The sequence below is a fragment of the Microcaecilia unicolor genome, chromosome 7 (assembly GCF_901765095.1).
Source record: "Microcaecilia unicolor chromosome 7, aMicUni1.1, whole genome shotgun sequence".
Lineage (NCBI taxonomy): Eukaryota > Metazoa > Chordata > Amphibia > Gymnophiona > Siphonopidae > Microcaecilia > Microcaecilia unicolor.
Window position 1 is genome coordinate 278,068,600 of NC_044037.1, and position 132,506 is coordinate 278,201,105.

General features: G+C 44.2%; 1 protein-coding gene across 1 annotated transcript; it reads right to left on the reverse strand.

The window, feature by feature from the left end:
- Positions 1-355: 355 nt before the first annotated feature.
- LOC115474871 (TGF-beta receptor type-2-like) lies at positions 356-92,560 on the reverse strand. Its single transcript, XM_030210567.1, has 7 exons — positions 92,391-92,560; positions 37,238-37,388; positions 28,775-28,977; positions 17,706-18,517; positions 10,708-10,849; positions 8,147-8,274; positions 356-1,374 (listed from the first exon to the last, which is right to left on the reverse strand). Exons 1-7 carry the CDS (start codon positions 92,434-92,436, stop codon positions 1,162-1,164), a joined length of 1,695 nt encoding a protein of 564 aa, XP_030066427.1. The 5' UTR covers positions 92,437-92,560; the 3' UTR covers positions 356-1,161.
- Positions 92,561-132,506: the final 39,946 nt, after the last annotated feature.

Genomic DNA, 132,506 nt, shown 5'->3' on the forward strand with positions numbered 1-132,506 from the left:
CCTCACTACCAATATGACTTTCTTAAACCTCCTCCCTCCCTCCCCCCCCCCCCCAAAAGTAAGCAGGCAAACTACACCTGGGTATGGAGCCAATCCATGCTATATCCTAATTTGTATTCTCTAGTTACCTGGTTTTTTGATATGGTGGGCTTTTTTTTTTTTAATTTTTTTATTTATAACCATTTAAATTTTTACAAGCGATAAAACAACTTGCTTGGAAATACAGAGAAAGTAATATGTAAGAATTATTTCAGTCAGGTAATTCTATTCTCTTCCTTAGACCTCTAAACAGGGAGAGTGAAACAAGACAAGGAGATCAATTAAACAGTAAACAGGAAAAAAAACCCCATGGTATTGACCTGATTATCCCCAGATATTACTCGTCTAATTCATTATTCCACATTGATCATCTGGTTGGCTTCTTCAAGGCGATATGGTGGGCTTTTTATTTCTTCACGCTTTTGCAGTGCAAGCAGCCCTGAGGGTCTGAAAGCAGAGCTGCTCTGTTACCCAATTTTTCAGCCAGATCTGGATTTCTGTAAACCCCACCCCGTTGTATTGTGTGACCTGCAGCACTGGTTTCCATGTGGAGAATCAGGGAGCAGAAATACTACCCTGCACTAGGATATGAGTTTAAAACCTGGGCTGGCCAAAATGTTGTACTCCCAGAATTGGGGAACTTGGCAACTTCGGTGAAAGGGGCAGGGAAATGTAAAGACATTTTGTGTAGTGCCCTCAAATTTTATTAAAGCTAAATATGTGTGATCATAGGAGCCAACTTTTCAACATCGGGAGGGCTATCCCTGGACACAGTCTAGGAGTTTTTTTCAATATTTGGGGTGCTTAAGCACTCACAGAGCTGGCTCCTATGTCTGATCTAAGATGTTCAGTGCAGGCTGCATAACTTTTAAATAGGCTAGTCGTTAATTTTGTATGAAACGTATGTGCCTCTTAAGATAAGATGTTCTTTTTTTTTTAAGTTTTAAATACAAAGCAAAAACTCAGTTCTTAGCGGTACCACACTTTTTGTAAAACAGAAAAGGCTGCTGTTGTGTGCATTGCTGGGGTACCTGAACTCTCTGTTTTAAGGTTTATAAATATAAGCTGAAAATGAATCTACAGTCTCTATTAAGCTTGGAGCTAAGAGCGTCCGGGTTTTCGTTACTGTGAAGCGATGTTGCCACAGCTGGCTCTGGGATCTGTACTTTCGCCAGCTCTTCTGTGGTCCTCATTCTCTGGGCTGGTGTTGACTGTGTCTTCACTGTCCATTAGAGCCATCAGCTTGAACCTCTCTGCCACGCAGTGAGCTGTAAGCCGAGCCTCAGGATCATGGTCCCAGCACTCTGTGATGGTGTCGCACAAAAAACGCATTCCCTGGAACACAATAACATTTAGGCTTTTAGTATTGTAGAGGAGCCGAAGGTACACACTTGTCTGAATGTTACCAGATCATAATTAGATCTCTATGGCATGTGCAACTTGTCTGGAAATTTTCTGTGGTGTTTCTTATTTTTTTATCATAAAGTATGTTTTTTGAGATGTGGGTTAAAAGTATAAGGCTTCCATGATTTGTTTTAGATTCCGTAGCAGGCACTTGAACAGAATTGTTGGCTATTTTGGGGGCTGCAGCAGTACATGGAAGGATATAAGGTTGTACCGTGGGGGTGGCCAGCGTCTGACCCAGCAAGCAAAGGAAAGAGGGTGTCCATTATGCACATCCAAGTACCAGGAAAAAAAAAAGGCCAGGAGAAAAATGTAAGGTCCCGCTTTACTTTTTTTTGTTTCCTGCATCTGTCTAAGACTGAAACCAGGATCTTAGCTGAACTATTTAGAGCAGTGAACTTCAGTTTTTAAAACAAGAACTAGGTTGGCAAATAAATGCTGATGCTGGAAGCTAGGACCATTGTATGCAAAAATAGCTGGTGCCAAAAACTGGAAGATGGGCACACTACAGTGTTGGGCAGGGGGGGCAGGTTTTCCCCTCCGATAATGCAGCAGGCCTGACCTAAGGCCATTGCTCCCCTACACATTTCCTTCCACGGTATATCCCCACCCCAGTCATTCCTCCCTTTCCCCCTGCAGCTCTTGCCTCATACACGCTTCCCACAGCTCATCTCCTTTAACACCCTCTCCCCAGCTTCGCTTCTTTAAGCTTCGCTTCCCCATCTTCACTTCTCCCAACATACACACTCATTTTTGTGATCCATGCCAGCCAGTCTCAGCCTACACTTGCCTCTTCCACATACTTTAGGATGGCATAAAGCAGCACATCCAGATGGAGAGATGATGCCTTATTTGTCAAGAGAGAGCAGTCAAAGGCATCCCACGTCACACCTACCACTTAATGATGGACGTTTGCACTAGTGGTTTCACATAAGATCCAAAGTAGGGGGCTGTACAAAAATGAAAAGCTCTGGAATTAATGCAGTATGAGCTTTGTTAAAATGTGTGGGATAGATATCTTAAAGAAATGATGGAAGAATGGACTAAACTGAAAGAAACGATAGGAAGGGCAATAGAATTTGTGCTTGTTTTGCTTAAGTGATAGCACCTGTTGGGTGGTGGTCATCTATCCCACCAGCAAGAAGGGAGCAAAAACTTATGCATGCACAACTACCCCATATGTATATATACATACACACTCCCCGAAAACGCAGAGTCACACAGCATCTGATGCACACTGCTAATACGTGCACACCCTCTGCTGGTCCACCCTCACATCTGCACAAAACAACTAAACTCTTCCTGTTAAATATATATGCACATACACTATCAATCACTATGCACACTATACCCCACCAAGAACACTCACTCACACATTCTCAGTTACCCTATTAAGACACACATTACCATGGCAGTTTCAAATGATTCCCTCAAAGTGACATGCATGAGTTTGTGAATGGAAGAAACGGGGTAATGTACCACTATGTTACGTGTTAATTGTATACATCTTCTTTTGTTGGATTTGGGTTTTAGATTTAATTACTTGTCTTTCCAAATCTCAGCTCAAGGTGAGTTACAAATTCAGGTACAGGTGGTAGGTCTGTGCCCCAAAGGGCTTACAAGCTTAAGTTTCCACCTCATACAATGGAGAGTATAGTGACGTGGCCAAAATCTGAAGGAGCATCAATGAGAGAAATGGAAGTTGAACCCTGGTTTCAACCTGGTGCTCTACCGTATACAGCATGGCTGGGCAACCTCGGTCCTCAACCCAGTCGGATTTTCAGGATTTCCCTAGTGAATATGCATGAGATCTAATATGCATATTCATTGGGGAAATCCTAAAAACCCAACTGGGTTGAAGCCCTCAAGGACCGATGTTGCCCACGCCTGATACAGAATATGAAGGCACTAGTATGGTTTTCCAAAGTGACAGCTGAAATTATAAGGGTAGAAAGATTAATTAGCATCCATAAAGCACAAAGCATGGAAACGAATACCTGATAAGTCTGAAGGAAGCAGATAAGGTGAGACAGTACAGGCACGAGTGGAGCCAAAAGACTTTTCGGTAAATCTTTTAAAGGAGGCAAGGCAGAGGTGGAACTGAAAGATGAAAGGGAAAAGGAGAGGAGAAGAAGGCAGCGACAGTAAAGAATAGAAGAATCTTTGAGATGTGCCTCTTTTAGTCAGCTTTTCTGGAATAGGAGAGATTAAAGGTCAAACCTGACTCGTTTTTTTTGCCTGTGTGAAAGTATTTTCAAATTAGGGTTAGAAAACTTTGGAAGGGAGAAATACTTGTTTTAGAGATTGAAGGGGGGCAGACTCAAGAAAAATGTCAGGAAGTATTTTTTCATAGAGAGAGTAGTGGATGCTTGGAATGTGGAATGCCCTCCCGTGGGAGGTGGTGGAAATGAAAATGGTAACGGAATTCAAACATGCGTGGGATAAACATAAAGGAATCCTGTTCAGAAGGAATGGATCCTAAGGAGCTTAGCCGAGATTGGGTGGCAGAGCCGGTGGTGGGAGGTGGGGATGGTGCTGGGCAGACTTATACGGTCTGTGCCAGAGCCGGTGGTGGGAGGCGGGACTGATGGTTGGGAGGTGGGGATGGTGCTGGGCAGACTTATACGGTCTGTGCCAGAGCCGGTAGTGGGAGGAGGGGCTGGTGGTTGGGAGGCAGGGATAGTGCTGGGCAGACTTATATGGTCTGTGCCCTGAAAAGGACAGGTACAAATCAAGGTAAGGTATACACAAAAAGTAGCACATATGAGTTTATCTTGTTGGGCAGACTGGATGGATCGTGCAGGTCGTATTCTGCCGTCATCTACTATGTTACTACGTTACTATGATACTTGTTTTAGAGACCATTTTTGTTGTTGTTGGGTTTTTGTTTTTTGTTTTTTTCAGCAATGCTTGATTTTCTACTGTGATGTTATGTTTCTAACTACACATTTTACATTACACTGGGTAGTGAAAGCTGTTGGTTTGATTAAAATATTTTTTAAAAATGCACTTGGAATATCTGACAGGTTGCTTTCGAGATGAGTGCCCAGCATACCTTTTGGCAAACCCACCAGAATTTGTTGTGGATTGGTTAACTTCTTTGACTAGTATCATGCGATCTGCTTGGTTCTCTCCTTCATTTGGGGATATTGTCCTGACACCCATTCCAAAAGCCACAGGACTGCACTTAATCACAATCACCAAGTCTTAGACCGGTTGCAAGCATTCCTTTTTCTAACTAAATTTACTGAGTTTCTTTTGGCTTCTCAAAGTTTGGAATTTATCCAGTAATTAGACTTACTGATACCATCTCAATGTGTGTTCAGAAGGTTTCCCAGTATAGAAACGCTGCTAGATGCATTAAAGTCAACTTATTTATTTATTAGGATTTATTTACCACCTTTTTGAAGGAATTCACTCAAGGCGGTGTACAGTAAGAATAAATCAAACCTGATCAATAGGCAATTACAGTAGTAAAAATATTCAAATAATACAAAGCCTTATAGTATAGTGTGGTATATTATAGTATAGGTTCACTGAACATATTCTGCAAAACTTTGGAGTGAAATGACAACAGAAGTGAAGTATAGAATTTCCAAATGAGCCCATTAATCCTATCTCTATCTGGGATCCTTGATTCTCTTACAGCGCTGCGTAACCCTAGTAGCGCTCTAGAAATGTTAAGTAGTAGTAGTAGTATTACATATAGCAGTGATTTAACCAGAGCTGAGATTGTGATGTCATAATGCCTCATTCCACCAATGCCTAAGAGCCAACCTCATCAGTGATGTCACAATGGCTTGATTGTCCTATATTTGTCTCTTATCTATTAGATTGTAAGCTCTTTGAGCAGGGACTGTCTCTCTTTGTTAAATTGTACAGCGCTGCGTAACCCTAGTAGCGCTCTAGAAATGTTAAGTAGTAGTAGTTGTCTATTCATTGATGATTCCCTTTAGGCTGTTTTGTAATAATCCTGATGAATTTGTATTTCTGTAAAGTTATAAAATGGGTGATTGTAGGCAGTTCAATGCCGCTGTACATCTTGAGCAAATGCTGCCTTGTTAATAGGAAGTACTATATCATTTAGTTCATTTTTTCTGGGGGTTCACAATTTTGCCTGCTCTGCTCTCTGTGCCCCCCTTCCCCCCCCCCCCCCCCCCAGGTCACTCCTAAATAACTGAGCTGGTGGGGATTGGGGATGCCCTGCTAGTGGCAGAGGGTCCTCCTCTGGTGGCCTGGTGCTCTCCAGTGCTGGTAGTCAGTGGCAGTTTCTATGGGCTACTGCCATCCCGGCCCACCCCCAAAGCACGCTTAGTTTTTGTGCAGGGTGGGGCAGCATGCTGGTGCTGCAGTTTGGGGGGGACCATGTCCAAAGTGAGGGGAGGCCCTCTCCCATGGATATGTTACTATTATAGATGGCTTAGTAGGGAAGTGTTGTGGGTTTTTGTTCTTTTGACAGATGGCAGAAAGATCTGCAATAGCATGGGTATCCCTGAAAGAGTGACCAAAATGATAAGCAATGGAAGAAAGTGCAAGTTTTTGGCAGCCAAGTTTTGGGGGAGGGAGGTAGTTACTAAGGTGTGATAACAGTTGGCCTTTTACCATACTGTAGTTTACCTCAGTAGTCACTAACCTACAATAACAGTACTGTAGGTTAGTGACTCCCATGGTACAGGAATAATGCAATTTTGCGAGAGACCTTGCAAACTGCATTATTCTGCTGCTTGGAGCATCAGGCTGCCAACATACACCCCAGAGCTCCTAGAGAGCATATCTTAAATAGGCTGATGTGAGAATAAAGCAGCAGTCCCTACCTTCCCATAGCCCCTCAGCCCCTAATGCTGCAAGCCAAGGCTCCAAATCCTAAGCCTACCATATGGAACCCATGGTGGTCTACGGTAGGTCAAGCAAGAGTGATCCTCAGTCACTGGCACTGCTGCTCATGTTGGTGCTGGGTTCAAAATGGCAGCTACAACCTCTAGTGGTAGTCTCATGGTACTACTGCTAGGGTTCAGGCTGCCATGTATCCTCCACTGCGTAGGTACAAACATAGGGTCCTGTTTACTAATCCGTGCTAAGGGCACGCTAGCATTTTTAGCACACACTAAATGCTAAAGTCACCCATAGGAACATGTGGGTGAGTCTAGTGTTTAGTGCATGCTACAAACATTAGCGTACCTTAGAAAACAGGGCCCTTAGATTGTAAGCCCTTGGGACAGGGTACCTATATAAGATGTAAGTGTGTGTTCTTTCCTGTTTTAATTGGAGTTCATTTCCATTTTATTTAAAATGTATTGTTTGTAAACCGCTTTGATCTTTTGTTAGTAAAGGTAGTATATCAAATTTTAAAATAACCATAAACCACCTCTCTCCTCCCCCCCCCCCCAAACAGAGCACATCAGTACTACTATTACTTATCATTTCTATAGCGCTACTAGACGTACGCAGCGCTGTAGACTGAATATGTAAGAGACAGGCCCTGCTCGACAGACCTTCCAATCTAATCAAGACGGACAAATAGGACAAATGAGGGATAGGAGAATTACTTAAGGTAGGAATTATAAAACAGACATGGGTACTGAACAGGTGCATAAGAGGTAGGAGTTAAAAGCAGCCCTTTCTGATAAATAGCCAAAATCAATATTTTAATGAAACACAAAACAAGATATCAGTGTAGCCTACCGGAAGCTAATGTAATTGTTTTAGTTTGATATCGTTTTAACTTTTTGCTGCTATTTGCCTCCTTTTTTTTGGGGGGGGGGGGGGGTTGAATTTGCTTGGAACCCACCCCAGCTGAGGCTACAACTCCATGAGATTTCACTCATAGCAGTCTGGGGATTTCTGCCCCCATGTGACCTAGCTGTCACAGTGATATGGGTTCCAGTATTTACATATAAAAACATATTTATAACGCTGTTATTCAGCAAAAACAAACAAGGTGAAAAAAAAAAGTTAATTTGATTCCCCTCTTACAAAAGGGCTGGTGTTAACCGAGATTGGATAGCAGAGCTGGTAGTGGGAGGCGGGGCTGGAGGTTGGGAGGCGGGGATAGTGCGGGGCAGACTTATACGGTCTGACCCAGAGCCGGTGGTTGGGAGGCGGGGATAGTGCTGGGCAGACTTATATGGTCTGTGCCAGAGCTGGTGGTTGGGAGGCGGGGCTGGTGGTTGGGAGGTGGGGATAGTGCTGGGCAGACTTATACGGTCTGTGCCAGAGCCGGTGGTTGGGAGGAGGGGCTGGTGGTTGGGAGGTGGGGATAGTGCTGGGCAGACTTATACGGTCTGTGCCAGAGCCGGTGGTTGGGAGGCGGGGATAGTGCTGGGCAGACTTATACGGTCTGTGCCCTGAAGAGCACAGGTACAAATCAAAGTAGGGTATACACAAAAGTAGCACACATGAGTTGTCTTGTTGGGCAGACTGGATGGACCGTGCAGGTCTTTTTCTGCCGTCATCTACTATGTTACTATATGAAAAAAGCATTTTTTGTAGTTCCATTTTCAACCAGCACATGTTGCATTCAGATCCTGAATATAAAGATAATCACGTATTTTATGATGGGAGGGAAGAGGAGTCAGATAACGAAGAGGGGTCAAATGCTCAGCTGTGTGCTTACATAATTAATTCTAATTTTTTGTTCTCTGCAACTTCTCCATGAGTGGTGGGTCGATTTGCCTTTTCTGCATTTTTCTGGCTATCTGCCTACCTGATGCACACACCAGCTGCTGGGAATGTCTGGACGCCCTCTGCCATGCAGCACAATGTCTCTCATGGTCTCCACACATGGCTGCTCACGGACTTTTGACCCAAAAGGCAGCTCGTAGCTCTTTACCTCTACAAGAAAATAACAAAAACAGGGACATTAATCTGCATCTTACTAGCTTCATGCAAAAGCAATGGTACCAGAGCTGGCTCTTCCATTAGCGAGACATAGGTACCTCAAGTCTTACAGTACAACAGTCTTGGGAGCTGACTCTACTGGCCAGTGCCCCAAATCTCAGGCCATAGGTACCAACTTTTCAAATGATTGGGTTGCTAAACCCAATGGAAATTACCCTTCTCTGGACATAGTGAAGGGGTTTTCTCAACACTACAGGTGCTCAAGCACCTACAGAGCAGGCACCTATGTCTCAGGCAGCAGGGAATTGGAACAGGGATGGGTTAGATTCCCCATGGGGACAGACGGGGATGGGTTAGATCAGTGGCGTTCCTAGGGGGTCTGACACCCGGGGCGGATCGCCGATGCGTCCTGCCCCCCCGGAACAGCGCGACGCCCCCCCCCCCCACCAGCGAACCCCCCCGATCCCCCGGCGATAGAACCCCCCGGGTGCACGCCACTGGGGAGGGGGGGGGTGTGCCGCGCACCTGCCGGCTCTTCGTTTTCATGCTCCCTCTGCCCCGGAACAAGAAGTAACCTGTTCCGGGGCAAAGGGAGCATGAAAACGAAGAGCCGACAGGCGCGCGGCACCCCCCCCCCCCAGCGGCGTGCACCCGGGGCGGACCGCCCCCACCGCCCCCCCCCCTTGGTACGCCACTGGGTTAGATTCTGGTGGGGACGGGTTGGATTTCTGTCCCCGTGCAACTCTCTACTCCCAGATAGATTACATTGCAGGATCATAGATTGTACTATGAGCCGGAAATGTTCTTGATTAAAATACTTCAGTATTCTTTGTAAAATATGCATCAAAAAGAAGAATTTTTGAGCTAAATTGTTGATCTGATAATCCAAGGAAAGCCTACAGTCCAATAATACTCCTATGTATTGGAAGACCCTCGTCTACGGTCTATCCCAGAATTAAAGTTCTGAGCATGTCAGGGAAAAAAGTAGTTCCACGTGAATTTGAACTAAACTATGAACTGAATGAAAATGTTGGGATTTTATTCAACAAACTACAGCACTACAAGCAGAACCAATAGCCCTGTGTTTAGAACAGCACTGTCCCCTTCCTGCTGCAAGGAGATTGAAGAGACAAAATACATGAATACATATGATTGGAAGAATGTTTAATGTACTAGTATCCAATCTATACACATTTATCTTATGGATATTCATGGTGACTATCCAAAAACCTGATCACTATAGCGCTGACATGATTCAGTCAGTGCTCAAAAACCCACAGAAATCATAAAATTGACAGGTTGTCTACCTCTCATAGCTGGAGAGCAACTCAAAAGGACATAAATTCATGTCCTTTTGAGTTGCTCTCCAGCTATGAGAGAGCAGAGAATGGAGAAATTAGAAAGAATGTTTCTTTATAATGGTGAAAGAGGAGTTGAAGGTCCTGGTTTGATCCCATAGGAAATACTACTACTATTAGCTATAATATTATTATTTATATATTTAGATTTTGCTCACACCTTTTTTAGTAGTAGTTCAAGGGAGTTACATGCAGGTACACTGGGTCTTTCCCTGTCCTTGGAGAGCTCACAATCTAACCCCCTCCCCTGTTTACTAAGCTGTGCTGCAATACCAACACAACACATTCAAACTGAATGGGCTATATTGGCATTGGAGGGTTAAGTGACTTGCCCAAGGTCACAAGGAGCAGCAGTGGGATATGAGCCAGCCACCTCTGGAAGTCAAGACTGGTGCTCTAACCACTAAGCCACTCCTCCACTCTGGTTTGTGATATGTTATATTGATAAATTGCAAATAAATAATTTCATTTTGTGTAGGGTTGGCTGTTTTGCTCGGTGAGTCCTGATTTACTCAGCACTGCTGAGGTTATATGATATGTGGTTTAAATATGGCTTTTCAGACACTTATTAACATATTCATTTGTAACCTATTACAAATTTATAAAATATTGGCATATCTTTGTATATATGCCATGTCAGCATAGAAGTGACTTTGCATGTGAAATGAAAACGTTTTTTAAAAATTGTCAGACCGCATTAGATAAAAGCAGTTTTCGGAATTCAACTCGGTGAAGAACTGAGAAGATAAAGCTAACATATAATCCCCGTATGGGTATTCTGCTTGAATGGAAGAAGATAACAGTCTAAGACAGGGGTAGGCAACTCCGGTCCTCGAGAGCCGCAGGCAGGTCAGGTTTTCAGGATATCCACAATGAATATGCAGGAGATAGATTTGCATACCATGGAGGCAGTGCTTGCAAATCTATCTCCTGCATATTCATTGTGGATATCCTGAAAACCTGACCTACCTGCGGCTCTCGAGGACCGGAGTTGCCTACCCCTGGTCTAAGAAATCCCCTACACCCTGCCGCCCCCTCCCACCATACATCCATTTTACAGGATTCTCACCTCCAACAGTTTCACACCTGGAGGCCATTTCCCACAAAACCAAGGCCATTGAGTACACATCCATTTGCTTGAAGGACTCGAGGTCTTCCAGGTTCACTCTGGACTCTAGAACCTCTGGTGCCATGTACCTGGCCGTGCCAACCTACACAAAGAAGCAGTGTTACTATAACAAATGTTGTGACAAATTATTTTAATTTAAATGATCTCTAGCCCGCTCTTTCTGAATGTCAAAGCAAGTACAACTGCACTTGCACAAGAAATAAGATAAAATAAAGTAAAAACAACAAGAAATATATGCACAAATACAAAAATTTAAAAAATAATATTTAAAACAAGTAAAAACAGTACTGCCTTTGCAATATTATCTCATATCACATATTATACAGTAATCATTACAATATAGTGGAAAAGGCCTGTTTGAATAAATACACTTTAAGCTGCGTTCTAAATGATGCCACATTAGTTATCTCGATGGAATTCAACTGGAAGTGAATTCCACTGAGAAAACATGAGAATGAGATTCAGCCAGATGAACCTGATGACATGGGCAAATCCAGTAAGCACCGATTCTGAGATCTCAATGGCCGAGGTAGCAGATAAAGGTGCAACAGGTGCTTTATTGCATAAAATCTTACAGAGCAATGTCAGGATTTTAACTTAATACACCAAGCAACTGGCAACTAGTGCAGGGAGTATAAAAGTGGAGTTTATGCCTGAACTGGTTGCTGTCAGGCTGGATGTGAGCCCTTGAGCCTAGGCCTAATATAGCTTTTAGGCCAAGGCCTAGGATGGACCAAACAGGTACTATACACCACCCCAGCTACCAAGCCCTGCACACACACACGCACGACCAATTTGCACTACCAGAAAGGGGAAGCTAGGGCATTCAGGTGGGCCTCGCGGCCTAACGGGAACCCACTTGCTCAGAATAGAGTCATACGGGCCTCACGGCCTAACTGGAACCGACTCAAACCCAGGGAAGGGAGAAAGAAAAAACAAGGGGTCCCCACGGGGACTAGAGCACCAACACACTAAGTGCTCGCTAAGTACACTAGGGAAAAATGAACTAAGAGAGGTAACTACAGGAAACACATCAGGCTGTGCCTCACAGCACACAAAGAAATTAGGGACTGAGGAATATGGATACAGAGAGCACAGACCCCCCCCCCCTCCCCCAGCAGCCAGGAGAGGGAAAAGCCAGCAACAAATAGAGAGCCGGGCCTGGGATTCACCCCCGCTCAGAAAGGGCAGCACACAATAATAGCGAGGGTAGTAACAGCAAAAAAAGAATTATAACAGTCACAAGGGAAAGACTGCTCCAAACACTCAGCTGCCAGAGGCAGGCAAAATACTGCAGACAAAGGGTTAACCAAGGTCTGAACACACAGCTGCCAGAGGCAGAAACACTGGGTAAGAGTAATGTAAACACAGGGAAGAACAAACAAACAACCCCATGGAAAGAAACAAAGGTCCCAAATCTACCACAAAGACAGGACAAAATACAAAAACAGCACAAAGGGTAACTCCAAGTGAACAAAACAAACAACCTGGAACAGAATGATAAATGAGCTTACCACAAAGCACCACAGTCAAACAGAGGAAATCACAGGTGAGGGAAGAGGGGTAATCAGACACACGCTGGAAGCAGCAAGCACACTGAGACAGAGCAACAGAGGGCTACAGCAAGGAAGGAGAAAACAAACTCCACAATACAGAGAGCAAAAGCTCAAACAGCGCAAGGTAAGGCTTCAGCAAAAAACAAACGCCATCACCAAAGCAAGGGTTATAGGGAAGGGTAAGCTTAAGTAGATCAGACTGACGTCAGCTCAGCCCAGATGGGCCAATCAGGAACGGTTCCAGGCATTCCCCTGTCTGACTAGCAGAGTTAAACAGAATCATAACAGTTGCCCCTGGTAGTATTCATGTAGCTGCATTCTGCTCAGTCTGAAGTGGATCTCTTGTGCTGAGTTTGAGAGTCTCAGCAATAACCTGTTACAGTGCTCTAGATAGGATAAAACCATTGAGTGAAAACACTGCACAAGTTATCAACAGTCTGAAAAGATTTCTATTATCTTAATATACGTAAATTAAAGAGGTACTTATTAGGGGTCCCTTTTAATAAAGGGAATTAAGCCCTAACATACGCTTAGTGCAGCAAAAACAGGCTACAGCAAAACACTTGAAAGCATTTTGTGGTATGTTACCTGTTAGCCTTCACTACCTTGCGTATTAAGTATTTTTTACAACATTTTTTGGAGGGGGTGCTGAGCCAAATTAACAAACTAAAGAGTAGTAAATCACCTGGACTGGATGGCATACATCCAAGGGTACTCACAGAACTCAAGCATGAAATTGCTGATCTGCTGTTAATAATATGTAACTTGCAAGTTGTCGTTAAAATCATCTGTAATACCTGAAGAATGGAGGGTGACCAATGTGATGCCAATTTTTAAAAAGGGTTCTAGGGGTGATCTGGGAAATTATAGACTGGTAAGCCTGACATCGGTGCCCGGCAAAATAGTGGAAACTATTATAAAGAATAAAATTACAGAACACGTAGACAAACATAGTTTAATGGGACAGAGTCAGCACGGGTTCAGCCAAGGGAAGTCTTGCCTCACCAATTTGCTTCATGTCTTTGAAGGCGTGAATAAACATACGGATAAAGGTGAGCTGGTTCATGTAGTGTATCTAGATTTTCAGAAAGCTTTTGATAAAGTTCCTCATGACAGAGTCCTGAGAAAATTAAAGAGTCATGGGATAGGAGGCAAGGTTCTGGTGTGGATTAGGAATTGGTTATTGGACAGAAAACAGAGGGTGGGGTTAAATGGTCATTTCTCTCAATGGAGGAGGGTGAACAGTGGAGTGCTACAGGGATCTGTACTGGGACCGGTACTATTTAACATATTTATAAATGATATGGAAATCGGAACAATGAGTGAGGTGATCAAATTTGCAGATGATACAAAAGTATTCAAGGTTGTTAAAACATGTGCGGACTGTGAAATATTGCAGGAAGACCTTAGGAAATTGGAAGACTGGGCGTCCAAATGGCAGATGAAATTTATTGTGGACAAATGCAAGGTGATGCATATTGGAAAGAATAATCCGAATCATAGTTACCTGATGCTAGGGTCCACCTTGGGGGTCAGTGCTCAAGAAAAAGATATGGGTCTCATTGTAGATAATACACTTATCAATAGAAATCAAACAAAATAAAACATGGAAAAGAAAATAAGATGATACCTTTTTTATTGGACATAACTTAATACATTTCTTGATTAGCTTTCGAAGGTTGCCCTTCTTCGTCAGATCGGAAATAAGCAAATGTGCTAGCTGACAGTGTATATAAGTGAAAACATTCAAGCATTACTATGACAGTCTGACAGGGTGGGAGGATGGGGGTGGGTCGGAGGTATGCATGGGGACATCAAAGCATATCATTGATATTCTAACAGGATGGGTGTGGATAGGTGAGGGGTGGGGTGATCAACAGAGATATACAGCTTTATGGTTTATAATGGGTTAGGAACCCCAGATCCTTGTTAAGTCCTTTCTGTTGGGTGTTAAAATATTCAATCATTCTGACTTCAAAGGTCTTACGTTCTTGTAGGGCAACCTTCGAAAGCTAATCAAGAAATGTATTAAGTTATGTCCAATAAAAAAGGTATCATCTTATTTTCTTTTCCAAGTTTTATTTTGTTTGATTTCTATTGATAACCTTAAGAGTGGACTAACATGGCTACCACACTCCTCTAGATAATACACTGAAATCTTCTGCTCAGTGTGCGGGGTGGCCAAAAAAGCAAAGAGGATGCTAGGACTTATTAGGAAAGGGATGGTGAGTAAGACCAGAAACACTATAATGCATTTGTATCGCTCCATGGTGCGTTCTCACCTTGAATATTGCATTCAGTTCTGGTTGCCGTGTCTCAAAAAAGATATAGCGGAATTAGAAAAGGTTCAATGAAGACCGACCAAAATGATAAAGGGAATGGAACTCCTCTCATATGAGGTAAGGCTAAAGAGGTTAGGGCTCTTCAGCTTGGAAAAGAGACGGATTAGGAGAGATATGATTTGAGGTCTACAAAATCTGAGCCGTGCAGAACGAGTAGAAGTAAATCGATTTTTTTACTCATTCCAAAAGTACAACGACTAGGGGACACTCGAGGAAGTTACATGGAAATACTTTTAAAACAAATAGGAGGAAATATTTTTTCACTCAACGAATAGTTAAGCTCTGGAACCCTTTGCCGGAGGATGTAGTAACAGCGGTTAGCGTATCTGGGTTTAAAAAAAGGTTTGGACAAATTCCTGGAGGAAAAGTCCATTGTCTGCTATTGAGGCAGACATGGGAAGCAACTGCTTGCCCTGGGATTTGTAGCACGGGATGTTGCTACTCTTTGAGATTCTGAATGGAATCTTGTTGCTCTTTAGGATTCCAGAATCTTGCTATTCTTTGGGGTTCTATATGGAATGTTGCCACGATTTGGGTTTCTGCCAGGTACTTGTGACCTGGCTTGGCCACTGTATGGAAAACAGGATACTGGGCTAGATGGACCATTGGTCTGACCCAGTATGGCTACTCTTATGTTTTTATGTTCTTATGGGTGTGTGATGAGTGGAGAGTGAGTGTGGAAGTGTTAATCAGCTAGTGTGTTTGGATTAACATGCGCTAACTGGTTAATACATAAGCACTTACCTTGGGATTCTATATATTGCGTCTAGCGTTCCATGCCAAAATCCAAACATATTCTATAACTACACATACTTAAATCTAGGCATCACTTAAAGAATATGCTTAGGCGGAAATGTATTCCGCGTGGATTTTTCAGGCACCATATATAGAATCTAGCCCTTAGCAAAAGGCGGTAAGTGATTCCACACTAATTTTTTATGTGTGACCTGAAAAAAAATATTTTAAAATGCCCCTAATTGTGTCATGTTGAATCTGGCCTTGGAATGTGGGAAAGCCCTGCATTAAACCATGCTAAACCCAGATCCTAGCATTCTTTAGTAAAAGGGCCTCTACATCCATAAACCTTTAACAGATCTTTCCTTTCATTTCAGAAGTCTTCCTCTATCTGGATCTTCCTTAATCATATTTCAGACTTTTTAATTTAACTATTCTGAGGACTTTAAAGACTGTAAACTCATTTACTTGATCGGCAGAAAGTTCTTCCACATGGACATCCTTTGCTTGGTTTCTGAAGTCTCACAAGGCTCTTCTTCATATGCACCTCTGGTAACACAATTAACTAATCCCCATAAAGAAAGCACGTCTAATCTTTTCCATCTATGCCTTGAACCTACAACCTGCTACTCTCTTTAATAACTGTAGGCCACATTGAACCTACCACTAGGAAGGAAAATGTGGGGTACAAATGCAATAAATAAATAAACTTTCCTTTTCCCTATCCTGCTATAATTACTTTAGATCAGGAATCCCCCAGCCTGTGATTCAAAGGCAACAACATGTTGCCCAAAGTTTTAGAGAACGGCAAAACAAAATCTGATGTTAATTAAAAATATAACATCATTTAAAATGCTCCTTGTGAGCTGCTGTCCTCATCACTTTGTAATCAATGCCAGTGCTTTAACTGACAGGCAATTTGTGGAGTGAAATTCACTAATGAAGTGCAAGACTGTATTACAATTTTCAGTCTCAAGTGTACGAACCAATTCTCGAGATTCTCGAGAAGGGAAACAATTTTAATTTTGGATGAATGTGAAAGTTGATTCTTCACAAAAGGAAATCAAGAATATTCAAATACAACTTTAAAGAACATAACAGCCCTATTGGATCAGGCCAAAAGGTCCATCAAGCCAGGTAACCTGTTTCCAACAGTGGCCAATCCAGGTCTTAGCGTGCACTAAATAAGACGCCCATTATATTCCTATGGGTATCGTCATTTAGTGCACGCTAATCGTTAGCGAACCTTAGCAAAATGACCCCTAATCTGAACTTTCTAGGTAGACTATTCTGCAGCATACATTAGCTACAGAAAATGCGCTAGCCTTCAAATGTATAAGGGCATCTCATTACAATATATCCTGTGATACCTAATATTAACCTGCATTACGGTAATATAATGCATTATTGCCCTTTAACATGAGTTAAGGAGAAAATAATGTGCGTTAGGTCCAAAACGCACCTCAATAGCCATTCTCCTAAAATGGATATATAGTATGAGTTATTTAGACTGTACTTATTAAATAGTATAAGTTGAAATCAGAATCTTGAGAAGGGTCCCACTGAGCCACAAAGGAAGTGCATATTGGTGATAAAGATAAGGGGCCTGCCCAGATCTTGGAAAGTTGTCAAATCTAAGTGTGCAGCAAGGATTTGTGGCCTTCTACCATGGCTAACTACTGGCTAGAGAGCTCCCACATGCCTTATATTTGTGTTATATTGTGTTCCTATAGCATCCAATAACATTAGCTGACACAGATAACTGAGATGTCTAAGCTCTGATTCAATAGATCAGGACTGTACTTTTGGTTAAAATCCCTTCTCCCGCCAGAATGCCTTGTATCCATTTCCTGACTCAGGTGGTCAGTCTGGAAGCAGTTTCTGTTGAGCTATGGCTCTATGAGCCTTCATTTGCAATTACTTGGCGTTCCCCCCCCCCCCCCCCCCCCCCCCCCCCAGTTTATGTCTCCTCCTAACATATTTATCCCAATTCCTGCAGTAATGGTCAGTTGCCAGAGATCCTTGTCTGTGGCTCTTTCCAGAATGTGGTTATATAAAGCCTGAGTTTGGTCACTAGTTTCGGCATTGAATGGGATTCATTCCCCCCCCCCCCCCCCCGGGCAAAGTCCTGCTTAGGAAGCAACTTCAGGTTATCTGTTTTGCAGCCCTCAACACTTGACACTTGAGTGCAGCAGAGCTATGAATACCACATGTTCTATATCACAACTCTACAACTTAAGAGGCAAAAGAGATGGTAGGTATCATGTGCTTGCATTTGAGTTGACCAAAAGAAAAATACACTCACCTGACCACTGTTTGCAAAATCATCCACGGTTAAGGAAGGGTCTAGTCTGAGAGCTATTCCAAAATCACACAGCACACATTCCATTTCGTTCTTGACTAGAACATTGGTACTCTTGATATCCCGGTGAGCAATTGGAAACTTTGGCATCCCCCAGGCTGTGTAGTCACTGTGTAAGTGAGCCACGCCATTCACCAGCGTGCCTGCTACCTTCTGCAACTGTGTCCAGCCGAGGACGTGACTGGACAAGAAGTCCTTCAGGTTCCCCCTGCTGTGGTAGGCAGTGATGAGCCAGTACTCTCTCTCTGGCCCATTTCCTCTCTCCTCTGCAGTCAAAAACTGAAGAATGTTCTCATGTTTGAGATGGACATCGGTGAAAATCTGGCTCTCATTTTTCCAGGAGGAGTATTCCTCGCAGGGAAAGATCTTAACAGCCACGGTCTCATATTGGCCAGAAGTAGCATGTTTCAGTTTGGCTTTCCAAACCTCGGCAAACCTGCCTTTCCCTACCTTCTCATCGAGCTCAATAGGCAGCAGCTCTGTGTTATGGTTGATGCTGTTGGCACACGTTAGGCTCATATGTGAGCTGCTATCATGTATCATGACTGACAGCTTCTCGTCGTAATTTCTTCCATTTTCAGCCAGTGCTTCACTGCATGCTACTTGACCCTGGCTCCAGTTCTTAGTTCTCTTCCTCTGCCTTTGGGTGCGATAGAGGTAAAATATCACTGTTATCATTACAGCAACAAGCAGTGGAGGGAGCAAGCTTATAGCAGCTACAGGAATCACCTCTTGGCTTTGCAGCATGGAATATCCTGTGAAAGGGAAAATAATACTTTAATGTATAACAATTACAGCATTTTTTTTTCTGTAATCCCAGATGAGGAGAAGAAAGGGTAATTGGAAACAGGAGGAATGCTTTAGCTTATGAAAGCAATGGCTATCTCCGGGGGCAAAAGCTGAATGCTGCCTGGAATATCAGAATTACATAGCAGAAGATATTAGAAAAAGACCAATTGGCAGCCATGGATAGATTAGTTAACATATAATGTACAGTGACTTTTACTACTACTAATCATTTCTATAACACTACCAGACATATGCAACACTGTACACATTATATACAGGTAATTTCTCTGTCCCTAGGGGGCTCACAATCTAAGTTTTTTTGTACCTGGGATAATGCTGCTACTACTACTACTTATCATTTCTAAAGCGCTACTAGACTTACGCAGCGCTGTACACTTGAACATGAAGAGACAGTCCCTGCTCGACAGAGCTTACAATCTAATTAGGACAGACAAACAGGACAAACAAGAGATAAGGGAATATTAAAGTGAGGATGATAAAATAAGGGTTCTGAACAAGTGAATAAGGGTTAGGAGTTAAAAGCAGCATCAAAAGGTGGGCTTTTAGCCTAGATTTGAAGACGGCCAGAGATGGAGCTTGACGTACCGGCTCAGGAAGTCTATTCCAGGCATATGGTGCAGCAAGATAAAAGGAACGGAGTCTGGAGTTAGCGGTGGAGGAGAAGGGTGCAGATAAGCAAGATTTACCCAGTGAACAGAGTTCCCGGGGAGGAATGTAGGGAGCGATGAGAGTGGAGAGGTACTGAGGAGCTGCAGAGTGAATGCACTTATAGGTCAATAAGAGGAGTTTGAACTGTATGCGGAAACGGATAGGAAGCCAGTGAAGTGACTTGAGGAGAGGGCTAATATGAGCATAACGACACTGGTGGAATATTAGTCGTGCAGCAGAATTTTGAACAGATTGAAGAGGAGAGAGATGGCTAACTGGGAGACCTGTGAGAAGCAAGTTGCAATAGTCTAAGCGCAGGTGATAAGAGTGTGAATGAGGGTTCTGGTAGTGTGCTCAGAAAGGAAAGGGCGAATTTTGCTGATATTATAGAGAAAGAAACGACAGGTTTTAGCAGTCTGCTGAATATGTGCAGAGAAGGAGAGGGAGGAGTCAAAGATGACCCCAAGGTTACGAGCTGATGAGACAGGAAGAATGAGAGTGCTATCCACAGAAATAGAGAATGGGGGAGGAGGAGAGGTTGGTTTAGGGGGAAAGATGAGAAGTTCAGTCTTGGTCATGTTTAGTTTCAGATGGCACTGAGACATCCAGGCAGCAATGTCAGACAGGCAGGCTGATATTTTGGCCTGGATTTCGGCTGAGATTTCTGGAGTGGAGAGGTAGATCTGGGAGTCATCAGCATAAAGTTGATACTGAAAACCATGGGATGAAATTAGAGTACCAAGGGAAGAAGTATAGATGGAGAAAAGAAGAGGTCCCAGGACAGATCCCTGAGGGTTAAGTGACTTGCCCAAGGTTACAAGGAGTTGCAGTGGGAATCAAACCCAGGTTGCCAGGATCAAAGCCCGCTGCACTAACCATTAGCCTACTCCTTCACTGTATGACTGAATTTGTAATTGTGTTGCTGGTATTATTGTTGTGTTTTATTTTGTGGCTCTTTAAAATCAATACAAATCTTTTAAACTACAAAAAAAGGACCAATTGGCCCAATCCAGTTTGTCTGGAGGCCTGAGGTCATTTTCAGCAGCAGCAGTGAGTCTTTGAATAAAATATTTGCTTCATTGTTTCTTGGCTGAGTTATTTCCTCTTCTGGTCTTAGTGAAAGATCTCCTTTTTTTTTTTTTTTTTTTAGATTAGATTACTACAAAACTTTGTCATTGGATTTGGTGCAAAATAAGTAATGGGATTTTGAACGCTGAACCACCCAAGAAAACAGAGTACAGAGAAAGAAGAAGATAAGAAAGACATTGAATAAGGAGAGTTCTCATACAAGCAAGCTGCTACGCTCTATGGCAGCAGCTGGGGTACATTCTTAACCGTATGAACAGAGATAAACAGGTAGATTGCTTATGTTGATTGATTTATTTCTGCTGTCACCTACTATGTTACTATTGGGCTCGTTTTCGAAAAAGAAGGGCGCCCATCTTTCGATACAAATCAGGAGATGGGCATCCTTCTCCCAGGGTCGCCCAAATCGGCATAATCGAAAGCCGATTTTGGACACCCTCAACTGCTTTCCGTTGCGGGGACGACCAGAGTTCCCAGTGGGCATGTCAGAAGCATAGCAAAGGGGGGACTGGGGCGTGCTTAACACATGGGCATCCTCGGCCGATAATGGAAAAAAGAAGGGCGTCCCTGACGAGCACTTGGCTGACTTTACTTGGTCCATTTTTTCTTGCAACCAAGCCTCAAAAAGGTGCCCAAACTGACCAGATGACCACCAGAGGAAATTGGGGATGACCTCCCCTTACTCCCCCAGTGGTCACTAACCCCCTCCCACCCTTAAAAAAATCTTTAAAAATATTTTTTGCCAGTCTCTATGCCAGCCTCAAATGTCATACCCAGCTCCCTGACAGCAGTATGCAGGTCCCTGGAGCAGTTTTAGTGGGTGCAGTGCACTTCAGGCAGGCGGACCCAGGCCCATCCCCCCCTACCTGTTACACCTGTGGTGGTAAATGTGAGCCCTTCAAAACCCACCACAAAACCATTGTACCCACATGTAGATGCCCCCCTTCACCCCTTAGGGCTATGGTAGTGGTGTACAGTTGTGGGGAGTGGGTTTTGAGGGGCTCAGCACACAAGGTAAGGGAGCTAATGCACCTGGGAGCAATTTCTGAAGTCCACAGCAGTGCCCCCTTGGATGCCCGGTTGGTGTCCTGGCATGTCAGGGGGACCAGTGCACTACGACTGCTGGCTCCTCCCACGACCAAATGGCTTGGATTTGGTCATTTCTGAGATGGGCGTCCTCGGTTTCCATTATCGCCGAAAACCGGGGAAGACCATCTCTAAGGACGACCATCTCTAAGGTCGACCTAAATGTTGAAATTTGGGCATCTCCGACCGTATCATCGAAATGAACGATGGCCGCCCAAGAGGTGATAGTGTCCAAGGATCTCAAGACGGTGAAACCAAGACGGTGTCCAAAGCCTGAAGTAAAGAAGGGGTCACAGTGCTGCATAGACAGGTATAACTATCAGAAGAAAGGAGCTGTTAATGCCCCTGTTCAATTCATTGTTGAGGCCCTACTTGGAGTACTGTGTTCAGGTTTGGAGGCTGTGTCTTGCTAAGGACAAAAAAAGACTAGGGTCCCTGTTTACTAAGCCTTCATTTGAAAAAGGCTCACCTCCTGCACATTAGCACCCCTGAGGTATTTAAACATCTCTATCATACCCCTTTTCTCTTGCCTCTCTTCTAGCATATACATGTTGAGGTTCATAAGCATGTCCCTATATGTTTTATGACAGAGACCACTTACCAATTTTGTAGCTGCCCTCTGGAGCAACTCCATCCTGTTTATATCTTTCCGTAGGTGCGGTCTCCAGAACTGCACACAGTATTTGAAATGGGGCCTCACCAGAGACATATACAAGGGAACTATCGCCTCTTTGTTTCCTGCTTGTCATCCCTCTCCTTATGCACTCAAGCATCCTTCTGGCTTTGACCTTCGCTTTTTCTACCTGTTTGGAGACCTTAAGGCCATCAGACACAATCACACCCATCATGGCAACTGTTACCATGCAGGCATGACAGCGTGCTAATTCACGTGCTATGCATAGATTGTTATGAGGCTTGAAATGGGCATGGACTGCTCTTTTCAGTTAGCGCACTGTACTCTACTGTATTTTGTCACCAGCGCAGATAGCACGGATGCACTACTGTCTCCCATGTTCTCTGTGTGGTAACTATATAAAATTCAAGCTCCTCTTATTGACTTATCAGTGCATTTACTCTGCAGCCCCTCACTACCTCTCCACCCTCATCTCTCCCTATACTCCCTCCAAGGAACTCCATTCACTAGGCAAATCTCTCCTAATTGCACCCTTCTCCTCCATCGCTGACTCCAGACTCCGTTCCTTTTGTCTCACCGCACCTTATGCCTGGAATGGGCTTCCTGAGCGGTTACGACTAGCTCCATCCCTGGCCGCCTTCAAATCCGGGCTAAAAGCCTACCTGTTTGATGTTGCTTTTGACTCCTAACTTGTCACTTGCTCGTAACCTTTATCTTGTCTTCCTCTCTTAAATAGTCCCTTTCCCTATGTGTCCTTCTGTCTGTCTTACCCTTATCCTTATTGGTGTCTGTCTGTCCTGATTTAGATTATAAGCTCTTTTGAGCAGGGACTGTCTTTTCTTCATGTTCAATTGTGAAGCGCTGTGTACGACTGGTAGCGCTATAGAAATGATTTATAGTAGTATATGGGAACATACTGGGAATACCCTCAACAGTTAGCACACAGGATTTGCACTTACCAAGTGGTAAGTGTAAAACGTTATCACATTTTAATTGAAAGGCTTCTTAATTTGGGATTTGGAAAGGAACTGGGAAAAACTGCATAGAGTTTTTATCTTTTCATCATATTTGAGATCTTATCATTTCAAGTTATTAGTACAATGTTGAATGTTTCTATAAAGGAACTTTGCTTACACATATACATGTTCTCATGTATACAATGTACAGCAAATGTCCTTACTTGGCTCTTTCCAGAAGCTAAAAATAATGTTACAACCAAATATAGGCAGTGAAGGAAAAGTATGTCAGGGATGTGAATGTATGTGTGATAGCCGTGAGCAAGGGTTGAGGATGGGCCTTCAGATTATACAGCCAGACAAGGTTACAAAGGTAAAGCAAAACTCTTTATTAACACAAAGGCGGAGCCCTGTTACTTCACAGGCACAGAAAATGAGGAACAAAGTCTCTTGAGCTTCAGAAGTAACCTTTTACATAGGCCTGTGACTGACAGGCCCAAAAGCATAGTATATACAGTCTCTCTGCAAGGTTGCACAAATGCTGTGGTCTGGCTGCAGCCAGCCCTCAAGAACAGGATTCTCACAATTATTCAAGTTAAAGTTGGCCTACCTGAGCCAGGTTCTGGTAGCTTCACATAAGCAGTGAAGGCATACACTGCGGCTTCTCCCTTCCCTGGGCCTCCTTAACCCAACTCTGGCCCCGCCTTTTATACTTCCTGGTAGCTGTTCTCCTAGCTCCACCCCTCCCGTGTCACTTCTTCTTTGGGTGGAACTATGGAGCTTAAGGTGGTTCTGACTAGACAGCTGCACAGGAACAGGGTTTGCAGGAATCCCGCGGCTACCGCGGGGATCCCCTCCAGGGTTGCGAGTCTCCCGTAGGGATGTCCCCAAGATTTGCAGGGATCCCGCAGGTCCTGTGGGGTTCCCATAGTAGTGTAGCACCATGCTAGCCTACCTAACTATCCTACTTCACTATTTCAAAGAAAACTGAAGATGACGCGGCGTCAGGGGGTGAGACTGGGAGGTTGCACTCGTCAAATTCCAGGCGCTTGTATGTGATGACTAGCGATTAGCGAGTGCAATCTCCCAGCCCTCTCCCTGATACAGTGCCATCTTCAGTTTTCTTTGCATTAATGGAGTGGAATGTTCTTGTTGTCTGTTCGGGTGCCTCTTCCAGAGAGTAGCTCGAACTTCTCCATGCAACAGCTGAAAACAGCGACCATCAGTAAGAAGCATGCAGTGATGATTCCTTGCGAGGGTAACATCAGGTCAGGTGGACATTGGACAGCCCGTTCAGTGTGGAAGTGGCAGTGGTGAAAGTTGGCAGAAGGAGGAAGCGGTAGAGTAGCTCACCTGAGAAATTTGGACCAGGAAGAGTACAGTGAACATCTTCCCTACACTCCTCTCCACTGTAAAAGATCCCCTCGGAGTCTGTGGATCGCTGCCAGAAGAAGCAGAAGGGCATCATGCTGCTGTTTATGCCCAATCCCTTCAAGCAGGATGTGGGTGAGTGAGTGGCAGTGGTGTAGGAAGGGGGGGTGGGGGGTGGTCCGCCCTGGGTGCACGCCGCTGGGGGGTGTCGGCTCCGTGCTGGTGCACTGCCCTCTCTGCCCCGGAACAGGTTCTGTTCCGGGACAGAGAGAGCAGTGAACCAGCGTGGAGCCGACACACCCCAGCAACGTGCAGTCGGGGCGGATCGGCCCTCCCACCCGTCCCTCACCGCAGGTATGCGCTCCGGGGGGGGGAGGTATGTGCTCCGGGGGGGGGGGGGGGGGTGCGCTCCAGCGGAAGGAGGGTGCGCCATGCTGCACCCGGGGGTGGGGTGCGCAGCGGCGACCCGCCCCGGGTGTCAGCTCCCCTCGCTACGGCTCTGGTGAGTGGCATAGCTATGTGGGACCACAGGGGCCTAGGTCCTCCCAAATTTGCTCTGGGCCCCTGGTTTGGCTGGTGGGGGTCCCCAACCCCTGCCAGCTGAAGTCTTTGTCCAGCTGTGGTCTCTGACGCCGCCGTAATTCCTGCCCTGCTGTCTCTTCCCCTCACTTCCAGCATGCTTCTTTTAGTGAAATTGAGCAGATATGTACAGCAGTGGCAGTGGGTGGGGAGTGGCAGGGCAGCAGTGGGGGGGGGGGGGAGGTCAGCGGACCGAAATGTGCCCCCCCCCCACCTTGAGCTCTGGCTCCTTCCCACCTCGAGGTCTGGCTACGCCCCTGGGGTAAGTGTGTGAGGAGTCTGAGGATGGACCTCTAGTGGTGGTAGTTCCCGTCCTCGAAGGGCCCAGAGCAGGGGCGTAGCCAGTCACCCAGTTTTGGGTGGGCCTGGGCCCAGGATGGGTGGGCAGAATAACTTTGCCCTGTCCCACAAGTGATTTGGTCTCTCCCTCTCTCGCCTGCATGCCATTTGGTTTCTCAAACATCCTCCCTCCCTCGCATGCAGCAACTAATACACACTGCTCGTGTTGGCCCCACAGCCTTCCCTCTGATGCTACTTCCTGTTTCCACATAGGTGAGAATACATCAGAGGGAAGGCTTTGGGGCTGGTGCGAATAGTATGTATCAGTCGCTGCTCGCTGCAGGGGAAGATCTGCTGTTTACAAGGTATGCAGGAGGGACAGTTGTTGGGAGTTTTTGGCTGGTGAGGCTTAGGGATCCCTGCCAGCCACATCATAGGTGTGCTGCTACTGGGTGGGCCTGAGCCCAAAGTGGTTGGGCCTGGGCCCATCCAGGCCCACCCTTGGCTACGCCACTGGCCCAGAGAGTTCCCTCAGATCACGTGTGGGAGTCTGGTTTTAACAGCCTTGTTAATTGCCAAGAAACTTATCTCTCACGCAGTTTCTTTGACCAGTTAATTGAGCGGATATGAGTCTCAACAGCTGCACATCGGCCCCCTATAGGTCTCGTTATTCACAGGGAAATTCTCTTTGGGGAGATCTTTTTGTGCTGTAGTGCAATGCAGTAGTGCTCTGGGGAATTTATGCTTTGGGGAGATCCAATATGTGCAGTACTACAATGCAATAGTAAAATAAGGCATCTGAAAGTAGAAACGTGGGCAAGAGGGAACATGTGGTGTTGGTGATGGAGCTGGCAAAGGGGGATGAGATTTCATATACTGCCTTTCAGTGGTTACAATCAAAGTGGTTTACAAATTATATGCTGGTCCTTATTCTGTACCTGAGGCAATGGAGGATTAAGTGACTTGCTCAGAATCACAAGGAGCTGTAGTGGGATCCAAACCTGGTTCTAAGGTCGCTGCACTAACAGTTAGGCAACTCCTCCACTCCAAAGGTGGCTGCAGAGACCAATTCTGAGCTTTTAAGTTCTTCCAGAACGATGGCATAGGTTGGGTTAATTTACCACAAGTCAGGTTATTTTAGTGCAGGGGACAGGCGGGGATGGAATTTGATGGGCAGGGACGGGTTAGATTCCAGTGGGGACGGGGAAAATTTCTGTCCCCATGCAACTCTCTAGTTCTAATAATAATAATAAAACTTTATTTATAACCCACTATATCTATAATAGTCTAAGCAGGGAACAAACCACATACAAACTACAATAAAACATAACAATAAAAATTATTCCTTTCTGCAAAACTATACAGAAATTTGGTATATTACTCTAAACATACTGCAAAATAAATTCAAATATTACTAACAGCAAAGTAATATCATAGTTCTGACTCTGTGAGGGAGTATTTATTTATTTATTTGTTTGTTGCATTTGTATCCCACATTTTTGCAGGCTCAATTCTTAAGGGAAAGGGGTAGCGTCCTATAGACTTCCTCATTTCATGCTTCAGTTTGACAGACCCAAATGTGGACAAGGCTGAATTGCTTCCCCACCATCATCCATGACCAATTGCAGTATATCTCTCTGCAGGACAAAAATTCTTATATATAAAACAAATGAATTTCCCTGTGGTTGGTGTTTTCTTTTGGGTCTGTAAAACCCAACGGACATCTTTACCTCCCCTCACCCTTTCCCCAGTGTGTCAGAAGCCTAGAAAAACTTATCTTTGATATAAAAGATGGCCCTGTTTTATGGCCATTGAGCACTTTTTTTTTCGCCCAACCAGACAAAAATAAAAATATGCAGGCTTCTACCTTCAATTCAGTTGTTATTTTACAAAACACATCCTATGGCTTATCCTTTCATCTGAGCAATATCTGGAAGAGCCTCTTGGCTGTGCTGAAGACAAAATGAATCTTAGCTGGGTGACATTCTCGCCAAGTGAAACAGAGGAGGAGAAGGGGTGGAGCGGGAGGGGTAGGGTGCATCTGCCATAAGCAGAATGGTTGACACCTGCTGAGAGATGGAGCAATTAGACCTCTACACTACACTGAAGCTGGTTTCTAGAAAGTTTGTAGGAAAAACTATTTCTAAACTGAGCAGTGGACACGATTATTGGTCTTCCCATGTGTAACTGAAGTGACATGATCTGGCTGAAACAGATTAACCTGAAACATCACCCAGAATGGATCCATCAAATTTTTATTGTGATTATAGATTTTTGTTGTTGTTGTAACTTGAAAGAGTAATTTTTCTTATGTCCAGCCCACATAGACTAGATGTATGTATTTTGACTATATTTTTAACTACATGTACAGTAGGGGGGTTTGGACAGATGAATTTCTGCTGTGTTGAAATGATACGTTTTATGAATCCCTGTGCATGAAAGTTTGTGAGATTCCAGCTTTTACAATGAACCTAGAAATGAATCACACCTGAATTGGTAAGAAGTCTTTGAAATTACATTTACAAGTAGAACCACAGAATATCAGGTGCATCCACCTGGGCCCACTTTAAAAGGTTAAATGGCTCAAATTGTGATGCAGTGGGAGTCTTGCAATTTTCCACTCTATATGCAAGCGTGAGATTCTCAAGAAAAACCTCTTTATTCTTCAGAAAGTGCTCAAACAGGTGTACAGGCTTGACCCGCCAAAAGCATAAACAGTAATGACAGCAATTACCGGATCTCGCTCCATGGTGTGACCGCACCTTGAGTTTTGTGTTCAATTCTGGTCGCCGCATCTCAAGAAAGATATAGTGGAATTGGAAAAGGTGCAGCGAAGGGCGACTAAAATGATAGCGGGGATGGGACGACTTCCCTATGAAAAAAGACTAAGGAGGCTAGGGCTTTTCAGCTTGGAGAAGAGACGGCTGAGGGGAGACATGATAGAGGTATATAAAATAATGAGTGGAGTGGAACAGGTGGATGTGGATCATCTGTTCACACTTTCCAAAAATACTAGGACTAGGGGGCATGCGATGAAACTACAGTGTAGTAAATTTAAAACAAATCAGAGAAGAATTTTCTTCACCCAACGCGTAATTAAACTCAGGAATTCGTTGCCGGAGAACGTGGTGAAGGCGGTTAGCTTGGCAGAGTTTAAAAAGGGGTTAGACGGTTTCCTAAAGGACAAGTTCATAAACCGCTACTAAATGGACTTGGGAAAAATCCACAATTCCGGGAATAACATGTATAGAATGTTTGTACATTTGGGAAGCTCGCCAGGTGCCCTTGGCCTGGATTGGCCGCTGTCGTGGACAGGATGCTGGGCTCGATGGACCCTTGGTCTTTTCCCAGTGTGGCATTACTTATGTACTTGTTTGGCGGGTCAAGATTGTACACCTGTTTGATCACTCACTGAAGAATAAAGAGGGGTTTTTTTTAGAAGCATGGACTTCCTTTTTGTCTGATTACCTTGGAACATTTTCCTTCTGCCCTTTTTGCTTTCCTTTGATTTTACTGTGTAAGTTGTGTGCCCCTCTTTTTGCTGTAGCATTATGTTTTCTCACCATTAATGTGACTTTCAAAGAAGAGTTTGTCGTTGCATTCCTGGTCATCCACACAGCCACAGATATACAAGAGACCCTCCTCAGTGGGTTGCAGAGTCATCACACAGCGCGATGAATTGTAGTTAAGGACCATAATGTTCTCCACAGGGAGCTGTGGGTGGTGACACATGGTGCTGAGCTGAACACTGTCATTGGACTGTTTCCTGGTAATCAAATTGGAAACAAACAGGCAAGTTTTGAATCTCTGTTAATACAAACCATAATTTTTTTAGGGTTTCAAGATTTGCTTTATTCAAAATGGCAATATAACAGCGATCGCACAGTCTCAAAACTTTGCCTAATATTGAAATATGCACTACCCAACGAAGACCGATAGAATCGTTAAACAAAAGGAGCTTCAAATCTCCTGGGCTATTGAGCATTCAACTGCCGCCCGTAATGGAGTCCACTACTTTCACAGGCTCATTGCAAAGCACATGGAAGGAAACCCAGATGGTGAGAAAAAAAAACCCTCAAAAATATTGAGGAAAAACTCACTGGCTCAAAAAAAAAAAAAACCTCCCAGTGCTTAAATATCTACATCAGGTTCAAGCAATAGCAATGCACATATCAAAACCAACCCAAAATGTTCCCAAAAGAGTGGAAAAAAACAACCCCAATAGCTTATCTGGATGCCACATGCTCAGGAGTGGAGGAGTGGCCTAGTGGTTAGGGTGGTGGACTTTGGTCCTGGGGAACTGAGGAACTGAATTCAATTCCCGGCACAGGCAGCTCCTTGTGAATCTGGGCAAGTCACTTAACCCTCCATTGTCCCCATGTAAGCCGCATTGAGCCTGCCATGAGTGGGAAAGCGCGGGATACAAATGTAACAATAATAAAATAGATACTATTGGAGATTCTACATGGAATGTTGCTATTCCACTAGCAACATAGAAGCCTACGCGGCCACATTGGTGATCTGCAAGGGCCGACTTCTACATGGAATGTTGCTAGTGGAATAGCAACATTCCATGTAGAATCTCAAATAGTAGCAACAGTGGAGGAGTGGCCTAGTGGTTAGGGTGGTGGACTTTGGTCCTGGGGAACTGAGGAACTGAATTCAATTCCCGGCACAGGCAGCTCGTTGTGACTCTGGGCAAGTCACTTAACCCTTCATTGCCTGCCACATTGAGCCTGCCATGAGTGGGAAAGCACAGGGTACAAATGTAACAACAACAACAACAAAAAAAAACATGGAACAATGTCAAAATGACTTAACCTAGGATACAGTTTTTTTTCTCACTGTCTGGGTTTTCCTCCCGTGTGCCTAGCATTGCATCACATAAGAACAAAAGACATTTAGTTTACCAGTTCACAGGATTAAATGTCCGTTCTGGCATTCTAGTATTACATTATTTTCCCAATTGTCCTCGCGACGGGTGTGAGATGGAAGACAGTGCTGGACCACGCACAAAAGAATTTCAGCCCTGTTTTGCCTCTAACTTCCTTTGCGTCCCTTCTTCACGGCTGGGTCTTTTTTTTTTCCCTTGGTTAGTTTGGTGTGAACCCGTTTTCTGTTTTCATTCTTCCTTTAATAAAACACATATTTATTTTCTGACCCTGGAGCTGCTATTACATTTTTTAAAGCCCTTTTCTCTATATTGCCCTTGAGTGTCTCCAACTGCAGTAATGATGTCAGGCCAGCCATTGCCCTCCATCTGGTAGAAATAAACACTTCCAGAAAAACCCTGTTGATAATAAAAATGTTCAGTTACAGTAAAACTTCAGTAAAAAAAGAAAAAAAAAATCTTATTTCTTTTTTAACATGCAAATGATTTATTGTATTTCTATGACTCATTCCCACATCGGTTGTTGAATAGTTGCCTAATTGCTGTAGTAGGAATGATATATTTTCCTCAGTCACCCTATTCTCATTCTGAAGAATGGGGGGAGGGGAGGATTTTTTTTTGTTCCTTTTGGTCATTCCTACTCCCATCTGCAGATAACTTTATCACATATTTATATCAATAGACTCATATGTGTGCAGCAAACACTCTGGATTGATGCCAGCATTCCTAATGAATCACATTCCCTTTCCCTATGCTGTTATGATTATAAGGAAATGGGAGCGTTGCTGTGTTAGGGATCGCTCTAATACAGCCCAACAAAGGAGATTTGAAAAGTAGAGGTCATTGTCATCAATTGTACACATTCCATTTTCTTTTAAATAATAATTAATTTGTACAAGTATAGAGACCGGAAAAAGACCTTGAGCCATAGGCCAGAAGAACAGTCTGTTACATTAATTCCGAGGTCATCTTTGTAATATGGCTGCATCTTATTTATTTATTAGGATTTATTTACTGCCTTTTTGAAGACTTTAAATCTTTATTTGTGAGAATTGAGGCATTACAACATCACAACACGTCCATTGAATAACTGGACATATTTAGTCATTTCCATTCAAAACCATTTAACATGATGTTTTTGATCAGTAGCCGTGAGTGGCAGAGTAACCTAATGCAGTGCTTCTCAACCTAGTTCTTGAGGCACACCTAGTCCCTTCAGGTTTTCAGAATATCCACAATGAATATGCATCAGATAGATTCACATACCAATGAGGCAGTGCATGCAAATCTATGTCATGCATATTCACTGTGGATATCCTGAAAACCTGATGAGACTAGGTGTGCGTCAAAGACTGGGTTGAGAAGCACTGGCCAGGGGAGCCCAGTTCAAATCCCAATACAGTTTCTTGTGATCTTGGGCAAGTTGGTTAACCCTCCGTTACTTCATACATAAACTTGATTGTCAGCCCTCCAGGGACAAAAAAAAATATCTCTTCTACTAGAATAGCAAATAGCTTGCTTGCAGGCAGCATATCACTGTTACCTTCATCTACCATGACTACATCCATGTTTAATTTTATGATCTACAGGATCATAAAGTGTGCAAATGGACCTCTGAGCCACTTGTATTTACCCACATTGTCTTCCTTCCTTAACTCCTCTGACTGGTCATTCATCCGGTCATTGATGACACACTCTTTTTGGAGGCCTCTGATTGCTTACTGAGTGCACTGCAAGTTTGAGCAATGGAAAAGTGGAGGAGAAAAGATCCCAGGAACTGACTTAAATTATCCCTTCATGAATTCATCTAGTTTTGCTAATTTTTCTAATTGTAGTAATTAAATGGGTGATTTAATCTAAATAATATGGCTGTGAGGGAATATTCTTCCTGAAAAATTTGGAGAGCATATTATGTTCTACTGCATGTGGAAACTGAAAAGAATAAGACCATTCTTCCCAAGGTCCGTCTTTCGCAACCTAGTGCAATCCCTCTTACTCAGCCATCTGGACTACTGCAATTCACTATACGCAGGTTGTAAAGAGCAAATACTGAGGAAACTTCAAACAGCCCAGAACACAGCAGCCAGACTCATCTTCGGAAAACCAAAATACGAAAGTGCAAAACCCTTACGAGAGAAGCTACACTGGCTCCCACTTAAGGAACGCATTACTTTTAAAGTATGCACATTAGTCCACAAAATTATTCACGGTGAAGCCCCAGCCTACATGTCTGACTTAATAGACCTACCTCCCAGAAACGCTAAAAGATCATCTCAAACTTTCCTTAACCTCCACTTCCCTAATTGCAAAGGCATAAAATACAAGGCGCTGCACGCATCAACCTTTTCTTACATAAGCACGCAATTCTGGAATACACTACCACGCAACTTGAAAACGATCCACGAACTAACCAACTTCCGCAAACTATTAAAGACTCATCTCTTTGATAAAATTTACTGTAAGGATCAAAACACATGAAGTCCACACTCACTGTTCAGAAATACACCAATAAATTCTCTTCTGAATTCTCATCCCCCGTAATTTTATCACATTTATACCTTTACTCACAGACAAATGTTATACCGAATGTTCTCTTGCTAATGTTCTATTACCCTATCAGTTTCCCGTTGTCTCTTTCCACTGCTCCATTGTTCTTTTCCTTTGTCCTATTCCCTAACGATACTTTGACTTTGTCTTCGCATAACTTCTCACAATTAATCCATAACTGAGTTGTAACAATTCGTATTTCCATCATTTACAATGTATTGTAAGCCACACTGAGCCCGCAAATAGGTGGGAAAATGCGGGATACAAATGCAATAAATAAATACATAAATAAATAAATAAACTGTACTTATGAGCAGTGGGCAGGTGGAACTGTAATATCATAGTAACACAGTAGATGATGGCAGATAAAGACCTGTACGGTCCATCCAGTCTGCCCGAGAAGATAAACTCATTACATAAGGTATGAGGTGATACAACATATGTATACCTGACCTTAATTTGTCCATTTTCAGGGCATAGACTATAGAAGTCTGTCTGGCACTGTTGCTGTTCTAAAACTTCTGAAGTTATTGAAGCCCCTGAAAAGCTCCATTCCAGCCAGTGGCGTACCAAGGGTGGGGCGGTGGGGGCGGTCCGCATCGGGTGCCAGCAGGTGGGGGGTGCTCCGCTGGCACCGCAGTCCCCACCTGCCTACCACCAGCTCCATGGACAGACGACCCTCTTCTCCTGCCACCAGGCCGGTACCCAGCCTTAAAAAAAAAAATCTGTGAAGCGCCTTGCATCTGATCTGCTGTAAAAGAAGCAAATTGCCTCGTCGCATCAGCCCTTCCCTCACTGTGTCCCACCCTCGCGGAAATAGGAAGTCCTCCACCAGGTGCTGAAGACTCCCAGATCTACACACCAGAAATCTCAGCCGAAATCCAGGCCAAAGTATCAGCCTGCCTGTCTGACATTGCTGCCTGGATGTCTCAGTGCCATCTGAAACTAAACATGACCAAGACTGAACTTCTCATCTTTCCCCCTAAACCAACCTCTCCTCCTCCCTCATTCTCTATTTCTGTGGATAACATTCTCATCCTTCCTGTCTCATCAGCTCATAACCTTGGGGTCATCTTCGACTACTCCCTCTCCTCTGCACATATTCAGCAGACTGCTAAAACCTGTCGTTTCTTTCCCTATAATATCAGCAAAATTCGCCCTTTCATTTCTAAGCACACTACCAGAACCCTCATCCACACTCTTATCACCTGCGCTTAGACTATTGCAACTTGCTTCTCACAGGTCTCCCACTTAGCCATCTCTCTCCTCTTCAATCTGTTCAAAATTCTGCTGCACGACTAACATTCCGCCAGTGTAGTTATGCTCATATTAGCCCTCTCCTCAAGTCACTTCACTGGCTTCCTATCCGTTTCCGCATACAGTTCAAACTCCTCTTTTTGACTTATAAGTGCATTCACTCTGCAGCTCCTCAGTACCTCTCCACTCTCATCTCTCCCTACATTCCTCCCAGGGAACTCCGTTCACTGGGTAAATCTCTCTTATCTGCACCCTTCTCCTCCACTGCTAACTCCAGACTCCGTTCCTTTTATCTTGCTGCACCATATGCCTGGAATAGACTTCCTGAGCCGGTACGTCAAGCTCCATCTCTGGCCGTCTTCAAATCTAGGCTAAAAGCCCACCTTTTTGATGCTGCTTTTAACTCCTAACCCTTATTCACTTGTTCAGAACCCTTATTATATCATCCTCACCTTATCTCTTATGTGTCTTGTTTGTCTGTCCTAATTAGATTGTAAGATCTGTCGAGCAGGGACTGTCTCTTCATGTTCAAGTGTACAGCGCTGCGTACGTCTAGTAGCACTTTAGAAATGATAAGTAGTAGTAGTGAAAAGATGGGCTGCCCAACAGATGGGTCTTGTGTGAAATGCAGCGGCAAAGTGGCGTCTTACAAACATTGCATATGGGATTGTCCTCCCATAAAGGAATTTTTGGAGACTCTGTGGACGCATTTAATGAGCATTTACCACAGTTAATGAACTATTATCCCAAAGGCCAGCTTACTGAATGATGTAACATACATTCAAGAGGGCTCTCATCTCATTAGCTTATTTCTTCATAAAGCTTTCTTAATTGCCAAACGTATTTTGCTCCAATGGATTAAGCCTGATCTTCCTACTGTGACTCAATGGAGACCCCAATTACATAAACCTTTGCGCATGGAGCGCCTTTCAGTGAAGACATGAGGTCAACCAGCTAAATGCCATTTCCTGAGATTGTGGACACCATTTTTAGACACTTTAACTTCAAGAGTTCACTCTCTTTTGATAAATGATCTAGAGGTTTAATTTTGCGGAAGTAAGGGAAGAGAGGGAGGGTGGGATGGGTAGGAGGAAATCATTAAGCTGTCGCTATGTATTCTTTCAAGTATTGGCATTGAGGGGTTACTTTATATGATTGGATTCTATGTTATTTGCTTCCATACACTGCTTATATGTGTTGCTTATTGTTAATTGGTAATTTTGAAACTTCTTTAAATTTAGTTTCAAATTATACATATTCTATGACCTTTTATTCAGATTCTTAAACTAAATTAACTCAATCTGGAGTTGGGCTATACTAAATTTATATCACATCACATCACTGAATACTGTTGACGTGATAGTTGATTCGGGAAAGGGGAGTCAGATTATTAAATATCATCTTAGCTTGGAAGACAAACCAAATTGGTATCCACTTAAGGTAGCAGCAACATGATAATAATATTGAAAACTCCCAGAGGCAGAGCTACAGTATGTTAGTATGGAGCAGTAAAAATGGCACCTTATAGACTAATCAATTTATTGATGCATGAGCTTTAGAGGACCAGAGTCTACTTCATCAAATGCATGTCATCGTACTTCAATCAGGAGGCGGGAAAATATAAAGATGGACTGGTTGATTTTGTGTGTGTGTGGGGGGGGGGGGGGGATGCAGGATACAAAGTACAGAAAAGACACAGAGTTGCAGAGCAGGGTGTAGAAAGGAAGTGATGGTATCTGTATAGTTAAGCTAAACGACAACTATGGTTGGTGAGAGAAACCAACGAAAGTAAGTAAGTCCATTCACAACTATAGTGGGTCATGAAGTCATTGTCCTTATTCAAGCTAAGATAAAACACTTAACCTCCCTATACTTAAGTTTACATGGTAATCAAATAATACTTTTTGAGAAGAGTGCTATATATTGCTCTGATTGTCTATGATTTTATAAAGATCCCCTTTTTTGATTCTCTGTTATTTGCAGTTGTTGGATCTTTATCCCATTTTTCTTTTAGAAGTAATCAAATAATACCTTCCATTTTAAAGCATTGCTACATATACATTGGGCTGTACAATTGCTCAGTGTTCAGGTACAATGTTTCCCTGCCCCAAACAGCTTAGGGGGGGAAGTTATCAATGTGGACTACTGTTAAGATGTGTTATTTTACTGTTAACCCTATTTATTAGTAACTAGGTCTCGTTGCATAAAATGGGACCTGTGCTACAATAGCACGAGTTAGTGGTAAAATAATACATCAAACATATAAATGGCAAGTGACCGACTCACCTGCAAATGCGCAGTACAGACTTCCCTCTCTGACCTGCCCTCGCGTCAAGACGTCAGAGGGCGGAACAGAGAGGGAAATGGAGTCGGACTGTTGGACGCCGCCTGGAAACAAACATCGCACAAACCAACCTCCACCCTGCCCCCCCATCCCCACCGCCCCCTCCGTATCAGGCCCCCTGCACTGACCTGACAGCGCCTCTCACCTCCGTGTGGAAGCGCTGCAGGCAGCAGCAGAGCGATATGCTGCTGCCGGTAGCGCTTTCACACGGAGGTGAGAGGCGCTGTCAGGTCAGTGCAGGGGGCCCGGCACGGAGGGGGGAGGAAGCGGCAGCGAGGAGGGTAGCTGGAAATCTCGCCTGTTTTAACGGGCTTAACGGCTAATCTTAACATAGCCCGCAGTGATAAATCCCCCCTTTGTGTGAACTGTTTCATTCTCTGGTAACCAGAGTCGGTATTGTGATGTCATAATGCCTCATTCCATCAATGCCTAAGAGCCAGCCTCATCAGTGATGTCACAATGGCTTGACTGCCCTATACTTGGCTCACTTTTATTACATATAGCAGTGATTTCAATTTCTAGAGACATTTCTTTTTGGGTAAGTTATCAACGTGGACTACCATTAAGATGTGTTATTTTACTGGAAAGAGACCTAGTTATTAATAACTGAGAGTTACTGTAACTGTAAAATAACACATCTTAATAATAACCCACAGTGATAACTTCCCCCAAGACATGTTATTTTGCCACTAACTCCTGCTACTTTAGCACAGGTCTCATTTTATGCAATGAAACCTACTTACTAATAACTGGGGTTAACAGTAGAACAGCAAGTCTTAATGGTAGCCCCCGTTAATAACTTCCCTCCCAAGTAGTACCTGACACAATGGGAAATTCAGTGACTTGGGAAGGTCATAACATGTGTCAGTGGCAGAACTGAGATTACAACCCTAGTTTCCCTGGTTCTCAGCCCATTGCTCTAACCACCAGGCCAGCCATTAGTTCTGGGTTGTACTAAACTGGGAATTCTGCATAACTGTTGCTTACCATATGCTCACACAGATTTCATCAGGATTCTCACAATAGGAGCTGAGGGAGCAGTTACTGTAGCAGACCTTGCCCTCGCACACAGGTTGTGTAAGGTCACACCATTTACATACATTGGTCTTTAGATTTCTACGTGCCCATACTTGAAACACTGCAAAACAAAGCAGAAAATGCAACGTTGACGTGTGTGATTTATAACATTTTTACACTTTTCTTCAGATACTTTTCTGTGACATTTCTATCTTGTCTCCACTGCAGCCTCATGTCCTCCTCCCTCTTGAAAAATAATGGTCAAGATTCTTGTATACGGTGCCTATAAATTTCACACGGAAAAAAAAATACGCCTAGGCATATTCTGTAAAGTACACCTAAATTTGATATGATGGGCTTAAATTTCCACGCGGTATATACTTTATTGAGAATTTACTATACCGCTCAACTGGCAAGCAGAGCAGAGCAGTGTACAGGCTAAACATCAGTGTTCATTATAGAACAACACCTCACGCCTCGCCATGCAACCAAATGCAGTTGTGGCCTTTTACGCCATGTTTTACTTGGCGTAAATCCTGATGCCCAAATTAGGTACAGAGCGGGTATATTCTATAACAATGTGCATAGATTTTAGAAATGCCTATGTCCTGCCCATGTCCGTGCCCCCTTTTCGACTATGCCACTTAGAATTTAGGCGCACCACACTACAGAACATGCTTGGTGAGTTGTGCGCATCAATCTTAATTAATACCAATAGTGCTGATAATTTCTTGTTAACATCCAATTAACAGTGCTGATTATCTAGTTAACCAATTAATTTACGCGCATTGTTACAGAATACGCTTAGATTTCTGTAAAGAAATTAAGGTGCCATATATAGAAACTATGTGCCTATGTGTAACTTCAATGAAGAAAAAAAAAAGTTACACATCGGAGTGACTCGCACACCACGGAGTTCATTCCTGGCAGAGTATTTGGACGATAGCCATATCTGATATAACATCATCATATAAAAGATAATTGAATTTACGCAATCAGCTATCTTTTATCAGACTCCTGATGAAGGCGCATTTCAGTGCCGAAACACAGCTGTGTCGAGTCAGAGTCAAGTGTGTCAGTGTGTTTCTTGGAATAAAGGTTTGATTTTCAACATACGTCTTCTCCGGTTTCTTGGAAGAGCCAACTTTTCCTACTCTCTGCTTTATAAAAACTGTAACCACATGAGGCTAAAACCAGGACTGATTAAGTCTGTCCATGTGACGTAAAGCCGGTTGGAGAATAACTTAGTAAACTCTTTTTTTGTGTGTAAAACATTGATTTACATTCGTAAATGGGCTCTTATAAAATAAAGTCATTTCTAAAAGTATTGTAGGTGTGCTGAGCGGCAGAGTTTGGGAGGGGTGTGGTTGGCATCACACTTTACAGGCATACTTTGTAAAATATGCACAATTGCTTGCATTGCGCAGATGCACAATCACACGTGCTCTTAAGCAGGTTTACCCCTGGATTCTATAAAGGTCACCTAAATTTGGGTATAGATCCCAGATCCGTGTGCAAAGGAATTAGTTAATGAGTCATTAACAATCAATTGTTGATGTTAATTGGCACTAATTAGGATTTGCGTGCAGCTCTACCTTTGCTCTATTCTGTAACACTGCGCATCTAAATTGGCATACAGCTCAAAAGGGTGTGGCCCTGGAGGATCAGGGCTGTCCCCACAATTTAGTAACAATGTTATAGTTATAAGTAACTGAACTCAGCAACACAACAAAACCATAACCTGCAATGAACAATACAACTCTCTTCTTCTCTTGATTCTCTAATGTTCTGTAACAACATCACTCTGTATTTGTTTCATCACCGGAGGTGGCTAACACCTCACGGTACTACGTAAGCCACATTGAGCCTGCAAAGAGGTGGGAAAATGTGGGGTACAAATGCAAACAAACAAACAAATAAATAAATAAAATAAATAGATTAGGGTCATTTATGCATCCAACTGATGACCAGGTTCTACACTAGGTTTCAGCAGGCGCATCTCCTCAGGTGCGGATGCCTCCTGGTACCTAACTTTGAGCGCCATTTACAGAATTTCACCCTTACCCCCTAATACTGTAAAAGTTGCTAAAAATTGCACATGCAAATGAATGAAATAACAGGCTAATTAGTTCCAAAAATTGGCTTTTCAACAAGCAATTATTGGTACTAATTACATTTCATTGAACCTAAATTTTTCATGTGACTTGAAAAAGGAGGTGCAGAGATGGGAGGGTCATGGGTGGAACAGGGGTATTCTTAAAGTTAACACATGTCGTTATAGAATAATGGGGATCCACACCTAATGTAGGTGCGTACATTTGCACTACATTTCTGTTGGTGCAAATGACTGCACCTAAAGTTAGGCGTGATTCCCGGGTGTAAATGCTATTCTATAAACCATGCCTAAGTTTAAGCATGGCTTATAGAATAGCGCTTTTGTGGCGCCATATATAGAATCTAACCCCTAATGTCCGTGCTTGTAATCTAGGTGCAATTTGTAGGTGTAAAGATATAAAGGCATCTGTGCCTTTATAAAATAGGCTAAAACAGGGCCGCCGAGAGGGGGGGGGGGGGGGCAGTCCCCGGTCTCACCTGCCTGCCTCCTCGGCTCAGGGCCCCCTGCATTCAAAGCGGCTGTCGCAGATCGCCTCTCTTCTGGCCTTCCCTCCCTGTGTCCCGCCCTCGCAGAAACCGGAAGTTACATCAGACGAGGGCGGGACACAGGTAGGGAAGGCCAGAAGAGACGCCATCTGCAACTGCCGTTTTGAATGAAGGGGGCCTGGAGCCGTGGAGGCAGGCAGGTGAGACCACGGACTGCAATGGCGGGGGGTGCGACAGCGGCAGGGGGAGCGACGGAGGCGGGGTGGCCTTGCCCCGGGCCCGGCCTAGTCTCTTGGCGGCCCTGGCTAAAAATAGATGTTAACCTTTGCACCTTGTTATGAAACTACCCTCACAATATCTGAGGGATGGGAACTGAAGCTGAGCACACTTGTGATTTCTGTCATAAGATAAATACATGGAGCTCACACACAGACAACCAGAAAGATAAACACACACACTAGGGCTTCTTCTGTATTTGCTTTTTTTTTTTTTTTCAGAATTAGAAAGCGAGGTCTCTAGCATAATATTTTCTGCACTCAGGTACCAAAATAGAGTAAGAAAAACATTCCCAGTTTGGCTAATGTTTAAATATCTATAATAAGAGCATCCTGTTAAAACTTGACTACTGAATCTACGTTAAGGCATATCCAAATGTCAGCAGAAGTTCGTGATTCTTGTTTTGTGAGACTGTGTCTGGAGTCTGCACGAAAGCTTGTGCTAAAGGTTTAGCGTGTATTTGCTGAAAAAGAGACCATGATGCATAACATTTTTTTAGCACACAGACTAAAACGTAGGCTCCCTAACGTGTGAACACTATGAGTCTGTTTACTGAAGCATAAAATTGTCACTATTCTGAGAACCGCTTGGTACTGCAGTGTACCGAAATGCAGTTTCAGCCTGTCCTGAAATACATTTCATTATAAGCAGTGGTGACTCTGTTGTAATTTTATCTAATTTTTTAAATAGGATTTGTGAGTTACATAGCAAGAAGCCATAACAAAAATAGCATGCACACGCTGAACTGGGCATGCAGAACTTTTTTTCCCCCTCATGGCTCAGTCCTCTTGCTGCAGGCAGGGCTGTCCCAAGGGCTGTGTGAAAGGTGCAGCCGCACAGAACACAAGGGGAGACAGGGGCAAAAAAAATTGCTCCCCATCTATTGTCTCCCCCTCCCCTGCAGTGGCCGCAGAACAGTGGATGGGGTGGGAGTGCTAGGGAACATGTCACACAGGGTGTGATTCTGGCTTGGGATACTCCTGGCTGCAAGCTTGCATAAAGCAGACCTTGCACATAGAGACAGCTGTAGGTGCTAAGGACAGAAGCCAGAGACCATCTGGAGAAGAGGTAAAATATATATAAAAAAAAGAGACTCCCAAGAGAAGAAAATCTAGACCAAATAGCACATCCCTCAGATATTTATCAAGGGCTGGCCTCAGCACCTCTATCCCATTAATGTCTGTCTGCCTCGAAATCAGAGTGACCATTCCCCCAACATGCACCCAGTATTGTGGGGGCAGCTATGGCATATTGACATTTGTTTATATCGAAGCATCTGGAATGTGAATAGTTGTTTGTAGATAGACTATCCACAGCAATGACAGAAATGGCCATTACCGTATGCCAGCAAAATAAGTTCAGTTAACCATAGTTCCCTTTAAGGACTGTGAGCTACCTTAAGCAAAATGTTTTGTTGTGTGCAAATCTACATTTCCCTAGAGAGTTGCACAGGGACAGAAATTTCACCCATCCCCCCCCCCCTCGGTGGAACCTAACCCATACCCACCTATACCTGCTAAGATCCATTCCATCCCTACCCATCCCCACAATTAATCTCCTCCATCCCCACCCATACACGTAGGAGCTATTACCGTATTTTTCGGACTATAAGACGCACCGGACCATAAGACGCACCTAGGTTTTAGAGGAGGGAAATAGGAAAAAAAATGTTTCCTTTTTCCCTCCTCTAAAACCTAGGTGCTCCGGTGCGTCTTGTCCGAGTTTTGGATCGCCCTCCCCTACTTACGTGACGTGATGTTCCCTGGTGGTCTAGTGACGTCGGGGCAGGAAAGAGCCCCCTCTTTCCTGCCCAGCGCGCTGCTCTCCGTGCTCCTGACTGCTTCCTGACGGTCTCGGCGAGTTTCAAAATGGCCGCCGAGACCGTCAGGAAGCAGTCAGGAGCACGGAGAGCAGCGCGCTGGGCAGGAAAGAGGGGGCTCTTTCCTGCCCCGACGTCACTAGACCACCAGGGAACATCGCGTCACGTAAGTAGGGGAGGGCGATCCAAAACTCGCTACCTTCGGACTATAAGACGCACCCCCCATTTTCCTCCCAAATTTTGGGGGAAAAAAGTGCGTCTTATAGTCAGAAAAATACGGTATATACTTGTTTGCAGATCTCTGTTTCCTCCCAACCCCAACAGCCTCCCGTGCTTAAATTTGCATGTTATTAAAACTGAGCATGAGGGAGCTATTCAGACGCACTGATCAGGTGGTATTTCTCCGCCGCTGTTAAGAACAATGCCAGAGTTTTGACTATCTGGACATTAATAGGCCAAGGTAACCACACAAGCAGGACCAAATAAAAGCGAGTCCTATCTTTATGTCGTTCTTTCTAACCTGCTAAGTGCTGAAAAATCGCACTTAACTTGCTTTGGTTTCGCTGGCTCTGTAAACCCAGAAATTCAATGCCGGAGCCCGGATATGACCCAGCATCAAATTTCCAGATATCAACAAAACGCTGAGCACTGCTGGCTGAATATCAATCCTGAACCATGTTAATGGGCAGCAGAAGGGGACTCTTTAGGGACATCTAGACAGACAAGATGGCTAAGACAAAGGTGTCGAGGTAAATAACAGTGGATGGATATGAGTGCTTATACCACACTTACTTCCATCTCGGGTTCTTTCCTAGTAAAATGAAAATTTAAAATATGTTTTGCCCTCAGCAATATGACAATGCTCAATATGACAAATATGACAATATGACAATTATCTGTTAGTTCAGGAGTTTTAGCAGAATACGGATTATTACTATTATTATTATTACATTTGTACCCTGGTTCAATGCAGCTTACATAATAATATGGATTACAGAGTATTGATAGAGAAAATGTAAGTTATTTATAGCAGAATAATGAAAGAGATAGGTGGGTAGAGATGGGCAAGGATGAAGGGAATAGGAGAGGTATGAGCAAGGGGTAGGTGAGCATTAGAAGGGGATAGAGGAGGCGGGAGGGGGGAAAGGACAGGGGATAAGCCTAGGGAAATTGGTGGGAGATGTAGTCTGGGTCATTGTCGTTGTCTTCTGGATATATGTAGGGTAGATGGGTTCATAGGATTAAATTGGGTCATTTGGGTAGGCTTGCTTGAACAGATGGGTTTTTATTCCAGAATGGTAGATAGTCACTGATTGATCGAATAGGTCTGGGGAGGGCATTCCAGAGTTGGCTGCCTAAGAAGGAGAAGTTGGATCCATAGTAGGTTTTGTACTTGAGTCCTTTGCAATTGGGATAATGCAGGTTGCAAAGTTTTAGACCCGTTTCTGATGGGATGGTTAATCAGATTGAGCATATAGTCCGGAGACTCACCGTGGATGATCCTGTGGATTAATGTGTGGACCTTGAACTTGATTCGTTCTCTGACAGGAGCCAGTGAAGTTTTTCACGAAGAGGTGTTGCGCATTCAAATCGTGATTTGCCAAAAATGAGTCTTGCTGATGATTTTGGGCAGTCTGAAGTTACTTCAGGATATAGGTCTTGGAGCCCAAGAAAATACTATTATAGTAGTCGGCATGGGTCAGTACCATGGATTGCACCGAGTTCTGGAATGTTTTCAGGAATGTTTCCATACTTATTATTATTATATCAAACAAGTCATGGAGTTTTTCCCAGATTAGAAAAATCTTTATTTTGTAAGAACCTGGAAACCTAGAATCAGCTGGGCTCTAGGTGCTTTCTGCTGTCAACTGGACGATCTGGGTCAAGGTCTCAGCAATTCAGGTGGTGCCACTTCAAAATAATTGCACGGAAATCAAGTTCTTCCTAGTTGTTTCTCAATTAAAAAAGAAACCGTTTAAATATAATACTCGGAGCAGGATCGAACAGCTTTGATTTTCTCTCCTGTCATAGAACTAGTCCACTTTGGTTGAGGAAGGTGAACCCGAGCACTGAAATAAGCAAGTTAACTAATTACTCTTTTTTACTCAAAAGATGACTGATCCAAATGTTTTTCTATGTACGATTGTAGGTGCTGTGAGCAGGGGCGTAGCCAGACAACAGATTTTGGGTGGGCCTAGGCAAGAAGTGGGTGGGCACCAAGTGTTCTCCCCCCTCCCCCACCACAAAAAAAAATATCTCAGCTGGTGGGTTAACACTTCTTTCCACCTTGGCAGTCTGTAGCAAGCATGCACTAAAAACTGAGAGTGTGCAGGTGCCAGTATCATGGAGAGTAGCGTTTTTGTTACCATCAGGGGGAAATTTTCAGTAGGTGGAACTTGGGATCCCCACCAGCTACCACTAAATATGTGCTACTGTTGGGTGGGCCTGAGCCCTAAGTGGGTGGGCCCAGGCCCACCTGTGGCTACGCCACTGCTGTGAAGGGATGTTGAGTCCGGCTCCTTAGGAAGCAAAGAGCGAAGCGGGAGCTCGCCGTCAGGCAAGGACACTAGTAATAATTCCAGCACAAACCACAGCTAAGTACCTTTGTGATAAAGTATGATTATATTTCCATAAAGGTTTTGACTAATGAGGATTCTCGCCAGCGTGAACAGAGAGTAAAAGTCACGCTGTGCATTGCGGTCAGCTGAGTAGCTAGTAGCATGATCAGCTGAGACCGAGACTCTGAAGTCTTTCCTCTTTAATAAAACACAGTTATCTAATGAGTATAACATTAGTTTGCCTTAAAGTAGATGCGGTATGGTTACTTTAAGATTCAACCAAGTAAAATCATTAGTGCATCTCGTATATATTTCTTTATTAACCGCTTTCATAAAGAGATTCAGCCAAGGTGGTGAATATTTGTACCTATCCTTTACTGAGCACTTTTTAAAAAAAATAGTTGGACCTAACAGAAGTTGATATAGTCTTGTATCTTGGCATCACTCTTGAATTACACATTAATGCAACTTTAACAGTCCCTGAAGGCTCACATTGCTCGTGCTGACCTGAAGATTACCCCAAACAAAACGCTGATCCGCCGACGTCAATGAAATACATAAACTATCCCCACCAGCAACACTACAAGTAATTATTTACACAAAGAGGGTAGGAAGCTAGGGTCTGCGAGTTGTCCCACTATCTGTGTCGAGACTACACTTCAACAGAACACCAGAGCCCACTTTAATAACTAGGATCTGTGTATTTAGAAAAACCCCAAAACAAATCCTCTTAATAACTGTTTCTTTGGAACTCTGTGTCCTTCCGGAAGCACGCCCTAACTGCCACATCGCTTCTCTTTGTCCTAATTAAACCCAGGTGACTACTTTCAATTTTAATTCGCAGATGATTTAATAAAGCTTCACAACCTAAGGAAATAATACACAGGCTTAGAGAGTTTCCAGATGTTATATCCAAGCTGAAGCTAAACATCAAAATACAAACTTAAAAAAAACAGCTGGATAAGCAAAACTTGGAACAAACTGCTAACTAATGAAATCTACAGCGAGATTTCCAGAAATAAACTGACGCCATGAGTATGTCATGTGAGTCGATAAATTATGCGTCTTGTCAATGTCACTGTGAAATTTAAAATCCATCAAGCTGAAGGTACTTTAATCTTGTTCGACTAATTGGCGTAGGACCTTCTTGCTTGTGTAGAGGCATTTAACTCAAAAGCTAAAAGATGGTTTGCTTTCTCTGGGAAAGATGAGAACCACGATGAGGTGGGCATTGTTTATTTACTTCACGGTTTATCTAGTGCCCTATACTAGGGTGCAAGAGAAGAGATTTGATGCTGGCATGGCAACTTGTGCAAGGAAAAGCTTACCATCTGAGGGGGCTACTTAAGGTAAAGGGAGACAGGGTGACTTGCCCAAGGAATTTCAGTGATTTCAACGAGAGACAGACTAAATTTGAAGCCTGGTTCTCAGCCCCATTAACTCTGAGCCAGCCACCCTCTGTCCTGAGATTCATGGAATGACTGGGCTAGCTCTCCCCTTCCAAAGACTTGAAAACACAGGGGCAGAGCGCTCTGTTGGGCCTTCAGTCTTGCCCTAGTGGGCCATTAGCCTGGCAACATAGCAAGCTCAGGACCAGCGGGGAGTAAGGTTAACAGAAAAAATAAAAATGGTTGCTACCTTTGCTAAAGAAATATTTAATTGTAGTTAATGAACACACATCAAACAGTGACATTACATTACAGCAGTAGACATTCTACTTTTCAAAAACCTATGGATTTGAGTTTGACTGAGTCAGAGCTTAAGCGTACTTATCATAAGAGCTTCTCCACCACCGCCAACTCCAGGCTCCGCCCATTCTGCCTCGCCTCACCCTACGCTTGGAATAAACTTCCTGAGCCCTTACGCCAAGCCCCCTCCCTACCCATCTTCAAATCCTTGCTCAAAGCCCACCTCTTCAATGTTGCTTTCGGCACCTAACCTTTATCCTTTTAGGAAATCTAGACTGCCCCAATTTGACTGCCCCTACTTGACTGACTGTACATTTGTCCTTTAGATTGTAAGCTCTTTGAGCAGGAACTGTCCTTCTATGTAACCCGCTGCTTTTAATGATCAAGCTCTATTCTTTAATGATGTGTATGAACGTGATATGAAGTATTACCCAGAAGAAATGTAAATATAAAAAGCAAAGAAAAGGGATTGATGATTTAAGGAAGGCAGGGCCACCGAGAGAGGGGTGCAAGGGGGACAAAATTCCCTGGGCCCGGGCCCTCTCTCCTTCTCCTGCTCCCAGGCTGCCGGCGCTACAGTCCCCAGTCTCAACTTCCTGCCCTCGGCTCTTTCGACAGCCCTCCTCCGTCCACCACCAGGCCCCCTGCGTTCAAATCGGCAGCGCCTCACCTCCGTGTGAAAGCGGCAGATCACCTCCCTTTGGGTCCTCCCTGTGTCTTGCCCTTGCAGAAAAAGGAAGTTACTTCAAACAAGGGCGGGACACAGTGAGGGAAGGTCCGAAGGGAGGCAATCTGCCGCTTTCACACGGAGGTGAGGCGCTGCCGATTTGAATGCAGGGAGCCCGGTGGTGGACGGAGGAGGGCTGTCGAAAGAGCCGAGGGCAGGAAGTTGAGACTGGGGACTGTAGCGCCGGCAGCCTGGGAGCAGGAGAAGTAGAGAGGGCCCAGGCCCAGGGAATTTTGTCCCCCTTGCACCCCTCTCTAGGTGGCCCTGCCTTCCTTAAATCATCAATCCCTTTTCTTAGCTTTTTTTTTTTTTTTTTTTTTTACATTTCTTCTGGGTAATACTTCATATTACATTCATACACATCATTAAAGAATAGAGCTTGATCATTAAAAGCAGCGAGTTACTGAGAGTTTATAATTAATTTAACTTTGATTATGAAGTCATGTCACTGTTTCCTGAGGCTCCACCAAGAATAAACTGAGTGAAAAACATGGGCACCCAGTTATAGAAAGGTTCATGCTTAGAGGACATGCACACATCGCACCAACTTTACAGCAGGTATGAATCTGTGTGGTACTGTGGCCTGATCTTAGAGCTTTTCTTTTGTAGAAGCACATACGTAGCTATGTTACCTTGATAAAACTGATGTTAAACAGGCACCTGCTTGGGTTTCCCATAGGGGAAGGAAAAGATTTTAGATTTAGTTCAAGCCGTCTTCAGTTGTAGCTCAGGGCGAGTTACACTATGTCCTGTATTTTCCTGGTCCCAGAGAGCTTACACTCTCATTTGCACCTGAGGCAATAGAAGATTAAGTGATTTGCAAGGAACCACAGGGGGATTGGAACCCTGGCTTCCCCAGTTCTCAGCCTGCTGCTGTAACCCTTAGACTAAGCCTCTATTCCTGTTATAAAATAAGGCCCTTTATGAGAAATGACAGGAGAAATACACAGACCATCTCATGAAATTATAGGTTGACTTCCATAAATGACAGACAAAATTGGACTGTGGACTGTGGGGCACCATTTAACTTAAAGCAAGCTAGCGCTGATATTAAACTGTTAGCGCTGGAGTCTTGCCACAGCCTGGAACAGAATCAGGACAGCCAGCCATTGTAGCAACGCCCCAGGGACAGTATTTATTTTTCCTACTAATTCAATTACGGGTTACGATATTCAATTTTGCTAATATTACTGTGTTGCTTGTAACAGACACTAGTTAAATGCTTCAGAGTAAGATGATATGGAAACCATTATATTTTAAACTGGAGCAGGAAACGCAGAGATGATTTTAGCGAAGAAAACCGTAAAAGAGTTTGCTGGCTGCAATAAATAATATTTCCAAATGAGAGCATCATTTTCTGCTATCGTTTTACATGCCCAGTGTATTAGAAAGACATAAGCAGAATTTAATAATGGTTATGCCAGGCTGAATTATCTTCCTGAGCAATGCACAATGATGACATCATTCTCTAGGACTTGAAATCTAAACCAGGTCCCAGTATGCAGCTGAAGACTTATTGTGGTGTACAAGCTGTTATCATGTAGGTGCACGCTAGGACACTAGAGCAACAAAATGCAATGCTTGAAAGGGGTCTTTTTTTGTTGTTAATGTTTGGTTTTGAATTGAATTGCATTTTTATGTTTTGCATACTGTTTTACGTGATCCTTGTGTTCTGAGAAGGTGCTTTATAAAAATTTGGAGAACAACAGATTAAATAGAATAATTAAACTCCACCAAGAGTATTTGCAAAGGGCAGAACCACAACAAGTTAAATCAATATTTTTAGACTGCAGTTTACCTTGCTATTGGGATCAAGGTGTAATAACAATAACATAATCCAAAATTAACTAACATAATACAATACAATAATCAATATAATATAACAATAGTATTGCAGGATCCGAGGCAATATGGTTTTACCAAAGGAAAATCCTGCTGAATGAATCTGATTGATTACTTTGACAGGGTGACCAAAGAACTGGATGTAATCTACTTGGATTTCAGCAAAGTCTTTGACATTGTTCCTCACAGAAGGCTCATGAATAAGCTGAGAGGGATGAGCTTAGGAGCCAAAGTGGTGAACTGGATTGGAAACTGGTTGACTGACAGGCGATAGAGGGTGGTGTAAACGGTGTTCGCTTGGAGGAAAGGAAGGTGAGTAGTTTGAGTCCCTCAAGGGTCGATACTGGGACCGATTCTGTTTAATATATTTGTGAGGGACATTGCTGAACGGTTAGAAGAAAAAGTTTTTCTTTTTGCAGATGATATGAAGATCGCCAACAGAGTGGCTATCTCGGATGGAGCAGAAACCATTAGAAGAGATCTCCAAAAATTCGAAGAAAGATTAAAGGTCTGGCAGTTAAAATTTAATGCGAAGAAGTGCAGAGTGATGAACTTGGGCTACAGAAATCCAAAGGCGATGTCGGAGATAGGAGGCGAGAGATTGATAAGCACAACTCAGGAAAGGGACCTTGGGGTGATGACGTGAAGTGGTGCAGAGAAAAGTGACGGAAATAGTAAGGGGCTTGTGCCACAAGACATATGAGGAGAGATTTGATGACAGACATTTAAATATTTGAAAGGTATTAATATACAAACAAACCTTTTCCAGAGACAGGAAGACAGTAGAACTAGGGGGTATGAATTTAGGTTGCAGGGGGGCCGACTCAGGAATAACGTCAGAAAGAATTTTTTCATGGAGAGGTTGGTAGATACCTGGAATGCCCTCCCAAAGGAGGTGGTGGAAATGAAAATGGTAACAGAATTCAAAAACGCATGGGATAAACACAAAGGAATCTTGTATGGAAAGAAGGAACCAAATAAACTTAGCAGCGCTTAGATGGCAACTCCAGTAATTTTTTTTTTTTTTTTATTTACTTTTGTACCCTGTGCTTTCCCACTCATGGCAGGCTCAATACAGCTTACATGGGGCAATGGAGGGTTAAGTGACTTGCCCAGAGTCACAAGGAGCTGCCTGTGCCTGAAGTGGGAATCGAACTCAGTTCCTCAGGACCAAAGTCCACCACCCTAACCACTAGGCCACTCCTCCACTGCTGCTGTCAGGCAGACTTCTACAGTCTGTGCCCTGAAAATGGCAGGAACAAATCGAGATCAAGAAAGCATAAGGTATGATGTATTACTACATATGCAATGAGTTTATCTTGTTGGGCAGACTGGACGGACCATACAGGTCTTTATCTGCTGTCATCTACAATATATGTCACTATCGTAACAATATTAAACTCCATAATGATTCACATATTATTAATAAAATACATACAGTAGTAAAAACAAAAAATACTCCTTAATCCACTAGCAATCTTTAAAAAAGGCCAAAATATAAATAAAAGATGATATAACCCCATCCAGTCACGTCCTACTCAATAACTGATCAAAAAGCCATGTCTTAAGCTTCTTCCAAAAAAGCAAATAAGAAATCGCCAACTTGATCTCTCTAGGAAGGGAATTCCAGACTTGTGAAGCAATTCCAGGAATTGTTCGTTCACGTGATAACATATGTAAAGGCACACTGAACACGCGGGTATACATATAAAGTATCGCATGCCATGTAAAATGGGTTTATCTTGCTGGGCAGACTGCATGGACTGTACAGGTCTTTATCTGCCTTCATTTACTATGTTACTCTGTTGCTATGTTACTGAACACAGAATGTTGAAATTGGAGTTTGGAGATCCATAGTAACATAGTAGACAGGGCCGGTCCTAGGGTCTCTGGTGCCCCCCTGCAGACCGTCAGTTGGCGCCCCCCCCCCCTTCTAGCATCTTCTTTCTCCGAGTCTGAGCCTTGCTCCTCTGAGTCCGAACGCCGTCGAACAGCTGGGCGGGAGGAGGGAGGCGCACTGACTCTCACTCTGCAGTCTGCAGATGCAGGCTGTGCCGGTGCCGAAGCGGAGCCCTCACACTGCGCCGACCGTCACAGACTGTGCGATGCCGCGTACCCAAGGGGACGACCCCACTCTGGGTGGGCAACATCGCATGCGGCGCCCTTGAAGGCAGGCGCCCCCCTGCGGTGCTTACCCCGCTTACCGGGTTGGGCCGGCCCTGACAGTAGATGATGGCAGAAAAAGACCTGCATGGTCCATCCAGTCTGCCCAACAAGATAAACTCATGTGCTACTTTTTGTGTATACCTTACCTTGGCACAGACCGTAGAAATCTTGCCCATCACTAGCCCCGCCTCCCCTCACCGGCTCTGCCACCCAATCTCGGCTAAGCTCCTGAGGATCCCTTCCTTCTGAACAGGATTCCTATATGTTTATCCCACGCATGTTTGAATTCCGTTACTGTTTTCATCTCCACCACCTCCTGTGGGAGGGCATTCCAAGCATCCACCACTCTCTCCGTGATTGGGATGTGCTCAATTTCAGCAGTGGTTTACAACAGGCTCTGCTGAATGTAGAGCCTTTGTAAAATATCTTTGTAAAATATGAACATGCAGGACGCACACTAAATGCTAAGAAGCCCATTTTATACCTATGGGCTTCTTAGCATTTAGCGCATGCTAATTCCATTAGCATGTGCGCCAAACTTTAGTAAAAGGGTCCCCTAGACGTGTAAGGGACGCCAATTAAGTGGTCGGGCCATCGTTTTTATTTTTCTTCATTTTGGAGCTGGAAATAAACAAACAATGGAGGATTAAGAATAATTACCTCCTTAATCCCCCGTGTAAAGTCCTTGCCAAAATTAACACTTTTAATACATGTGTGTGTGCCTTTGAGCTGTTATAAAACCAGACAGGATTTTTTTTTTTTTTTGGGGGGGGGGGGGGGGGGTTGTAAAATGGGGAATGCATGAGAAGCCCAAGGCATGCCCAAACCACACCCCTTGAAATTTCTGCATTGTGTGGATCTCTATGAATAAATAGCAGCTTTCTGAAATCACCATTTACATGTGTGAGCAATCTACACGTATAAATGCTATTTACATTTGAAGATTCTTCTACAATAACCCCTCAAGAGGGTAGTTATTAAGGTGAGTTACCATCATAACAGACCTTAACATAAAGGATAAAGGGTCATCGATTTGACATACTGCTTCTCTGTGGTACAACCAAAGCTGTTTACATCTATTAAAACATGCGTTAAACAGCAATAACATATGATATCTCTTTATATAAAAAGCAACACCAACGTTCTATGAAGCCTCCAGCCGGAAGTGTGAAGGGGGCGAGATATCCGGTTTCCCTATGAGTGTCTGCCCCGCCCTCTCTTTAACACAGTCAGTGAAGGAAAACAGCAGAGCACGAAATCAAATCGCTGGCTCTGTAACAGTGAAGGACTCAGAGGGGGGAGGGGAGAGAGGCCAGAGGGCAGGGACACACACACTCCCACATGCACACAAAAGAAAACATTGCTAGCCCCCGTTTCATTTGCATCAGAAACGGGGCTTTTTTACTAGTATTACCATAATGTGTGTTAATTTAAGCTACTGGGGGATAAAGAATAATGAGATGCAAAGCATCTCATTATCATGTAAATCAAATAATGTAAACAAACTGCATTGCTTTCTGGAAAAATAATGCGTGCTAAAAGCTGATGTTATCTTTTCTGGCCAGGAGCATTAGGCCACTAAGCCAAGACCCAATGCTCCTGGGCCGCTTCTTAAAGGGACCGGACCTACACCCCATCATGAGCACCTTCCTTATAGACTCCCCCAAACGAGTACTCTCCAACTCGTACCCTCTAAAGCCCTCCATTATATGTCCCTTGAGTCCTGAAGAGCACCTCCCTCACATAGCTCCCCAAAGCCCCTCACATCACATATCTCCCTTTCTCAGAGGGCTCCCTCTCCCTCAAAGCCTCTCATAGGCCCACACCCCAGACCTACCTTTACAAATCCCTGGGCTTAGTGAGTACAAGGTAGGAATGATCCCGAGACAAGTTGCTTCTGCCCCTGCTGGTGCCGGCTTCATAATGGCACCAGTGACCCCTAGTGGTAGCCTTTGAAGCTTTTCATAATTATGTTATTCTTATACCTACATTACGGTGTATTCAAATTCAGCTCTTATTGTTACGTTATACTTTGTTATATTCTTAAAATACAATACAAATGATAACTGAAAAATATGTGTATGATGTGCAAACATGGTACTTTAATAACAGTACCCATGCCTAAATTTCCTGCTCATATTGATTCCAGTGTTTTATTGGTCTACCATGCATTACTGCTTTAAGAAAAAAATATGTGCTAGCTTGGTAAATTAGTGACCGTGCTGCCATCGTCACAGCTGCTGGAGGAAAGAAAGCCTCAGATATTGGACAACGGTGACATCTACTAGACAGATTCAGAGTACACATATTCCAGTTCCAGAGACAGCCATGTTGGTGGCCCCTGATTGGAAGATAGTCAATGTGGTGGTTGGGCCAGATGTTTTGGAGGGTCACGAAATAGTGTAAAAGTTTATTAAAAAAGTGCACGTTGTTAATGAAGGTTCATGTTCCATAGCTCACTAGAGACCCATTTCAGTTGAGCTGGAAGCAGCATGAACAGGAAACAACCACCAGAGGGAGGGGGAGGGGGAAGGGGAAGAAATGTTTTCTTTATTTTAAGGGAAAATGGATTTTTCATATTTAGATGAACTTTCTGTGGAACCTTTAAAAGCTTTTTGCCAAGGTTCTGTTTACCATCTGTTCAAATGACTTTGATAAGCCAGCAAAGAGATGTCATAGCTGCAGCCTTAATCCAGTCATTGAAAGTGTTACCCTCTGACTGACTTCATTTCAATGATTTATTCACTGCTCAGAGAGGAAAAATCTCCCAGCCTTCTGTTCAAGCTGCATGGAGTACAACCCATCCGCTTTTGCCTGCTGATGGGATTTTAGTCCTGCCCAGTGCGTTTATTCTACCAAAAAAGGTGCCGGTACTCAAATGCTAGGCCACTCTTGAGGAGTGGGGTGATCACTGAGGGACCCACCCCACAATAGCCAGGTCCCCTGCAACCAGTCACAAAATCTATGACAAGGCAGAATTGGTGTGTAGATCCTGAGCTCTTTCATTAAAACTTTGGGTCCATGGGGTCAATTTTAACAGACAATGGAAAAGGTGCCGGTACTCAGTACCCCCAAGTACCCCCTCAAAAAAAAGCCCTGGTCCTGCCCAAACCATACCCCCTTCTACCTATTTGTAAACAGTGGCTTTACAAAACTGGTATTCACATGTTTATGCCATATTGACACATAGATGTGTTTCCAAAATAATGCGGACTGCTGCGTGTTAGCATTAAAGTTTCTCTTATCAATGAGAGGAAAACCTCATACCGCTGTGGCTCAGCCTGGTTGATTCACCGGAAAAATGTTGAGACGCACAGTAAAAAGTAATCATGGGTAAAAAAAACCTCTCATGAATGATATAATGGCAAAATCATCAGCCACACTTATCTTATCACCTGTGCTCCGTTACTCCAGGTACTCCGTGAATGTTCTGCAACGTTGAGGTCCCGACGGACCCGTTTCGCTTCTGCTTTGTCAAGTTTCCTCAGCATGCAATGGTGGGAGCCTGGAAGCTACAGCTTCCAGGCTCCCACCATTGCATGCTGAATCTCCAGTGGCAACTTATTCCACTTTGAAGGACCAACAACAGTAAAACTACACTTTCTCATACTTTTGACCCATTTATATAAGCAGATGTCACCATCTTCATACTTTTCCAAAACAATATCATAAACATAGGACAAAATAAAAAAAAAAAAGGATTGGACCTCATGAAAGATTGGGCAACAACTTTCAAACTCAAACTGAACAGATACCCAAAACCAAATTCCTAGTACTATCCAGACCACACAACCCCACATCCTACCAAAAATTTACGATCAACCAACAAACATATGACATTGAAACACAACTTGAAATACTAGGAATCATTCTCGACAAACACCTAACACTGAATAATCAAATATCAGCAGTAATATCAGAACACTATGGAAACTGAGAAGAATAAGAGATTATTTCCCTAGACAATCTTTCCAGATACTGGTCCAATCAACGATACTATCGCAACTAGACTACTGCAATGCAGCATATGTAGGGTGCAAGGGAAATACACTAAAATCACTGCAAACAGTCCAAAACCCAGCAGCAAGACTGATTTTCAAGAAATCGAAATATAAAAGTGCAACCCCACTGCTTGAAACACTGCATCGGCTACCAGTCAAGGCAAGAATATTTTTCAAAGCGAGCACCCTAATCTTCAAGATACTATTCGGAATGGCACCCGAATATATGCTTAACGTGATTGAACCATCCTCAAGAAATTCAAGCTCAGAAAACAGAAACAACCTACTCCTATATCTACCCAACTGCAAAAACACCATCTACAAAACTACCTACACAGCAGGATTTAGCTACCTGGATTCCAAATGGTGGAACTCGATACCAAAAACTATAAGAAGCAACACAAATCTTCTCCAATTCAGAAAAGAAATGAAAATCTACCTCTTCAAAAAATTCTACAGCTAATCACAACTGAACGCAAAAACTACCACTACTTTTCCATTTCAAATCTGCCTCTTCAAAAACTCTATGAATCACCACACGAACTATAAGTGCCCTCTCCACACTGCACAACACTATTGTAACTCCACCAAAATGTAAAGTGTAAGCCACTTTGAACCGAAACTTGTTTTTGGATAATAGTGGTATCCAAGAATGCATGCATGCATGCATGCATGCATGCATAAATAAAAGTGCTAAAGTCTGGTACCACAAGTGCACAGGATCAAACATATTGCTGTAACACAGAACTTAGGTACAAAGAAGATTCATGGTACCAGGGGTGTAGCCACAGGCAGGCCTGGACGGGCCCAGGCCCAGCCACTTTCCCTCCAGGCTCGCCCATCCAACATCCTGCTGCTGTCGCTGCCTTTTCTCCCGCGGCTCCGCCAGGTCCGGGAAGCAGCGTTCAGCAGCGTTGCCTGCCTGCCTGCCTTTTAAAATAATTCGTCTCCCCAGGCTCCGCTGCATTTACTTCTTCGCCCGTCCGAGAGGGCCGGATGGACTTGGCAAAGGGGAGTGGAGCTGCCTGTGCGAACGGCAGTGGTTTGCGACGGGTGAAGAAGTAAATGCAGCAAAGCCTGGGGAGACGAATTATTTTAAAAGGCAGGCAGGCATGCAGGCAACGCTGCTGAACGCTGCTTCCCGCCACGCTGGTGACTGGCGCAGGGATGAGACTTCTCAAGCCTTGGGGGCCTCCAGAAGATTCTTCAGCTGGCAGGGCCCGGAGATCCCCGCCAGCCCAGGTATTTATCTTTACGGGAGGGGGATGGACCGAGAGGAAATATGTGGGTCATGCCCACCCAGTCCACCCCCAGGCCCACCCAAAAAATGAGGTCTGGCTACGCTACTGCATGGTACAAACACATGTGGACAAGTAATAGCAGTCTAATAAATTTTCAAAGATGCCAGTTTATGAACAAAACTTGCAAAGTTAGTGAGCACAAATCCTTTGAATCTTGGACCCATAGAAATGAACTGGCTGTGTGGTTTTTACTGAAGTCTTTTTCTCAGTTCGTATCAGCAACTAGCATGAAAATTGATACATTATTATTATTATTATTTATTGCATTTGTATCCCACATTATCCCACCTCTTTGCAGGCTCAATGTGGCTTACAATTTGTCGTGGATATTGGAAATAGAAGAGAATATACATTTGGTTTATGGAGGGTTAGGGTTACATGGTGGTGAAGTAGATGGTTGTATTACAGCAAAAGACGTTATAAGACAGTCCTATATATATTAACGATTGTACAGTTACATGTGCTGATCTTTGTGATAAGTCTTGTCGAAGAGATACGTTTTCAGTAGTTTGCGGAAATTGGCCAGTTCATGGACCGTTTTCAAGTTGTGTGGTAGTGCGTTCCATAGCTGAGCGCTTATATAGGAGAAGGTAGATGCATGCAACAATTTGTAATGTTCCTACCCCAAATAAAAGATTTATCCACCATTAGAGTACTAGTGCGGACTGGAGGAGTAGCCTAGTGGTTAGTGCAGTGGACTTTGATCCTGGGGAACTGGGTTCAATTCCCACTGCAGTTCCTTGTGACTCTGGGCAAGTCACTTAACCCCCCATTGCCCCTGGTACAAAATAAGTACCTGAATATATGTAAACCGCTTTGAATATAGTTGCAAAAACCTCAGAAAGGCAGTATTTCAAGTCCCCTTTCCCTAGTTGAAGATTCTACATGGAATGTTCCTACTATTGGAGATTCTAGATGGAATGTTGCTACTATTGAGATTCTATTGCTACTATTTGTAGATTCTACATGGAATGTATGTTGCTATTCCACTAGCAACATTCCATGTAGAAGCCTGCCCTTGCAGATCAGCAACGCGGCCGCGCAGGCTTCTGTTTCTGTGAGTCTGACGTCCTGCACGTACGGCTTCTACATGGAATGTTGCTAGTGGAGGAGTAGCCTAGTGGTTAGTGCAGTGCCCTTTGATCCTGGAGAACTGGGTTCAATTCCCACTGCAGCTTCACATGATTCTGGCCAAGTCACTTAACCCTCCATTGCCCCAGGTACAAATAAGTACCATGTAAACCACCTGGAATGTAGTTGCAAAAACCTCAGAAAGGCAGTATATCAAGTCCCATTTCCCTTTCCCAAGGAACTACATAAGAGAACTAAAACTCTCACAGTGGCTACCATCTGAATTATGTACAGAGACTGCAGAGTTGTTCAGCCCTTTTGGCTACCAGTTCTTTTTTTGTTTTGGGGTATTTTGACCTGGGACTGTACCGAAGTCCTATTCTACCACTACTAGGCCAGGGTCTCCTCATGATCAAAATGGCTTTGAATTCTTTATGTCCCTAATGTTTTACCTGATGGTTTATTTCCTTGTACAAGCCATTGTATGATACCTTGTACACTACTGTTCCTTATGCTTCTAAAATTGATTGTTGTTGAAAACTGTAAATTCTGGTGTGCAAAGGATGCTTATCACAATGGCCAGGGAGCAACTATCTCTTGATACAAGCCGTCAACACTTTAGCTGGTACAAGTCCCATGTGACGGGGTCTACAGAACACCGTCCCCTCTCCGTTAGGGAAAGTCCGACCGATAGCTTGGACCATCTTAAAAGCAGTCTCTCCAATAGCCAGGACAACCTTAACAGCACGAGACCCGCCCCGGGAGGAGGTGAGCTGGGAGGAGAGGAACCCATACCCAGGAGTATAAGAAACAGAGCCAGGATAAGGAGGCCCAGGGAAAGGAAGCCGTGAGCCTCAATACTCTGACATGGGAAATGCTGTTCCATAATCGAGGCGGCTGAAGAAAGCCTTCTGATCTTTAAAAGAGAACTTTATAAGTTTGCGTTACGGTCTGGTGGGAGCCAGACCCGGATTTTGACAGAAAGCTGGAACTGAGCGGCTGTGTTTGGGGCGTGGCCACCCAGCAGTCAAAGACTGTGCCTGGCCTACTGCCAGAGGCTGCTAAAACTGAAACTTATTGAACTGCGGGAATTTTCCCTACTCTGCATCTCGGGTCCTGTGAGAGAAACAGGCCCGAGACTTTCTTGAAATAAAATACTGATTTTTGTGTTTATACCTTTGTGTCCGGTGGCGTTATTTCACTGTCCTATTCCCAGTTTCCACTCAGGGGTCTCACTCACATTCCAGAACCCTGATTATAGGTCCTGGAGGGATTAGTCCAAGAAAATACGGTGGGTCTGGGCTACGAGGAAAATATCTAATATAATAATTCGCACCTCCAACGTTCTGAAGCTGACTCTGTGGCAGCGTGGCAGTGAAGCCGTGTAGTGTTCATAGGGTTCGTAATTGCACTCTCGATCACTGCCCCGCCCTCGAGGGAACTCTGTATAGTTGCCAGGGAAAGAAACGCGACGTCAAAAGGAGAAGGGACCAACCACAGGCCTCGCACTCGCTCTCAGTGCCCCGCCCTCGGAGGGAAGGGAAGGCTGCATATAATATTCACCCCCCTCCCTCCCAGTTCCAGGGTCGTCGTCCCTCCCAGTCCCAGGCCCCCTCCCTCAGAATTGTAAAAGTCATCCTGACTTACCTCGCGCATAGGCTCGGCACTTACTTCAGTTTTCCCTTCTCTGTCTCAGCTCTGGTCCTGCCCTTGTGGAAACAGGAAATGAGGGCGGGACCAGAGCTGAGAGACAGAGAAGTGCTTTTTACCGCTGCTGCCGGCCGCCGTAACCCCAACGAGGTAAGTCAGGATGACTTTTAAAATTCGGAGGGAGGGGGCCTGGAACTGGAAGGGAGGGAGGGAGGGACGACGACCCTGGAACTGGGAGGGAGGGAGGAGCCTGAAACTGGGAAGAAGGGAGGGGGGATCCTGGAACTGGGAGGGAAGGAGGGAGGGAGGACCCTGGAACTAGGAGGGATGGAGGACACTGGAACTGGGAGGGAGGGGGGGGCCCTGGAACTGGGAGGGAGGGAGGGAGGGAGGGGGGACCCTGGAATTGGGAGGGAGAGAGGGAGGGAGGGAGGGGGACGCTGGAACTTCCCTTAAAAACATTAATGGCAGAAGGTGATTACCTTGCTAGCGCCCATTTCATTTCTAGGAAAGAAGGCCCGTTTCTCAGAGCAATGAAACGGGCGCTAGCTTTTTTTTGGGGGGGGGGGTGACTCACATTCGGAGAACAGTGGCGATTTTCCTGGGCCACCCCGTGGCTCGTCGCCGTTGTAGCTGGTTCGTGCGCTGCCGCTGTTGTCGTAGCTCTGTGTGGGTGGCGATTTTCCTGGGCCGCCCTCGACGTCATCGCGTTTTGACGCGAGGGCGGTGCACAGGTACAGTAATAAAACTCACCCTCAACGTTTGCTCCGCCCTCGATGTCATGACGTTTGATGCGAGGGCGGGGCCCGGTGGCTTCACCACCACGAACCTTCGAACCTGAAGGAACTGAAGTCAGTGGCTTGGCTTCACTGACGTCAGTGTCCTCAGAACGTTGAGGGTGAGTTTTATTATAGTATATATATATATATACTGTATATATATATATATATATATATAAAGGGAAAAAAAGAAAAAAGAAGGAACACTGTGGTAATGAGTAGATTATGTGACAGAATTGCAGCAAATGAGATGCCTTGGACCCCTCTGGACATATCTGCAGGTCCTTATAGTTGTTTTCACAGTACTCAGTGGAAATAGCTTTTACACCTCAGATTGGGTTCTGCCTGGTTTTCACATCTTCAGAAAATAGGTGGGACATTGTTGGATAATGTCAAAAACAAGAGGAAGGTACACAACGCCTGGGTTGAACAGTCTATTTTCCCTAAGTAGTGACAGTGAATGGACACCTTCAGAAGACTTTTCAGAGTCAGTCTTTTTCACTTAGTAACTGTGTCCGTTCTATTCATTTCTTTACTCTGAGAATTCTTACTGCTTTTATCCATGCAGTTTTTCTGACTCTGCACTTTGTCATCTTGATTTTGACAGCTGCATCAGCAAAATGTTGTATTCCAAAGCTTCATGATTCAGTGGGGCCTGGAAGCACACAGCATCCAGTGCAAGCCTCATTTAATGTTCTCCCCGAATGCATCTGCAACCTGTTTGAAAGTATATTCTAAAATCATTGAAGACAGTTTTTTAATTTTAAAGAGATTGCAGGGAAACTGTACACTCATTTATTTTTTGTTATATTTGTACCCCGCACTTTCCCACTCATGGCAGGCTCAATGCAGCTTACATGGGGCAATGGAGGGTTAAGTGGCTTGCCCAGAGTCACAAGGAGCTGCCTGTGCCTGAAGTGGGAATCAAACTCAGTTCCCCAGGACCAAAGTCCACCACCCTAACCACTAGGCCACTCCTCCACTGTTGCTACTATTTGAGATTCTACATGGAATGTTGCTATTCCACTAGCAACATTCCATGTAGAAGTCGGCCCTTGCAGATCACCAGTATGGCCGCTAGTGGAATAGCAACATTCCATGTAGAATCTCCAATAGTAGCAACATTCCATGTAGAATTTCCAATAGTATCAATTTTATTTTTGTTACAGTTGTACCCTGCGCTTTCCCACTCATGGCAGGCTCAATGCGGCTTACATGGGGCAATGGAGGGTTAAGTGAGTTGCCCAGAGTCACAAGGAGCTGCCTGTGCCTGAAGTGTGATTCGAACTCAGTTCCTCAAGACCAAAGTCCACCACCCTAACCACTAGGCCACTCCTCCACATTTGGAAGAAAACTTAAATTAAACGCTCACTATACTGATAGTTATTTGAATAAAACACTGAATGGAATATTGGGAAATATAGATTGCTCAGAAATGAGACATATGGGGTAATTCTTTAAGGAGGCAGCAAGAACATGTGTAAATGACCAGAATACCATCTGCTCCTGGACAGAGGCTTCGAAGATACAGGGAGAACTCCAATGCTTCCCTCCCCCCCCCCCCCCCCCCCTCCGAAAAACATAAAAGGAGGTTAATCAATATAACAAGACCCAACTGGGATTCAGGTCTCTCAAGCCCTATGCTCATCCACTCAGGGTGAAATTAGGCACTACTTCCAGTAATATGCAAATACAGTAATGTCTCTCAAAAAAAAAAACTCCAATTAAAAAACTACTTTATATTACATAAGGCTCTACCCCATTTCTTCCTGGTTCTCTCACTCAGTGATATCCATAGGTTCGTCCTCTTTATCTCCAGACTCCCTAGGGTTACTATATTTGTCCTAAGAAAAAAAAAAAGAGGACACATGCTCCGCCCCCTGTTGCACCCTGCCCCACCCCTGTTACACCCTTCCCTGCCCCCGTCACACCCCGCCCCATCCCCTGTCACTTTGTCTGCCCCAAAGAAAGCCAGATTCCCTCTCCCCCCCCCCATGTAGATCCCGTCCCCAATTTTCCAGCCTCTCTCCACCCACATGACTCCATTCAGTACCCCTACCCTCTCCTCCTTTATCTTAGTGTGGTGCCCTGGTGGTCTAGTAACCTCTTTGGGGCACAAAAGAGCCCCCTCTTTCCTGCCCGGTGCTTCTGCAGACTGTCTTCAAAATGGCTGCCAAGAGTTCAAGCAGTGACCTTGCAAGACTTCTGTGAAAGTCTCGCGAGGCTGCCACTTGAACTCTCGTTTTGCTGACAGAAATTTCTAGCGTGTCTACAGACGTCGGATCTACTTTGTTCATTCAAAGTTGCATGTTGTTTTGAACCATCATCTACCTTTGTACCACCAACATCACAGGACTCCTGAGGCAGACTTTTTCACATTGAAACACAGCAGCTGTGTCAAGCCTATAGAGTTGTTTCAATAAAGATCATCCTTTAAACTTACGTCTCCCTTGGTCTTTTGGAACAGCCTATCTACCCAACTCCCTGGACTCTCTCTTGCTGAAGTACTTAGGGACTGTGTGTTCCTCCACCTTGTGTGAATACAACTGGTTCTAGGTCAATTCCCACCTGGACAGTTCCCACCCATAACCCCCAAAATACGAAGCACACTAGGCACGTAATCTCCCTCCCTTTTCTCTTCCAGATCATTTGGGGGGGGGGGGGGGCAAATAAATAAATAGATAAATACAAACTGCAGTTCATTTGGGGGGGCAATGCCCCCCACATCCCCCCCAAACTAGGTTTCAACCTAATTCAGCCCCTCAAAATGATGCACTGATTACAATTTATAAGAAATTACTACTCTGCCTATTCCCCCCACACACCCCCCAAACTAGGTTGGGGGCAATGCGCATCAATTTGGGATTAACACCCAGCTATCGTATGGCCAGGGTGGTAATTTCATTTTTGACGTGTGTCCCCTACGCGTGCCAGAAAATCCTTTTTATTTTCTGGTGCACGATGCTGCCAGGCAGTAAAAGGCATTCTACACGCGTAGACCTTTACCGCCTGGTTAACGCGTGAGACCTTACCGCTAAGTCAATGGGTGGCAGTAAGGTCTCAGACCCAAAATGGATGTGCGCCAATTTTCATTTTGCCGCACGTCCATTTTCAGTCAAAATAGAAAGAGGGCATTTTTACAGGTGCGCTGAATAATGATTCTGTGCGCATCCAAAACACGCGCCTACACTACCGAGGGCTATTATTCAGCACACCTTAGTAAAAGGACCCCTTAAGGAAAAAATTGCATGTGAAGTCAGAAGAGGTGCGTGAAAATGATCTCAAGTAATATACGTGCGGTGAGCAAATTCTATTAAACTTTGAATTGTTTTCCAATAAATCTCTTAGATAAATCTCACCAAATATGAATCATTGTACCAATGCCCTCACGCCTCCACATCACTTGCACGCCAACATTCATTTTTAATCTTTGAATATATTTTGCTAAGCTTATGTAGCATTTAAATACCATCTGTAACAGATTTTATAACCATTCTCCATAATCAATGAGGTTACCGACGTCTTACAGACTCTCTAATTTTGTCCAATTATTCCTCCAAAGTAGAATAATTAAACACATATTCCCTTGTGAGTTGATGCTTGAGTCTACCTGCTGGGGAGCAAACTGAATACACTCGTAATTTAGAAATAAGGGCCTTGGTTTTACATCATTTACCATATAACTGTTTAAATGGAGTGGGGTTTTCTTTCAGCGCTTTCCTTATGCTTTGGTTTACAAAATATCAACACTGCGTGAAACCATGCAAATCATATGTGGTGGGCTGAACGTTTTCCTGGAGCTCTGAGAAACTACTTTCCCTTGTCTAGTCAGTTGCCCTAATCTACTTGAGCCAAAATCCTCCTACTTCATGAAAACTACTGAGAGTATTCTTGGGGGAAATGCCCAACCTGCTTATAATCGAATGAGAAAAACGCCCAAGTTCCGACCTAAATCGGGAGATGGACGTTTATCTCACAAAAAGGAATAAAGCGGTATAATCGAAAGCCGATTTTTGGACGTTTTCAACTGCAATCCGTCGCGGATGCAGACAAAGTTGATGGGGGCGTGTCAGAGGTGTGGCGAAGGCGGAACTGGGGCGTGGTTATCTGCCGAACAGAGATGGGTGCATTTCACCGATAATGGGAAAAAAGTATGCGTTTTTAGCTAGAATTTAGGACACTTTTCCTGGACCCTGTTTTTTCACGAATAAGGCCCCAAAAAGTGCCCTAAATGACCAGATGACCACTGGAGGGAATCGGGGATGACCTCCCCTGACTCCCCCAGTGGTCACTAACCCCCTCCCACCACAAAAAATGAAGTTTCTCAACTTTTTATTTTCACCCTAAAATGTCATACCCAGCTCCCTGACAGCAGTATGCAGGTCACTGGAGCAGTTGTTAGGGGGTGCAGTGGACTTCAGGCAGGTGGACCCAGGCCCATCCCCCCTACCTGTTACAATTGTGCTGCTTAATGCTTATTAGTCGTCCAACCCCCCCAAACCCACTGTACCCACATGTAGGTGCCCCCCTTCACCCCTTAGGGCTATAGTAATGGTGTAGACTTGTGGGCAGTGGATTTTGAGGGGGATTTGGGGGGCTCAACACACAAGGGAAGGGTGCTATGCACCTGGGAGCTCTTTTACCTTTTTGTTTGTTTTTGTAAAAGTGCCCCCTAGGGTGCCCGGTTGATGTCCTGGCATGTGAGGGGGACCAGTGCACTACGAATCCTGGCCCCTCCCACGAACAAATGCCTTGGATTTATTCGTTTTTGAGCTGGGCGCTTTCATTTTCCATTATCGCTGAAAAACAAAAACGCCCAGCTCACACATTGGTGAATAAAACATGGGCGTCTATTTTTTCCCAAAATACGGTTCAGTCCGCCCCTTCACGGACCCGTTCTTGGAGATAAACGCCCATGGAGATAGGCGTTTTCGTTCAATTATGCCCCTCCAAGTATATCTTATAGAGTGAAGGAAGAAAATTCTTTAGACGTTTTAAAAGCACTTTTGACTTTTATCCCCCATGTCGCTAGTATATGTTTTACAATATACAAAAAGAATAGGACAGAATATACATCAAAGCAAATAAATCATCCTAATGAAACATGGACACCTCACTACTTTTAACCAAAGTGGAGAAAAAAGCCTCAGCAATTTCATAACACATCAACACTCCACCGATATTCTGACTATTTTCTTTCGATATCTGTTTGCTTATGTCCATTTTGTCATCCTGTTCTCTATGGAACACCAATTGTATCTTTCACCCTGGAATGGCGATTGCCATAACGGGACTTTGTAAGCCACATTGAACCTGCAAATAGGTGGGAAAATGTGGGATACAAATGCAATAAATAAATAAAATAATCTCCGTTAAAGCAAACCGGAGTCCGTGTAGATAGCTATCATGGGTCCTGAAAAACCTCCACTCAGTTCAGTAAGTGCCAACTATACAGCTTTCAATATCTTTTACTTTGTATCAGCTTCAAAGAACATAACAAATCAAGGGGACCTTTACGCGTGTTTTGGGTGCGCACGGAATCATTTTTCAGCGCACCTGTAAAAAAAAAAAAAGCCTTTTTAAAATTTTTGCTGAAAATGGACGTGCAGCAGAATGAAAATTTGCTGTGTGTCCATTTTGGGTTTGAATCTTACCACCAGCCATTGACCTAGCGGTAAAGTCTCATGCAGTAACTGGGTGGTAATGACCTATGCGTGTCAAATGCCACGTGGCGCACGCCCAATACACACGTCTGATTTTCAGACGTGCACCAAAAATGAAATTACTGCAAAAGCCATGCGGTAGCCGGGCGGTAACTCCATTATGGCACGCATTGGGTGCGCGTCGACACTTACGTGGCTTACTAAAAGGGTCCCCAAGATAGCCATTTATCTAAGGCTAGTATAATGAACTTGGTGAGGGTTCAGCACAGCTGCCAAGAGGGGGGTGGGGGTGGGGGACAAAATTCCCCGGGCCCGGGCCTCCAAGGGGGACCCGGCGCTGCAGTCCCACCCGCCCTCCGTCGTCGACCGTCTGCCACCGGGCCGAGCCCCCTGCATTGAAATCACAGCGCCTCTTACCTCCGTGTGAAAGCGCTGCAGGCAGCAGGGCAGCAGATCGCCTTCCTTAGGGCCTCCTTCCCTCCCTGTGTCCCGCCCTCGTTTGACGTAACTTCCGCGAGGGCGGGACACAAGGAGGGAAGGAGGACCGAAGGGAGGCAATGTGCTGCCCTGCTGCCTGCAGCGCTTTCACACGGAGGTGAGAGGCGCTGTGATTTCAATGCAGAGGGCCCTGCCTGGTGGCGGATGGAGGGGGGGGAGGCGGCAGCGACCTCGGGGGGGGGGGGGGGGGGGGCCAGGCCCGGCCCAGACTCTCAGCGGCCCTGGGGTTCAGCACTGCTGACAATAAAAGCTGGTATGCATGGAGCTCAAAACCAATATAGCCCTTCAACGAACTGCCACTTTTCCAAAAGGTTCTATGATGCCTATTTACATGGACTCCAGTTTGCTTTAACAGAGATTCCGCTATTACTGAGGCCTTTTTCCCCACTTTGGTTAAAAGTAGTGAGGTTTCAATGTTTCATTAGGATGATTTATATGTTTTGTAGTATATAAGTTTGCAATGAATTTGGAGTTCTTAATATTTTTTATTATTACTACTACTACTACTACTTATCACTTCTATAGCGCTACAAGGCATATGCAGCGCTGTACACCATACATGAAAAGACAGTCCCTGCTCAAAGAGCTCACAATCTAAAAATGGAATGTTGCTAGTGGAATAGCAACATTCCATGTAGAATCTCAAGTAAGAGCAACATTCCAGAATCTCAAATAGTAGCAACATTCCATGTTCCACTGCACTAACCACTAGGCTACTCCTCCACTAGCAACATTCCATCTAGAATCCTGCCCTTGCAGATCAGCAAGGCAGCCACACAGGCTTCTGTTTCTGTGAGTCTGACGTCCTGCACGTACGTGCAGGACGTCAGACTCACAGAAACAGAAGCCTGCGCGGCCGCGTTGCTGATCTGCAAGGGCAGGCTTCTACATTGCTACTACTACTACTACTTATCACTTCTATAGCGCTACAAGGCATACGCAGCGCTGTACACCATACATGAAAAGACAGTCCCTGCTCAAAGAGCTCACAATCTAAAAATGGAATGTTGCTAGTGGAATAGAGCAACATTCCATGTAGAATCTCAAGTAAGAGCAACATTCCAGAATCTCAAATAGTAGCAACATCCCATGTTCCACTGCACTAACCACTAGGCTACTCCTCCACTAGCAACATTCCATCTAGAATCCTGCCCTTGCAGATCAGCAAGGCAGCCACACAGGCTTCTGTTTCTGTGAGTCTGACGTCCTGCACGTACGTGCAGGACGTCAGACTCACAGAAACAGAAGCCTGCGCGGCCGCGTTGCTGATCTGCAAGGGCAGGCTTCTACATTGCTACTACTACTACTACTTATCACTTCTATAGCGCTACAAGGCATATGCAGCGCTGTACACCATACATGAAAAGACAGTCTCTGCTCAAAGAGCTCACAATCTAAAAATGGAATGTTGCTAGTGGAATAGCAACATTCCATGTAGAATCTCAAGTAAGAGCAACATTCCAGAATCTCAAATAGTAGCAACATTCCATGTTCCACTGCACTAACCACTAGGCTACTCCTCCACTAGCAACATTCCATCTAGAATCCTGCCCTTGCAGATCAGCAAGGCAGCCACACAGGCTTCTGTTTCTGTGAGTCTGACGTCCTGCACGTACGTGCAGGACGTCAGACTCACAGAAACAGAAGCCTGCGCGGCCGCGTTGCTGATCTGCAAGGGCAGGCTTCTACATTGCTACTACTACTACTACTTATCACTTCTATAGCGCTACAAGGCATACGCAGCGCTGTACACCATACATGAAAAGACAGTCCCTGCTCAAAAAGCTTACAATCTAAGTATTAAAACATTCATTCCCCTTCTGAAATGGGGAATACATATTAAGGGGTCCTTTTACTAAGCTGCAGCAAAAAGTGGCCTGCGGTAGTGTGGGCGCTTGTTTTTGGCGTGCGCCAGGCCAGTTTTTATCACGTCTGGGAAAGGGGCTTTTTTTCCCAATGGGCCAGGAAAAGGGCCTGCAGTAAAATCGAAGCCAGCGCGCGACTATTTACGACCTGAGTCCTTAATGCCATCCATTGATCTAGCAGTAAGAGCTCATGCACGGTGACCGGTCGGCACACACAGACTGCCAATTAACGCCGGAAATGCCACATGCGGTAGGAAATTTAAAAAAATAATGTGTCCCGACGGTATGGGCACATGCCAAATCTAAACTTACTGCCAGGGGGCGCATTTTGGCACATGCTGCATGCGCATAGAGCCTACTGCACTTTTGTAAAAGGGCCCCTCAATTTTTAGGCCCACTTAAGACACTCCCAAACCACGTCCCCTTGACATACTCGTGTTCAATATTCAGCCAGTGACAATAAGCATTTTGCTGACCGTCACATTGAATTTCTGGGTTTATGTCCAGGCACCGGCACTGAATTTCCAGGTTTCCGGAGCCAGACAACATATAGCCAATTGCAATATTCAGCACATCCGTTTTGGGTCTGCGACCTTACCGCCAGCCATTGACCTAGCGGTAAAGACTCACGTGGTAACTGGGTGGTAATGACCTACACGTGTCAAATGCCACTTGGAGCGTCCGATACGTGCGTCTAAAAATACATTTTTTTTGGCCAGGCATATCAGCCGTGCGCCAAAAATGAAATTACTGCAAGAGCCACGCGGTAACCTGGTGGTAACTCCATTTTGGTGCATGCTGGGCACGAGTAAAAGGGTCCCTCAGAGCACTGGAAACTAGGGGGATTTGCTCTGCTTGTTGTTAAACTTTCTAGTGCTTTTGTTCTGGAAGAAGCAAAAGGATGATCTGCAGATAGTAGCAAAACTCAGGCAATTAGGTTCACCTGTCAAAACTGGCATGTTCGCCAGGATCTTTATACTAACCCTTCTGTTCCTGCTTATATCTGCGAGGTCTATGCTATAAAATGCTAGAAGACTTAAAATCCTATTATAAATAATCAGGCCCTGCCAAGAACAACATTTACGCTAAGGTACATTTTCCGAGCTGCCAGCATCTATGTGGAAAATGGCTCTCAAGTTATCGTAAACTGGAAAATTATATAGCACAGCTGGAGACGCTCATTTCCCAAAGGGCCAGATGCATTTTCCGTTGGATAAATCAACTGCAGTTTAACTTGTTGGGCCCTTTCTCTGCCTATTAAAGTGATGTTCAATAATATTAAAGCAAACAGGAGTACAAGCAAGGAAGAATGAAGCCGATAAAATGCACCTGTTAAATGTGCTTTAAATATATTTGTGTTTATATTCAAGGTGTCGTCGTCGATGATACGTTGAAACCTTCTGCTCAGTGAGCTGCTGCGGCTAAGAAAGCAAATAGAATGTTAGGTATTATTAGGAAAGGAATGGAAAACAAAACTGAGGATGTTATAATGCCTTTGTATCGCTCCATGGTGTGACCGCACCTCGAATACTGTGTTCAATTCTGGTCAGCGCATCTCAAAAAAGATGTAGTGGAATTAGAAAAGGTGCAGAGAAGGGCGACAAAAATGATAAAGGGGATGGGACGACTTCCCTATGAGGAAAGGCTAAAGCGGCTAGGGCTCTTTAGCTTGGAGAAAAGGCAGCTGAGGGGAGATATGATAGAGGTCTATAAAATAATGAGTGGAGTTGAACAGGTAGATGTGAAGTGTCTGTTTACGCTTTCCAAAAATACTAGGACTAGGGGGCATGCGATGAAACTACAGTGTAATAAATTTAAAACAAATCGGAGAAAATTTTTCTTCACTCAATGTGTAATTAAACTCTGGAATTCATTGCCAGAGAATGTGGTAAAGGCGGTTAGCTTAGCGGAGTTTAAAAAAGGTTTGGACGGCTTCCTAAAGGAAAAGTCCATAGACCATTATTAAATGGACTTTCCCAGTAAGGCAATACTTATGTACTTTATTCCTATTCCCCGGGATTCTATAAAAATCACGCTTTAATTTCCACATGGAAATCGAAACATTCTATAACAATGCGTGTAACTTAATTGGTTTAACTAGCTAATCAGTGCTGTCAATTGGATGTTAACAAGCAATTATCAGCACTCATTTGCATTAAGATTTACGCACACAACTCGCTAAGTGTATTCTGTAACGTGGTGCACTTAAATTCTAAATCACAACAACTGGCCAAAAAATAATCCACATAAAATATCAAAACTTGCAGCTCAAAAAGTGGAAAAGAAGGGCTCACACATCAATCTTATTTGAAGAACTGTATCCAAACTTTATTATCTATTATTGTATCAAGACCTATCAGGAGGAAAAAGACCTCCGAAATAGCAGAGGGGCCCTTTCATCAAGCCGCGTAAGCACCTACGACCACCCAACGCGCACCAATTCCGAGTTACCGCCCAGCTACCACGTGGCACTTGCGGTAATTTCATTTTTGGCACGCACCCAAAAAATATTTTTTTACTTTCTGGCGCGTGTCAGCTACGCGCGCCAAGTTGCATTTGATGCACATAGGTCATTACCGCCCAGTTACCACGTGAGACTTTACTGCTAGGTCAACGGCTGGCAGCAAAGGTCTCACACCCAAAATGGATGCGCGGCAATTTTTGGCAAAATTTTTTTAAAAAGGCCTTTTTTTACAGGTGTGCTGAAAAATGATTCTGTACGCACCCAAAACCCGCGCCTATACTACCATAGACCATTTTTCAGCGCACCTTAGTAAAAAGACCCCAGAGTTTTTACCCACCCTTCTACACATTAGTTCATAAGTACATAAGTAATACCACACTGGGAAAAGACCAAGGGTCCATCGAGCCCAGCATCCTGTCCACGACAGCGGCCAATCCAGGCCAAGGGCACCTGGTGAGCTTCCCAAACGTACAAACATTCTATACAATCAAGCCATTGTGACATCACTAATGAGGTTGGCTCTTATTGGTGGAATGAGCCACTATGACATCACAATAGGTTAAATCACTGCTCTATGTAATAAAGGTGAGCCAAGTAGAGGACATAAGTACATAAGTAATGCCACACTGGGAAAAGACCAAGGGTCCATCGAGCCCAGCATCCTGTCCACGACAGCGGCCAATCCAGGCCAAGGGCACCTGGTGAGCTTCCCAAACGTACAAACATTCTATACATGTTATTCCTGGAATTGTGGATTTTTCCCAAGTCCATTTAGTAGCGGTTTATGGACTTGTAGACAGTGGCTCCAGTGAAGACCCAATGCAAGTAGTCACACTTGTTGGATAGGGATAAAGAAGGCAATTAAGGAACAAAGAGGGGGGGGGGGGGGGAGGACAGTAGGAGGGAGAGAAAACAGAGGGTGGAGGTAATTCCAATTTAAATGAAAAAAGGCCACACATGCTGTTTCTGAAAATGGATGTTTGTATTTTTTTGCAATGTACATTGTATTTATATTATTTACTATATTGTTTGTTGCAGTATGTTAGCTAATAAAAAACAAAACAAAACAAAAAAAATTTAGGCCTGGCCCACTATTTTGTTTTCTAACTTACACATCCCAGAGTTCAATAACCAAAAAGACTTAAGTGGCTGGCAGCGGATACTGATCATATAAGTCTTGAAATTTTCTGTCTCTGGAATGCTGAACTTTTGCCTCCATGTTACTATTTAGCCAAATGTCTTCCAACGTGGGGCAAGATTACAGGTGTTCCAGGATTAGGGCTTAAAGTTATGCCGAGTAGAGTGAACTAGTCATTATGGGAGTAATTCTACAACTGGATGCCCCATTTTAGGTGCCCCATGCTGTGGAGGGAGTGCCTATTCTATAATTTAATAAATTTTATTTGTTTCACAGCTTCTATACCTCACTATCCACAGTACTAGGTGGTGTACAAGTTACATTCATAATAAAACCAGAAACAATACAAAAAAATTACAAAGTACAAAATAAAACATCCACATAACAAAATAAAAACCACAAGTCATCAAAATTCGCCAAACATCTGCTTTAAAAAAGCAAAAACCAGAAATCTAAAAAGCTTCATGAAAAATAGTGTTAATTTAATAATTTATGAAACTGTAAGTAGCTCTTCACTTTTTGCAAGCCTTTTGGCAGAGCACTCCATAATCTTCCCCCTCCACATAAAATATCTTAGGACCCGATGCTCAAAAGTTGCCATTAAATACTGTATTCGTCTTTATCCACGGTTGAACTTACTGATTTTGAAACGGTCCTTTCGCTTTTCCTTTCCCTGCCTTGCTGCTCCTGTATTTTCCTTTCCCCTCTGACCCTCAGTCCCTGTTCAGCCTAGTTGGGATCCTGTTCCTGCCCTGTCCTATAAGTCCTGATGGCCACCTGCAGCCAAGGGCTCAACTCCTGGTGAAAGGTGGCCAAGTGCAGGTGAAGCCTAGCTGTTTGTCAGAGTTCTGCCCTGTCTCTGGTGTAGGGTGGTTTTGCCTGCCGCTGCCGCTCCTCGGCAGTGGCCCAAGGGCTCACAAACCTAGTTCCTGCTTGCAAAACGCGACACTGTAGAACACCACGTTTCAGTTGAAATGGTTTTGCCTTTTAGCCCTGCCAATACACAACTCATGACCAATCTTGAAAATATGAAGAAAACCAGGTTAAGAAGGTACCTGAGACACCAATGCTTACCAATCTATTCAACAGCAGGACATGATCTACAAGATCATGACCTGCTGATACATCTAGTGAAATAAACAGTACTAAATCATTCCAATCTGTGACCCCAATTCCCAAAAGTCGTCATTCGATATCAAGTGTGTCTATATCCACAACTGAAATTACCTATTTTGAAACAGCGATCAATGCTCAATGGAAATCGCATGCAAATGAGATGGGCAGAAATTCTACAAACAGCTGGATAGAGAAAGCACCTAGCACATGCGCAGAACAGTTTCATGGTAAGCGTCAATGTTCTACGCATGCCCAAGAAAAAAGGCAACAACCATGTTGTAGGCATGCGTCCCGTGACATCACATGGAGTTTCCTTTTTTTTCACAACAACTTTTTAATACTACTGTTACGTGCGGGATACACACACATAATACACACACATAGCACATTTCACACACACGTGCAGATACTATTAAAAAAACGCAAGCAGACTGCTCCACCAAGAAGTTGCCCTCATGCAACGACAGCTCCAGACCTGCCGGAAAATTTTGAACGTTAAAGGTAGGCACTCCTTTCTGTGCATTGCATGGAAACATCCGTGTATCACATGGAATGCATATTTTAATACTAGTGAGCTCATTGTAATAAATTTGCATAGGATTATCAGTAGCTCTTACCATGTACAGTAAAAGCGACGCAGAACCCCTTTATGCATTAAATTGTGAATAACTTGTGCTCTAGACTGACTACAACCAGTCTAAATCAAATGTTGCAAGCACAATAAGCTTTGAGCATCAGGGCCTCAGTGAGGATCAATGAAAGACGTCAAACCAAGAAGAGAACTCTCCGTACTAATGTTCCTCTGTGCATTAAAATTAAAATTCTCTAGTTGTGTAAATACTTCCCTTTTCATCACCTTGGCTATAAAAGGCAAATTTGACACTGGGCAATACTGTGAAACTAATAACCTAGATTGAGTACCCTACCGTTCTTCAATCAAGATCTAATGCAAGCAGCTTTCTACTATAGGCTAGGACCCTATATCATGAGATAAACTAAAGGAAATCATGAAATGAAGGTAGGGCAAAAACCAAGTATCAAATTGTAAATAGGATGGAATGAGATTCAATGGTGAAGTGGTACAACTCAAAGAACACAAGGCCCTCTTTAAAGACAAAGAAGATGGCATAGTACATGTCAGGAAAGTGTTACCCATCAATGCATCAGGTTTACAATCCAATGATAATGATGTTAAAAGCAGAGTATTTACAGGAAGACCAGAGGAGGATTAGACAGAATTAAACTGAGTACACAAATTCTTCACTTTAATGGACTTTACTGTAATACCCCAACGCAGCAGAGAGGGCTGGGATAGCTGAACTTCTCCCCCTCTAACAGCCCCAGGAGATAACACCTCCTAGAACTTTTAGAAAATGGCAGTGTCAAAGACAAAGATGGCCATTGGTTTGCCAATTACATAATACCATCTTTATTTATTTATTTATTGCATTTGTATCCCACATTTTCCCACCTCTTTGCAGGCTCAATGTGGCTTACAATACATCGTGAATGGTGGAAATAAATAAGTAAATAGACATTTTGTGTTACAATAGGATATAGGGGAACATGATAATGATAAAACATGGTAGTAAGCAATTCTGGATATATGTAGAGGGATTCACATTTGTTGGTCTTTGTGGCACACAAAGACCAACAAATGGTTTTAATATCTTAACAGGGTACCTAAAACCTTTTCAGATTCATGTGACCAAAATCCGAATGTTCCTCGTTATTTTCATTTCCTGAGGGAATGATCTGACTTTCGTTCACTTTTGGAGAGCTAGTTATTTTCCTGACCGTATCCAGTCCTTCCCAAACCTACTGAGTATCAATTTGAAGCATTTGCTACACCTGGTGTGCTGCCAATTTTTGTTTCATCTAAAAAAAAAAAAAGTTTTCATTATCGTTCAGCTCTTTCTGTAAGTAAGGAAATGGAATTAGGGGTTTTCCTTATGAAGCTCATCTTTTTTAAGGGGATAATAACGGTAGAAAAGAAAATGTCTTTAACATATTAAGCAACCTAAATTAGGTCATTTGATTACAAAGCTGACAGAAACCAGATAGCTGCAAGAACGTTTAAGGAGCGACTTTTTTTTTTTTTTTTGAGAGAATAAATGCAATGCGTCATTGCAAGGCAGTCAAATGAAAATGAATAAAGAACACCAGTAATCAAGTACTGGCTTTATTTACATCCAGGAAACAAACCAGTCAGTTCAATAACCTAAAGACCGTCACAAAGTGTGGTAAATATCCCTGTTCCCTTAAATAATTGCTTAAGGATGATACAGTCTCTTAACTGGGAATAATTAGCTACTTCAAGTTCATTTCTTTCTTGTTCTGAGGAATCTTTGGACCTCACACATAGAATTCTGGTGTCTCTCTCAAACCTTATTTCCTCAGAATACAGTAACATTTGTTTTGTGAATATCTCAAAAATAATTTAATTTGTCAGATAGGAAAGTCAGATTAAGTGAAATGCCTTGTTTTAATCTGGGTCACAGAAACATAAAATGGTTTACATTAGGTCACATGAAAAGCAACAGCAAGCCTTAAACTCATATCACAGGGTGTCTGTGGAAACTCTTAAGCCCTCATCTCCTCTCCTTGTTAGTGGGTTACAACTGTTTCATTTCATTTATTGCTTATGTAATAAAAACACTGACCAGTGAGGTGAACCACATAATACAAAATTAGAATTACGTTGCAAACATCAATATCATACCCCCCCCCCCCCCCATAAAATAGATTGAATCCTTCCTCAACCCCAAACTAAACCCCAAAACCTGAAAGCCCAGATGCTCAGTTCTACCTACCAAGTCCAGTTAGAGCAGTGGGCTGACAGAGAAACCAGGGTTCAAATCTCACTGACATCCATGACCTTGGGAAAGTCACTAAGGGGTCCTTATACCAAGCTGTGGGGAAAAAGGCCCTGCGGTAGTGGCAGGGACCATTTTTCCTGCATGCCAGGACCCTTTCTACTACAGCAGCTGAAAAGCCCCAAACACAAAATGGCCGTGCCGTAAGTAAACTCTTACTGCGTTGGCCATGAGGCAGGGAGCCCATACCGTCACCCATTGAGGTGGCGGTAAGAGCTCCCATGGTAACCGGGCAGTGTGCTGCGATGCCTGATTACTGCTGGGTTACTGCTGTACTAACCATTTCAGGGTCCCCCCCCCTGGAAATAGTGCGCAAATTAAGAAGGTCAAGAGGGAGTATGAAAAAAAGATAGCATTAGAGGCAAAAAAACATAGTAAAATTTTTTTTCGGTATATTAAAAGCAGGAAGCCGGCAAAAGAATCGGTTGGGCCGCTGGATGATCGAGGGGTAAAAGGGGCGATCAAGGAAGACAAAGACGTAGCGGAGAGACTGAATGAATTCTTTGCTTCGGTCTTCACCGAGGAAGATTTGGGTGGGATACCGGTGTCGGAAATGGTATTTCAAGCGGACGAGTCGGAGAAACTTACTGACTTCACAGTAAACCTGGAGGACGTAATGGGGCAGTTCGGCAAACTAAAGAGTAGCAAATCTCCTGGACCGGATGGTATTCATCCTAGAGTACTGATAGAACTGAAAAATGAGCTTGCGGAGCTACTGCTAGTGACATGCAACTTATCCTTAAAATCGAGCGTGGTACCGGAAGATTGGAGGGTGGCCAATGTAACGCCCATTTTAAAAAAAGGCTCCAGGGGAGATGCGGGAAATTATAGACCGGTGAGTCTGACGTCGGTGCCGGGGAAAATGGTAGAGGCTATTATCAAAAACAAAATTACAGAGCACATCCGAGGACATGGATTACTGAGACCAAGTCAGCATGGCTTTTGTGTGGGGAAATCTTGCCTGACCAATTTACTTCAATTCTTTGAAGGAGTGAACAAACATGTGGACAAAGGGGAGTCGGTTGATATTGTGTATCTGGATTTTCAAAAGGCGTTTGACAAGGTACCTCATGAAAGGCTACAGAGGAAATTGGAGGGTCATGGGATAGGAGGAAATGTCCTATTGTGGATTAAAAACTGGTTGAAGGATAGGAAACAGAGAGTGGGGTTAAATGGGCAGTATTCACAATGGAGAAGGGTAGTTAGTGGGGTTCCTCAGGGGTCCGTGCTAGGACCGCTGCTTTTTAATATATTTATAAATGATTTAGAGATGGGAGTAACTAGCGAGGTAATTAAATTTGCTGATGACACAAAGTTATTCAAAGTCGTTAAATTGCGACAGGATTGTGAAAAATTACAAGAGGACCTTACGAGACTGGGAGACTGGGCGGCTAAATGGCAGATGATGTTTAATGTGAGCAAGTGCAAGGTGATGCATGTGGGAAAAAAGAACCCGAATTATAGCTACGTCATGCAAGGTTCCACGTTAGGAGTTACGGACCAAGAAAGGGATCTGGGTGTCGTCGTCGATAACACACTGAAACCTTCTGCTCAGTGTGCTGCTGCGGCTAAGAAAGCAAATAGAATGTTGGGTATTATCAGGAAAGGTATGGAAAACAGGTGTGAGGATGTTATAATGCCGTTGTATCGCTCCATGGTGCGACCGCACCTTGAGTATTGTGTTCAATTCTGGTCTCCGCATCTCAAGAAAGATATAGTAGAATTGGAAAAGGTGCAGCGAAGGGCAACTAAAATGATAGCGGGGATGGGACGACTTCCCTATGAAGAAAGACTAAGGAGGCTAGGGCTATACAGCTTGGAGAAGAGACGGCTGAGGGGAGACATGATAGAGGTATATAAAATAATGAGTGGAGTGGAACAGGTGGATGTGAAGCGTCTGTTCACGCTTTCCAAAAATACTAGGACTAGGGGGCATGCGATGAAACTACAGTGTAGTAAATTTAAAACAAATCGGAGAAAGTTTTTCTTCACCCAACGTGTAATTAAACTCTGGAATTCGTTGCCGGAGAAAGTGGTGAAGGCGGTTAGCTTAGCAGAGTTTAAAAAGGGATTGGACGGTTTCCTAAAGGACAAGTCCATAAACCGCTACTAAACGGACTTGGAAAACTCCAAAATTCCAGGAATAACATGTATAGAATGTTTGTACGTTTGGGAAGCTTGCCAGGTGCCCTTGGCCTGGATTGGCCGCTGTCGTGGACAGGATGCTGGGCTCGATGGACCCTTGGTCTTTTCCCAGTATGGCATTACTTATGTACTTATGTACTTATGTACTTATGCAACCACCGCCGACTACCCTTTCTCTTCTGCAATATCAACTTTACAACTTCCTGTGTTGAGACTGACCTACAATTGAGATGGTACTCTGTTGTGCCAGCACCTTTGCTGATGATATCACCTGGAACAGGTTTAAAAGGACGCTGAGCCACAAGGCTGATAGCAGCATCTTCTGCAGAGCTCCACAGTGTTTCTGAGAGGTCAGGACTGGATTAGCTACCCTTTCCCTGTTTGCAATATCGATTTTACAACTTCCTGTGTTGAAATTGAGCTACAATTAAGACGCTACTCTGCCGAGCCAGCACCCTTGCTGATGACATCACCCGGAACGGGGTTAAAAGGATGCTGAGCCATGAGACGTTGCACCTCAGGTATCACGCTGAAGGGGCGTGCCAAAGGGGCACACCCCTTTGTATGTGACTTTGGGAGAGACTGTGGGGAGAGCTGTTATGAGATAGGTCTTTCTTTCTCTCTGGGTTTTATTTAGATTTTAATTTAATAAGAAGTGAAGGATGTGTACGTTTGAGTCAATAGAAGTAGTGGTGGGTCATGGGTGTTATCGTTCACTTGCTGCCACAAAGAAATGTTTGCGGCAGGGGCTGGGAATAACAGATGCTTTGAAAGTAGTTAAAACAGGTATACATACTGGTTTGAATTATGTTAGGATTGGATTATTAAATGCTTGGGGCCCTGTTTACTAAGGCGGGTTAGCGTTTTTAACGCACCTACAATTAGTGTGTGTGCTAACCATGTAGGTGCCTATAGGGATATTGTAGGCTCATACACAGTTAATGCACACACATGGTAAACGCGAATTAAAAATGCTAATGTGCCTATAATGCGGCTTAGTAAACAGGACCCATACAAGCTCATTTTCAAAGCACTTAGCCTCCCAAAGTTCCATAGAAACCTATGGAACTTAGCCTCCCAAAGTGCTTTGAAAATATGCCTCTTGGTCAGTTAGAAACAATGTAACATTGATAAATGATTTGATTATTGAGGGAAAGTACGATGTGCTATGTGTGACTACTACTACTACTACTTAGCATTTCTATAGCGCTACTAGGGTTACGCAGCGCTGTACAAGTTAAAACATGGGGAAGGACAGTCCCTGCTCAAGAGAGCTTACAATCTAAAGGTAACAAACTATGTAGTCAGTGTAGTCAGTGTATCATGAATGGGGAAGGTGGTTAGGCGCCAAAAGCAAGGGAGAAGAGATGGGTTTTGAGTAAGGACTTGAAGATGGGCAGGGAGGGCGCATGGCGTGGTGTGACAGAATCGTGGTTATTAAAATCAGATCTGGTAATTGTGAGACAATGTTGTCCGAAAGAATTTGCATGGGAATGATCCTGTAGAAGTTATAAGAGAGGGGGGTGGTATAGTGATTTTTTTTTATAAGAAAACTTTGGGTTTTAAACGGGTTACGATAGAATCTATTGAGTGTGCAGATCTATTAGTGGTGAAAAATGCACTTCTGTGCAGTTTGTCTTGTGTATTGTCCACCGGGGAAGTTATTATTAGACATAGAATTGTCTAAATTTTGTATATTGGGAGATTTCAATGTCCCGTTTGATAATACTCTATTTTGTAAGCAGCAACCAAATCAGATGTGGTTGAAAATTTTACGCGATTGTATGTTTAAACAAATAGTAGATAGGGTTACACACCAAGCAGAACACATGTTGGATCTTGAATTTGTGTCTCAGGATTTATTTGATTCACTAGTGGCTACCCCAGAAATTAGAAATGTAGGTTGGTCTGATCATTATTTATTAACTTTTGATCTTCAATTGTGTGGAGGAGCGGCCTAGTGGTTAGGGTGGTGGACTTTGGTCCTGGGGAACTGAGGAACTGAGTTCTGTCAATTCTGCTGGACGCATTGGTTTCCCTTGGAGAGAGAGTGCCAACCCTTTTCTCTCTAACTTAAACCAGGAACTACCTTGAATTTTATAGGCGCCCTCAGGATATGGATAATATGACAGTAGATATACCTGATTGGATCTATGCTAATGTCATGGTTGTCACTGATTGGCTCATGCTAATGAGTAGCTTCTATCTTGCTACGCCTTTCCTTTCTCACACCAGCTGACCACAATCCTGCTCACCCAAAAGTCCTGCACTAATCCTGACAGTTGTCTGCCTTAAGCTCCCGTTGTTACTGCTTCTCTTTCAGGCACAGGCAGCTCCTTGTGACTCTGGGCAAGTCACTTAAACCCTCCATTGCCCCATGTAAGCCGCATTGAGCCTGCCATGAGTGGGAAAGCGCGGGATACAAATGTAACAAAAATAAAATAGATACTATTGGAGATTCTACATGGAATGTTGCTACTATTGGAGATTCTGTTGCTACTATTGGAGATTCTACATGGAATGTTGCTATTCCACTAGCAACATTCCATGTTGAAGCCTGCGCGGCCACGTTGGTGATCTGCAAGGGCCAACTTCTACATGGAATGTTGCTTGTGGAATAGCAACATTCCATGTAGAATCTCTCTCAAATAGTAGCAACAGTGGAGGAGTGGCCTAGTGGTTAGGGTGGTGGACTTTGGTCCTGAGGAACTGAGTTCGATTCCCACTTCAGGCACAGGCAGCTCCTTGTGACTCTGGGCAAGTCACTTAACCCTCCATTGCCCCATGTAAGCTGCATTGAGCCTGCCATGAGTGGGAAAGCGCGGGGTACAAATGTAACAAAAATAAAAATACAAGGCAAGTTTAGAGTGCCATCAGGGGGAGGGAGAATGTGATGCCAGAGAACGTGGGGTGGCAGGAGAGAAAATGCTGCTGGAGCATGGGATGGGGTAGGAGAAAACTCAAGGCAGCTGGAGGGAAAAGGCTGAAGGAGCCCCCAGGAATGTGGGGGGGGGGGGGGCAGCGGTAGGAGAGAAGAATATGCCAGAAGGAGGAAATCTGGGAGAGAAGGAAAGGAAGAGAAAGATAGGTAGCGGAACAAGGAGCAGGCAGCTTGATGCAATTTACGTGTTAAAATTATGAACGCAAGCTAAAATTTAAACACGTTAATCACATTAAAAATGCATTAACTGTGCAGCCCTAATTTGCATACAGTGGAAGCTGCACATGCAAATCAAGCTCATGCATCTTCATTGTGGAAATCTTGAAAACCTGACTGGGTTGTGGCCCTTGAGGACTGTGGTTGTCCACCCCTGACAGACTGTAAATCCTCTTGGGAGGACAGACCAATTGTACCAGAATTTGCCTTGAATTTAAAATTTGGGAAGGCAAATAATCAAATACATACTCAGTAGGACCCTATTTATATGACAGTTCCTACCATCCTAAATATCATTTGTAAATAGCCCAATTCTTTTTCACTTCTGTTAAAGATTTCACATATTCTGTGATCAAACTGCCTACATATCTCTTATCCTGAATTGTTCCATTTCCTGACCTTCAGCGAATATTTCTAATAGCTTAGTAAAAGTAACATGGTAAATAAGCCGTGGTTGAGGTTTATAAGAATTTTTCCATTTTCAAATATACAATGAATATTAGAAATGTGTTTTTGTTTTAAAACAACATGAAAGTATTCAGTGATAGTTGCTACATTGCATTCTTATTTTCCCTCTGAAAAAAAAACCTAATGAAATATTGTTTATGCTGTTTCAATGTGCATTGTTCAAAACGTTTTAGTAAACTGGTGCATTAAAACCAAAGCGCAGCAAAAAAAAAACGCACTTTGCAAAAGAAAAAAGTGTGCACAGTGAAAAAAATATAGTTTGTGCAAAAATAGAACCAAGGATATATATGCGGAAGAAAAACAACTTAATTTTTTTTGTTACATTTGTACCCCACGCTTTCCCACTCCTGGCAGGTTCAATGCGGCTTACATGGGGCAATGGAGGGTTAAGTGACTTGCCCAGAGTCACAAGGAGCTGCCTGTGCCTGAATTGGGAATCGAACTCAGTTCCCCAGGACCAAAGTCCACCACCCTAACCACTAGGCCACTCCTCCACTGTTGCTACTATTTAAGATTCTACATGGAATGTTGCTATTCCAACATTCCATGTAGAAGTCAGCCCTTGTAGATCACCAATGTGGCCGCGCAGGCTTCTGCTTCTGTGAGTCTGACGTCCTGCACGTACGTGCAGGACGTCAGACTTACAGAAACAGAAGCCTGCGCAGCCTTCTACATGGAATGTTGCTAGTGGAATAGCAACATTCCATGTAGAATCTCCAATAGTGGCAACATTCCATGTAGAATCTCCAATAGTATCTATTTTATTTTTGTTACATTTGTACCCCACGCTTTCCCACTCATGGCAGGCTCAATGCGGCAGGCAATGGAGGGTTAAGTGACTTGCCCAGAGTCACAAGGAGCTGCCTGTGCCGGGAATCAAACTCAGTTCCTCAATTCCCCAGGACCAAAGTCCACCACCCTAACCACTAGGCCACTCCTCCACTGAAATGAAACAACATTTACGCCACAAGAGAAATTTGATGACTATGCAAATCCCTAGAACATATTACCCAATAAATTGCCCTCTTCCGCTCTCCCTAACGGGTTCTTTTACTAAGCAGTGGTAAGCACTACCTCATGCTTCCCATGCGTCCAAATGCACTAACATGGGGCGCATTCAGGCACCCCGCAGTAGTTCAGGCACCTGTGCATGCTTCCCCCTCACTAAAAAATACATTGTATTTTTCAGCACTGGGCCGTGTTTGGGGAGCAGAGCATAGGCAAGCCCAGTGCTAATAAGTTAGTGCAGCTACATTTCTGCGTGCAAACCGATTTGCGCATGAGCCTTTTCTGCCTACTAAAAAGGTGTCGGTAAGGGCTCATGCACTAATGGCCATGTGCTAAATTGGAAATTAGCACCTGACCATTAATAGAAAAAAATGGAAATGCGGCCATTTTACAGCTGCGCTACAAGTGGCCTCAGCGCACGGGGAAACCCACGCACTAGTCAGAGCGCATGCTCCCTTTTAGCGCAGCTTAGTAAAAGGGTCCCTAAGGTTGAAAGCTGGATCCAGATTTGTCTAACAGGGTTGATGTAGGCCTGGGTTTACCCCATTGCTTTTCTTAGGGAGTACAATTGGGAGATCAGAACTACAACTCCCTGTATTCAATGCAGTAAATCTATGACTAGATCAATCTCATTGGGTGAATCTGAATCCAGTTGGGAACCCCAGCTCTCCCCTATCTATATACCCTAAATGTGACATGCCACAGTGCAACAAGAGGACTTAACATCTTGCCCCTGTCACCGCTTGTATTTGGTTTGTGTCGTATAGATCACTGTTTCCCAAGTAGGTCCTGGGTGACTCCCTTGCCAGTCAGGATTTTAGGATATCCACAATAAATATGCATGAAATCGAATACACTGCCTCCATAATATGGAAATCTCTTTCATGCATATTCATAGCCAAGATTGGGAGGCAGAGCCGGTGGTGGGAGGCGGGGCTGGTGGTTGGGAGGCGGGGCTGGTGCTGGGCAGACTTCTACGGTCTGTGCCCTGACAATGGCAGATACAAATCAAGGTAAGGTATACACAAAAGATAGCATACGTGAAATGATCTTGTTGGGCAGACTGGATGGACCGTGATCCCCAGAAGCTTAGCCGAGATTGGGAGGCAGAGCCGGTGGTGGGAGGCAGGGCTGATGGTTGGGAGGTGGGGCTGGTGCTGGGCAGACATACGGTCTGTGCCCTGACAATGGCAGATACAAATCAAGGTAAGGTATACACAAAAAGTAGCACACGTGAAATGATCTTGTTGGGCAGACTGGATGGACCGTGCAGGTCTTTTTCTGCCGTCATCTACTATGTTACTATGATATCCTGCATATCATGCATATTCATTGTGAATATCCTGAAAACCAGACCGGCAAGGGGGTACTCCAGGACCGACTCGGGAAGCATTATTATAGACCACATGTTGCACAATCTCTCAGTTAAAGACCACTTGTTTACACGTGCTCAAGGTGGAAAGTGAAGTTATTTCTGCCCATGGTATTGGATAGAAATGATCTGTAGTTGTCACGGTTCCTAGCTTAAAAGAAGAAAGTGCACGCAGTGACTTGGCTCGAAATTTTCATTGTGCAGCATTTTGAACAGTGAAGTGAGCAGATTTTAGAGAACAGCCACAGGAAGGTAACTGCTACTGCTTAATCTTTGGTGTTATTACAGCTGCACAGCGCTGTACAGAAGGTGTCTGTGCCCTGTGGAACTTACAGTCTAGCAAGACAAACAGGACAAAAGAGAAAGAAAACGTGTAAAACCAACAAATGGCAATGAGGAGAAACAGGGAATGAGATTCTAAAGCAGTTTAAAAGGTTTTTTGTTTTGTTTTGGTTTTTTTTTAGATTGGATCTGAATAAGGTCAGAGAGAGAGTGTAGTGCACCAGTTTAGGAAGTCTGTTCCAAGTGAATGGTGCGGTGGAAAGTGCAGCCTGGTCTGGAGAGGTTATAGATAAGAGTTACTTGCCTGATGAGTGGAATTCGTGAGGGGTGAAGGGAGAAATAAGACAGGAGAGGCAATCAGAGACTACAGAAGGAATACGCCTGCAGGCTTGAAGGAATACGCCTGCAATGCTTGAAAAGTAGGTGGAAGCAGATAGGGAACCAGTGTAGTGACTGGGGAAGAGGGATTACATTGAAGGAAGAAATTTATTTTTTAATTTATTGCACTTGTATCCCACATTTTCCCACCTTTTTGCAGGCTCAATGTGGCTTACAATGTATCGTTCTTGGTAGGTACCGCGTGAACCGATACTCTCATATCACCCCTCTCCTCAAGTCGCTTCACTGGCTCCCGATCCGCTACCGTATACAGTTCAAGCTTCTCCTATTGACCTTCAAGTGCACTCAATCTGCAGCCCCCCATTACCTCTCTACCCTCCTCTCCCCGTATGTTACCACCCGTAACCTCCGCTCTCAGGACAAATCACTCCTATCTGTACCCTTCTCCACCACCGCTAACTCCAGACTCCGCCCCTTCTGCCTCGCATCACCATATGCCTGGAACAGACTTCCCGAGCCCATACGCCATGCGCTCTCCCTGCCCATTTTCAAGTCCTTACTCAAAGCCCATCTCTTCTTCCTTGCTTTTGGCGCCTAACCACCTTCCCCATTCATGATACCTATACTGACTACATAGTTTGTTACCTTTAGATTGTAAGCTCTCTTGAGCAGGGACTGTCCTTCCCCATGTTTAAACTTGGCAGCGCTATAGAAATGCTAAGTAGTAGTAGTAGGTAATAGATTGGAAGATAAACAATTAGTATTACATAAACGCCGTGAATGACATAATAGGAAATTAAACAAGCAGATATAAGAAAAAACAGTTCTGATTATAGGTAGGGTGGAGATGTGTTATATTTACAATTGCTGATCTTTGTGGTATGCCTTGTTGAAGAGGTGGGTCTTCAAAGATTTGCGAAAGTTAGTTAGTTTTTAAGTTGTGCGGCAGTGCGTTCCATAACTGTGTACTCAGGTAAGAAAAGTTTGACGCATGCGTTAGTTTGTATTTTAGACCTTTACAACTGGGGAAGTGAAGATTGAGGAATGTGTGGGATGATCTACCAGGTCTGACATGTAGGCTGGGGCATCTCCGTGAATGATTTTATGAACTAGAGAACATACCTTGAATGCAATGCGTTCTTTGAGAGGAAGTCAGTGTAGTTTTTCCCTTAGGGGTTTAACACTTTCATATTTTGTTTTTCCGAATATGAGTCTAGCTGCGCTGTTCTGGGCGGTTTGAAGTTTCTTGATGATTTGTTCTTTACAGCCAGCGTAGAGTGCATTGCAGTAGTCTAGGTGGCTGAGTACTATTGACTATTCTAGGTTGCGAAAGATGGTTCTTGGGAAGAAAGGTCTTACTCTTTTTAATTTCCACATTGAATGGAACATCTTCTTGGTTGTATTTTTCACATGATTTTCAAGTGTGAGGTGTCGGTCAATGGTAACTCCAAGAATTTTTAGGGTGTCCGAGACGGGAAGGGACAGGTTTGGTGTGTTTATGGCGGTGAATTTGCTCGTGTTATGTTGTGAGGTAAGTATAAGGCATTGTGTTTTTTCTGCCGAATGCATCTGCCCATGAATGCATGATATGAAAACTTTGGTTTATGTCATTGGTAATTTCCTTTAAATCATGTTTAAATGGGATGTAAATCGTTATGTCATCTGCATATATGTATGGATTGAGGTTTTGATTGGATAATAATTTGGCCAAGGGTGTCATCATTAGAAATGTCGCAGAGCTGAATTATGAATGAACTGTACTGGAGATCTATCAGGAGCAGGGCCGCTGAGAGACTGAGCTGGGCACGGGGCAAGGCTGCCCCCCCCCTGGGGCTGCCGCCGCAGCCTCCACTCGCCCACCCTCAGCCCTGTCAACAGCCCCCCTCCGTCCGCCACCGGGCCCCCCTGCATTCAAATCGGCAGCGCCTCACCTCCGTGTAAAAGCGGCAGATTGCCTCCCTTTGGGCCTTCCATCACTGTGGCCCGCCCTCGTCTGATGTAACTTCCTGTTTCCGCGAGGGCGGGTCACAGTGAGGGAAGGCCCGAAGAGAGGTGATCTGCTGCTTTCACATGGAGGTTAGGTGCTGCCGAATTGAATGCAGGGGGCCCAATGGCGGACAGAGGAGGGGGGGTTGTCAACGGAGCTGAGGGCAGGCAGGTGAGACAGGAGACTGCAGTGCCGGCAGCCTGGGAACAGGAGAAGGAGAGAGACCTCGGCGTCGGGCCCCCCTTGGAGGCCCGGGGAATTTTGCTCCCTCTTCCCCCCCCTCTCGGCGGCCCTGGTCAGGAGTAGCCCACAGTAGTTTAAACTGGGGTTGCTATGTGGGGCTACATGGGGCCACGGGGGCCCGGGCCATCCCAAATTTCCTCTGGGCCCCTGGTTTTGCTGGCGGGGGTTGGGGACCCCCACCAGCCAAGGTATTTGCTGCAGCAGTAAGTGGGGAGCGGCAGGACGGTGAGGTGGCAGACAAAAATGTGCCCCCCCCACCTCGGGCTCGGACCCCCTTCCACCACAAAGTCTGGCTACGCCCCTAAAGCATTGACTTTTATGGTGGCAGATCAAGTTCAGAGTCAGGTAACATCGTACTCCAAGCAGTACCGTTGTGCAGTGCCTACTATGATATCATACAAAGCTCTGTTTAAGTATCCAGAGAGTAAGAACAGAGAAGGTCTTATGAATGTTACTGTTCCTTCTTTTTAAAATGGATTGCTTAATTGCTAGAAATTCATTTAAAACCTTCCATTATCCCTTGCATCTGGGTACTATTATAATCAAGTATTGCTTCCTGCTTTTTTTGTTTCACACGATTGGAGCATGCTGGGACTCCGTGCCAGGAAGCAAAATGAAAACAAGGTGCCGGACACTGAGCATTAGCGGAGAGCGGAGAAGGGAGGGAAAGCACCAAGCCTGGGACTATGCTTCACTACTACTACTACTACTACTACTTAACATTTCTAGAGCGCTACTAGGGTTACGCAGCGCTGTACAGTTTAACAAAGAAGGACAGTCCCTGCTCAAAGGAGCTTACAATCTAAAGGACAGAGGTGTGGTAGCCATGTTAGTCCACTCTTAAAGGTTATCAATAGAAATCAAACAAAATAAAACATGGAAAAGAAAATAAGATGATACCTTTTTTATTCGAAAGCTAATCAAGAAATGTATTAAGTTATGTCCAATAAAAAAGGTATCATCTTATTTTCTTTTCCATGTTTTATTTTGTTTGATTTCTATTGATAATCTAAAGGATGAAATGTCAAGTTGGGGCAGTCCTGAATAGAGGTATAGTGGTTAGGTGCCGAAGGCGACATTGAAGAGGTGGGCTTTGAGCAAGGATTTGAAGATGGGCAGGGAGGGGGCCTAGCTTATGGGCTCAGAGAGTTTATTCCAAGCATGTGGTGAGGCGAGGCAGAAAGGGCGGAGCCTGGAGTTGGCGGTGGTGGAGAAGGGTACTGAAAGGAGTGATTTGTCTTGAGAGTGGAGGTTATGGGTAGGAACGTAAGGGGAGATGAGGGTAGAGAGGTAAGGAGGGGCTGCAGATTGGGTGCATTTGTAGGTTAGCAGGAGAAGCTTGAACTGTATGCGGTACCTGATTGGAAGCCAGTGAAGTGACTTGAGGAGAGGGGTGATATGAGTATATCGGTCCAGGCGGAAGATAAGACGTGCAGCAGAGTTCTGAACGGATTGAAGGGGGGATAGATGGCTAAGTGGGAGGCCAGTGAGGAGTAGGTTGCAGTAGTCAAGGCGAGAGGTAATGAGAGAGTGGACAAGAGTTCGGGTGGTGTGCTCAGAGAGGAAAGGGCGAATTTTGCTGATGTTATAGAGGAAGAAGCGACAGGTCTTGGCTATCTATCCTGGATATGCGCAGAGAAGGAGAGGGAGGAGTCGAAGATGACTCCGAGGTTACGGGCAGATGAGACGGGGAGGATGAGGGTGTTGTCAACTGAGATAGAGAGTGGCGGGAGAGGAGAAGTGGGTTTGGGTGGGAAGACAAGAAGCTCGGTCTTGGCCATGTTCAGTTTCAGGTGGCGGTTGGACATCCAGGCAGCAATGTCGGATAAGCAGTTTGAGATCGACACACACATGTACACACATGTGCACATATATATTTTATTATATTTAAAATATCTATATTCCGCAAAAGTAACACAGGAAATAATAAAAACATGCACAAAACATAAAACACACAGTACACACAAGGTACAATTCCATAACTGGGCTCCTTCATTTTGGCACCCCGAGGCCTTCTGGTAGGTGCCTATTCTACGGTACATGGGAACCTAGACACGCCTGCAGTTATACAGACTTAGAGCTGGTGTAAGTGGGGATGCCTAAGTTCAGCAAGGCCAGGCATAACTTATAGTATTCTTTAAGTTATGTGTATAAGTGGGAGCCCTGCTTATGTCCTGCCCATACTCCAGAAGGACAAAAAGCACCAAGGGCCTCCGGAGCCAGGATAGCAAAGAGATCTTTATTACAAGACCCATGTCAATAGCAGGTGCAAGTGATTGTGTTTACATGTGGCATTTTAGCACGTAACATACAGTGTCTGTAAGCAATGACTATGAATGTTGGACATGCTCTGCCCATGCATCACCCCATTGTCCCCTTGCACTTACGCACTGAGTTGTGTGCTAAAGTTATAGACTACCACTTAGCACCCAACTAGCACTTATGCGCGTAACTGCGTAATGTGCAGAAGTGCTAGTATTCTATAACCTACACGCACCCTTGCCCATGGATTCTATATACCATGGCCGAAATTATGCATGCAAATCTGGTCGTATTCTGGATTTGCGCACACAATTTAATTCTTAACAAGTTAATCAGTGCCGATAATTGCCACTTAACAAGCAATTATTGACACTAATTGGCATTAATTAGAATGTATGCGCACAAATTACTAGGCATAAAGCAGTGCGCGTAAATTGTAATGCGTGCTGCCAAACAGGGGGTGTGGCCGTGGGTGTGGAATAGGCCGACCGTGGGCGTTCTGAAAATCTACACAATACACCTGCTCTGCACCTTACTTAGGCGCCGGTATTTACATTAAGTTTTACTTGGCATAAATGGACGCAACTAGAATTAGGCATAGGCATGGCCACTAGGCATATTCTATAAACCTTACAGAACAGGCCTAGGCGGAAATATTTTCAGTGCTGATTTTTCAGGCACCGTATAGAGAATCTAGTCCTTGGTGCTTAAATGAAGATGCCAAGTTATAGAAAGAGAGGGACATTGTCTCTCACACACGTAGAGGGGCATTTTTGAAAGAAATGTCCAAGTTGTGATTTGGACGTCTTTGCAAAACGTCCAAATCCAGGGGCGGGGAAACCCGTATTTTCGAAAAAAGATGGACATCCATCTTTTGTTTCGAAAATACCGTCAAAGACGTCCAAATCCTTAAATTTGGAAGTCCCTAGATTTGGACGTCCCTAGACATGGACGTCTTTGACGTTTGGCAATTTTCGAAACCAAAGACATCTACGTCAAAAATGTCCAAATGCAAGCCATTTGGTCGTGGGAGGAGCCAGGATTTGTAGTGCACTGGTCCCCCTGACATGCCAGGACACCAACCGGGTACCCTAGGGGGCACTGCAGTGGACTTTATAAAATGTTCCCAGGTACATAGCTCCCTTACCTTGTGTGCTGAGCCCCCAACCCCCTCCCCAAACCCACTACCTACAACTGTACACCACTACCATAGCCCTTATGGGTGACGGGGGGCACCTATATATGGATACAGTGGGTTTGTGGTGGGTTTTGGAGAGCTCGCTGTTTCCTCCAGAAATGTAACAGGTAGGGGGGGGGGGGGGGTATGGGCCTGGGACCGCCTGTCTGGTGTGCACTGCAGTACCCACTAAAACTGCTCCTGGGACCTGCATGCGCTGTCATGGACCTGAGTATAACATCTGAGGCTGGCATAGAAGCTGGCACAACATATTTTTAAAGATGTTTTTGAGGGTGGGAGGGGGTTAGTGACCACTGGGGGAGTAATGGGAGGTCATCCCTGATTCTTTCCGGTGGTCATCTGGTCATTTCGGGCACCTTTTTGTGCCTTATTCGTAAAACAACCACGTCCGGGTGAAAACGTCGAAGTGTTCGTCAGGGACGTCCTTGCTTTTTTAGATTATGGGTCAAAGACGTCCAAGTGTTAGGCACGTCCAAGTCCCACCTTCGCTACACCTCCGACATGCCCCCTTGAAATTTGGACGTCCTTGCGATGGACCGCAGTTGGAGACGTTCAAAATCGGGTTTTGATTATACCAATTTGGACGTTTCTGTGAGAAGGACGTCCATCTTCTGATTTGTGTTGAAAGATGGACGCCCTTCTCTTTCGAAAATGAGCCTGATAGTAACACAAACATGCATGTACACAAATATACATAGAGGGGCATAATCGAACATCGCCGGCCAAATAGATTGCCGGCGATCTATGTTGGCGGCGGCGCTACAGCTGGCTGGAACCGTATTATCGAAAAAGATGGCCGGCCATCTTTTTTTTCGATAATACGGTTTAGCCCGGCCAAATGCCTTGGATGTCGCCGGGTTTGAGTTGGCCAGTTTTGTTTTTCAGCGATAATGGAAAAAAAATGCCGGCCATCTCCAACCCGGCGACATCCAAGGCATTTGGTCGTGGGAGGAGCCAGCATTTGTACTGCACTGGTCCCCCTTACATGCCAGGACACCAACTGGGCACCATAGGGGTCAGTGTGGTGGACTTCAGAAACAGCTCCCACATGCATAGCTCCCTTACTGTGGGTGCTGAGCCCCCCAACCCCCTACCCACAAATGTGCACCCACTAAAAGTGCTCCAGGGACCTGTACACACTCAGGCCTCTAGGACTTGTTGCTGCTGTATAACCTTGGCACAGCAGTTAACACCTGAAGACTAATGTCTTTGAAAAAGTGCTTTATTTAAATAAGCACGTTCACTCACAGTTAACTGCAGATCAGAGGTTGTGCCCCACTGGCAAAGAGTCTCCCTGATACTGAGATTAGCAGTAGGTCAGAGCTGGCAGAATGCTGTACAATGCCCTCTTTCAGCAACATTCAAGGTAATAACGTTTTCTAACGTGGGTAACACATGAAAGGGATCTAAAACTGGCTTACAAAAATGGCCACTACCTCATGGACTACCGGAAACAAAAGAGGGCACACTCTGACCCAGTTAGCAGGGGGGAAAAGCACCAAGGGAGTACAGCCCAGAACCCTACACCCACCACAATGCATTACTGATGTGACTCTGCAGGGCACCTAACAGAAAAGGTGTCACACTCACCTGAGAGCCACATCGCAACCACGGAAAGGCTATCGGACGATACAACACATTCTGCTGTCATGGAGGTGGGTACGGGATTTGAGGCTGGCATACAGGCTGTCAAAAAAGGTTTTCATTTTAACTTTTGTAGTATGGGAGGGGGTTGGTGACCACTGGGGGAGTAAGGGGAGGTCATCCCCATTCCATCCAGTGGTCATCTGGTCAGTTGGGGCACCTTTTTGAGACTTAGTTGTGAAAATAAAAGGACCAAGTAAACCCGGCCAAATACTGCTTAACGCCGCTTTTTTTTTTCCATTATCGCCGAAAGCCGGCCATCTGGTAGCCACACCCATGCCCGCCCATGCCCCGCCTTCGCTTAGCCAGCGACACGCCCCCTTGAACTTTCGCCAGCGAGTCGACGGGAAAGCGGCGATGCTGTCAAAAAAACAGCTTTCGATTGTACTGATTTAGCCGCTTTTCCGAAATCGCCGGCCATCTCCCGATTTATGTCGGGAAATGGCCGGCGATCACTTTCAAAAATAAGCTGGATAGTGTCACACACATACAAGATGAAAACATGCACACACACACATAAACATACACACACATCCCCTCACACAGTCACATGGATACACAAAACCACATGACTACAATGAACACATACATCATATACATACAGTCTCAGAATACCCCTAATGAATATGCATGAGACATACATATATATATACAGTCACATGCACTCGTACTCCCACAGAAACACAGAACACTTACACACTCACCGTATATGCCCACACAAAACCTATGTGTGTGCAAACAGTACAACTGTGAACATCAGCTTTCTCTCTTATATCCCATCCTTGCACTACTTATGGTTTCATTTTCTTTAAGAATGAAAATATGAAAAAAAAAATCCATAACACAAAGCCTCACACACACGCTCATAAAGCTGCACAATGTCTTTCTGACTAATTGAACAGAAAGTTTTCGTACTTACGGCTGGACAGTAGCAAAAACATAAAAATCCCTCTCCCGCAGCCCATCCTCTGGTCCCCGCTTTAATTTGTTTATTGTGCAGAAAAAATTTTGTACAATTGCTGAGCCTGGCGCTTGCAGGCAGCCGGTCCTCTGTTCATCCCCCGGCGATGTGTGAGTCTTCCCTGGCTCTCCGAGTCTGACTTTTGTACAGCCCCACTCTTGGCTAAGCTTAAAGCAAATGCAGATCCAGCTGTTTCAAATCCAGATGTGATGGGGGAGGAGGAAAAGGAGGGGGGGGGGCCTGCCCAGGAACTGGGGTTTATGAACAAATCAAAGCAGACTTACTGTATACAGAAACACTGCAAATGCTGACCTGGCAACATAAGTGGAGCCTGATACTCTGATGACAGCAGGAAGAAGCTGCTTCTGTACCCAAGGGGAATATGTGAAAAGCATATTCAGAGCTGTCAGCTCTGCTGCTTTTAAAAAGGTGATTCTCTCGGTTTCAACAAGAAAACAAAAAAAATCATGGCCCAATATTCAGCTGTGACAGTCAGAATTTGTTTTAAATGCCAGCCACCATAGTTAAGTTATACCCAGGTACATAAGTACATAAGTAATGCCATACTGGGAAAAGACCAAGGGTCCATCGAGCCCAGCATCTTGTCCACGACAGCGGCCAATCCAGGCCAAGGGCACCTGGCAAGTTTCTCAAACGTACAAACATTCTATACATGTTATTCCTGGGATTTTGGATTTTTCCAAGTCCGTTTAGTAGCGGTTTATGGACTTGTCCTTTAGGAAACCGTCCAACCCCTTTTTAAACTCTGCTAAGCTAACCGCCTTCACCACGTTTTCCGGCAATGAATTCCAGAGTTTAATTACACGTTGGGTGAAGAAAAACTTTCTCCGATTTGTTTTAAATTTACTACACTGTAGTTTAATCGCATGCCCCCTAGTCCTAGTATTTTTGGAAAGCGTGAACAGACGCTTCACATCCGCCTGTTCCACTCCACTCATTATTTTATATACCTCTATCATGTCTCCCCTCAGCCGTCTCTTCTCCAAGCTGAATAGCCCTAGCCTCCTTAGTCTTTCTTCATAGGGAAGTCGTCCCATACCCAGGTATTCAGCAGCAATATCTGTTTATCAGCAGGTATTGAATATCCGGGTGTAACGGGCAGCACTGAAAGTTACCTGGATAACAGCGATATTTTCGCTATCCTAAGTTATCTATATACAGTAGATTCCGGTTAATTGGGACACATCAGGACTCCAGTACTTTGTCCCAACTAAGTGGCTGCCCCAAATAAACAAAGTGGTCAGGGTACCGTGAAAAAAAGAGTACAGTACAAGCCCCAGTTAAAAGTAAAAAAATGTTCATTTACTCTGTAACACAAAAGTTGAACAAAGGAAAAACAAAAGTTGCACATTGAAAACAGTACAGTATTAACGTTGGAGCTATCGATCGAGAGTACCTTGACGAGCTCTCTTAATCGACTGCAGACTCACACCTGCTGAAACCTGCTGTAAATGCTGGTGCCTGACCCAGTATTCTATAACTATGTGTGCAAATTTTCAGAATGCCCCTGATACGTCCATGCCATTCCCATGTCCATGCACCCTTTCAAGATATGTGCTATGGAAGTTAGGCACACTGCCTTATAGAATACCACACAGGCAGATGCGTAGTCAAATCCTAATTGGTACATTAGTATCAATTAATTGCTTTTAATTGACTCGTTAGTCAATTAAGTTGTGCACACATCTCAGGATCATGCCTAAATTTTGGCGCATAAATTTGGGTAACCTTGATAGAATCCAGGGAAAAACAACATGCTTCTTGTTATAATAAGATCAAAATATCTTCATTTTAACTGACTCGGATACCAGAGATACCAAAAGACTAGCTGTACGTGCTACGAAGTGAGAGGCTGATATGCACAGGCAAGGAGAGGGACCTTGGGGTGAAAGAATCTGAGGATCTGAAGGCAACAAAACAGTGTAACAAGGCGGTAGCCATAGCCAGAAGGATGCTAGGCTCTATAGAGAGAGGTGAAACCAGCAAAGGAATGGATGTGTTGATGCCCTTGTATAAGTTGTTGGTAAAGGCCTACTTGGAGTATTGTGTTCAGTTTTGGAGGCCATATCTTGCTAAGGATATATAAAGATTTGAAGTGGTCCAGAGGAAGGCAACAAAACTGGTATGGGGCTTGTGTCAAAAGACATATGAGAAGAGACTGGAAGACATTAATATGTATACCCTAGAGGAGAAGAGGGACAGGTGAGATATGATATAGACGTTTAAATACTTGAAAGATATTAATATAGAAACAAACATTTTCCAGAGAAGAGAAAACGTTAAAACTAGAGGACATGAATTGAAGTTGCAGGGTGGTAGACTTAGGAGTAATGTCAAGAAATTCTTGTTCACAGAGAGGATAGCTGATGCCTGGAATGCCGAGGTGTTGGAGAAAAAAACAGTGACAGAATTTAAAAAGGTGTGGGATGAACACAGAGGATCTCTAATTAGAAAATGGATGGTATAATAAACAATATTTAAATGGTTGCATGTGTGTTTGCATGTTGAGTGGTGCTTAGATGGCGATTCTGGCTGTGAAGTACTAAGGCCAGTGCTGTTCAAGCTTGTACAGTTTCGTATGTGGCAATCTCATTTAGGATGGACTGGAGAAGGCTTTGACAGAAACTCCAGTAATTTGGAATGCAAGGACAGTGCCGGGCACACTTTTACGGTCTGTGTTCCGCAAACGACAAGACAGATTTGGATGGGCTGGAGTGGGCTTCGATGGCAACTTCAGTAGTTGGAATCTAAAGATAGGGCCGGATGGACTTCTACGCAGGGCCGTGCCTAGTGTCTCCGGCGCCCCCTGCAGTTGGCCTCACCAGCGCGCCCCCCCCCCCGAAAACGATCGCTACACTACCCGCCCTCTTCTCCCCAGATCCTTTTCCTTTTTGTTTAAATTTACCTCTCCAGCGCGCGGCAGCGTAGCGTTAACGAGAAGGAGGCAGCGCTCCCCCGCCCCGATGTGTCTTCTTCCCTTCGCTCAGTGTCCCGCCTTCTTCTGACTTCTTCTCACTAACGCTACGCTGCCACGCGCCGGAGAGGTAAATTTAAACAAAAAAAAAAAAGGACAAGGATCTGGGGAGAAGAGGGTGAGGTAAGCATGGTGCGGCGGGGCGCCCCCCAGAGGATGGCGCCCTCCTGCCATGCTTACCTCGCTTACTGTGTCGGCACGGCCCTGCTTCTACGGTCTATATCCCAGAAACGCCAAAAAGAGACAATGGTCAAGTATTTTATATCACATTCATTGTTGGTTTAATCATGACTTGATAATGAGGGTGACTGTTGGGCAGACTGGATGGACCATTCAGGTCTTTATCTGCCGTCATTTACTATATTACTATATTACTATGATTTGGTGTAAAAGCTCTTGTAGGAATATTATCTTAGGAGTCGTCCAAGAAATCTGTGAGATCTGCACTATCCTGTGAAGTCAAAATATCTGCCTCCACTGCTTCACCCCCCCCCCCCCCCCATCTTTAATCTGCTTATTAATCATAGGAGTCTTTCCCTGGATCTACATCTGCATGCCAGAACTGTGGATCTGCAGGAAGTTGGAGGATTAGAGAGCTTACCTGTCTTTGGAGACCAGTGACTCAGGTGCTGTGAGGCAGGAATGCTGTAGGATGGACCCAGTACAGCTAGGGGTCCTATCCTAGATCTGCATTTGTGTGTCAGAACTGAAGACCTGCAGAAAGTTGGAGGATAGGGGAGGTTACCCACTTTTGGAGACCAATGACTTGGGTGCTGTGAAGTAGGCATGCTATGGGACAGACCCGGTATAGCTAAGGGTTCTATCCCGAGTCTACATCTGCATGTCATAACTGTGGTGCAAAACAGCAGGCATACGGTCACAGGGCATGGCCAAAGGGGCATGCCAGGCCCCATGGGAGCCCCTTTGGAGCATTGGTGGAGTATGAGTGGAGCAGGACGTGGTCTTTTGTTGGTTATACTATATGGAGAAGGGGAAGATTAAGTCTCTGTGCCCTGTGGCAACTTCACCAGAGTCAGAATTTCTATAGATAAACATGTACTTCCCATAGTCGGAATGCTTATATGCTCCTCCTCCCCAGCCCAGGAACAAGCTTCTCTCAGCTTGTTGGCGCACCTATCGCTGCCTTTACCAGGAACATCTTTAACAGTTTCTACTGTCAAAAGTGAACTTGTACATGGGGTTAAGGTGGACCCAGTACAGCTGGGGGTCCTATCCTGGATCTACATTTGTGTTCAGAACTGAAGACCTGCAGAAAGCTGGAGGATAGGGGATATCTTTATTACCTTCCCAACCTGCTATTTTTGTTTTCTACTACAGTGGGTCCGTCTTTGAAAACTGATACCAGCGATTCTTAGCAAGTTTCTCTTGCAGATATATCATAAGCTATCAATCAGTTGGAATCTATGTTTCTGGGACCAGTTATTCTATTAAGTAATTTTACACAGCTAATTTCCTTCCCCCAAAGGTATCAAATTCAAGTAATTACACTCACTGATTTTACCATATTTATCTGCAAAATGTTGGAACAACCTACTGATTCAGATAAGGTCCGTGACTCATTACAGAGCATTCCGCAAACTATTGAAAGCCTATCTGTTTGAAAGATTTGTCTTACAAAAATGCAATAATTAATGATTTCCAATACTTGATTTATCAGACGATCTTTAAGCTCTTCCTCTCTTTGTTGTAAATCTGTAACTCTGACAAATGTACTTCGTTTCTAGATGTAAGTCACATTGACCTCTTTGTGGGAATATTGGTAACTAATAAGAAATAGTTCTGTTCAGAACTCTGCTGCACGTCTCATATTCCGCCAGAACCGATATACTCATATCACCCCTCTTCTCAGGTCACTTCACTGGCTTCCGATCAGATACCGCATTCAATTCAAGCTTCTCCTTCTTACCTACAAATGCACTCAGTCTGCTGCCCCTCACTACCTTTCTACCCTCATCTCCCCTTACGTTCCCACCCGAAGCCTCCGTTCACAGGACAAATCCCTCCTCTCATTACCCTTCTCCACCACCGCCAACTCCAGGCTCCGCTCATTCTGCCTCGCCTCACCCTATGCTTGGAACATCCTTCCTGAGCCCTTACGCCAAGCCCCCTCCCTGCCCGTCTTCAAGTCTTTGCTTAAAGCCCACCTCTTCAATGCTGCGTTCGGCACCTAACCCTTACTGTTCAGTGAATCCAGACTGCCCCAATTTGACTGCCGCTATCGGACCGTTCACTTGTCTATTAGATTGTAAGCTCTTTGAGCAGGGACTGTCTCTCTTTGTTAAATTGTACAGCGCTGCGTAACCCTAGTAGCGTTCTAGAAATGTTAAGTAGTAGTAGTAATAAGAAATAGAGCAAAGTAAAATTTAAGAAAAAGTAAAGCAAATCCATTTCTGTAAATATACCTTACATTCTTATTAACTCCTCCAATAATGGGCATAGAGCATAACTAGGAGTGGACAATTCCTCTCATTACTCATTAAACAAATACATTTTAAAAATTAAAAAAAATTTTTTTTTAATTTAAATTCTGGTGTCACCTCAGTAACAGCAATAGAAATTCTCTCTATTACCAGGCACCTTGTGCAATAATACCAAAAACCCTGCAAAAAAAAAAAAAAAGACTCAGAACCTGTATAGCAAACCTATCATACCAAAACATCACAAACTGCCAGAACCCAACAATCTACCTTTGAAAATGATTACAACTGGCACTAGAACAAGTATAGGAAACTCCAGTCCTTGAGTGCTAATAGCCAGTTGGGTTTTCAGGCTTTCCGACCTGAATGCCCGGTAGCATGTGAAGACCAAAATTGCTATACCTGTGCTAGAATATCAGTACATCTCTTACTAGAAAACACAGTAAGACAAACTACTGTAGTTTGTAGCAGAATCCTTCAAGCTGGTCATGCACACAAACACAGAGACAAGACCTCATCAAATGCAGAATAACTGATCAGAAATTACAAAATGTGCATCAAAACTTGAAATGTGAACTTCCAATAAGATAGACTGTCCATGTATTGTAAATCTAGAGAAATAATACATTGCCTCTTGTACGGTGAAGAATGCAACCATATTTATTTATTTGTACCATTTGTATCCCACATTTTCCCACCAATTTGCAGGCTCAATGTGGCTTACACACACTCACATTCTTGCACAAACACGCCACACACACTCTCACTCTGTCACACTCACACATTCACTCTCTCTCACACACACTCTCTCAAACACACACTACGATACAGAAAAACGCCACCACAGGGCCCACGATCCTGCAGGCCGGGGGGGGGGGGGCGCCACGACCCTGAGGCGGGGAGGGGGGAGGGGGACGAGATGGATATGGGAAAAGGAAACACAGGGGGGGAGCGGGAAGGATGCCAACACATGCAGGGGGGGACCCCTGTGGCACACTCTCTGTCTCGAACACACACTCTCACACAGACAGTCTCACTCTCTCTCTCACACACACACACACACACACACAGTCGCAAATTCACTCTGTCTCTCACATACTCACTGTCAAACATACACACTTCCATGAAAACCTTGCTAGCGCCCGTTTCATTCCTCTCAGAAACGGGCCTTTTTTACTAGTTGTTTATAGTAATCGTATGATATGAAATATTCTTTCTTGGATTAGAAGTCACTTTTCTGCCCTCTTCTTGTAACATCTAACACCACTATTCATACTTACCCAACTACCAAGTCCTCACCATCCTTCCATATCCCTGCTTAACCTCCATACCCCTACTCTCATTCTGTCGTCAAGTCCCCACTTTCCCTTCCAATTTCAGTATCCCTAATCTTTCCTCTTCCCTCCACATTTAGTAGATTCCCCACTAATCCCCATCCCAGAGTGCTCACTTCTCCCCAAGCTCTGAGTCTCTGCTGTCTCCCAATTCCTGTTTTCTAATCCTCTTGTCCAGGGGTGTGCTGGTAAATTTTTAACAACGGGCTCTCTCTCTGGGCATAGCCGGCCATGAAATTGGGGGGAGGGGGATACATGCCTCTCTCTCCCCTCCCTTGTGCGGGCACGCTAGGTATACCTTTGCTGAGCCCCACCAGCCAATAAATGGACTGCCACCATTCTCTGCTGCTTGTTTCTGGCTCTGAGCAGCATGATGGAACCTTCTTGCACTGGCATGAAAAGTCTCAGCCTGATGTTCAGAGTCAGAAACAAGGAGCAGGGAGCAGCAGCAGTCTATTTACTTGGCTGGTGGGGCCAGCATCACCGCCAGCAAAGTAAAAGAGAATTCAGGAGAGGGCCCAAGCCCACATTTTGGGAGTCAGTTGTTAAAGTAGCCATGGGGAGGCCTACTTTAACAACCGGCTCCCAAAATTCTTAAGAACTTAACAAACGGCTCTCGCGAGCCCTTGAGAGCCCGCTCCAGCACACCACTGCTCTTGTCCCATTCTCCCTCTGCTCTCTCCCTCTCTTGTTTCTCAATCTCTCACCTGTTCAGTGAAGCTGCTGCTCCTTCTTCTTCTGGTACCTCTAACCCATCTAGTGCTTGATCCTGCAACCATCAAACTTCCTCTGTCTTTCTCTGTCTCCCTCTCCTTGAGTATTGCAATCAATTCTGGTCACCATATCTAAAAAAAATATATAGCGGAATTAGAAAAGCTTCAAAGAAAAGCGATCAAATGATAAAGGGGGTGGAACTCCTCTCGTATGAGGAAAGGTTAAAGAGGTTAGGGCTCTTCAACTTGGAAAAGAGACAGCTGAAGGGAGATGTGATTGAGGTCTACAAAATCGTGAGTGGTGTAGAACAGGTAAAAGTGAATTGATTTTTCACTCTTTCAAAAAGTACAAAGACCAGGGGACACTCAGTGAAGTTACATGGAAATACTTTGAAAAGAAATAGGAAGAAATATTTTTTTCACTCAACAAATAGTTAAGCTCTGGAACTCATTGCCGGAGGATGTGGTAACAACAGTTAGTGTATCTGGCTTTAAAAAAGGTTTGGACAAGTTCCTGGAGGAAAAATTCATAGTCCGCTATTGAGATAGACATGGGGGAAGGCACTGCTTGCCCTGGGATTGGTAGGATGGAATGTTGCTACTATTTGGGTTTCTTCCAGGTACTTGTGTCCTGGATTGGTCACTGTTGGAAGTAGAGAGCTGCACAGGAATGGGATTAGCGGGAATCCCTCGGGGATGGTCCACAGGTATCCTGTGGGGTTCCCATGGAGGTGTAGTGCCAGACCAGCCTACCTATCCTTTCCTTGTGTTTCTAAGCTAGTTTAGCAATTATAATAGCACTAAAAAAAATTAATGGATATGGTTGATAGCACTGAAATTCCTATAAGCACTGAGAGTTGGGTTATTTTATCACAAGTTGGGTTATTTTGGTACAGGCAGTGGTGTGCTGGAGCAGGCTCTCACAGGCTCGCAAGAGCCGGTTGTTAAGTTTTTAAGAATTTTGGGAGCCGGTTATTAAAGTAGGGCCCTCCATGGCTACTTTAACAACTGGCTCCCAAAATGTGGGCTTGGCCCCCAGCTGAATTCTCTTTTACTTTGCTGGTGGGGATGCTGAGCCCTACCAGCCAAGTAAATAGACTACTGCTGCTCTCCGCTCCTTGTTTCCAGCATTGGGCAGCAGGCTGGGACTTCTCGAGCATGTGAAAGAAGTTCCAGCATGCTGCTCAGATCAAGACGTTGGGAGTGGTGGCAGTCCATTTATTGGCTGCCAGCAAAGGTATGCCTAGCATGCCTGCACGAAGGGAGGCAGGAGAGAGAGACAAGTGTTGCTCCCCCCCCCCCCCCCCCCCCCCAGCCACCCCTGGACCTTCCAACTGCAGAGCTGGCTAAGTCCAGAGAAAGAGCCTGTTGTTAAAAATTTACCAGCACACCCCTGGGTACAGGGGATGGGCAGGGATGGAGGAGATTCCAGTGGGGATGGGTGACATTTCTGTCTCCATGAAACTCTCTAGTTGGAAGCAGGATACTGGGCTAGATGGACCGTTGGTCTGACTCAGCATAGCTATTCTTATGTTCCTGCAACCCTCATGCTAGAAACATCTGTTATTTGAACCATGAGGGCACTCTATTCCCCTCATTCTATAACCTGTCACCTACCTTTACACGCTGAGTACACGCCTAAATTAAAGAACACGTATGAACATGACTCTTACAATGGGCAGGGCATGTGTGTGTCCTACATTTATGCATGTAACTTACAGAATATTGTAAATTATGCACAAATATGCCACATTTAGAAATGTATCTTTATGCCTGCTATTGATATGGTGTAAGTGGGTGTGGCTAAATGAAAGCATCTAGCTAGTATTCTATCAACCAATCAGGGCACCCAGATGCCATTACAGAATTAGCAGTCAGTGCACTACATCTAGGCACCAAATTTGCCACGCCTAGTTATAGAATTGCCCCTTATGGGCCATATTCTATATATGGTGCCTAACAAATTGTTTTGGTAATTTTTTTTTTCAGGGCGGGTGTGTGTCGTGGGCAGGGAAACATTGTCCAGCTAGCGTGCACACAAATTAACGTAAGAGCACTCACCACCTCCTATGAGGCAGTAAGGGATCCCACATTAACATTTTACAGTGTGCGACTGAAAAAAATATTTTAAAAGCCTGCGATTATGCTGCACTATATTTGGCCTTAGTGCCTGGGAAAGTCTTGTATTAAAACATGCTAAGGTCAGATTACTACTACTGCTAATAATAATTATTTCTATACTGTTACTAGATGTATGCAGCGCTGTACACATTATAAGCAGCTACTTTCTCTGTCCTTAGAGGGCTCACATTCTAAGTTTTTTTTTGTACCTGGGGCAATGGAGGGTTAAGGGGCCCTTTTGTAAAGGTATGGTAGGCTCTACACGCTTGCAGCACTTGCCAAAACAAGACTACCGCCAGGTTAGCATGCCCCCTGGTGGTAATTTCAGATTTGGCGCTTGCCCATACCGCTGGGACAAATTAATTTTTTTTATTTCCTACAGCGCTTGGCGTTTCCAGTGTTATTCAGCAATTGGCGCACACTGACCGGTCACTGTGCATATAGCATGAGAACCCTTACTGCTAGATCAATGGGTGGCATTAAGGGCTCCGGCGTAAGTAGGCACGAACTGGTTTCAGTTTTACCGCAGGCCCTTTTCCCAGCCTATTGAAAAAAAAGCTCTTTTTCCGAGATGCGATAAAAACTGGCCCGGCGCCCACCAAAATCACGAGCCCACACTACCACAGGCCACGTTTTTGCCGTGGCTTAGTAAAAGGACCCCTGAGTGACTTGCCCAAGGTCAGAAGGAGCTGCAGTGGGAATCAAACCCAGGTTGCCAAGATCAAAGCCCACTGCACTAACGATTATGTTATGATGTAGAGCCTCAAGTGCAGGGTTGTCCAACCTTGGTCCTCAAGGGCCACAATCCTGTCGGGTTTTCAGGATTTCCCCTATGAATATGCATGAGATCTATTTGCATGTTACTTCTAATGCCAGTCAAAAACTCCAAAATTCATTAAACGCGAAACGCGTTGGGCTTGAAGAGGTTTACGTTGAAGAGATATGCTGTGTTACAGCGTCACAGAACTTTGAACTGCGACGCTCTTCTTTGTCCTTTTAGCCAACCATGCAGCCGACAGCATAGGAGCCAACTTTTCAAAATTATTGGGGGTGCTAAACCCAATGGAAATGACCCCTCCCTGGACACATACAAGGAATTTTCTCAATATTGGGGGTGCTCAAGCACCCACAGAGTCGGCTCCAATGGCCGACAGGAAAATAAGGAGCCTATAAGTTTGCACTGCTCAAAGATAAGACTTTTTGGGATTACAAATGCATTACTGTTTTCCAGAAGACAAGGAGTGTTGCTTTGCCAAACAAGTGTAACTTCCTTATGGACTATTTCAGGATATTTGTTTATGTCTAGGATGGTTATTTTGTATTGTACTTGCATTTGTATTTTTGAGCGAATAGAGTGGTAGCAACAGCTGCATTGAAGTATGAATGGTGGTATGCTTGGTGTGTATTGGGTATGATGTTATAACTTACATAGGTAGATTTATTTGTGTCTATGCAGTATAAACAGGAAGTATTTCCACATGAAAGTGTTTATTGCATAAAATATTTCAGTAAAGGTGGAGAACATGTGGCCTAGTGGTTGGGGTGGTGGACTTTGGTCCTGGGGAACTGAGGAACTGAGTTCAATTCCCACTTCAGGCACAGGCAGCTCCTTGTGACTCTGGGCATGTCACTTAACCCTCCATTGCCCCATGTAAGCCGCATTGAGCCTGCCATGAGTGGGAAAGCGCAGGGTACAAATGTAACAAAAATAAAATAGATACTATTGGAAATTCTACATGGAATGTTGCTACTATTGGAGATTCGGTTGCTACTATTGGAGATTCTACATGGAATGTTGCTACTATTGGAGATTTTACATGGAATGTTGCTATTCCACTAGCAACATTCCATGTAGAAGCCTGCGCGGCCACATTGGTGATCTGCAAGGGCCGACTTCTACATGGAATGTTGCTAGTGGGACTCTGGGCAAGTCACTTAACCCTCCATTGCCCCATGTAAGCTTCATTGAGCCTGCCATGAGTGGGAAAGCGCAGGGTAAAAATGTAACAAAAATAAAATAGATACTATTGGAGATTCTACATGGAATGTTGCTACTATTGGAGATTCTACATGGAATGTTGCTATTCCACTAGCAACATTCCATGTAGAAGGCTGCGCAGGCTTCTGTTTCTGTGAGTCTGACGTCCAGGACGTGCAGGACGTCAGATTCACAGAAGCAGAAGCCTGCGCAGCCACATTGGTGATCTGCAAGGGCCGACTTCTACATGGAATGTTGGAATAGCAACATTCCATGTAGAATCTCAAATAGTAGCAACAGTGGAGGAGTGGCCTAGTGGTTAGGGTGGTGAACTTTGGTCCTGGGGAACTGGGTTCGATTCCTATTTCAGGCACAGGCAGCTCCTTGTGACTCTGGGCAAGTCACTTAACCCTCCATTGTCCCCATGTAAGCCGCATTGAGCCTGCCATGAGTGGGAAAGAGCGGGGTACAAATGAAACAAAACAACATTATAAAAGTTTAATGAATTTTGGAGTTTTTGACTGGCATTAGAAGTAACACATAAATTGTATGCACAGTTTTTGTATGATAACTCATTTAGTATTTATTATATGCATATTCATTGGGGAAATGGTTGGACACCCCTGCCCAAGTGGTTCAAACATTGGCTGTTTGAATTGCACAAGATGTTGCAGTTCAAACAGCTGATGATAAAGCCATGTGAGGCTCTATATACACGGAGTGTCACACAGTTCAAGAGCCAGATGTGAGATGCTATTGGCAGCTCAGGGCACAGGAGGGAGGAAGAAAGTGCATGCTGGCAGCAGAAGAAACTTTGCAATTTGGGCCAGCTTTACCTATAGGCCCCCTGTTATGCAGGGCCCAGGGCAGTTGTCCCTTTGCCCATTGGATAAAAGTGTCCCTGTTGTGAAGAGGGGGAAAGGGTGGTCGAAAGGAAGCAAAGTTTTTGAATTTTCCAACCTACACAGAGAACTGGGGATGGAAAGTTGAGAATGATAAAACTGAAGAAATAAACCATGATAAGATTAAAGCTGATTAGTTTTTGGAACGCGGCCCTAGCAGAAATCTGTTTTAGCTTATTTTTTACTTGACTTTTAATAGTATATTCTGAGAGGCTCTTCACATAATGATAATTTAATTGATCTATGCAGATTTTTGTATGCTTAGTCTCTCCTGGCATGACAATAAAGTGAGTGTACAGTGTGCATCCCATCACGGCACTGTGCTTTGCTCCAGAGGCAGAACACAAAGGACTTTTTGAATAACACAACCAGGAGGAACTGGAGGTCACAATCTATTTTGCGCAAGAGGGTCTGTGTCTTGCCATTTAAGGATGAGCTGTTTCAGAGAGAGGCAACATAGCCCCTGCTAGCTTTCCATCCCTAATGAGATATGGCTTCAGAAGCCTGAGAATAAGGGGCAGATATGGTATTTCTTTTCTTAGCCAGGCTATCACACAGCATGCACTAATAAACGTTACACTGTGAAACCAGGCAGTAAATATATCAAAGGGTTCACAATATTCCTGACTTCTGCCAAGATTTTGCATAAATCAAGTGATATCTCAAGGACAGACAAAAACAAACTCAGTTAGAAGCAAACACCTAAACATGTGGGATGATAACGAAAAACTATGGACAGTGCAATGGACGGGCTATGCAAAATAGCAGTCCTTCTCAACCCAGTCCTCAGGGTACACTCAGCCATGTAGGCAAGCAAAACAAAACCTTCAAGCAAAGGCTCAACTTCTTATTTTCTTATTTTATGTTTTTTTTTCTTTTTCTTTTTAGAGAAGAAAAGGCCTCAGAGATATTTGCCAAGTTAGGCTGTATGCACACTGGCAGCACGGCTGAGTTCTCTTAAGCAGCTAACTTTTAATCCATCAGACACAAAAACTCCTCGTTTTTATCATTTCTTTACTTATTTCAATTAAATGACATTCCGTCAATATTATTTAAAGGACGCTGGGACTGTTCAGCACTTATCTTTTAAGGAAAGCCCGACGGGACCACTATTTCACTCCCATTCTGAGCTTCATCAGGGGCTGTATTGATTGCTGTACAGTCCTTATATCTGGAAAAGAAAAAGCATAATGAATAAGAACGTTTGCTAGGACTTAAAATCTAAAACTTCCCGCTGGCTCCCCATCAGAGAAAGAATTAATTTTAAAGTCTACACATTGATCCATAAGATAATATATGGAGAATCCCCTGACTACATGAATGACCTCATCGACCTCCCAACCAGAAACAGATCGATGTCTTCTCATACTTACCGCAATCTACACCTTCCCAACTGCAAAGGTATTAAGTACAAGTCCTCCTATGCATCCAGTTTCTCCTTTCTGGGCAGCCAGCTTTGGAACTCTCTACCAAGATCCATCCGAACAATCAACGACCATCTACCTTTCAGAAAAGCGTTGAAGACCCATCTCCTCAAGAAAGCCTACCCTAATGACCCAACTTAACTTCAAGCCCACCCACATGATTCCTGTTCTGACAATTACTATACCTTAGACCATGTCTCCCAATCTCCTTATGCTCATCCCCCAATCTTTTCTTCTCCATCCTCCCTACACCATACCCCTCCCAAGCTCTTTTCCTTTTGCTCATCCTATCCTTGTTTACCTTTCCATGTTCAATTTACATATCCTTAAAACCCCACTATTATTATGTTTACTACAATTTGTAATATTCTCCTTCAAGACTTTGTAATTCTATTTACTATGTAAGCCGCATTGAACCTGCTATGTGTGGGAAAGCACGGGGTACAAATGTAATAAATAAATAATTAATAAATAAACTCATAATATTTTTACTGCACCTTGATGGCTTCCCCCCTTAAAGTCCTGAACAGGATAGCACGGGGGGGGAGGGGGGGTAACCCAACAGGAGCAACAGTTACAAATGTAAATAGAATGGCTTTGGGGTCACTGAGTGGCAGCTATAATCCTAAACACCTTGCTAGGCAGATTAAATGGACCCCTTTTGGCCTTTATTTTCTTTTATTTGCTAGGTTGCTTTAAAATAATAGTGAACCTTACAACAAATTAGTTCCTCAAATATAAATCAGGCAGAGCAAATGACATTAAAAGAATCTAACTATATAAATGACAAGTGACCGACTCACCCGCAAATGCGCAGTAGAGCCTGAACGTTGAGAGAGGAAAAGTCCAAGCCCCGCCTCCACCAGCTCCAGAACCAGAAAGGAGGAGGAGTCAGAGGCGGGGCAAGGGGCGGAGAGTACAGAATAGGCCAAACGTAACGGAGGTCGCCGAGATCGCCGAAGCACCAACCTCCACCCCCCTCCCCGACGTTGCCGCTGCCGCTCCCGCCCCCCTCCATGCCGGGCCCCCTGCACTGACATGACAGCACCTCTTACCTCCGTGTGAAAGCGCTGCAGGCAGCAGAAGATCGATCTTCTGCTGTCTGCAGAGCTTTCACACGGTGGTGAGAGGTGCTGTCATGTCACTGCAGGGGGCCCGGCACAGAGGGGGGAGAGAGCGGTGGCGAGGAGGGTAGCTGGACATGGGGGGAGGGCAGGGGAGAGAGGAGGGTTGCTGGACATGGATCGAAGGAGGGGAGGGGAGGGCAGGGGACAGAGGAGGGTTGCTGGACATGAATGGATGGAGGTGAGAATTATTAAATTTAGAACAACAAAAAACTTGCCCATTTTAATGGGCTTAACAGCTAGTAATTCCATAAAGAAAGCCTAAATAAGGACACACTTACACGAATGATGTCACAAATTGGTATTTATTATCATGGGAACCAGGACCAAACATTAGAAAGGGAAAATAAACCCTCTTATCTGATAAAGTGGCAATTGCCAGAAATCCCACACAGCAGACAGGATTGGGAGCACAGGCAATGCTACAGGGTTTATATTCAATCATTTTTTATTGATGACACACAAAAGTAGTCCACACCAACAGGTAAGTAGCAGACTTGACAATAACATAATTACTTCACAGTTATACTATCACCAAACATCCTCACCAATTTTTAGTTTTCTCCCTTCCCTCCCTTCCCTCCCTTGAGTGTCCAAACTTAATGCCGAAAGGCAAAGTCCCGAATGGGGTAGTCCCCGGGGGACTGGACTCAGATGTCCCCCCAGGACCCCCCAAGTCGGTACATCATTATCGACTCAATCCCACCCTCCCCTCCCTGTGTCTCAGTAAGCAATCTGGGAATGAATGTCCGGAGCTCCGTGAGCCAGTCAAATGTTCAAGAGGGTACTCTTAGCTATTGGGGGCATAGAGTCTAAAAACGGGCCCCATCTCAAACAGAATTTATCCAACTCCATCGGGTTTCCATCTTTTATCATCATTCTCTCAAAACGTAATAGTTGCACCATCCGCATTCGCCAGTTCTGGAGTGAGGGGCCTCTTGAGGATAACCAGTCCACTAAAATAGTCTTTTTTGCAATCAGTATGGCTCGCTGGACAAATAAAATAAGCCCTCTTGGCCGGGGAGCCTGTAGACAAGGCTTCCCGAATAACAGCATTGGAGAGTGTGACCATCTAGTTCTCCACAAGGTTGAAACCTGTTTTAGTAAGGCCATCCAGAAATTCTTCACTACCGGGCAAGTCCAATACATATGCCCCAAAGTCGCTCCAACAAAATGACACTTGGGGCATGCCCCATCAGGGGAAACCCCCACATGAAACGCCCGTCGAGGCGGCATATGCATCCGAAACACAAAACGGTATTGTAATTCCCAGTAGTCTGTTAGAGGTGACACTCTGTTAAGGGCCAACACATGTTCTTTGAGCAGTCCGGCTGAAATGACTACCTCCAGGTCTCTGCTCCAGGCCTCAGCATATTTGTTAAAATCTGGCTCTGCAGCTGTGTCTTTGATATGTCGGAGGTGGAACCTCAATGGAACTTTTTGTTGTGATCCCAACGAGAATGCCATTGGTAATTCCTCCTGCACGTCCTCCGCCAAGGCCTCCCAAGACAAACTCTTCGTATAGTGCAATAATTGCCAATAATGAAAATAATCTTTGGGGCGGAGCAGACCACGATCCTGCAACTTCTGAAACGATTGCAGTTTTCCTTCTCGCGTTAGAATCTGGAGAATATAGATTATACCTCGCGTTTTCCATTGTTCAAAAATTCTATATATCAAGCCAGGTTGAAACTCAGGATTCCCGCAGATTGGCAGCAGTGGAGTGACTCTTGGGGAAAATTGATGTAATCTACAAATCCAGCTCCATGCCTTTTGTGCTTGCGGTAGAATGTTTGAGAGGTTTAGTATTGGAGAGGCCCCTCCACTCCCATGCAGGCAACTGCTAAAGTTTGTGGGTGTAAACAGCCGTAATTCCATTGTGGTGGCTGAGAAGTCCGCAGAGTTGGGGAACCAATCTGTAACGTGTCTCATTGCACAAGCAATCCCTAAATGTCTCACACTCTGCAAGCCCATTCCACCATATTCCTTCGGGACATACATACTTTCCAGTGGGAATCTCAACTTTTTCCCCCTCCACAAAAATTTTCTCAACATTCCATTCACTCGTTTCTCATCCCTATTAGTGAGGTGTAGGGGTAAAGTTTGAAACATATATGACCAGCAGGGAATAATCATCATATTGTACAGTGCTATACGCCCTGACAGAGAGATAGGAAGGCCCCGCCACTGCTCAAGTTTCCTCGCTGTGTCCTTCATTAATTTTTGAATATTTATCTCATATAAATCACTTAATGTGTTAGGGATTAAGACACCCAAGTATTTCATCTCTGTCTTTGCTCTCTGCAGAGAGAAATCGTCTGGGCCGGGGCCATCCAGTCGCTCGGGTAACCTCATTATGCGTGATTTTTCCCGGTTAATTTTAAACCCTGAGAGTGTACTAAAACATTCTATCTCCTCTAGCAGCGCTGGCAATGCCACCCTCGGGGACTCTGATATTATCAATAGATCGTCCGCAAAGGCTAACACCTTTACTTTCTCTCCACCAACTGTCACCCCTGGCACCCCCTCTCCCTGTTGAATAGTTTTGATCAGGGGTTCAATAGATAGCACAAAAAGAAGCGGAGAGAGGGGGCATCCTTGCCTAGTCCCCCTCGCGATAGGAAACTGTTGTGTTCTAGACCCATTAACCAGCACGGCCGCTCGAGGATTTGAGTATAGTGACTGGATAGCCCCATAAACCCAACCCCCCACACCCACATGCCTCAACACCGCAAACATATAATCCCATCCTACTTTATCAAAAGCTTTTTCAGCGTCCAGGCTAACCAGCATCGCCTCTCCGCCTGAACGCTGAATCTGAGCCTGAGCCAACAGTAGTCGTCTCACATTGATTCCTGAATGCCTATTGCGAATAAAACCCACTTGCTCCTGACCGATAAGACTAGGTAAACACTCCTGTATTCTGTTTGCTAGTAGTTTGGCTAGGATTTTTGTATCAACATTGATTAAGGAAATGGGCCGGAAAGAACCAGCCTGATTCTCCGGTTTTCCTGGCTTCAGCAACAAGGTTATCATTGCCTCATTTGCATAAGCCGGGAACTGTCCCTGAGCTACTACCTCCTCAAAGTATGAGTGCATGGGGCCTACTATGTGTGGGTTTAAGATTTTATAGAATTCACTCGAGAAGCCATCCGGGCCTGGAGCTGAATTCGCAGGGAGAGACTTAATTATATCTTGTAGTTCCTTTCCTGTGATAGGCCTATTCAGGACCTCCACCTCCTCTGCCTTCAGTGTCATCATTCTGGCCCTCCGCAAATATTCTGTCACCGACTCCAATGATGGCGGGGATATATTTTTATATAGGTCGCTATAGAATTGCTGGAATACCTTTTTTACTCCTTCCCTCCCATTCTGAATATGCCCATACTTATCTTTCACAGCCACTATCGCTCTAGGGCCACCCCAGGCTTTCACTACTCTTGCTAACGTGACACCTGATTTATTCCCATATCTCTGGAAGCGGAATTTCCCAACCGCCAGGGCTCTCAAGGCTCTCTCATGTAATAGTGAGTTTAGCGTTACTTGAGCTATTTTCATCTGCTCCTTATTATAGCTCGATGGAGCCGCCACAAATCGGCGTCTGGCTTTCCCAAGTCTACGTTCTAGATGTATAATTGCCCCGTTAATTTTTCGTTCCCGTTTTGCAGTAAACGCAATCACCGCCCCCCTCAGAACTGCTTTCGCCGCTTGCCAGAACAGCTGGGGAGAGTCCCTATATTCTTTATTAAATTGTGAATATTCCCCCCAACTCTTCTGCAAATGTAGTTTAAATTTTTGGTCTGTTGCTAAGTACGAGGGAAATCTCCACCCTCTTCCCCCAACCCCCAGGTCCCTATCCTCTAAGTCTAACCACACCAGGGAGTGATCCGAAATCTCCTCCGGGCCTATCTCTACCTTGTTCACATAGGGGAACACCCTTTGATCCACCAAAATGTAGTCCAGCCGTGAGAGAGTCCCATGGGCCCTGGACAGGTGGGTATACTCTCGCACCTCTGGATGTAACGTGCGCCAAGAATCTACCACTCCAAGTGTCTGGATAAACTGTGTCAATGCCCTCACCTCCGGGCCTCCCCTGACCGCCCTCCTAGGGGATGAGCAATCTAGACTGGGGTCAGCCACTAAATTGAAATCTCCCATCACAAGCAGTGGCAGAGACCCATGCGGTAGGCATACTTGAATTAGATGATCATAAAAGGATCTGTCATACAAATTTGGACCATATAGCGCCACTACTAAATACTCCACATGTTGTAACCAAAGACGCACCACCACATATCTCCCCCCTGGGTCACTACCCACTAGATGAGTTCTCGCCACTACCCCCTTTCGGATTAAGATTGCAACCCCTCCTTTCCTTCCCTCGGCCGCAGCACCGTGTACTTCACCTACCCAGGTTCTCTTCAACTTTTGTAACTCCTCTTGAGATAGTCTTGTCTCCTGAATACAAGCCACGTCTGCGTGGTGTCTCTTTAAGGCTTGTAAAATCTTTGCCCTCTTAATTGGAGATGTAATGCCCCCTACATTCCATGTTATAAATCTAGTCCGGGCACCCCCCTTTCCTGAGTAAAGTTATTTCCAGTGTTATCAAACTGCATTGAAGGATTGGGAGACTCCAGTGCCCAGCTCCACCCGAGCCTCCCCGCTCTAACCCCAAATATCTCAAGGACTTTCCCCGTGCATCCAATCCCCTTCTTTCTATAACTTCCCCTTCCCCCTTCTCATCCACCCTCCCTCCTCCCAAACTTCCCCCCCTACCCTTTATCCCTCCCCCCCTTATCGCCTTTGACCTCTCCTTTCGCAACATCTACTAGGAGAGCTCCGGTCAGTTAATGGTAGGGGCCCCCCTCCCCCATCCCCTTTCTCTTTACAATCTTTTCAGCCTAGCTGAGTTAGAATTACATTAATATACTTCAAATCAACACATCTGCAAACATACAGATCCAAATTAACTCCATAACATTTAACCATGTTATAACTTTGTGCAAGATTTGCTCTAGCTGCGTTGCAGCTGCAGCGCGCCTGCATCCTGATACCAGCACAACCTGCTACCTGTTCATGCATGCCCCTTTCAGCCATTATGGCCCGGGGAGGATGTAGAATTGTCCCGTAGGAGGGTCTGGGCCTTTTCTGGAGAGTGATACATCTTCCAGCCCCCCTGTTCCAATACTTTAAGCTGAGCTGGGTACAATAGCATGAATCTTTGGTTTTTCGCTTCCAAGTGGCGGCACAGAGGTCCAAATGCTTTCCTGTGCTCCTGTAGGGCGGCTGAGTAATCCTGGAAGATTTTTACTGCTGATCCATCAAATGTAAGTGAGTCCCATTTGGATCTAGCGCCTCTCAGGATTTCTTCTTTGTGTAGAAAATTATGGACTTTTATGATGACTACTCTCGGTCTGTTTCCCCCTTCAATTCTCCTGCCCAAACGATGTGCTCTCTCCAAACACAGAGGCCCATTGCTGTCAGACAGGGCAAACTCAGATTTAAGCCAACTCTCCAATTGTATGGGCAGAGCTCGATCTGATATTGATTCGGGGATTCCAATCAGGCGCAGGTTAGACCTGCGAGACCTGTTTTCTAAGTCATCTAAATGCTTTGCCTGGGCTCGCAGCAAGTTTTGTAAGTCCTGCAGCTGTGTTCCTCTGCCCGTGCTTGAATCCTCCAGCTCTGACACCCGTAATTCAAGCTCCCCCGTCCTCCTCGTTGTGTCCCCCAGTAGCGATTCTACTCCCGCTATCTGGTCGAATAACTTTGCCAGCTCCGGTTTCAAAGCCTCTCTCACCGCTTCTGTAATCTGTTGGAGCTGTAGCGGGTGAAATTGTGGAGGGCGCTCAGGGATCGGGCTAGGCGCCATCTTGGATTCTTCCGTCCCTCGATGTTTCTCGGCTGTTTTTTTCGCCGATTTCGCCGTTGAAGCCCGAGTTTCTTTTGTTACAAAGAGATCCATGTATGTGCGCTAGGTAAGCTTAAGTTTTGCAGTTTTTCGTTCGGTTTTTGCTCGTTTTACGGGGAATGTAGAAGGGGAAGCCCCGGAGAGAAGACAAATGCGACTTCCTCTCTCAGACCATCACGTGACCTCCACCTCATGCTACAGGGTTTAAAAGAGGAATTGTAGGTTATTGATAAAGACAGAATTAAAAAACAAATTATCAACTAGTCTCCATACCCCTTTTCCCATAGTTTTAAAACTTAAACTTTCTGACACAGCATTAACAGATAGCCTATAGAAGGCACAGCAGGATTTAACTCAGTCTTCATTCCCACCCCCCTCCCCAGCTCTGACCCACCCCCAGCACAACTCTTCATTTATAGTCATTATTCTAATTAGGATAATAAGAACAGTGCTTTCATTGAGTTTTAATTATATTTAATTAGTTTCTGAGAAGCAAACACTAAACAAATTACACATTATATTTTAAGGCTCTTTATATTTATCTATTATCTCTAGTACCTTAAGAAGTTTGAATTAAACAACTCTATAATACTAAGATGCAGACAGCAGTCCAGCAGCGAGAGGGATGCCATCCAGTCTTTTGCACTGAGTGTCACATGTATGATTATCTCCCAGTTGGTGAGAGGTTATATGCGTGTGCTCGATGCAAAGAGCTCCTAGCTCTCAGAGAATGAGTCCGTTCTCTTGAGGCTAGAGTATCAGACTTGGAGTAGCAGAAGGAGACAGAGGGGTACATAAAGGAGGCCTACAGGGATGTTGTAGAGAAGTTCCACCTCCAATCTGGCAGCCCCTGTGCTGCCTTGGAGGAGGGAGGTCTCCTAAAAGGAGAGTATCACCCTGGTGAAGCTGGAAGTAATCCTGTAGCCAGGACCAGTCCACCAGGAGATTCAATATCCTCTTGCACTGAGGATGTGTCTCCAGGAGCTTCTGCCCAGGAGGGAAGGGAGGGGACGGCTATTGTAGTTGGTGATTCAATTATTAGGCATGTAGATAGCTGGGTGGCTGGTGGATGTGAGGATCGCCTGGTCACTGGCCTGCCTGGAGCGACCTCACGCATCACCTGGGTAAGATTTTAGATACTGCTGGGGAGAAGCCAGCTGTTTTGGTACATGTGGGAGGGAGATTTTGGAAGCCAAATTTAGACTCCTTGATAGAAAGCTGAAATCCAGATCCTCCAGGGTAGCATTTTCAGAAATGCTCCCTGTTCCACGCACAGGACCCAAGAGACAGGCAGAGCTCCGGAGTCTCAATGCATGGATGAGGCAATAGTACAGGGAGGAGGGTTTTAGATTTTTTTAGGAACTGGGCAATATTCTGGGGAAGGGGGAGCTTATTCCAAATGGATGGGCTCTACCTTAACCAGGGTAGGACCAGGCTGATGGCATCAGCATATAAAAAGAAGCTTCTTAACTAGAAACTGGGGGAAGGCCGACAGTCACTTAAAAGCGCATGGTTCGGAACAAGGTATCTTTGAAAGATATCACCAAAGCAGGGAAGATAGGACATCCTAATAGCGAGACTGCAATAGAAACCATAGTAGACCAGATGTCTTTAAATAAAAAGCAGACAGATTTTCAAGATTGCACATTATCACTGTCAATTGCTGAGCAGTATGTAAATAGGAACAAAAAAAATAGTTTGAAATGTCTATATGCAAATGTCAGAAGCCTAAGAAATAAGATGGGAGAGTTAGAATATATTGCACTAAATGAAAAATTAGATATAATAGGCATCTCTGAGACCTGGTGAAAGGAGGATAACCAGTGGGACATTGTCATACCAGGGTACAAATTATATCGTAGTGATAGGGTGGATCAAATTGGTGGAGGGGTGGCATTGGGAGCACTGCCGACACAGTCCATTGAAAGTGAATGGGCTGTGTCAGCAGTACCTTACCACCAGCCGCTAGCATAGCTTTGTAAACAGGGGCCTAAGTTTTTTTCTGTTACCGTGTGGTGCCACAATAAACATGCAGTAAATCTAGATTGAAAGCCCACCTCTTTAACATTGCTTTTGACTCGTAACCACTTGTATCCACTCGCCTCCACCTACCCTCCTCTCCTCTTTTCTCTACACATTAATTGATTTGTTTGCTTTATTTTTTTGTCTACTAGATTGTAAGCTCTTTGAGCAGGGACTGTCTTTCTTCTATGTTTGTGCAGCGCTGCGTACGCTTTGTAGCGCTATAGAAATGCTAAATAGTAGTAGTAGCAGTAATTGCAAATTTTCTGTGTTAACTCTTGGGTGCGGGCGTTTCTAGAATGTTGTCATGCAGTTAACGCAGGGAAAATTTCATTGCTACATTCTAACTGCACTGCAGATCACATGGTACAGTTAACCCACCTTAAGAGGTGCAGCTGACTGCTCCATCTATCTGCAGCATTACTAGCTAACACATGTTATTAATGTCTACATTAACTGTAAGGCGCAGTCCGTGCCCCCTTCCAATTTTGATCTGTAAATGTGGGAATTAGCATACACTAAGATACTATGGTAACAGCGTATGGTAATTACTGCGTTAAAAACAGCTAGCACAGGTTAGTAACTAAGTCCCTACCTTTATTTTATGGCAAAATGTTTAACTTTTTAAAATTTTAACCAGTTTACATAGAAATAAGGTTCAACATATTATAGGTATTACCTTTTTCTTGAACATCCGTAACTCGTTAATGACTAACCTTCAAGAACTTATTAACGGACATTATCTGACTCTTCTTCCCCCTTTCCCTCGCTAACTTCCCCCCAACTGTACCTACCATACATGTACCTCATTCTGCTACAGTATCACTTTGTATTCATTCATACCATGTATTTGTTCAGACCGTAATTGGCTAACGCCGTTAACGGTTATATGTAAGCCACATTGAGCCTGCAAAAGGTGGGAAAATGTGGGATACAAATAATAATTATATGTTAAGGAGGGCCATGAATCAAATAGACTAACAATTCTGCAGAGCATGAAACATATCTTGAAATCCCTATGGATTGAAGTTCCATGTGTAAAAGGAAAAAGGATAGAAGTGTGCTACCATCCACCTGCAGTTCACAAAAGCAGAACACACATCTTCTAATAAATAAAAAGGCTTTTATTCTTGCCACTTTAAAACCCAACCCGACGTGGCCACATTTCACCTCTCTAGAGGCTGCGTCAGGGATTATCAACTGTGTGGTGAAGCATAAAAAACATACATTTTTTTTTTAATAAGGTTGGGGTCTTGTTTCATAAAACTTGTTATAAACTATGGAAGTTACTAGTTTGTGTTATTTCAAGTATTTAAGGGACTTTTGAATTGTTGCTATTTTCTTGCTGTTTATTAATGCTTGCATATGTTGATGTAATTGTTTTCCTTTCTGTTTATGCATTGTCTCTAATTGTTTAATAAAGACTTCTTTCAATTAAAAAAAAACATACATTTATTAAAAATTAATAATAACTAAAGCATAAAATAAAATACTGTCTCAAAATTAACATATACACTAAAGACAAGATTATCAATATTCAATAGAGACATACTAATAATTGATAGAATTCAAAAATGTTAGTATTTATATAATTAATATTAATAATATTAAAAAGCACAAACTCTCAACACTTATAAATTCAAAGGCACAAGATAAAAAAAACAATGTACAAAAAATATGTTAACGAAATCATAGACATCTGAACATTAAAATCCAAATCATTTCTAAATAAAACACAAATTCAATTTTGAAAGTTAAAACATTAAAAGGCACATATACCTATTAGGGTCCCAAAGGACACAAACACCTAATAGTTAGGAGATGTAGCAGTAAAAACAGCTCAGCCTTTGAACAGTAAAAAAGGACAACAATGTAAGAAGTCAAATAAGAGAGCCATGTCAAAAGACAAATGTGGAAGCACAAAATACTCACAGCTAGCAGCAGGATAAAAAGTGTCTCCTCCTTTCTCAATAGTATACAGACTGCAGCTGTGCCAAGAGGCTGAATTTAACTTCCTGTTGCAGGTCAGCGTTCACTCACAAACTCCCTCTAAAAAAACTTCTAAAAGAAGGGTAAAAAAAAAAAACCCTCCAAAATCTAAAACAGCTGGACAAGTTTAAAAATGTAAAATAAGCTTGAAAAAAACAAAAAGAGGCATCAAAATTTGAGCATATACAAAAATGTGCATATTTAATTAGATGGTGTCATCTCTTTAAAATACCTCTAAAACAAGCCTCTAACAAAAGGTTAAAATGTATTAAATGTAATGTATTAATGTAATGGACTTTACCTGACTCTTCCTCTCCTCTCCCCCAACTGTACATACCTCACATGTACCTCATTCTACCACATTTCACTTTGTATTCATTCAAACCATGCATTTGTTCAGACCGAAATCGGCTAACGCCGATAACGGTAATATGTAAGCCACTTTGAGCCTGCAAAAAGGTGGGAAAATGTGGGATACAAATGCAACAAATAAACAAAATAGATAAATAAATAAATAAATAAAATCTAAACAGCTGGACAAACTTCAAAATATAAAATAAGCTTAAAAATCAAAGAAATCATCAAAAATTGAGCATACTAGAGGTTGGGAGGTGGGGCTAGTGCTGGGCAGACTTCCATGGTCTGTGCCCTGAAAATGGCAGATACAAATCAAGGTCAGGTATACACATAAAGTAGCTCATATGAGTTTATCTTGTTGGGCAGACTGGATGGACTGTACAGGTCTTTTTTCTGTCGTCACCTACTATGCTATGTTACTATGTACATATTTAGGGGTCCTTTTACTAAGCTGCAGGAAAAAGGGCCCTGCAGTAATGGCGGAGGCCATTTTCCCCCATGCACAAGGGCCCTTTTTACCACAGTAGGTAAAAAGCCCCCCCCCCCCAAATAATGGCCACACGGTAAGATAACCCTTACCATGTGGCCATGTGGTGGGGAGCACTTACCGCCACCCACTGAGGTGGCGGTAAGGGCTCCCATGGTAACCTATCAGTAATCGGGCAGCACGTGGTGATGCCCAATTACCGCCAGGTTAGCGCCGCACTAGTCAAAACAAAAATCTCCATAGCGCTGTAAATGGCACACGCTGCAGCCAGAGAACTACTGCAAGCGGCCGCATTGGGCCGACGGTAATTCTGGATTAGCGAGTGGTAAGCCTGCGTTGGGCTTACCATCGTTTCGTAAAAGACCCTCTTAATTAGGTGATGTCATCTCTTTAAAAAGCCTCTAAATCAGCCTCTACCAAAGTTTAAAATGTTCAAGAGTCTAAAAAAAAACAGCTGGACAGCCTTAAAAATGTAAAACAAACTTAGAAAACAAAGAAATCATCAAAAATAGAGCATACTCAAAAACGTGTATATTTAGGGCCCTGTTTACAAAAGAGCACTAGCGTTTGTTAGTGTACGCTAACTGTGTAGGTGCCCACAATGGGTGCCTACACAGCACACGCTAATGAATAGCACGCCTTTGAAAACAGGGCCCTTAATTAGATGATGTCATTAGAATGGGGAAGATATAGAAATGCAGTCAAAAGTGATATCAGCTCACAGAGAAGGCACTGGGCAGTTGAAAATCCCCCAAAATACAAAAATAAAAACCAAAACTAAGATTAAAAGATGGGCAAGCACCAACATTATTAAAATAACTTAAACCCATAATAAACAGTACATTTAAATGCATAAAATACATTATCCATAAACAGAAGATAAAGATGATAAGCATACATTCAATAAAATGAAATTCATATTAATATCTCAATTAATAAGAAAAAAATACATAAATACATAACAATCGATGAAACAAATTGATAAACCGTAAAAACACAATCTGCTTGTAAAAGATTTGTAGGTGTCCCCTTTAAGAATACAGTACCAGTAGCATCTATATTAATATTATACTATATAAAGTATAGCTGCCATCCTTAGAAAAACACTGACAGATCTAATTCCTGGTTCAAACCTTTTGGAGCTAATGTCTGCCATCTAAATATGAAACGTTCAGCTTTCACAAGTTCTTTGTCAGCATCTCCTCCTCTCGAAGACTCACGAGATCTATTTATTTTATTTATTGCATTTGTATCCCACATTTCCCCACCTATTTGCAGGCTCAATGTGGCTTACAGAGTGTAGTTATGACATAGAGGGGCATAATTGAACAAAAACGTCTATCTCCATGGGCGTTTATCTCCGAGAACGGGTCCGTGAAGGGGCGGACCGAACCGTATTTTCGAAAAAAATAGACGTCCATGTTTTATTCGACAATTTGTGAGCTGGGCGTTTTTGTTTTTCAGCAATAATGGAAAATGAAAGCGCCCAGCTCAAAAACGAATAAATCCAAGGCATTTGTTCGTGGGAGGGGCCAGGAGTCGGAGTGCACTGGTCCCCCTCACATGCCAGGACACCAACCGGGCACCCTAGGGGGCACTTTTACAAAAACAAAAAAAAAGGTAAAAGAGCTCCCAGGTGCATAGCACCCTTCCCTTGGGTGTTGAGCCCCCCAAATCCCCCTCAAAACCCACCGCCTACAAGTCTACACCATTACTATAGCCCTAAGGGGTGAAGGGGGGCACCTACATGTGGGTACAGTGGGTTTGGGGGGCGGTTTGGAGGGCTCCCATTTACCAGCACAAGTGTAACAGGTGGGGAGGGGGATGGGCCTGGGTCCACCTGCCTGAAGTCCACTGCACCCCCTAATAACTGCTCCAGTGACCTGCATACTGCTGCCAGGGAGGTGGGTATGACATTTGAGGGTGAAAATAAAAAGTTGTGAAACGGCATATTTTGTGGTGGGAGGGGGTTTGTGACCACTGGGGGAGTCAGGGGAGGACATCCCCGATTCCCTCCAGTGGTCATCTGGTCATTTAGGGCACTTTTTGGGGCCTTATTCGTGGAAAAACAGGGTCCAGGAAAAGTGCCCTAATTCTCGCTAAAAACGCATATTTTTCTTCCATTATCGGCGACAGGCACCCGATAACCACGCCCCAGTTCCGCCTTCACCACACCTTTGACACGCCCCCATCAACTTTGTCCGCATCCGCGACGGAATGCAGTTGAAAACGTCCAAATTCGGCTTTCGATTATACCGCTTTATTCGTTTTTGTGAGATAAACGTCTATCTCCCGATTTGGGTCGCAATATAGGCGTTTTTCTTTTTCAATTTTGAGCTGGATATACAGACTATCAGATACAGTTTGTAATGTGCAAAGATTAAATCAGATACAATTGGTAATGTACCAAAATTAAGTAAGGGAAGAGAGAGGGGAGGTGTTAGGCTGAGTGATATAGACAGTGGATTTTAATAACTGGATGGGTTGGTGAGGTAGTTTTATAAGGTTAAGGGTTATCTTTGTAGGCCTTGTTAAAAAGACAATTAGAAACCTATAGTCTTCAAATCTGAGGCTCACTTTTAAAGAATGCTCTACCAAAGGTTTATCAATGGCTTGTCTTTTTTTTTTATCACACTTCTATGTTCTATTAATCTTGTATTCAGCGTTCTTTTAGTCTTTCTAGCATGTTGCAGGGGCATATTCCCAAATAGACAACCTTGATAGCTTTACAGTTGGAAAAATGCTCGAGTTCATATCTCTCATTAGTTAATGGATGATTAAAAAAAAAACATTTTATTTTCAGATTCACACAACACACAGAGCAATTTCCACAAATAAAATGCTCCATACATTTCCTAGGATCATCTAGATTAATCTGAGGAAATGCTGACGGTGCTAATAGAGCCTTTAAATTGCGGTTCTTAATGGTACCAGAAGTTCCTTCTCATGGAATGCATCTATATTCTGAAAGATCTGCCAGTATTTCTTTAAAATCCTAACAATGTCCTTTGACAGATGATTAAAACCCAAAGTACAAACTATTCTTTCTTTCTTTCTTTCTTTCTTTCTTTCTTTCTTTCTTTCTTTCTTTCATTATAACTTAATAAATCTTATGATCTAACCCAGATGTCCTTTGGAAGCATTTCTCAACCACTGCTCTCGGATAGCCTCTTGCCATAAAGTGGTCACACATATCTGTTGATCGTTTTAATAAAGTCCCTTTGTGTTGAACATAAACTTTCAGTCTCAAAAACTGACTAAGGAAGGGAAACATTGAACTCTCTCCTCAAGGTGCCCCCTCCCCCAACTCCCCCTTCATTATCTCCTCAGACCCTTGCTGAATTCTTTCACAACAAGGTTCAAAAGATAAACCTTGCTTTCTCTACCTCACCACCTCTCCCTCCACTAGTCCGTTCCCCTCTCTCTCCTTCCCCTCATTCCCTTTCCTCCTTTCCTGAAGTTACTATTGAGGAAACTACACTTCTCCTTTCTTCCTCAAAATGTACCACCTGTTCCTCTGATCCCATTCCCACCCACCTTCTTAATGCCATCTCTCCTACTCTTATTCCTTTTATCTGTCACATTCTCAACCTCTCACTTTCCACTGCGACTGTCCCTGCTGCCTTTAAACATGCTGTGGTCACACCTCTCCTTAAGAAGCCTTCACTTGACCCTACTTGTCCCTCTAATTACCGACCCATCTCCCTCCTTCCTTTTCTCTCCAAATTACTTGAGCGTGCTGTTCACCGCCGCTGCCTTGATTTTCTCTCCTCACATGCTATTCTTGACCCATTACAATCTGGTTTTCGCCCTCTCCACTCAACCGAAACTGCGCTTACTAAAGTCTCCAATGACCTATTACTGGCTAAATCCAGAGGTCAATATTCCATCCTCATTCTTCTTGATCTTTCCGCTGCTTTTGACACTGTCGATCACAGCATACTTCTCGATACCCTGTCCTCACTTGGATTCCAGGGCTCTGTCCTTTCCTGGTTCTCTTCCTACCTCTCCCTCCGCACCTTTAGTGTTCACTCTGGTGGATCCTCTTCTACTTCTATCCCTCTGCCTGTTGGCGTACCTCAGGGTTCTGTTCTTGGTCCCCTCCTCTTTTCTATCTACACTTCTTCCCTTAGTTCATTAATTTCATCCCATGGCTTTTCCTACCATCTCTATGCTGATGACTCCCAAATCTACCTTTCTACCCCTGATATCTCACCTTGCATCCAAACCAAAGTTTCAGCGTGCTTGTCTGACATTGCTGCCTGGATGTCTCAACGCCACCTGAAATTAAATATGACCAAAACCGAGCTTCTCATTTCCCCCCCCAAACCCACCTCCCCGCTCCCCCTATTTTCTATTTCTGTTGATGGCTCTCTCATTCTCCCTGTCTCCTTAGCTCGAAACCTTGGGGTCATCTTTGACTCTTCTCTCTCCTTCTCTGCTCATATCCAGCAGACCGCCAAGACCTGTCGTTTCTTTCTTTACAACATCCGTAAAATCCGCCCCTTTCTTTCCGAGCACTCTACCAAAACCCTCATCCACACTCTTGTCACCTCTCGTTTAGACTACTGAATCTGCTTCTTGCTGGCCTCCCACTTAGTCACCTCTCCCCTCTCCAGTCGGTTCAAAACTCTGCTGCCCGTCTCATCTTCCGCCAGGGTCGCTTTACTCATACTACCCCTCTCCTCAAGACCCTTCACTGGCTCCCTATCCGTTTTCGCATCCTGTTCAAACTTCTTCTACTAACCTATAAATGTATTCACTCTGCTGCTCCCCAGTATCTCTCCACACTCGTCCTTCCCTACACCCCTTCCCGTGCACTCCGCTCCATGGATAAATCCTTCTTATCTGTTCCCTTCTCCACTACTGCCAACTCCAGACTTCGTGCCTTCTGTCTCGCTGCACCCTACGCCTGGAATAAACTTCCTGAGCCCCTACATCTTGCCCCATCCTTGGCCACCTTTAAATCTAGACTGAAAGCCCACCTCTTTAACATTGCTTTTGACTCGTAACCACTTGTAACCACTCGCCTCCACCTACCCTCCTCTCTTCCTTCCCGTTCACATTAATTGATTTGATTTGCGTACTTTATTTATTTTTGTCTATTAGATTGTAAGCTCTTTGAGCAGGGACTGTCTTTCTTCTATGTTTGTGCAGCGCTGCGTATGCCTTGTAGCGCTATAGAAATGCTAAATAGTAGTAGTAGTAGTAGTAGGAGTAGCCTAATAGTTAGTGCCACAGGCTTTAAGCCTGGCAACCTGGGTTCAAGTCCCACTGCATCTCCTTGTGACCTTGGGCAAGTCACCTAACCCTCTGTTGCCCCAGGTATAAAAAGTTAGATTGTGAGCCCTCTTGGGACAGAGAAAGTACCTCCATATAACGTGTACAGCACCACATACATCCAGTAGCACCACAGAAATTGTTAGTAGTGGTAAACTGGCCTTCCACACAGTGCTATGACAACCAGTGTAATACAGAACTTTATTAGTATCAGTAGGTTTCCAATAAGTGTCTGCTTTTATTTTCCCATTCATATTTCTGATCAAAATATCCAGAAAGGGGATCTCTCCCTTATCATAACTCATCTTAAACTTCAAATTCAGATCACACTGATTAATCCATAAATGGAATCTCAGAAGGTCCTGCTCACGCCTCTTCCACAGAAAGCATATATCATCTATGTATCTTTTCCAATTTGAAATATTATCTTTAAATTCATACTCTTGTAGAAATGTTTCTTCAAAACATATAAGGTATAAATTTGCAATAGAAGGGGGCCATAAATGACCCCATTGCGGTGCCTAATCTGTTGATAAACCAGCTTATTTTCGAAAGAGAAAGACGCCCATATTTTGACCCAAATCAGGAGATGGGCGTCTGTTTCCCGTGGGCAAATACCAAATCGGTATAATCGAAACCCAATTTTTGGCATCCTGAACTGCAGTCCGTCACGGAGACGAACAAAGATCACGGGGGCGTGTCGGAGGTGTGGTGAAAGCGAGACTGGGGCGTAGTTATTGGCCGAGCAGAGATGGGCGTCTTTAGCTGATAATTGAAACAAGAAGGGCGTTTTTGACGAGAATGGTCCATTTTATTTGGACTCTTTTTTTCAGGTCCAAGTCCCAAAAAGTGCCCCAACTGACCAGATGACCACCGGACGGAATCGGGGATGGCCTCCCCTGACTCCCCCAGTGGTCACTAACCACCTCCCACCAAAAAAACCCCACTTTATAAACTTTTGTTCCCAGCCTGTATGCCAGCTTCAAATGCCGTATCCACCTACTACTACTACTACTACTACTATTTTGCATTTCTATAGCGCTACAAGGCATACGCAGCGCTGAACAAACATAGAAGAAAGACAGTCCCTGCTCAAAGAGCTTACAATCTAATAGACAAAAAATAAATAAAGTAAGCAAATCAAATCAATTAATGTGAATGGGAAGGAAGAGAGGAGGGTAGGTGGAGGCGAGTGGTTACGAGTCAAAAGCAATGTTAAAGAGGTGGGCTTTCAGTCTAGATTTAAAGGTGGCCAAGGATGGGGCAAGACGTAGGGGCTCAGGAAGTTTATTCCAGGCGTAGGGTGCAGCGAGACAGAAGGCGCGAAGTCTGGAGTTGGCAGTAGTGGAGAAGGGAACAGATAAGAAGGATTTATCCATGGAGCGGAGTGCACGGGAAGGGGTGTAGGGATGGACGAGTGTGGAGAGATACTGGGGAGCAGCAGAGTGAGTACATTTATAGGTTAGTAGAAGTTTGAACAGGATGCGAAAACGGAGCCAGTGAAGGGTCTTGAGGAGATGGGTAGTATGAGTAAAGCGACCCTGGCGGAAGATGAGACGGGCAGCAGAGTTTTGAACTGACTGGAGAGGGGACAGCAGAAGGTGTACTATCCTCTGACAGCCTTTCCCTGGTTGTGATGTGGGTCTCGGGTGAGTGTGACACCTTTTCTGTTAAGGGCACTGCAGAGTCACATCAGCAATGCATTCTGGTGGGTGTAGGGTATTGAGCTCCGTGATTCCACTAGCTTGTGTGAAATGCTCATGATGTTGATAGTTGGTAGGCTCTACTCCCATGGTGCTTTTCCTTCTGCTTACTGGTCAGAGTGTGCCCTGTTTTGTTTCCGGTAGTCCATGAGGTAGTGGCCATTTGTGTAAGACACTTTTAGATCCCTTTCATGTGTTAGCCACGTTACAGCACTTAGTTCTTACCTTGAATGTTGCTGAAAGAGGGCATTGTACACCATTCTGCCAGCTCGGACCTACTGCTAATCTCAGTACCAGCGAGACTCGTTGCCAGTGGGGCACAACCTCTGATCTGCAGTTAACTGTGAGTAAACGCGGCTATTCCAATAAAGGACGTTTTCAGCGAGATTAGTCTTATTTATTTATTTATTTATTTATTGCATTTGTATCCCACATTGACTGGGAGCCAATGGAGTTTCTCTCTTAGGGGTTTAGCACTTTCATATTTATTTTTTCCAAATATGAGTCTGGCGGCTGTATTCTGGGCTGTTTGGAGTTTTTTGATGGTTTGTTCTTTGCAGCCGGCGTATAGTGCATTACAATAGTCCAGGTGACTTATTACCATTGACTGTACCAGGGTGCGGAAGATATGTCTCGGGAAGAAAGGTTTTACTCTTTTGAGTTTCCACATGGAGTGGAACATTCTCTTCGTTGTATTCTTCACATGAGTATCGAGTGTGAGGTTTCGGTCGATAGTCACTCCAAGAATGTTTAGGTTTTGCGCGACGGGAAGAGAACAGTATGGTGTGGTTATTTTGGAGTAGATGTTTTTGTTGTGTTGTGAAGTTAGTACAAGACATTGTGTTTTCTCTTCGTTGAGTTACAGTTTGAACGCATTAGCCCAAGTGTGAACTGCTGCGCCAAGGTTATACAGCAGCAACAAGTCCTGTCCCTGGAGCACTTTTAGTGGGTACTGCAGTGCACTTCAGGCAGGCAGACCCAGACCCATCCCCCCCCACCCGTAACACTTGTGGTGGTAAATGGGAGGCCTCTAAAACCCACTGTACCCACATGTAGTTGCCCCCTTCACCCCTAAGAGCTATGGTAGTGTTGTACATTTGTCCCTCCCACGACCAAATGGCTTGGATTGGGACGTTTCTGAGCTGGGCGTATTTAGTTTCCATTATCGCTAAAAAAAACCCCCGCCCATCTCAGAAAGGCCCAAATCCATGGCATTTGGTCCGTCCAAACCGTATTTTCAAAACGAAAGATGGACGCCCATCTTTTTCGATAATACGGTCTGTCCCGCCTCTTCACATACCCGTTTTCGGACATAGACGCCTATGGAGATGGGCGTTCGCGTTCAATTATGCCCCTCCATATCTTCTCTCAAACATGGAATAATTTTCTTTGACTGCTATGCTTGCCAACTGTAATATAAATTTTGTTGGTACTCTCCTAACCTCTTTGCATGTAATCAAAGAATTCTTTATAATATCCAGTGCCTCATTTTGCGGAAAATTCGTATACAAAGATTCTAGTCATCAAGTAGTGTCCCTCCTCACAATTAATGTTTTCCAAGATACAGATCATATGAGATGTATCTTTCACAAAAGAAAGTATTGTCGGTACTAATGGATTCAGAAACGTGTCCACAAATACTGATAAGGGTTCTAAAACTGAACCGATACCTGAAACAATAGGTCTTCCAGGGGGACACTCTAAGGGCTTATGTATTTTGGGAAGTGTATAAATGACCGGTATGATGCGTCAATAATGGGGAAAAAGACTGTACTATCTGTTTGGCTACTAGCAGACCAGCCCGCGCTACAGACGTGGCGGTCTCGGATGATATCCCTGAGCGCAATGGAGCGGAAGGATGTAGAGGACCTGGCCTCACAGAGGGGACACCGCTTGTTTCAATGCTGGTCTCCTTTTTGGGACACGTTGACGCCAAAAGCCTGCAGCCGGATTTTGAATGGGTAGCGTCCACAAGGGAGGTTGGGGAGGGGAGGGCGGGAGGGCATAGGAGTAGGGAAGTGATTGGAGTAGTAGACTGTAATAATTAGGGGATGTTATACCAAAAGAAAAAGTTGAGAAATGTTACAAATGACTTCTATTTACTGTAATCCTCTTTTGCATAAATAAAGATTTAAAAAAAAATGACCGGTATGACAGGATGCAGTACTTTCAAATAAAATCAAACTCCTTATCTGTCAAAAAGCCTTTCTGTTTGCCTATCTCCAAAAAAGGAGTCTGTTATCTTTAATTCTCTGTGTAGGGTCAGAAGTTGTAACTAGGTACCTCTCTTGTGCAGCCAAGGATAGAACAATCTCCTCCAGCCACAGGCTCCCGGTACAGTGAAGAAACAGATGTCCACCAGTAACTTCAATCTTAAGAACTTTTATTCCATGCAGGTTTCTAGTACACAGTTCCAATAGCAGCATAGCACATACCAGGCTTATTGGCTCCAGTCTGGGCTCTTTATCCAGTACACAATAAACAGTAATTCAATTCCGAAGACAAACAGTTCTTACAGTTCAGTCACCAAGCAGCAGTTTCTACCTTCTATCCTCTTTACCTTCAGGAGCGTTAATATTTTAGGGACTCCTTCTACCCAAGGGTTTTCCCCTGCATCAGCTACCACCACCAATCATTCTCCTTCCATTAGCTTCCCCACACCCATACCAGCTGAGTTGAGCATTAAACTAATGAGACCAATGATGAGCTCCTGCACACAGGGTTTCCTAACTCTCTTTCCACCTAGTGGCAGGCACTCTACACAACCTGCCAGCTTACACCCATGTCTTCCCTGATTGCAGCTAGGAGTCCAGTCCGGGTTCTTCATCTCCCCCTCTGGCTCCTTGCCTGCAATGCCTTCTGGGACTTGTATTTCAGACTGAAACTGCCTTAACCCAACTATCCTGGAGGTGACTTTATCACAAAGTGAACACTTTATAAAAGCCTTTATCAGACAGTTGTCTCTCTAACTCTTTTACATAATCTTTTCTGTTCATTACCACCATAGCCCCACCCTTATCTGCTTGTTTTATAACTACACTCCTATCATCCTGTAGTGATTTAATAGCCTCTTTCTCTTTACTACTCACATTGTAAAAACGCTTTTACTCCCTTCTAAGTGATTAATATCTTTCATTACAAGGCTTTCATAGGTTTGGATGGCATGGTGTGTATCACCTGGAGGAATCCATCTACTGTCTATCTTAACAACGGACATATCAATACTGCTTTCAGTGTCTTTAGAGAAATCAATGATCTTCAATTTTCTAGTTAGTTTGAATAAATCAATCCTTGTGTTGAAAGTATTATAATGAGGGGTTGGAGCAAACGTCATACCCTTCTCCAAAACTGTATATTCATCTTTAGAAAGATGTCTATCAGATACCTTATATACTTAGGAGCCGACTCTGTGGGTGCTGTGGGTGCTTGAGCACTCCCAATATTGAGAAAATTCCTTGTATGTGTCCAGGGAGGGGTTATTTCCACTGGGCTTAGCACCCCCAATAATTTTGAAAAGTTGGCTCCTATGCTTATATACCCTTTCTAGGGGTTGTTTTCTGCTAATGGTAGGTACCTGTTATTCCAGCTGCCTTGATTCCTGTTATAACTGTTCTAGTTGCCTTGATTCATATACTGATTGTAACCATATCTGTCCCTCTGATAAATCCTCCCATTTTTAACTATAAGAAGACTTGTGTTCTGCTCTTGTGGACTGTACTGCTCTTTCTGCAGAAGTTTTGTTTTCCTCTTCTGGGTTTCTCTACCGTTCATCTGGCCAGGATGAATAGACAGATGTAAAAATGTTTTATCAGAAATTAGGGAGGCTAACAAACTGAGGAACACAATAACAATGGGTGAATTCAATTACCCCGATACTGTCTAGGTAAATGTAACATCAGGCCATGCTAGGGAGGTAAAATTCCTTGACAAAATCAAGGACTGCTTTATGGAGCAGCTGGTACAGGAGCCGACAAGAGGAGGAAAAATTCTGCGGCAGGAGGTAATGTTGCTGGGGCCGCTTGATAACAGTGATCATAATATGATTAGATTTGATATCGGCTCTGGAGTAAATAAACACAAGAAATCCAATACGTTAGCATTTAGCTTTCAAAAAGGAGACTATGATAAAATGAGAATGGTGAAAAAAAAAAGCTTAGAGGAGCAGCTGCAAAGGTCAAAAATTCACATCAGGCATGGATGCTGTTCAAAAATAACCATCCTAGAAGCTCAGGCCAAATATATTCCATATATTAGAAAAGGAGGAAGGAAGACCAAACGATAGCCAGCAGGGTTATAAAGTGAGGTGAAGGAAGCTATTAGTCATAAATCCTTCAGAATATGGGAAGAAGGACCCAACTGAAAATAATAGGAAACAGCATAAGGAATGGCAAGTCAAATGCAAAGCGCTGATAAGGAAGGCAAAGAGAGACTTTGAAAAGAAGATTGTGTTGGAGGCAAAAATACATACGTTTTTTGGGTATATTAAAAGCAAGAATCTGGCAAAAGAATCAGATTCCTAAAGGACAAGTCCATAGACCGCTATTAAATGGACTGGAAAAATTCCTCATTTTTAGGTATAACTTGTCTGGAATGTTTTTACGTTTGGGGAGCGTGCCAGGTGCCCTTGACCTGGATTGGCCACTGTCGGTGACAGGATGCTGGGCTAGATGGACCTTTGGTCTTTCCCAGTATGGCACTACTTATGTACTTATGTACTTATGTAGATGACCAAGGGGTAAAAGGGGCACTCAGGGAAGACAAGACCATAGCAGAGAGATTAAATTAATTCTTTGTTTGGGTCTTCACTGAGGAAGATGTGGGAGAGATACTGGTGTCAGAAATGGTATTCAATGCTGATGAGTCAGAGAAACTGAATCAAATCTCTATAAACCTGGAAGATGTAATGGGGCAATTTGACAAATTGAAGAGTAGCAAATTGCCTGGACCGGACGGTATACATCCCAGAGAATTGAAAAAATGAACTTGCAGAACTATTGTTAGTAATATATAATTTATCTTTAAAATCAAGCATGGTACCGGAAGATTGGAGGGTGGCCAATGTAATGCGATTTTTTTAAAGGGTTCCAGAGAGATTTTATGATTCTGCGGAGGCTGCCCAGGAGTTCCTGCTACAGTTGGAGGGGGCGGGCTGTGGAGACCATTAATCAAGAGGTGGTGCTCAGACTCCTTTCACAGAGGCTTTTGGTTGCAGAGTTTATTAAAGCAGGGATTGTGCTGAACTCTTTTAGATAGGCAAGAAGATGGGCTGCAGTGTCCACGAGAGTTGGTGGAAGTGCAAGGTGGGAATACAGAGCCCAACCATCCAAAGATCAGTTAGAGATCTATAAGTTTCAGATAAGACTACCTGGTTACAGTAAACATGAGATGGGAAGTGCTGAATTGATATTGAAGTAAAAAGGTGTTTTTTTTTGGAATGGGTGCGGGTTTGGCTGATTGGAGGTTGAAGAATCTGTGTGTCAGGGGGAGGAAAGGGGAGAGGAGTTAGACGTGGTAGTTCCTGAGGAGGGACTAGTGTTTGGAAGGGGAGGGGAAGGGAAGAGGGGAGGTGGGTGAGGGGAAGAGGAGGGGGGAGGGAGGAGGGTTAGTGAACAGGGAAGGGAAAGGTACCTGGTTTGTGGGTAATACTGGGGTGGGCAAAAGAGCTGGTTTCAAGGCTACAGGGTAACAGAGTTAGCAAGCATTACCATAAATGGGAGGGATGGTGGCTGGGGTGTCCCTCCTGTTCTTATTGTATGTAAACTGTGTGTAGACTCAAATCTCTTTGGTTACATTGTGTTGCAGGGTACAGGCATTTAAGTTGGGTCGGTAGGGTATGCCTATTTGAACAAGTTAGTTTTTAATGGTTTCCGGAAATGTAGGTGATCATAAGTTGTTTTCACGGCTTTTGGTAATGCGTTCCATAGTTGTGTGCTTCTGTAGGAAAAGCTGGATGCATAGGTTGATTTGTATTTGAGTCTTTTGCAGTTTGGGTAGTGGAAATGTAGGTATGTTCATGTTGATCCTGTTGTGTTTCTGGTTGGTAGGTCTATGAGGTCTATCATGTATCCCGGGGCTTCGCTGTAGATAATTTTATGAACCAGGGTGCAGATTTGAAAGCAATACGCTCTTGATTGAGAGCCAGTGCAGTTTTTCTCAGAGGGGTATGGCGCTTTCGAATCGTGTTTTTCCAAATATAAGCCTGGCTGCCGTGTTTTGAGCGGTCTGAAGTTTCTTTATATTTGTTCTTTGCATCCCGCATAAATTCTGTTGCAGTAGTCTACGTGGCTTAGTACCATTGATTGTATCAAGTTGTGAAATGTTTCCCTCGGGAATTTTCTTTAGTTGACATCCATTTGTTGTTTTTTTTGGATTTGTTTGTTCCCTTTTTTGTCACCTGCTGTGCTTGAATCGTTTCTGAGTCTCTTCGATTGTTTGATCAAACTCTCTGGATGGAAGCTGGCGTGTCTAATTGGGTGACTCAGGTTGCATGGTACTGGTATTATGTTGTTGTCTTCTTGTGGTAGGGGTCTTGTGGTGGTTAGAAATGTTAAGATCAATAGTCTTAGGAGAATTCTTGTGATAAGCATTTTGCTTCCTGGTTTGTAAGGAGGTTGTGCTGTTAGCTTAGGCTCTGTCCATTAGGGAAATGGGAAATTGGACTTGATATATTCTGTGGTTTAAGTGACTTGCCCAGAGTCAGAAGGAGCTGCAGTGGGAATCGAACCCAGTACCCCTGGATCAAAGTCTTTTGCACTAACCACTAGGCTACTCCTATGAGTCTGTAGCTGTTGCAGTGGCGTACCAAGGGGGGGCGGTGGGGGCGGTCTGCCCTGGGTGCATGCCGCTGGGGGGGGAGGGGTGCCGCGTGCCGTCAGCTGTGTTCGTTTCCATGCTCCCTCTGCCCCGGAACAGGAAGTAACCTGTTCCGGGGCAGAGGGAGCATGGAAACGAACGAAGCTGAGTGGCGCGCGGCACCCCCCCAGTGGCGTGCACCCGGGGGGGGGGGGTTCTTTTGCCGGGGTGTGGGGTGTCCTTTCACTGGGGGGGGGGTCACGCTGCACTGGGGGGGGTCGCTGCACCCGGGGGGGTTGGGGCGCATCGGCGAACCGCCCCGGGTGTCAGCCCCCCCTAGGAACGCCACTGAGCTGTTGTGTAATTGTCTTTTGTAATTGTGAGGTCAGGTTGATATATGGTGTTTGCAAGCTTCTTTGGTTGTTTTAGTGTCGTGGTTTTATTCTTCTCTGTTTATTGTGTAAATATTGGATATTAGATTCCCGGTGGTTGTTGTGCCACTTA

What these genes read in the sequence shown, in the direction of transcription:
- LOC115474871 (XM_030210567.1), bottom strand. Translation starts at nt 92,436, where the DNA reads ATGGGCTGCGGGAGAGGGATTTTTATGTTTTTGCTACTGTCCAGCC. An exon ending in GTTTTTGCTACTGTCCAGCC is followed by an intron (nt 37,389 to 92,390) that starts GTAAGTACGAAA and finishes TTTGTTTTGCAG; the next exon opens with TGTTTCAAGTATGGGCACGT. An exon ending in ATTTTGCAAACAGTGGTCAG is followed by an intron (nt 10,850 to 17,705) that starts GTGAGTGTATTT and finishes TTCTTTGTGTAG; the next exon opens with GTTGGCACGGCCAGGTACAT.